Genomic DNA, 144,179 nt, shown 5'->3' with positions numbered 1-144,179 from the left:
CTGAAAACATACAATCTTCCAAGACTGAATAAAAAAAAACAAACACAAAAAATCTGAACAGAATAATTACAAGCAACGAAATCAAATCAGTAATCAAAAACCTCCCCAAAACTCAAAAGTCCTGGACTGGATGGCTTCACAGGTGAGTTTTATCAAACATTCAATAAATAACTAAAATTCATCCTTCTCAAAGTATTCCAAAAATTCAAGAGAAAGGGAAGTTCCAAGCTCATTTTATGAAGCCAGCATTATCCTGATTTCAAAACCATACAAAGACATTACAAACAAAGAAAATTATAGGTTAATATATTTCTGATGAGCATCGATGCAAAAATCCTCAACAACATATTAGCAAACCAAATTCAGCTATACATTAAAAAGATCAAACACCAAAAGATCAAGTGAGATTTGTTCTTGGGATCCAAGGTTGGTACAATAGTCATAAATCAATTAACATGATACACCACATAAACCAAAGGAAAGATAAAAATTACACAATTATATCAACAGCTGCACAAAAAACATTTGACAAAATTTAGCATCCATTTATAATTAAAAGAAAAAAAACCTCTTAACAAAGTGGGAACAGAAGGGACACACCTCAACATAATAAAAATATATGACCAACCCAGGGTTAACATCATACTCAACAGGAAAAATCTAAGTGTTTTCCTTGATATCAGGAACAAGACAGGGATGTCCACTTTCATTGCTCTTATTCAACATAGTATTAGAAGTCTTAGCTACAGCAATTAGACAGAAATAAAAAGCACCCAAATTGGAAAGAAAAAAGTAAAACACTTATTTTTGCAGATGACATAATATTATATTTAAAGAACTCTATAGAGTTCACCAAAATATATTCCTAGGACTGATAAATACTTTCAGTAAAGTAACAAGATACAAAATAAATATTCAGAAATCAGTTTCATATTTATACATCAACAGTGAACTATCAGAAAGGGAAACTAAGAAAGCAATTCCATTTACAATTATATAAAAAAAACACCTAGGAATAAATTTAACCAAGAGGTAAAAGACCTATACTTGGAAAATTATAAGATGTTGAAGAAAGAAACTGAAGAAAAGACAAATAAATGGAAACATATGCTGTGCTCATGAGTAGAAAAAATTAATATTGTTAAAATGTCTATACTAGCCAAAGCAATCTATAGATTCAACCTAATTAAATACCAGTGGCATTTCTCATAGAACTAGAACAAATAATCTAAAAATTTATGTTACCACAAAAGACCGTGAATGGCCACAGCAATCTTGAGAAAGAATAACAAAATTAGAGGTATCATGCTACCTGATATCAACTATACTATAAGGCTATGGCAATCAAAACAGTATGGTAGTGGCATAAAAACAGATATATTAACATGATACACCATTAACATGATATACCACATAAACAAAAAGAAAGATAAAAATTATAAAATTATATCAACAGCTGCACAAAAAAACATTTGACAAAATTTAGCATCCATTTATAATTAAAAGAAAAAAACCCTCTTAACAAAGTGGGAATAGAAGGGACACACCACATAGTGGATAAAATGTCAACCTGGAATGTTGAGGTTGCCGGTTTGAAATCTTGGGCTTGCCTGGTCAAGGCACATAGAAGAAGCAACTACTATGAGCTGATGCTTCCTTCTCCCTTCCTCTTTCTCTCTTTCTTCTCTCTAAAATCAATGAAATCTTAAAAAACAAACAAACAACAACAACAAAAACCAGATACAGAAATCAATGGAACAGAGTAGAGAGCCAAGAAATAAACCCACACTTAACATTTGATAAAGAAGACAAGAACATACAATGGGGTAAAGACTGTCTATTCAATAAGTTGTATTGCGAAAATTGGACAAATAAGTGCAAAACATGAAACTAGACCACCTTCTTACACCATACACAAGAACACACTCAAAATGGATTAAGTGTGTACACTTAAATGTTAAAAATGATAAATGTTAAAAATGACTTGAAATGATAAAAAAAATCCTGTAAGAAAACATAGACAGTAAAATCTCAGACATTTCTCTTAGCCATATTTTTTCTGACTTATCTTTTTGGACAAGGGAAATGGAAGAAAAATAAGTAATTGGAACTACATCAAACTTAAAAATTTTTGCACAGCAAAGGAAATTATCAACAAACTGAAAAGACAACCTACTGAAAGGCAATCAAGCTAATATACAAAATTTATAAGGTACTCATACAATTCTACACTAAAAAACAAACAATCAAATTTAAAAATGGCCAGAGGACCTAAATAGATACTTCTCCAAAGAGGACATGCAGATGGCCAATAAACATGTGAAAAGATATTCAATGTCACTAATCATCAGTGAAATGCAAATTAAAACTATAATGAGATAACCCCTCAAACCTGTCCGAATGGCTATCATCAAAAAATCAACAAACAAGTATTGGCAAGAGTGTGATGAAAAGGAAACCCTCATGCACTGTTGGTGGGAATGAAGATTGGTGCATCCATTATGGAAAACAGTACAGAGGTTCCTGAAAAATTAAAAATGGAACTCCTTTTGACCCAGCAATTCCACTTCTGGGTACATATCCAAAGAAGTCTAGAACACTAATTTGAAAGAATATGCTTGTTGCAGTGTTATTTATAATAGCCAAGATATAGAAGCAACCCAAGTGCTCAATAATAGACAGTGGATAAAAAAGTGGTAGTAGAGACATACAATAAAATATTACTTGGCCATAAAGATGAAGAAGATTTTTGAGACAAAGTGGATGTACATAGAGGGTATTATGCTAAGTGAAATAAGTCAGAGAAAGACAAATACCACATGATTTCACTTATATGTGGAATCTAAAAAACAAAATAAATGAACAAACAAAATTGAAAATATGCCTGACCTGTGGTGGCCCAGTGGATAAAGCGTTGACCTGGAAATGCTGAGGTCACCGGTTTGAAACCCTGGGCTTGCCTGGTCAAGGCACATATGGGAGTTGATGCTTCCAGCTCCTCCCCCTTCTCTCTCTCTGTCTCTCCATCTCTCCTCTCTCTCTCTCTCCCTCTCCTCTCTAAAAAATTGAATAAATAAAAATTTAAAAAAAAAACCTTTAAAAAAAAAAAAAAAAAAGAAAATATGACAGATGGTACTATTATATTTTAAAGCAGGGTATTAAATATTATAAATAAATGTTAAGATTTATCTGTTTCTAGAATAGGAACTTTGAACTCCAATTTTCTATCTCCATTTATTCTTTTGCATTTTACTAGTATTTAAAATTTTAATTGTACCATGTAAAGCCAGTAATCAAGGCCAGGACCACCATCAGAGCAGCCCAGCCCATGCAGGTTCGCATTGGATTCGGACAGTCGGTAAAGAAACCATGGAGCCAAAAACTGGTGGGCCATAGCCTTTAATCTAGCTTGCACCCGGCGGGCAAGTAAAAATACACACTGGGCTCCAAAACCCAGTCACACTCAGTGCTCACAAAGCTACTGACTTATCCGAGTTTCCTAGAATCAAAGGTTTCTAGCTCACCAGCCTTCTTCTCCTCAGTTCCCCATCTCACTCAGCACTCCGCCATCTTGGCTGCTTCTCCTGGCCTCCTCCACGTGGCCTCCTTTAGCTGCTGGCTCTACTCTCTCCGCTCTCTCATGCTAACCTCAGGAACCAAGAACCAAGTCCCGTTTTGCCCCCATTTTATAGTGTAGCTTCACAACCTTTAATCCAATATACAAAGTAGGGAAGTCTCCAACCCAAAGTCACCTTCTGAGGCATGATTGGATTGCACCACCCCACATCAAAAAGGGTAGGAAAGGCTTAATCCCAAAATCAAGCCCCAGGCTACAAGGATTCCGCCTGCCTTTAGCCCACCCCAACACACATTAATACCACCTGGGCGACGGCTTCCTCGTGTTATCTTTAACAAAGTGAGCATAATACATTTTATCTGCCCAACATACCACATGGTAAAATATGACTACATGTGCTTTCTGGTACTCTTTTTATTTCTCTCAGAATTAGTAATTCTCTAGTTTATTCAAATAATCTATTTTTTACATTATTATCATAAATGTATTCTCAAACACTTTAATGGCAATATAAATTCCTCTCATGAAATCAAATACAGTATATCTGAAATGTCATCAGTTCTTTTATGTTTTAATTACTATTTTTTTGAAGGCATCACTGCTAGAACTATATATCAATATATTTTATTTACTTTATTTCAGCAGAAATGTCTAGTCCTGTTGCTATTTTATGCTAGGACTTGTCTTTATCATCATTCTAGGAATTCCGTTTGCTTTTCTTCTATTCTAGATGTTATACTTCCTAGAGTCCATGTATTCCTATTTTTTTATATCAATTTATTGAAGTATAATTTATATATACAATATACCATTTTAAATATACAGTTAGAACAGTTTTGACAAACATGTACACTTATGTCCTATTCTTTTTATTTACTCATGATTCTGGTTATTTATGAAAGAAAGCACCTTAAAATTAAAACTAAGTACCTTAAAATTATTTGTTTCACATTTTCATCAGCTAATAAGTACAGAACTGTGTTTTTTTAAAAAAGGAAAAAGAATGCACAACAAAGTAGAACAAGTAGATAGATGTTTTTCTCTCTCTTTCTTCACTTCTTCCTCTCTCTCAAAAATCAATGGGGAAAAAAAGAATTTTTCCTTAGAATATTTACTCATCTTCAGCTAGAGGATGAGTAAAAATAATGCATGATCATAGTACTGGTCAGCAATGACTCTAAAGCTTTATAAAGGAAAACATTAACACGATAAATGAGAGAGAGGAGTCTTTGATAAAAAGGAGGAAGTTACAGGGATGGTGGGAATGAGTCAGGAGGTTACTCTTGGCCAGCCAACACTGGAAACGCATCGAGCTGGGGAACATTTGGGTTGAAATTGGAGAGATCAATGGGGGCCCAGTGGCTAATGGCCTTGAATGCTGGGCTCAGAGAGTGCATTGATCTGATAGGTAAGAGGAAGTCATTGTAAATTCATACAGGAGATGGCAAGATGAGAGTGCTGTTTGAGAAATAATAGTCTAGATTGCTAAAGAAGCCCGTTAAGATAGCATATTTGGGTCACTGACTCCTGCAGGACGTTGAACAATGGCCCTCTCTAAGATGTCCAATATGCTAATCCCTGAAACTTTTGTCTGTTACTTTATATGGCAAAAATGTGATTCAGTTAAAGACCTCAGGAAAGAAAAGAATCCTGGATTACCTGAGTGGCCCACCATAATCACATGAGTACTTTTAAGAGCAAGGTCAGAAATCAAAGTAAATGATAAGAAATATGACAACAGAAACAAGAGTTTGGAGTGATGTGAGGAAGGGATCACAGGCCCCAGAAGGCTGGTGACTTCTCAAAACCAAACAGGGCAAGGAAACAAGAGCCTCCAGAGGGGGCACAGCCCTGCCAACCTTTCCAACGTTTCGCTTCCAGAACTGTTAGAGAGAATATTTATATTGTTTTAACCCACTAAATTTTTGGTAATTTGTTTTAATGATAATAGGAAACTGATACAACTCTCTTTGAGAAACTGATAGAACAAATGCTTTTATGCATATCACCATAGCAGTATTTTTTAAACTAATTTCAAGGGTTTTACAGACCCATTAAAATACATCTAAGAACCTTCTAGGCGGTGTTTGGTTCCCAGGTTAACAACTGTGAAGTTCACAAGTTCTTCTAATACTTCACACATGTAATGAAAAGGTTTAGGGCTGTGTCCTAACCTAGGAAAAGACAGTGTAAATGTAAGAGATACTCTGGTAGAAGGCTACATATGCAGCAGAAGGACGGAGATATATAAAAGGTGACTCCAATATTGTAAATCGGGGAGGCCAACAGAATAAAGATATGCTACTAAGAGACAGAGAAGAGAAGAAGACAAGAAAGTTTGCCAGGAAAGAAAAAGGGGTAAAGCTCATGATGTTAAGCCTGTTATGTGGGGCCAGGATCAAAGTTCCCGGTTCATATCAAGACTCAAGATCTCCAAGGGGAGCACTTGTGTGTGTGGAAAACCCAAATGCCAGACTCAAGCTCCAGGGAGTGGCCAAGGAGAGAGTCTTTGGGGACTGTGTCCCCAGCCAGGAATTGATAGAGCTGGAGAAGGGATGAGAAATTGATCACCATGGAACCCACATAGGTGGTGTGAAGATGGTGCCCTCAGCCTGTGGCCACCAATTCCTCTAATCAAATCTTTGTAAGTATATGATTGTCTAACCATTATGCTGTACACCTGAAACTAATACAAAATCATATTCAATGTAAACTGTAATTGAAAAATACATTTTTAAAAAATTAATTAATTAATTTTTGAAAATATGATGGATTAAAAAAAAATGATGGATTGACTCCTACCAGAAGGTATATACCCCAGGACCAATTTTGTTTCAAGGAAGAGGGGATTTTAAGAACTCTAGGTCAAGCCCTGGCCGGTTGGCTCAGCGGTTGAGCATCGGCCTGGTGTGCGGGGGACCCGGGTTCGATTCCCGGCCAGGGTACATAGGAGAAGCGCCCATTTGCTTCTCCACCCCCACCCTCCTTCCTCTCTGTCTCTCTCTTCCCCTCCCACAGCCAAGGCTCCATTGGAGCAAAGATGGCTCGGGCGCTGGGGATGGCTCCTTGGCCTCTGCCCCAGGTGCTAGAGTGGCTCTGGTCACGGCAGAGCGATGCCCCGGAGGGGCAGAGCATTGATCAACCCCCTGGTGGGCAGAGCGTCGCCCCTGGTGGGCGTGCCAGGTGGATCACGGTCGGGCGCATGCGGGAGTCTGTCTGACTGTCTCTCCCCGTTTCCAGCTTCAGAAAAAAAAAAAGAACTCTAGGTCAAGAATTTATTAACTCTAAGATTAGTAAAGTGGTCTTGAGTCAGAAGGCTATTGAGACAGAAAAGTTCAGTTAACTAGTCTTTGTTAGGAATAAGGAATCTTGAATAGGTGCCAAAATAAAAACACATAGTAGCAAAACAAATAAACAAAAACACAGGACAGCTAGTGCCAAAAGGTATAAGGCTGTCTCAAGAAATTCTGGGCATCTGGCCTGAACTGATTATAGACAATGAGTATCTATCATTATTCTGGGAGTCTATAAAAAAATGTCCCTACAGAAAACTGGAAAGCCACATGCAAAAGAATGAAACTCGACTACAGCCTGTCCCCGTGTACTAAAATTAATTCAAAATGGATCAAAGACCTAAATATAAGACCTGAAACAATAAAGTACATAGAAGAAGACATAGGTACTAAACTCATGGACCTAGGTTTTAAAGAACATTTTATGAACTTGACTCCAATGGCAAGAGAAGTGAAGGCAAAGATAAATGAATGGGACTACATCAGAATAAAAAGTTTTTGCTCAGCAAGAGAAACTGATATAAAAATAAACAGACAGCCAACTAAATGGGAAATGATATTTTCAAACAACAGCTCAGATAAGGGCCTAATTTCCAAAATTTACAAAGAACTCATAAAACTCAACAACAAACAAACAAACAATCCAATAAAAAAATGGGAAGAAGACATGAATAGACACTTCTCACAGGAAGAGATACAAATGGCCAACAGATATATGAAAAAATGCTCAGCTTCATTAGTTATTAGGGAAATGCAAATCAAAACTACAATGAGATACCACCTCACACCTGTTAGATTAGCTATGATCAACAAGACGGGTAATAGCAAATGTTGGAGAGGCTGTGGAGAAAAAGGAACCCTCATTCACTGTTGGTGGGACTGTAAGGTAGTACAACCATTATGGAGGAAAGTATGGTGGTTCCTCAAAAAACTGCAAATAGAACTACCTTATGACCCAGCAATCCCTCTACTGGGTATATACCCCCAAAACTCAGAAACATTGATACGTGAAGACACATGTAGCCCCATGTTCATTGCAGCACTGTTCACAGTGGCCAAGACATGGAAACAACCAAAAAGCCCTTCAATAGAAGACTGGATAAAGAAGATGTGGCACATATACACTATGGAATACTACTCAGCCATAAGAAACGATGACATCAGATCATTTACAGCAAAATGGTGGGATCTTGATAACATTATAAGGAGTGAAATAAGTAAATCAGAAAAAAACAAGAACTACATGATTCCATACATTGGTGGAACATAAAAATGAGACTAAGAGACATGGACAAGAGTGTGGTGGTTACCAGGGGTGGGGGGAGGGAGGACAGGGGGAGAGTTAGGGGGAGGGGGAGGGGCACAGAGAACTAGATAGAGGGTGGCGAAGGACAATCTGACTTTGGGCGAGGGGTATGCAACATAATTTAATGACAAAATAACCTAGACATGTTTTCTTTGAATATATGTACCCTGATTTATTAATGTCATCCCATTACCATTAATAAAAATTTATTTAAAAAAAAAAAAAAAAAAAAAAAAAAAATGTCCCTACAATATGCAGAGAACTTAAGGAAAGGGTCACTCTGAATTTTGTGAGGGAGACATAGAGGATTCTGGAGAAAAGCCATAGGTTTTGGAATTAGAAAGTTCTCAGTTCAAATCAGGGCTAGTCCAGTTGCTGCCTATTCCAGGCAAATGTCCTAGTGCCAGGAAGCCCAGTCTCCTGACCTTTAGAACTGCAAAAACAGTAACTTCCTTTACAAGATTGCCAGTGTTACCTGTGGCAATAGTCATGGAACAGTTTGTGTGGCACCTGGCATGTGGTAAGTGCTCAGTAAGTGGTGGTGCTTGTCACTGTGATACGCAGCTGCTAAGTTGTCTACCCTGGGAAGGGTATGCAGAGATGAATGTGCTACCTAATCAAATCCTGCATCAAATCAAGAGGGTGTACTCTGAAACTACAACCCACTCAGTTGTGAAACATTTGAGGTTATTGTGTTGTCATAAAAGAAAGGAACTGCGTGGAATCTAGAACAAGCACTGATCAAGAGGAGTAACAAATATTGTGTGCTTACTATTTGCCATATAGATTGAGAAATGAAAATATTCATTTACTTTTCAGAACTATGCTCTGAAGTCGGAACTATTATAATCCCCTTTCTACAGATGAGGAAACTCATTTTAGTTTCTGGAGTGCAAAGCAGCTAATAACTTGCCCAAGTTCCCACAGTTACTGAGCAGTGGAGGGGAATTAGAAACCCAAGCTCTCTGCAAGGTTAACTCCATACTCCACCCTCTCAAAAGTAGGAATGGTCTCCAGATAGAGTCATTACAATAGACACAATGTTCTGGTTCCTTCTATGTATAGATCTCCACACTAGAAATAGGTATATTAATTAGGAACTTTTTGAATCCTCTCCAGGACAAAGCAATGCGTTGGGGGTGCTAGCCTATTGGCTGGTGAAGGATTCTGTTTACTGTGATAGCTGTGCAAATGAATAGAGTTAATGCCAAGGGCTATCTGAAGGACAGAAACTGGGGGTGAAAGTCAGGTTGAGAACCAGGGGTCATCTAAGAACACATCAGTTCCAAAGCAGATAAACTGGAAAGTGAAACCAGTTTGAAGAAAAGGGAGTATAAAAAAGAGCCAACAAGATGCATTCATCAGATTCTGGAGGACCTGGAGCTCAGAGGATCCCTGAGTGTGGAAAGTGACGTAAATAATTTTTGAAGCAAGCCAGCCTGTGGGTGAAAGGAGCAATTGTTAAAGCAGCCGGTTTCCTCTGTTCTATTCCATGGTTGCCAAACTTGCAAGAGTAATTTGGCTTCAATGATCAAACACTTGACTACTGAAGAGGTGTGTGTTAATCAGCTGAAAGGAGTAACATTGTTTTTCACACTGTAAATTAATAAGCAGGCATCTCACTTATTAGTCAGCAGCGTGTGGTAACTGACTCAGTCTTCCAGGACTTAGTCACATTTGGGTGGCACATTAAAATTAAGTTGTAGAGCTGTGAAGCTAAAGACAATATCGTGGGTCTCAGTAGATTCCATTCAAAGGCACTCTCCTTTGACAGGAGCGTTTCATTACTCAGCCTCTTCAACATTCGTTTAAGGACAAGAAGTTCCAGGAATTCTATGTACTAAGGGATTATTCGGCTCAATCGTTTATACATTTACCAAATTTACCAACAACCTGTGTGACTGTTAATTGAATTGAGGTCATTCTGAAAGCCCAAGCTGCTTTTATTAAGCCTCCTGTTCCCAGGACCTACCACATTGCCAAGTACTTCTATATTCAAAAAATGTTTTCTGAACTACGTTGAAGCAGTGTACATAAAAACAATATATCATACTATAGGCAATACAGGCAATATGCACAATATGTTTTCAGATAGTGGGTTAAACCTCTATTAAGATATCATGTTACTTCTTTCCATGTACCAAATGTAATATATATATTAAAATTATAGATCAAATGCTCACTAGATAAACCTAATTGGCTTCCATTTTGTTTCAAATTGTTTATGGTGTTTTTCTTCATGCCCTTTAGTAGCATACTAAATTTCATCACAGCCCTTTGATATCATACAACAAACAAAAACAAAAGTGACCTTGCTTCATTTAGTCGATATATTTTTCCTTAAACAAATTCTCTCTGAACAAATATTTGGGTAAACAGATGTTCTTCATCTTTGTACCCAGGAGATCAATGAATCAATGAACTCACATCTTAGAGGACATGAAAGTAATGGAGTCAGAATCCCCTCAGCAAGCACACAATAGCCATAGCTATGTTTAATTCCTATCATTCAGTGAAACTGGAGTTGATTCTAAATATTTTATCTGCTGTTTATGTGGTGACTGATTGCTTACTTTCATCAATTCAACTGTTGAAGCAACACAGCTATGTGGGGATTTATTCGGTTATTCAGAGATTAACCTGCAAAAGATCTATGTAAGTAGCTAACTGCTTAGTTCCCAAATGGTGTTTTGAGAGTGTACTTCCATTGATTAATGTGTCATTTCAAAACATACCTTTTAACTCACTACCAAGGACAAAGGCTTTGCTGCCAGTGGCATATTCTACAGTGAGTTTCTAGATAATGGTCTATTTGAAATAATATAATTATGTTTTAAACTTCTGGAGGTGATTATATTTTTCACCAACTAGTAAGTTAATTTTTTTTTTTTTCCTGAAGCTGGAAACGGGGAGAGACAGTCAGACAGACTCCCGCATGCGCCCGACCAGGATCCACCCGGCACGCCCACCAGGGGCGACGCTCTGCCCACCAGGGGGTCGATGCTCTGCCCCTCCGGGTCGTCACTCTGCGGGGACCAGAGCCACTCCAGCGCCCGGGGCAGAGGCCAAGGAGCCATCCCCAGCACCCGGGCCATCCTTGCTCCAATGGAGCCCTGGCTGCGGGAGGGGAAGAGAGAGACAGAGAAGAAGGAGGGGGTGGGGGTTGAGAAGCAAATGGGCGCTTCTCCTATGCGCCCTGGCCGGGAATCGAACCCGGGTCCCCCGCACGCCAGGCCGACGCTCCACTGCCGAGCCAATTGGCCAGGGCCTAGTAAGTTAATTTTTAAAAATTGCGATAATATAACCTTTGGTGAATTGACAGACCAGGGAAACTTACCTAGCGTGTGTGCTTTAGTGTCTCATGGGAATCTCACAGAAAGCCTATGGGGAGGTCCAGGATTTTCTTCAGGTTTGGATACCACATTTTGTTTAAGAATAGGGTAAAGGTGACCAGGCGGTGGCACAGTGGATAGAGGGTTGGACTGAGATGCGGAGGACCCAGGTTTTAAACCCCGAGGTTGCTGGCTTGATCACGGGTTCATCTGGTTTGAACATGGGCTCACCAGCTCTTGAGCACAGGGTCACTGGATTGAGCATGGGATCACAGACATGACCCCATGGTCGCTGAGTTGAGCCCAAAGGTTGCAGCTTGAGCCCAAGGTCACTGGCTTGAGCAAGGGGTCACTTGCTCCGCTGTAGCCCCCCCGTCAAGGCACATATGAGAAAGCAATCAATGAACAAGCAATCAATGAACAACTAACATGCCGCAACAAAGAATTGATGTTTCTCATCTCTCTTCCTGTCTGATCCTATCTGTCCCTCTCTCTGATTCTGTCTCTGTAAAAAAAAAAAAAAAAAAAAAAAATAATAATAATAATAAGGTAAAGGTTACCTTTTATTTTGCCCTTTACTGAGAAATTAATTAGTGACCAGCTCTGTGCTTAATGGGGCAGTTAGAATTGTGATTTGTGGACTCTCTTTCTCTGACATGACAATACAGCGAGAAGACAGCAGTCTGCAAACAAGGACAAAAGCCCTCATGCTGGTACCCTGATTTTGGACTTCCTAGCCCTTAAAAACATGAGAAATAAATTTCTATTATGTAAGCCAAAGACAAAAAAAGGAAACAAGAAAAAAATAATTTAATTTGTTGAGTATCTTTTAGAAGGAAAGCCTTCTGATCTAGCACTTTTATAGACATGACTGACAATATAACCAGCCAGATCCTCAGGATACTATGTAGAGCACACTGGACTATTGTACAGCAATCAGTAGGCATTTGGAGCTCTGCACTGGTAGAGCTCAAAAGCAAGCAATGGACTCATCCCAGTTGCTGTGATATTTGGGGCAACTTCAATGCCTCCCTCAGGATATCGTGCCCAGCATCCTTGCTAATGGGGTGATCCATGGACTTCCAGGGGAACGGACATCCTAATTTTTTTTATCTACTAGAAATTTTTGGGTCATAACACTTCTCACACTGATTCCAACCTGATGAATAATTTAGGCTTCTAAAATACTAGAGTTGTTGCCTGACCTGTGGTGGCGCAGTGGATAAAGTGTCAACCTGGAATGCTGAGGTCGCCGGTTCGAAACCCTGGGCTTGCCTGGTCAAGGCACATATGGGAGTTGATGCTTCCAGCTCCTCCCCCCTTCTCTCTCTCTGTCTCTCTCTCTCCCTCTGTCTCTCCTCTCTAAAAATGAATTAAAAAAATTTAAAAAAAAAACTTAAAAAAAATATAAAATACTAGAGTTATTATCTACTACTGACTGCTCTATACACAGTTATTGTTATTGATGCATTATCAGAAGGGTACATGCTTTTCGGTGTTTTTGCAGTTCTGAAAATGAATTTGCACAGAATTACTCCAGGCTTGTGTGATCAGCTGTGTGCAATTGGAAGACACACAGACTGGGACTGTGAAGTTCATCCAGGCTGAGTGTTATTTGCAGGACTGAGCCCTTGGCCTCTGACTCTCACAGACGGCTGCAATTCTACCAAAGGAACCTTTTCCCAGTTATAGTGTATTTCTGTGAAATAGCATACTCATAAAGGAACTAAGGAAAGTTGAATAAAAATCAACCCGTAAGTTAAAATCTCCTTTCAGCTTGTGACAGAGTGGGACTTCTCATTATGAAGACAGTACAATGGACCCAGAGTCCAAAGGTTCTGATTTGAATCCTCATCTCCTATTAACTGCATGATTTTGGACAGGTCACTGCTCTTTAATTCGGCTTCAATTTCCTCAATTGTAAAGTAAGGGTTCCCTTCACTCCCGAACACTACATGTGTTTATTCAAAGAGTGTGTGTCATGGGCGTACCCACTAGTTACTAGGTACCTAATAGTGAACATAGTTTCTTACCCCCTTGGGGTGAGAGGCAAGTAATAAGAAATTGAAATTTATATCTGATCCTTTTACTTTATTGCATTGTTTTCAGATACAAATAATTAATGTAAATAAAAAATAAATTGTGAAGAGCTAAAAAAGGCCCAACATCCTACCCATGTTTGATTCTCCATAAATACTACATTGTATTTTTATGATAATAATTTTATTGTGAAATGATTTGTGTTTGGTAAAGACAGATTTAAAGATTTTCTTAATTCATGAAAATGGGATACTGTACATTAAAATAAGGTGACATTTTGCAGCAGAGTATTTGACAAGACCACCTTGATGTGACTCTACTTTCTTCCTTACCCTCTCCCAAAGCCTTAGCCACCTCTCCCAACCTCTAAGGCACAACATTCCCTACCTTACTCCTGAAGCCCCTGCCCAAGATGAGGTCACAGATGGGGTGAGTCTCAGAACACAGGGTAAAGGATAGACTGGAGTCTCTGTTATGCACATTACTGCTAAGTTTTGTTTAAGCTAAATGTTTAAAAGTTTATTTCTTGGGTCACGTGAAAATGCCCTTGTATCATGGTGCCTCGGTAAAAATGGGTACATCAGAATGTCATGGAATTGAAGGGATTTCTGAAGAAGAAGAGCCACAGGAAAATTTGAATGTCATAGCACATATTATAAGCTAGACACACTCCATTACATTAACAGCAGAGTTAATTTTGAAAAACATTTCCAAGTTTTCTTTTACTTTGAGCATTTTCAAAGCATCCATATCATTTTAAAAAATTTAAGCTTACTTATTTGTATGACAAATGTTTACTGTACTAAGCCCTTTAGCCCATGCTAAAAAAAAAAGAACACACAGTTATTATTTGTGAAGAGTTTATAAACTAGGGAATAAAACACATGAGTACAGACACACTTACACACACACACACACACACACACACACACACACACCACACAGATAAGAAATTACATATGGCCTGACCTGTGGTGGCAGAGTGGATAAAATGTCGACTTGGAACACTGAGGTTGCCGGTTTGAAACCCTGGGCTTGCCTGGTCAAGGCATATATAAGAGTTGATGCGGCCCTGGCCGGTTGGTTCAGTGGTAGAACGTCGGCCTGGCGTGCAGGGGACCCGGGTTCAATTCCCGGCCAGGGCACATAGGAGAAGTGCCCATTTGCTTCTCCACCCCCACCCCCTCCTTCCTCTGTCTCTCTCTTCCCCTCCCGCAGCCAGGGCTCCATTGGAGCAAAGATGACCCGGGCGCTGGGGATGGCTCCTTGGCCTCTGCCTCAGGCGCTAGAGTGGCTCTGGTCCGCAGAGCGACGCCCCGGAGGGGCAGAGCATCGGCCCCTGGTGGGCAGAGCATCGCTCCCCGGTGGGCAGAGCTTCGCCCCTGGTGGGCGTGCCGGGTGGATCCGGGTTGGGCGCATGCAGGAGTCTGTCTGACTGTCTCTCCCCGTTTCCAGCTTCAGAAAAATACAAAAAACAAACAAACAAACAAAAAAAACAGTTGATGCTTCCTGCTCCTCCCCTTCTATCTCTCTCTCTCTAAAATAAATAAATACATTTTTAAAAAACCTACATATGGTTAAGGGCTAAGTGGATAATTCATAGCATGAAGGTAATGAAGGTATAGGGATTTGATTGTAGGAGATTTTGCTGTTCAGTGGAACTGGAAAGTGGCCTTGGCCTTGGCCTTCAAAACCTAAGGTGGGGGAGGGAGGGATGAAACCAGAAGGATTTGAGTGGGAAGAGAGGCAGAAGGAGGACATTCCAGGTGAAAAGATACCACAATCAAGAACTTGTAGGCAGAACTGAGCAGGACACTTTGTGGGACTGACATGGCCCCTTCTAGATGAAATGGAGTATGTCTTATTAGGAGCACTGACAGATATCTGGGCAGATAGGAAAGAGCCAGATTTGTGGAAGACCTTGAATATCAATCTAGGGACTTTGGACTTTACCTTTCAGAGAATAAGTAATCATTGGGTTTTAGGAAAGAGAATGTTGTAACTAAATCATGTTTTAAAAAGATTACTCTCTCAAGGGCAACAGGGTGAATCAGTGAACAGAAGGAGACAGGAAACTCATTTTTCTGTTATTTTTGTTTTTTCTTAATTAAGAAAACAAATGTAAGGTATAAAGATTTATGATAGAAGAAACACCAATGAACCCACCTCCCAGGTCATGATGGGCAATGGACCATCTTTTAAATCATTCCCACCCTTCTCAGAGGTAAGCACTATCTGGAACTTTTTGTGTATGATTCTTTTGCAATTCTTTATAGGCTTACCACCTATGCTTTGTCCCTAAAAAACATTTTGAACAATTTTATATGTTTTTTTCATAACATAAAAGAAATCATTCTTCATGAATTCTTTTGCAACATGCTTTTTTATTCAACATTATATTTCTGAGATTTATTTATGTTGTTCTGTATAACTATAATTAATCAATTAATCAATCTATTTAACTATTAATATCTGGGTGGTTTCCAGTTATTTTGCTATTATAAATACTGCTGCTAGGAACTATTTTATATATTTCTTTACTAATGCAACAGTTTTTCCAGGATGCATATCTTGGTGTGGAATAGTGGGTCAATGTCATTGGATATACCCACCTTCAAGTTTATTAGGTAATGTCAAACGGAATCTGGTTTCTAAAGCAGGTGATACCAATTTACATTGTCACCAGCAATGCATTGGTGTTGCAATGGTTCTTCACCTTTGCTGACTGTTGCTTTTACACCATTGTTTTGTTTTTGACAGTCTGGTTGGTATAAAATGTTATCTATCTCATTGGGATTTCAATTTTCATTTGTTCATGTGCTAGCAAAGCAAAGCTATTTTCATGTTTGCTGGTCATCTGAGGGTCTCTGAAGTGCCTCTTCAGTTTTTTGCTTATTGAGTTGCTTACTTTTGCTTTACATGTAAGAGACTATGGCCTTTTGTCTGTTATATATGATGTATGTATTTTCTTCCAAATGTCTTTTGATTCTCTTTTTGTTATCTTTTGATAAACATTCTTTAATTTTAATGTGGTCAAATATATCACTTTCTCTTATGCTTTGAACATTCTGGAAATCCATCCCTGTGCTGACAACAAAACTTTGAATGCTTAGCCTAAATGTTTTTACTTTATTCCATAGTTTATTGAAAAGAGAAATGAGACATGACTTGTGTTTTAGGATGATGGCTAAAAACAATCTAAAAGTTGCATTGGAATGGAGGTCTCTGAAGATAAGGAGACAAGTCAATTTCAATTATCTGTGAAAAGGACCCAAAAAATATTTCTAGAAATAAATTAATACAATTTCCAATTATGTTGAATACAGCTTTGATTAAAATTGAGACAATATACTACAAACTTCAATAGCTGTAACTTTGCCATAAGTAATTTTGAGAACAGCAAAGTGCTTGAGTAATATGTCACCTTAGTTTATACAGGTAAGAGGGAAGATTAGCAGAGAGTTGCATACCAGTTTCAAAAATTTTAATTGGCCCTGGCTGATTGGCTCAGTGGTGGAGCGTTAGCCGGGCATGTGGAAGTCCTGGGTTCAATTACCTTTCAGGGCACACAGGAGAAGTGACCATCTGCTTCCCCACCCTTCCTGCTCCCCCTTCTCTCTCTCTTTCTCTATCAGCTATGGCTCCTATGGTTCAAACAATTCGGCCCTGGACACTGAGGATGGCTCCATAGCCTTTGCCTCAGGTGCTAAGAAGAGCTTGGTTGCTGAGCAATGGAGCAATGCCCTAGATGGGCAGAGCATAGCCCCCAAGTGGACTTGCTGGGTGGATCCCAGTTGGGGCACATGTGGAGTCTGTCTCTGCCTCCCCTCCTCTCACTGAATTAAAAAATAAATTAAATTATATCTATTCTTATTCTAAATATTGTCTTCATAAGGTAAGTGTTCATTGTTTACTAAAAAAGACCAAAAAATGCCTGCAGTATTTAGAGGTTTCTCTTCAAGTTCAAAGGACTATTGACTTGTAACATTGAGAATATGAATCATGTGGGCACACGATGCAAGATACATGTAATACGTGTATCATGGACATCTATACTTGAAGACTATATGGTCTTATTAGCCAATGACACCCCAATAAATTTTTTTTAAAGGAGACAGAGAGAGAGAGAGTCAGAGAGAGGGATAGATAGAGACAGACAGACAGGAACGCAGAGAGATGAGAAGCATCAATCATCAGTTTTTCACTGCAACACCTTAGTTGTTCATTGATTGCTTTCTCATATGTGCCTTGACCACAGGCCTTCAGCAGACCAAGTAACCCCTTACTCGAGCCAGCAATCTTGGGCTCAAGCTGGTGAGCTTTGCTCAAACCAGATAAGCCCGTGCTCAAGCTGGTGACCTCAGGGTCTCAAACCTAGGTCCTTCGTATCACAGTCCAACGCTCTATCCACTGCGTCACTGCCTAGTCAGGCCCCAATAAATTTAATACAAAAATTTAAATTAAATTTAAAGAAGAGAATATGAGAAGTTGTTGAAGAAAAAGCATTTACTAAGTGTTTGTTGTTGAAAATTGTATTTATATAGTAAAGCTGTAAATTATAATTGCAAAACATAATTCTTATTTACTAAGCATGTGCTGATTAATCTGCTTATCATGATTTGATTAATCTAGTTCTGTATCAACTAAATAGACTTTAAAGATTTACTTAAAGTCAGGAATATAGCTAAAGTCTTTCTTCTTTGTAAAAAGCCATTTTACTGATAAAATAAGTGACTCTAAAAGATCAACTGTAAGATATAATGTAGATCTATTTTTTATTCAAGAGACTGAAAATTGGGAGATAGGCCAAAATACACCAAACCAATTTAAAAGGAGAGGTGGCAATATTAATAGCACATAAAGTAAAATATATAATATAAAACAAAAAAAGTATTTAATGGTTTAAAAATAACTATTTATTTTGATAAAAGATGTAGCTCATAAAGAAGTTGTAATAGTCATAAAAATTTATGCAAAAACAGGCCTGACCAGGGGGTAGCACAGTGGATAGAGCGTCGGACTGGGATGTGGAGGACCCAGGTTCAAAAATTCGAGGTCGTCAGCTAAAGTGTGCGCTCATTTGGTTTGAGCAAGGCTCACCAGCTTGAGCCCAAGGTCACTGGCTTGAGCAAGGGGTCACTCACTCTACTATAGCTCCCTGGTCAAGGCACATATGAGAAAGCAATCAATGAACAACTAAGGTGCTGCAACGAAGAATTGATGCTTCTCATCTCTCTCCCTTCCTGTCTGTCTGTCCCTATCTGTCCCTCTCTCTGTCTCTGTCACACAAAAAATTGGTACGGTATGCCAAGGTTGTGGGTTTAGTCTCCAGTCAGAATACATACAAGAATCAACCAATGAATGTATAAATAAGTAGAAGAACAAATTGATGTTTTTCTCTCTCTCTCTCTCCCTTCCTCTCTCTATCTAAAATCAATAAAAACAAGTTCATGCAAAGATAATTATTAGAATTCAATCAGAGAAGCAGAAACATGTATGTGTGTATTTGTATGCATCTCTAAAGCTATGTACACATGTATACATAAATATGTGTGTGAAAAGGTATCTATTAAGAGATTTGACTTTATGTAATTATGGGAACTGGTCTAATAGTCTTTTCTAAGATTGTTGTCTTCACCTGATGCTGAGGCTTGAGGTCCACAGAGCAGCCGGAAGAGAGGATGAATAAAAAGTGGAAAGAACAAGAACAAGCTGGGACCTACCGTATTTTCCCATGTATAAGACACATCTTAATTTTGAGGCCCGAAATTTAAAAAAACAATGTATTACATAAAGTTCTTGAACTCAAGTTTTATTCATCATAAAATTCATACAACTCCTCATCACTGTCAAAACTCCCATCCATTAACTTGTTCTCATCTGTGTCTGATGAGGAATCACTGTCTTCAACAATGAGCACAAAAACAAGCACAGAAAAGCAGAAAATGCAAGTAAAAAAACCTACAGCCACTGTTTAAGATGCACCCTGTTTTTAGACCCCAAATTTTTTGGGAAAAAAAATGGTCTTATACATTGGGAAATATGGTACTGACACAATCAGAAGTTCATCAGGACAGACTTACACCTACTAAAACCTGTGTCACTTCTTATTGCGTCTTACTTTGAAAGTATGAATGTGCTACACAAGCTGAGACACTTCCTGGAGTTAAGCACACCTAGTGCAGGAGTCAGAGGAGCTAACAGTGGATCCAGGGGAACGTGGAGCAGCTGCAACAAGATGATCCAGCAGACAAGTGGCTACACAATGTTTGCTGCTTCAATTCTGTGCTCCATATCTTGTTTAAGACTTCTCTGGTGGATCACCCCAACCAGAAATTTATGGAAAAGGGAATTCTGGTAAATGCATTCAAACTATCCATGCTGACACTTTACAGAGTCACCATAAACAATATACCATAGACATATATTAAGCAAATATTCCAATAATACAAGGAGAATTTTCTAAAATAATTATCATGGTGGAAGATTTGAACAAACCTTACTCAGAATTTGATAGGTTAAGCGTGGTAGACAAAAGTCTAAGACGGGCCTCAGGTTCCCCACCTTCTGCTGTGTATATTCTCTCTTTAATTCACTCCCTTAAATGAGCTAGACTTGTAAATGTAACTGCATATCACTCCTGTGATTGCATTGTGTTACATGGCTGAAGAGATTTTGCAGATTTAATTTAGGTCCTTAGATGACTTTGAGTTAAACAACAGTTTAACCTGGGTGGGACTGATCTAATTCAAAGAGCCATTAAAATACGTAGACAGGGCCATTTCTAAACTAAGAGATTTGGGGAAGGAAACTTTACTTGGGGTGGCGAATACATAATACAATATACAGATGATGTATTATAGAATTGTACATCTGAAACTCATATAATTTTTTTTTTTTTTTGTATTTTTCTGAAGCTGGAAACGGGGAGGCAGTCAGACAGACTCCTGCATGCGCCCGACCGGGATCCACCCGGCATGCCCACCAGGGGGCGATGCTCTGCCCATCTGGGGCGTCGCTCTGTTGCCACCAGAGCCATTCTAGTGCCTGAGGCAGAGGCCACAGAGCCATCCTCAGCGCCCAGGCCAATTTTGCTCCAATCAAGTCTTGGCTGTGGGAGGGGAAGAGAGAGACAGAGAGGAAGGAGAGGGGGAGGGGTGGAGAAGCAGATGGGCACTTCTCTTGTGTGCCCTGGTAGGGAATTGAACCCGGGACTCCTGCACCCCAGGCCGACGCTCTACCACTGAGCCAACCGGCCAGGGCCAGAAACTCATATAATTTTATTAACCAATATCACCCTGATAAATTCAATAAAAAAGAAAATAGAGATTTGGAATTCTGAGAGGGCCTGTGGAGGGGGTCACATAGCAAGGCCCTAAAGGCAACCTGTAGGTGCTGAGAGCAGCAATACAATGGAAACATTTTTTTTTCAACAAGCTGAGGTAATTAGAAATGCATTTTTCTCTAGTTAAACCTCAAAATAAGGACATAGCTGGCCAGCACTTGGATTGTTCAGCCAGTGGGATCATAAGCAGAGGAACCATTTATGCCAAACCAGATTCTTGGCCTATAGAATCTATAAAAAAAATAAATTTGTGTTGTTTTAAGTTGCTAGGTATGTGGTAATCTTTAATTCAACAATATAAAATTAATACACTAGGTACAATAAAGTAACACATTTAAAAGTATTCATCTTGACTGTATAAATATATAAATTTATGCAATGCAAAGAGCTCCTTCAAAAGTTTACAGACTATTAAAAACCTTGATTATATATTAAGCTACAAATACATTTTCAATATATTGAAAAATTTTGAAATCTTGTAACATGCAGTCTCTGAATAGTCTACAATAAACAGTAACAATAAAGCTATTTTGAATACGATGCTTTAAAAAAAATCACACTGACAAATAACTAAAATAAATCAAACAGAAATGACAGATTTCCTGAAAATTAATAATAATGAAGCACAATATATCAAAACATGTTTATACAGCTAAAGCAGTTCTCAAAGGAAAATTCCCAACCTTAATTATTTCTACAAGACAGAATAAAAATAAATTAATCAGTAAATTTGAAGAAATAAATAAGAACAATAAAAGAAATTAAAATAAATCAGAAGAAATACATTATGAAAAAATATGAAATTAGTTTATTTTAAATAAAATAGAACTATAATAAAATCAAGACATGTTACTTCAAAAATAACAGTAAAAGTGATACACTTCTTTTAACTGAGACCAAGGAGAAAAGATAGGAAAATATTAGTAAATAATGTTTAAAATAAAAAGATATTTTAGTCTGACCAGGCAGTGGTGCAGTGGATAGAGCGTCGAACTGGGATGCTGAGGACCCAGGTTTGAGACTCCGAGTTCACCAGCTTGAGCGCGGGCTCATCTGGTTTGAGCAAAAGCTCACCAGCTTGGACCCAAGGTCGCTGGCTTGAGCAAGGGGTTACTCGGTGTGCTGTAGCCCCACGGTCCAGGCACATTTGAGAAAGCAATGAACAACTAAGATGTCACAACGAAAAACTGATGATTGATGCTTCTCACCTCTCTGCATTCCTGTCTGTCTGTTCCTATCTATCCTTCTCTCTGACTCTTGCTGTTTCTGTAAAAAAAAAAAAAAAAAAAAAAAAGGATATTTTAAATTGTATGCTCCATCCGTATTAATAATTTTGAAAATCTATATTAAATAAAATAATTTCTAAGAAAACATAACTGACCAAAATTTTCTTAAGACCTATAAACAACAGTAACTATGTTACTGATAAGTTTGGTTTCTTGTTTCCTGATATTAAAGGATTTAGATCAGGAACAGTGATAAAAGCAAATGCAGATGTATTGAGGCTCTGCAGAGGGCAAAAAGACTGAGATAGGGTCCCAGCTTCTGCACTGAATGTGGGGCTTAGGCGTTTTTATGGCTTGGGAACATGGAGTTGCTAGGGTTAACCAATCAGGGAGAAGGTTAACAAGCTTCTCTTTTTTTAGAACACAGATGTCTAGGTATAGGAACACTGATGTCCAGGTATGTCAGTGAGGCAAAGCATTCTGTGATTGTACAGCACTTATTATGGGATATAGGAAAGGACTTTTCCAGCTAGGTATTGAGTTTGTCTTTGTGGTTAGGAGCTTGGCTTTAGATCTAAAAAACAGACTTAAAAGGAGTCAGATTAGATTAGTGCCTAGACCATTGTTTTTAGCAACCTATCATCGATAACTGCCATAGTTCTGTCAGGGCTTGACTGCATGGAGCAATTTTTGGGAACATTTTATTCTATTTGTTTCAACTATAGTAGATATTAAAACGTTTTCAAAGGTCTACTACCTAAAGAGGAGTGTGGCGCATATTTGTATGTAAATGAAGCCTATTAATTTTTAAGAAACAGATAATTCTTGGGTTATTTAAACTATTTCATAAGATATAGAAATATGTAAACCCATTTTATTTATTCTTGACTAATATTAATCTGATATCAAAGTCTGAAAAATAAAACACAAATCACTTGTTTATAATTTTACTTGTAAATATCCAAATCAAAAACTAAAAAAAGAGAAATACTTTCTTTTTAAAGTAAAATAGTTAATTTTAGGAAAATTAAAATAGTTTAATTTATTAATAACATAATGAGTAACAGAAAATTTTTTCAAATATAATATCTTCTTTAAATTTTAAAAAAATATTTGATAAAATTTAATATTCATTCCTATTTTTGACATAACGTTTCTCAGTAAAATGAAAAGTCTAAAATAAAGAAAAAAAGTTTTAGCATGATAAACAGAGAACATAAAACTTAATAAATGGGCCTGACCTGTGAGGGCGTAATGAATAAAGTGTCGACCTGGGACACTGAGGTCACCAGTTTGAAACCCCAGGCTTGCCTACCCAAGGCACATATGGGAGTTGATGCTTTGTGTTCCTCCCTTCTTCTCTCTCTCTCTCCACTCTCTCTCTAAAAATTAATAAATAAAATCTATAAAAATACAACTTAATGAATGGGCCACTAAAGATATTGTCTTTAAGTTCAAGAGCAATGTAAGGATGCCTGTTTTCATTATTATGATTCAATGTTTTGTTTTGTTTTTGTTTTAAAGTTATTTATTTTTTATTACAGAGACAGAGAGAGAGTCAGAGAGAGGGATAGACAGAGACAGACAGGAACGAAGAGATGAGAAGCATCAATCATTAGTTTTTCGTTGCGCATTGCGACACCTTAGTTGTTCATTGATTGCTTTCTCATATGTGCCTTGACCGCGGGCCTTCAGCAGACCAAGTAACCCCTTGCTCAAGCCAGCGACCTTGGGTCCAAGCTGGTGAGCTTTTTGCTCAAACCAGATGAGTCTGCGCTCAAGCTGGCAACCTCGGGGTCTTGAACCTGGGTCCTCGACATCGTAGTCCGACGCACTATCCACTGTGCCACTGCCCAGTCAGGCTGATTCAATGTTTTTGTAATGATTTCCACCCATACAATAAGGCAAGAAAAACAAATAAACAGAATTAAAAAGGAAGAGAATAAATAGTGATTATTTATAGAATATATTATTCTACCTCAAAAGTCCAAATAACCAAACAAGTTAGAGTTTTTAATACTGACATTAACAGAAATCCTATTTAAACTGGCTTTGAAAATATGAGATACAAGCCCAGAGATGGAGTGGGCCTCAGGGTTGACTGATCTGATAATTCAGTGATGTCATTAAGGATTCAGGTATATCCTGTCTTCGTGCCCTGCTAGTCTCTGTGTCAGCTTACTTATCAGGCTAGCTCCTCACAAGATTATGGAATGGGTATCTGTCAGAAGTGTGGCTATAAGCTTCTTCTTCTTTTTTTTTTTTTTTGTATTTTTCTGAAGCTGGAGATGGGGAGAGACAGTCAGACAGACTCCCGCATGCGCCCGACCGGGATCCACCCGGCACGCCCACCAGGGGCAACGCTCTGCCCACCAGGGGGCGATGCTCTGCCCCTCCGGGGCATCGCTCTGCCGCGACCAGAGCCACTCCAGCGCCTGGGGCAGAGGCCAAGGAGCCATCCCCAGCGCCCGGGCCATCTTTGCTCCAATGGAGCCTTGGCTGCGGGAGGGGAAGAGAGAGACAGAGAGGAAGGAGGGGGTGGGGGTGGAGAAGCCAATGGGCGCTTCTCCTGTGTGCCCTGGCTGAGAATCGAACCAGGGTCCACCGCACGCCAGGCCGACGCTCCACCGCTGAGCCAACCGGCCAGGGCCGCTATAAGCTTCTTTGCCATGTCCAGGGAATGATAGAGAACTGGATTCTTCTCGATTTCAGAGAAGTGAGAGAATCCTTTCAAAAACCCCAGAAAGCTTCTTCTGAAACGTCATTGGCCCAGATTAAGTTATATTATTATTTCTGAACCAGGCATGGTTTCAAGGAATAAAAACTGATTCTAAGTTTAGACTAATTACTGTTTACCTTTAAACCTGTATATAATCTATGTTACACTAAACACCTATAGTTGTGTGTAGAAAAAAAGGTAGATATCCAACTGAAAATCTGGTGCTATTAGAAAGAGGGTTTGTCCATGGACATGTAGCTCAGTTAGTAAAAGCATCATCTGTTCTTATATGCCAAAGTTGTGGGTTCTATCCTCAGCCAGGGCACATACAAGATTGAATCAATGAATACATATATAAGTGGAACAACAAATAAATGTGTGTGTGTGTGTGTGTATGTGTGTCTCTCTCAAATCAATAAATAAAAATTTTAAAAAAGAAAGAGGATTTAATAGATGTCAAATAGGCAACTAACAATGTTCACTATAACATCAGCTACAAACTATTTGAAATTATTAGAAAGTTCATTAGGATGGGCCAATACAACACATATACACAGAAATAGTGATTTGCTTGTAACGATCAGTTACAAAATATATAGAATAAAAAAGGATATCTCAGAGTGCTCTTCTTCTGTGGAGCATGCCCCTGCCTTTTCCTTTCTCCTCTTCATTCCTCATGTGCGTTACCTTTGCCTTTCTCTCTCCTAAAAAAGACACTTCTTCTGCCTCTGTAATTTGTTTCCTGAGCCCATTTCTTCTATGGCTCACTTTTATTTTATTTATTTATTTATTTATTTGTGACACAGACAGAAAGAGGGACAGATAGGGTCAGACAGGCAGGATGGGAGAGAGATGAGAAGCATCAATCCTTTGTTGCAGCTCTTTAGTCTCCTTAGTTGTTCATTGATTGCTTTCTCATATGTGCCTTGACTGGAAGGCTGCAGCAGAGCAAATGATCCTTTGCTCAAGCCAGCAACCTTGGGGTTATATCTATCATCCCACGCTCAAGCCAGCAACCCAATGCTCAAGCTGGTGAGCCCTTGCTCAAGCCATACGAGCCTGTGCTCAACTCCACGACCTGGGGGTTTCAAACCTGGGTCCTCCATGACCCAGTTTGATGCTTTATCCACTGTGCCACTGCCTTGTCAGGCTATGGCTCACTTTTATTACCTCTATAACTTTCTAAATAAACTTTTCTCTCATAATTTGAGTTCTTGGCTCTGAATTCCTTCTTTGTCAAACTCAAGAATTGCTGTCCAACTTCAGCACCAACACTCCAGTAACAAACATAGTGAAGAGACTCTCAGGAGAATATAAAGATTCATTAATTCTAATAAGATAGGCACTGCTTACTACAGCTTCTACAGTTAGGAATTTAACAAAGACTGCAATTAGGTATTGAATATAGTCTAAATTATGTATATCATACAAACACAGTTATAAACAGGATAATTAGAATGTTACTTTAAAATCAGAAGCATTGAGCCTGACCTGTGGTGGCGCAGTGGATAAAGTGTCGAACTGGAATGCTGAGGTTGCTGGTTCGAAACCTGGGCTTGCCTGGTCAAGGCACATATGGGAGTTGATGCTTCCTGCTCCTCCCCCCTTCTCTCCCCCTTCTCTCTCTCTCTCTCTTTCTCCCCCCTTCTCTAAAATAAATAAATAAAATCTTTAAAAAAATTTAAAATCAGAAGCATTGAGTAGTCACATAATAATTGCAAATTCATTTATCTATTTTTTCAGTCTTCATTTAAACATTCATAATCAATAAAATGATTTGTAGCTTTCAAAACAAAAAGGAGATCTTATTCTAATTCCAAAAATAAATATAACTAGCCATGGCAGATTACTTAGTTGGTTAGCACATTGGCGCAGTACACCAAGGTTCTGGGTTAGATCCCAGGTCAGGGAACACACAAGAATCAACCAATGAATGCAGAAACTGCATGTTTTTCTTTCTCCCCTTTCCTCTCTCCTTCAAAGTAATAAAAAAAGAAATAAAATTTCAAAATAAAAACAAATATGACTATATGACTAAATGTCAAATGCCTAGAAATAAACTTAAGCATTTGCAAGACTCAATGAAAAAAACAGTGTAACTTTATTTGAGAACTTAAAAAAGATTTGAATAAATGGAGAGATAGGCACTATATTTCTGATGGAAAAATGCAATATTATAACTTTATCCATAAAGTTAATTATAGTTGGGAGGTGAGAGAACTTAAAAAAAATGATTTTAGGCCCTGGCCGGTTGGCTCAGTGGTAGAGTGTCGGCCTGGCGTGCAGAAGTCCCGGGTTCGATTCCCGGCCAGGGCACACAGGAGAAGCGCCCATCTGCTTCTCCACCCCTCCCCCTCTCCTTCCTCTCTGTCTCTCTCTTCCCCTCCCGCAGCGAGGCTCCATTGGAGCAAAGATGGCCTGGGCGCTGGGGATGGCTCCTTGGCCTCTGCCCCAGGTGCTAGAGTGGCTCTGGTTGTGGCAGAGCGACCCCCGGAGGGGCAGAGCATCGCCCCCTGGTGGGCAGACCGTCGCCCCCTGGTGGGCATGCCAGGTGGATCCTGGTCCGATGCATGAGGGAGTCTGTCTGACTGTCTATCTCGTTTCCAGCTTCAGAAAAATACAAAAAAAAAAAATGATTTTAAAGTTCACATAGATAATAAATATTTGAAAATAATAATAAGAAGAATCTACCAGAAAGACATCAAAAAGTTAGCAAGATGAATTAAAATCACAATTTTTTATTGATTTTAATTTATTGTATTTACATAGATTCTAGTGTTGCCCTGCATGCATCCCCCTCCCTGTATTCTCCTCAACGTCTCCTTTGTCCCCTTCCCATATTGCCCTCCCCCGTTCCCTTCAGATTTATCCCATCCTATCATCCCCTTTCTCTCTGTCCTCCTTTCCTCTGGTCCTTTGATCCCTCCTCTGTCTCAATTCCATTCCTCAGTTCACATTGTTCATTGGATTCCTCAAATGAGTGAGGTCATGATATTTTTCTTTTTCTGCCTGGCTTATTTCACTTAACATAATAGTTTCCAGGTCTATCTATGTTGTCGCAAAAGGTAAGATTTCCTTCTTTTTCATGGCCCCAGAGTATTCCATTGTATATATGTACCATAGCTTTTTAGCTTTTTTTTTTTTTTTTTTTTTTTTTTGGTGGAGAATGTGGGCATTGATTTTAACATAGCTTTTTAATCCACTTATCCACTGATGGACACTTGGGCTGTTTCCAGATCTTTGCTATTGTGAACAATGCTGTCATAAACACGGGGGTGCATTTCTCCTTTTGAATCAGTGATATGGTGTTCTTGGGATATATTTCTAAAAGTGGGATGGCTGGGTCAAAAGGCAGTTCGATTTTTAACTTTTTGAGGAATCTCCACACTGTTTTCCACAGTGGCTGCACCAATCTGCATTCCCATCAGCAGTGGGGATGATAGGGTGATAGGATGGGATGAGAACAGAAAAGCAAATCCTGGAGGGAACAGGGGAGGGAGTTACAGGGAGGGGGACAGGGGGGATGTACTGGGGAGCATGGAGGAGGGGAGGATGTATTCGGGGGGACACTAGAATCTATGTAAACACAACAAATTAATGAAAAAAAAACCAAACAAACAAAAAAGAGTTCACATAGATAATAAATATTTGAAAATAATAATGAGAAGAATCTACCAGAAAGACGTCAAAAAGTATATAGCAAGATGAATTAAAATCACAATTTTACTTCTAGGAATTATTTTTTTTTAATTTTATTTTTTTTAATTTATTTATTTTTAGAGAGGAGAGAGAGAGGGAGAGAGACAGAGAGAGAGAGAGAGAGAAGGGGGGAGGAGCTGGAAGCATCAACTCCCATATGTGCCTTGACCAGGCAAGTCCAGGATTTTGAACCAGCGACCTCAGCATTTCCAGGTCGACACTTTATAGGAATTTTTTTAAACAGAAAAGATAAAGTTTCAAGTCAGTAGTGTTGAAAAACTTGTCAAACTATTTGGGAAAAATATTAGAGTTTTACCTTACACTATACATATGATATAAAGTTAAAAATTTAAGTGTAAAAAGTAAAATCATAAAAATAATAAATAAAATATAAGATAAAATATGATATTTTTGTAATTTGAGAATAAAGAAGCTTTTTCTTAGCATAAACACCAACTTGGAAACTTTACAGGAAAAGTTTACAAACTTAAGTACATAATTTTTTAAACTTCTATATGGCAGAAAAACACCATCATTTTATGTGAAAAATAAATGGTTAACTGGAAAATGATTTGCTGTACATAATATAAAATTTTTATATTTTTTCATTCTTATACTGTTTTAAAGAGTAACAAAATTGACCCTGGCTGGTTGGCTCAGTGGTAGAGCATTGGCCTGGTGTGTAGATGTTCAGGGTTCAATTCCTGATCATGCACACAAGAGAAGCAACCATCTGCTTCTCTATCCCTCTCTCTTTTCTCTCTCTGTGCCTCCCACAGTCATGGTTCAATTGGCTCGAGCAAGTTGGCATGGGTACTGAGGATAGCTCCATGGACTCCACCTTAGACACTCAAAACTGGTTCTAGTTTCAACAGAGCAATAGGCCCAGATGAGCAGAGCATCGCTCCCTAGTGGGCTTGCTGGGTGGATTCCGGTCTGGGCATATGCAGAAGTCTGTCTCTCTGCCTCCTCCTCCCTCTCACTAAAATAAAAAAAAAATCTTTTTAATTAAAGAAAGAGCGACAAAATTTAATAAACTTATAAAAGAATAAATACAAATAACTAGCACATGAAAGATGCTAGCCTGACCATTAACCAAAGAAATGCATACTAAAGTAGTATTATTTTTTAACCATTAGAGTGGAAAAGAGTTGAAAAGATTTACATTAACCAATATGAAATACTTTTCAATACTTTATATATATATATTCTTTGACCAGTAATTCAAATTTTAGAAAGTTATATTAAGAGATAGATAGTCAAATATATACATAAGGATGTTCATTTAATGGGGAAAAATTAGAAACAACCAATTGTCTATCAAAAAAATTGTTTTAATTATGGAATATCTGTATATTGGAATATTACACAGCCATTAAAAATATGAGTTATACATTGGCACAGAAAGATGAATGGAATATTTTAAGTGGAATATATACTTTGGTAGATATATTATAATCCCACTTCTAGAAAAAAGGAAATATTTATTCTGAACATATGTATTCCAACCTGTTAACAGTGGTTATCTCTGGGTTGGGATTATAAAATTTTTTTTGTTTTAATTTAAACACTTTGGGTTTTTAAAAAATTTTTCAATTATATATAATTTTTTTTTGACAGAGACAGAGAGAGAGAGAGTCAGAGAGAGGAATAGATAGAGACAGACAGACAGGAAGGGAGAGAGATGAGAAACATTAATTCTTCGTTGTGGCACCTTAGTGTTTCATTGATTGCTTTCTCATATGTGTCTTGACTGGGGGGCTCCAGCAGATTGCGTGACCCCTTGCTCAAGCCAGCGACCTTGGGCTCAAGCTGGTGAGCCTTGTTCAAACCAGATGAGCTAGCGACCTCTGGGTTTTGAACCTGGGTCCTCAGCATCCCAGTCTGATGCTCTATCCACTGCACCACTGCCTGGTCAGGCTCAATTATATATGATTTTATGCTCAAGGGGAAGTCATTAGTTCTTCCCCAAATGAAGAAGAATTTAATTATGGAGGAGACAGATAAAATGGTTACCATGAACTGAATGTTTGTATCCCTCCAAAATTCAGCTGTTCATGCCTTAATTCCAAAGGTGGTAGTATCTGGAGGTGGGATCATTGGGGGATTTTTTTTTTCTTTTTTTAAGCAAGCAAGAGAGAAGGAAAGAGAAAGAAAGATGAGAAGCATCAACTCGTAGTTGCAGCACTTTAGTTGTTCCTTGATTGCTTCTCATATGTACTTTGACTGGGGGGCTTCAGCTAAGCCAGTGATGTTTGGGCTCAAGCCAGTGACCATGGGGTCACACTTATGATCCCACACTCAAGCTGACAACCCTCTGCTCAGGCTTGTGAGCCTGCACTCAAGCCAGGGACCTCAGGGTTTCAAATTTGAGACCTCAATGTCCCAGCTCGACATTCTATGCACTGGGCCACTACCAATCAGACAGGAGGAAATTGGTTTTTAATGAAGTTATAGGAGTGGGGTCCCCATGATGGCATTGGTGCCCTTTAAAGAGAATAAATACACCAGTGCTGTCTCTAGGCATGTGAGGATACAGTGAGAAAGTGACTGTCCACCAGCCAGTAAGAGGGTCCTCACCCAAACCCAACCACACTGGCACCCTAATCTCAGACTTTCAACCTCAAAACTATGAGAAGAAAAAAGAGTTGCTTAAATCCACCTAGTCTATAAGTCTTAGAGAAAAACCTGACTAAAACAATGAAATTCAAAGTGAAGTAACTTTGAAGAAATGTTTTTAAAGATAGGTAAGACTTGAGCTTGTTTTAGAACCTGGGAAAGAAGCCAGTTTGGGAAGAGATTTGGGAGGGTGAAGGGAATGTTAGTCAGCCAAGGTCCTCATGGGGCTGGAACAGTACACAGTGTTAGGGCTAACTTTAGAAAGAAGAAGGACAGGATAAAAGGACAACATAAATAAAGTTAGGCCATCTTTTTGAGGAGGGCAAAAAGGTATTATTGCCAATGAACCCATGTGTTTTCCCAGTGGATTGGGAGAAAAGATCATCAGCTGAGTAGAAAGGCTGGGACAGGGAGCTGGTGTCGGAGGGGTGTAGGAAGGTATATTGCTGCGCATAGAATGAAATGGGCATGATATCTGAATTATCAGTTAGGCTTATAAGATTCCTGAGCTTTATCCCAGATCTACCAAGTCATTGCCTCTGAAGATGGGTGTTCCTAATGCACACTAAAATCAGGAGCCTTTAAAAAAAATAAAGGATAATTAACGATATGGGGCCACTGCTGATGCTAGATCACAATGATTTAAAATAGTCAATTAATACACTTATACAGTTTTCTCCAGCATTATCTGATAACTCAGATAAAGAATATTTGGAAAAACCAAGTGGTTGAGTATAACCTGGAGTTGGGCTTTGGCAATGTGGATGTGGAAGTTTAGCCGAGTAAGGGGACTTGAGATGCTGATAATGCATCATTAACTTGGGTAATCACAGGTAACAACAGGGTAGAGACAGAAGAATTGGACTGGAATTTATGAAGAGGATGTAAAGCAGATTTGTGAGTCAGAGAGTGAGTAAAATGCAAGAACTGGAAGTTTTGGTCAGTGAGATGTGTCCTGCTGTAAATGATTTTGAAGGAGGAGATGGTGACACAGTCCAAACAGTCACCATTCAGAGGAGATTCTGAACTAAAGTGGAGATAAAGTTGACCCAAGCGGAAGAGGTCGGAGAAATGAGGTCAGAGTGTAACATGGTTACCCTTGTGGATAACAAACTTATTAGATCCCATGAGTGGAGGCAAAGGTGGTTACTCAAGACAAAACCAGATATCAAAAAGGTCAGGGAGGGACAGAGTCAGGGGCAAATAAAGGGCTGGAGCTTCAGCATGGCATTGCCCTGAGGGGAGCACAATTTTAAACTGTTGGTGGCAGAATGGGTCAGTATTTTGGCACTGAACAATGACCACTCAAATGTCTATGTGGTGATGGCTAGAATTTTGGTTCAGTACTTTGCATATACTTCTATTTTATTACATGATATATTCATTTGGAAGTCTTTATCACTTAGACTATATAATTCCTTACCAGTAGAGCTCTTTCTTCCTCATATTTGAATTCCCACTTATTAATACTCTGCCTAACATGTGATAAAAACTCTAGAACAGGTTTTTTTCTGGGTGAATGCATGATAGAAATTAAACAGTCTCATATTTTCGATAGGAGCTGTGACATAAGATTGCTTTGCAAAGGGTTCTTCCCATGTGGAGAAGAGATGTTATTCATTATCCACCTTCTCTGGATGCTTTTGAATATTTGGTGGTTGGCTAGGGAGTAGAATTATGTTTGATGATGTATTGTTCATGGTGATGGATGTGAAAAGTGTGACCATTGTTTGAAGAGAGAATAAAAAATAAAGGTTTCATTCTCTTCTACCCAAGCATGAAATGTTGTTCAGTCTCTACTCTCTTCAAACTCTTTCCCTACATAACATCTTTATTCATGATTTCAATTATCACACCTATGAGCACATAGACTTTCCCTCTGAATGCAGACCCCCCACCATTTCCTACTTGATATCTCTCAGAAGCACCAGAAAGCCCCTAAGTCTCACCCTTCAAAAGCATAATTCATGATCTTCCATTGCAATCTTGGTCCTATTCCAGGGTTTGCTCCCCCATTACTTAGCATGTCTTCTCTGGTAAGCCCAGAACCCAGCAGTCAACCTTGATGAGACCCTTTTCCTCATCTTCTATATCTTACCCACCAAGTCCTTCCAATTTAAGATATAAAAAACTCTTTTTTGAAAGAGACAGAGAGAGAGTCAGAAAGAGGGACAGATAGGGACAGACAGACAGGAAGGGAGAGAGATGAGAAGCATCAATTCTTTGTTGCGGCACCTTTGTTGTTTATTGATGGCTTTCTCATATGTGCCTTGACCAGGGGCTACAGCAGAGCAAGTGATCCCTTGCTCAAGCCAGTGACCCTGCACTCAAGCCAGATGAGCCCGCACTCAAGCCAGCGACCTTGGGGTTTTGAACCTGGATCCTCCACATCCCAGTCTGATGCTCTATCCACTGCACCACCACCTGGTCAGGCAAGATATAAAGAACTCTTGAATCATTCTATTTCTCTCCATTGTCAAAGCCACCACCCAGTCCTAGGTTTTTGTAGTACTCCCCAATGGATCCACCTATGCCCACATGAGGCCCCCTCCAATCCCCTCTCCACCTCACCAGCCAGGATTATCTTTTCAAAACTCAAATCTGTTGGTGTCATGTTCCTATTCAAACCATCTCAATGACTCATTTTTTTTTTATTTCAACGACTTATTATTGATTTTAGCCCTAATCATGGTTTACAAGATTCAGTAAGGTCTGAGCCCTGCCCACAGCCCCAGGCTCATTCTGTACCACTCCTTCACTGCTCTTGGAGCCAGCTACAATGAGTTTGTTTTATTCTCAGAGAGGCATCATCCACTTCCCATCCCCAACTCCTTAGGCCTTTCACTGGGGAAGGCTCTTTCTTCCCAAGTACCTGTCATTTACCCCTAGCTTCCTTCTGATCTCAGCTCAGACATGATTTCTTTGGAGGAGCCATCAGAGATCTCTCTGACAGGTGAAATCTCCTTGTCCATATTTACTCCTGGAAATATGTCCCCCAACTTTATGACAAACATCTCAGTTGTGATTCCATATTTCTGTGTATGTGATTCTTTCACTTATGTCTGTCTCACTAGACATGCTCAGGAGGGGCAAGAAACCTATGTGTTTTTGTTAAGCACAGGGCATGGCATTTAATGAGTATGTCATAAATATTTCTTAGATGAGCAAATGAAGACACCAAAAAAACCACCTCTGTCTGGTATTAGCTATAGTCACAGCAATAAAGTTTTGTTGCTCTGGTCTATCCCCTGGGACTTGGGAATAGTGTGATCATAATGGACTCTTCTAGGCAATGGCATCCATGATAATTCAACCTGCAGTTAAAATCAAAATGCTTTATTCTTGTCTTGGCTCTACAATGGTGTGCTCTCAGGCAAGATATAAATTGTTTAGGCCTAAACTCTGTTTTACCTACAGATTAGGTGTCTCTTTTTGCCCTTGAACTTGCAACAGCTATTTCTCCAGACCTCATCTCCTTCCCTTCCTACCTGTTTCCCCAGGTGGAAATGAGAGTTGGCCTCCTGCATAGGTATGGGAGGGCCTAAAACAGAGCCAGTTTCTCTGCGGGAGGGTTGGGAAGAAGCGTGGGTTGGCCTTTGTATTCAGAAACAACTGCTGGATTCTATTTCTTCAGACAAACTAGTTTAGAAAAACACAAGGCTTGAATATTTCACATGACCAGAAGCTAGTTCTAACCACTGTTGCTTGAAAAGATATAATTCACCAAGCTGAAAACCTAGGAGCCCATTGTAGGTGTATTTACCTTCCTTTCTTGTTTAATTGGGGTAGTCCATATTCAGATTGATCTCTTTCCAGCTCAGTGATCTTTAAGCAATGTGAATTTTCAGGCTACTATTGCTTCTTTTCTATTTATTTTGCCTAACTATTTCAAGGTAAATGAAGAGGAGAGACTTGGTTTTCAAACTGGAATACTTCAGAAGAAACTCAACAAGTTGCCTTTTCCACCTTTCTGATTCTTAGATCCCAAACTATCCTCAGTAGATGAAGTCCAGTGTTTTAGTAGTTGAGGAGAAGATCCCATCCTGTGCTGTAGACTTGCAGTGTGAAACTTGCAATGGTCTCTCTGTATGTTAATTTCCCCATCTCTAGAATGGCCACAATAGTTCTTACCACTCTCAGGGACCTGTCATTAAATCATTTAAATGACATTTAAATGAAGAAAACAAGAGTGATTTATCTTGCAGAAAGATACATCTATATTTTCTTCACGGTCTCCAATATGCATGAAAACCTCCTTCAGAAAAGAACATTTACACAAGAAAACAAGAGTGATTTATCTTGCAGAAAGACACATCTATATTTTTTTCTTCATGGTCTCTAAAATGCATGAAAACCTCCTTCAAAAAAGAACATTTACACAGGATGTATATACCTGATTTGATGATTTCAAACTGCACCCCAACCACCCACTTCCAAAAAGGAGAAAAAAAAAATCAGAAACCTGAAATTGTGTAACATAGAAATCTCTGGACTGGAGCCCATCGCTGTGGTTTGGCAACTCAACCAGCACATCTCTTTTCTCTCTATTTAAGAAAAAGAACCCAACCCGGCAGAGAGAAAGTACCTTGAAAATAAAGGTAATGATTAATCCATCAGGCACTAAAAGGATAAAAGGATCATTTTTTTGTATTTCAAAGGTTTTAACTCCCTAAATCAAATGAACAGCAGTGAACAGGGAGTGACAATTTCACCAGAGGAGGATTAAGCCTCGGGCTGCAATTGGGACAGTGTGGAGTCAATCTCATCAGAGTTCTCAAGGAATTTATGAGCAGTTGTCAAAACTTCCTTTTTCCTGTGTGAGTGAAGTCGGGACCAGAAGAAGCAGGTATTGGTGGAGAGAGTGGTCCTTGGAGAAGCCCACACGATGCAGCCAGAGAAGGGGCAGAAGCGGAAAAGCCTCAAGCAGAGACTGGGCTTGAAGAACCGTTTAGCCAAAGAAACACTGGCAGAGTTCTTGGGCACCTTGATACTGGTCGTAAGTATCTCTCGCTTTTCTGAGTTCCAGACCAATAATGCCTCCCTATCAACCTAGCTGATGGTGGAGAGTTTTGTTTGGGTTTCTTTTTCTTAAAGTTTGTTATTAGATTCATCTCTTCCAGGAAGCAGCAAATTACTTCCAGGCTGTTTGACTACTTAGTGACCACAATACCAGGTTTCCATTTACTCATGTTGTTTATCCCCAAGAGATGGGAGTGGGACAGGGAAAGTGAAGTATAATACTTTCCTTCGTTTTAGAGATTTATATGGACTCTAAGATGGCTTTGTGATTAATGTCAGACATTAGAAAGTTTCCTCATTGATTAATTGATTTATACCCCGTTTGTTTCACACAAACATTGAGGTAGACTCGGTCACTTGAAATCAGTATTGACAGTCAATAAACATGGATGGCAAGAAACAGCTCATTATTACAAGTGTTTGGTAGAGAATGTGTTGACAGTTTACTTGACTCTTAAATTTAAAAATTGCTCTAGGTAGAAATAGGGTATGGTGCAATGGTCTGACTTTGGCTTTGCATCGTTTTTTCCCCTCTAACTCAAGCTAGTCTCTAAAGATCTTTAATTAGGCAATTATAAGAACCCTCTCTATATAAAGGAAAGACTGACTCTAAATCTCTAGATGATTTTATCTAGAGATTTGCACGGCTATTAATAAAAAACTAGAAAGTTTACTTGAGCTGCATGGGCTCCAGGTTTTTATCCTGTTGCATGCTTCGGCATTCTCTGGATCCTAATTTTTCTGCTGGAGCCCAGCATTTGTGAACAGGAAATTAAGTCTTTAGTTATGCTCATGTGTAGCAACTACTGATTTTAACTTGCTTTAAAAAAAATCTGCTCAAGGATTCCCTACTCCAGGTATAAATAATTTTATTTTTCTTAAGGTTATAGAGAATTGCCCATAAATTTTGTACGTTAAAAATTCTTTGGTAAGGAAAAAAAAATAGCCTGGCTTGTGGTGGCGCAGTGAATAGAGCATTGACCTAGAATGCTGAGTCACTGGTTCAAATCCCTGAGCTCGCCTCGTCAAGGCACATACGAGAAGCAACCGATGAACTACTAAAGTGAAATAAATGTGAGTTGATACTTCTCACTCCTCCACTGCTTTTTCTGTAAAATCAACAAATTTAAATCTTTTAAAAATATAGAAAAAAAGTTATTTGTTAATGACTGCAGTTAATAATACTGCATTGTATACTTGAAAGTTGCTAAGAAAGTAGAACTTAAAACTTCTCAATATAAGAGAAAATTAGAACTATATGGTGCCATCACCATATTGTGGTGATCATTTCACAATTTATACAAACATTGAATTATTATGTTTTATACCTGAAATTAATATGTTATATGTCAATTATACCTTGATTTTTAAAAAATTATTTGCTTTGGGTAAATACATAGTAATTTAGGAGAATAAGCCAAAATTGAGAAACGAATATGAACTAAAATAATTTAATTAGTATAAAATGAGAGAAAGTAATGTTTTCTGGTCTCTGACAGCCTTTAGTCTGATACACTAAGTATTTTCAAAGCATTATGGAGATTTTCTGGCATTCTTTCTGGGCTGTCCTCACCCACATGATTAGGTAGGAGAGATTTCAAAGGAAAAGGCACAGTAAAAGCCCAGGATTCTTCTCATTCTAGTCACTGCTTACTGGAAAATTGCCCTCAAGGAGACAGAAGTCCTCAGGGTCATGTTACTTGACAATTTGGTCCCAAAGAGGAAAGAGGTTGTCACCACTAACTGCCTTCACCTCTACAGTCGACCTGTGGTCCAGAGAGTGAAGCAAATTGTTACAACTCTGAGTATTCTGCTGAAAACACAGAGGAGGAAGTGAAGTACGTAAATATCAATTTTGCAACCAAAAAAGTTTAAACTCTCCTCATTTCTTAAGAATTTGTTTCATAACCCCATCCTGTCTGGGTTGAGTAAGTGAAAATTGCTTTTAGCCATTCACTATTCTACAGTTAAAATAATTAAAAAAAAAATCAAATCCAGTGAATGTGAAGATGTAATTGTCTTTATTAAACAATTCATAAATCAGGTAGCATCCCAGCTAGGAATCAGAAGGGTGGTCCGAGGAGCTGTTCAAAAATGAAGGTTTTATGGGCAGAAAGAGGTAGCATTAAGAAATTAGAGTGGATTATTTCAGGCAAGGCTCCTTTTAAGATTAAGGCATGAACTTATTAGGAAGGTTTTATAGAAAAGAAAGGATGATTTGGGGGTCAAGAAGGGACGGTTTTTAACAAGCAGACTGCCTCTTTCAATGGGCTGGGGGGGATGGAGAGGGTCCACATGACAGATTACTTTATTGGTGCTTGGCCAGAAAATTTCAGACTGGTTGATTAAAATTATATTGCTGGGAGAAGTTAAAACTGCAATTAAATCTAGTATGCCTGACCAGGCCATGGCGCAGTGGATAGAGCGTCGGACTGGGATGTGGAGGACCCAGGTTCGAGACCCCGAGGTCACCAGCTTGAGCGTGGGCTCATCTGGTTTGAGCAAAGCTCACCAGGTTGAGCACAAGGTCGTTGGCTTGAACAAGTGGTCACTCGGTCTGCTGTAGCCCTCCGGTCAAGGCACATATGAGAAATCAATGAACAGCTAAGGAGCCGCAACGAAGAATTGATGTTTCTCATCTCTCTCCATTCCTGTCTGTCTGTCCCTATCTGTCCCTCTCTCTGATTTTCTCTGTCTCTCCCACAAAAAAAAAAAAAAAAAATCTAGTATGAAGTCTAGTTTTGATATCATGGGCTTTCAGCACGAGTGATGAAATGGTGGGCCAGTGGTTTTCTGTTTAAAACTACTCATTCAACTAGTGCTGTGTCTTCTAGTATTCAGTATGGAAGTCAATGAAACAATATCTCACTATTGTATGTTGAAAAATTAACCTTCATATTGTCAATGTAAGAAACATCCAAACCTGTCAGAATTTTTATGAGTTTATTTGAGCCAAACTGTCAACAATTGCTGGGAAGCAAAATCTCAACAGATTGAGAAAATACCCCAGAAAATGTCAATTTCACTACTTACTTTACACATCAGAACCAGAGGGGGAGATATAAGGGGCGTTACACAAAATCCGCTGGTGATAGATTAGGGAGGTGGGAGAAAGCAAAGTGGGGGAATCTTTGGGACTGAATTAAAAATAAAACCTATTTCTACAGATGCAGGTAAAAGATAGTTAACAGTTAACAATTAACGTGATAATAATAACAATGAAGTGATTTGTGGTTTCTGCTCTGATGTGTGTGTGGGGGGGAGAATGCTCCCTGAGGGAACGGAAAAGGAAGATTATTCTTAAATTTCAAAGGCATGTTATCAGGTACGTTATTTTAGATGCAAAAAGACAACAGACAGACTCAATTAAGATAAGCATTGACCTTTGTTAGAGAAAAATACCGCCCCAACATGACTTCCCACCATGAACTTCTTTTAATTAGAAAGTTTTAATTTTTAGACCATACTGTATGGTTACTTAAGGTCTCTGAGGTTGTTGGGTTTAGCCTGTGGCCCCCTTTTCGTTTACAGTATCTTCTGGCAAAAGCCAGTTCATTCTGGAAAGGCTTGATTTCCATCTACACTGTATGTGTATTTTCTAAAGCGAACCCTGATGAAATCTATAATCGCGATTATAATCCTCAATTTTGTTGAGGCCTGTGGGGATGAGTAGACAAGAAGAATGTTTGTTGCACAGACATGATCATATCTTAATCCATAAATCTACCTGGTTTTGCTCAAAGATTTCCCAAGTAACTATCTCTGCTTTATTAGAAAAATATGCATTTTGCCTTGCTTTCTCTAGTAAAAAGCTTTGCATTTTAATGAGGGTGGAGGGGAAAAGGGAGCCTTGAAAACATGGCAGAGGGTATTCAGGACTCCTTAGTCTTTCATGTTTGTGAAGTTGGTTTTTCCTGAGACGCTGGCAATCTGATGCCAAACACACACACACACACACACACGCGCGAGAGAGAGAGAGAGAGAGAGAGAGAGAGAGAGAGAGAGAGAGAGAAATCTGTTCTTAGGGGAAGCCACTCAAACTCATTCAATCCATGTCATAAATGACTAATACGGCCCATTGGTAGCATTAATAGAAGAGAGGGTCCATGAGAAATTCTTTGTAAACTATAACTGAAAACAACAATAATTATATGATAAGCCAAAGAACTTGCTCTAATATGGCTTTCTAGGCACTAAGATTGGTAGGTCTTTTTGCCTTTGCTAATGTCAGGGAGGTCCGTAATGTATCTTTCTTATCACAGAGAAGAGGTTTAGAAGCCTTGAGCTGCAAATGTTGGGACCATGTTGTAAGTACCTACCATTCATTAGCTTCTATACATATATCTGCTTAATTCTTACAATAGCTGCTGTGGGAAGGCTTTATTAGCACCCATAAATGGATAGAGAAATCAGGGCTCAAAGAGATGAAGTAACTGGCCCAAACCAGACAAGCAGAGAACAGGGATACTTTCTAATTCTAGAGCCTACATTTTCTAACACCCATTGCCAGAATGGCTTTAGCAATGTCCCTGATAGAGAATAAATCAGACTCCCTCTGCTTTTACAATTTCATAGATTAGAGCCATAGATTTCTCAAGGGCATGTGAGTTGAAAGCTGTAAGCACCTGAGACCAAATTGTTAGTTATGCCCCAAAGCCAATGCCTTCACTTTCTCTGAAGCTGAAAAGACTGCTCAGTGCAGGTGGAGAGGTCTGAGGTCAAGCCAGAGAAAGGCAGAGAGATCAACTCCATTTTCCTAGATGGCAAACAGGTGTAACATATTTAATGAGTTCACTAAGAGTCACCCAGCGCATGAATGTGAGCTCTGGGTTTGATATCTTGACTCCAGTCATTCCTAATATGTACTGTAATTTGATGAGAAATAACTCTCTTTATGTGAAATCCCAAGAAAACTTTATTAGTTTTATAGTCTAAAATATATTAGACAGTATGGATGTCAAAAGATGATTTATAGAACAGACATAATCATGGCAGTGAAATTTTATTTAAAAAATTTATTAGCATAGAGTTTTTGAATCTCTTTACCTACAAATACATTCAAATCTCTTGTATTTACCTACAAATACATTCAAATCTCTTGTAACAGCAGAGTTCTGAGATGGTTCTGCCACATATCTTTATGGCGCTCATGAACACACTGATCATGTGTTTTTCCCCAGGACTTCTATCTTCTGTATTCTTATTTATTTAAATGAGAGGAGGTGAAATAGAGAGACAGACTCCCACATGCACCCTGACAGGGATTCACCTGGCAACCCCCATCTAAGGCCGACACTTGGACCAACCAAGCTATCTTCAGTGTCCAGGGTTATGCTCAAACCAATCAAGCCACTGGCTGCAAGAAGAGAAAAGAGAAAGAAAGGGGAGAGTGATGGAAAGAGAACTAGAAGGTTGCTTCTCAACATGTGCCCTAACTGAGGATTGAATCCGGGACATCCACACGCTGGACCGATGCTCTATCCACTGAGTCAACCAGACAGGCAGGCCTATTGTTGCAGGAATCAAAGGAGGACAAAAACGCCCAGACAACTTTGATGAAGGAAGTAGGATTTATTTAGCCTGTGAAGCTGCATGACCCTAAAAAAGGCAACAAAATACATGCTCCCCTAAGTTAGATTTCTTACATCTTATATACCTTTACAGCAGGGGTCCTCAAACTTTTTACACAAGGGGCCAGTTCACTGTCCCTCAGACCATTGGAGGGCCGGACTATAAAAAAAACTATGAACAAATCCTTATGCACACTGCACATATCTTATTTTAAAATAAAAAAACAAAACAGGAACAAATACAATATTTAAAATAAAGAACAAGTAAATTTAAATCAACAAACTGACCAGTATTTCAATGGGAACTATGAAAGAGGTGCCCCTTCTGGAAGTGCAGCGGGGACGGATAAATGGCCTCAGGGGGCCACATGCGGCCCCAGGCAGTAGTTTGGAGACCCCTGCTTTATAGCTTTAGCTTTCATGTGACAAATGCCTGATTTCTATGACTTCTTTGTTTGCAGGACTACCTAACTTTCCCTGTTTTAGGGAGGAGAAGGGAGAGGAGGCTGGAGGGTCTGTCCTTGATAATCCCATTATTTATTCTTCTAGCTCCAGGCAACCTTTCAGAGAACTATAGGAAGTAGTTGATCTATAACTGGCCGACTCTGTTGCCCCTGGAGGCTCCTTTCCCTTGCATTCTTTTCGTTTCTTCTTCCTTCACTATATTCTTCTTGAGACCACCTTTGGCTCATAGCAAAGGCCCTATAGTAAGGTGACCAATCCTCCTTTAGGGAGGACAGTCCTTCTTTTGGAAGTTCTATCCTCCCTCAAAAACTGTCCTCTTACATGTCCTCCTTTTTGATATTGGAAGACTAATCTGTAAATATCCGTATTCAATTGATGCAGAGTTGATCCATTGCGTGGATGTGACGTATTTGTATCTAAATGAGTACTTTTTCTTACAATTATTATTAAAAATTAATAGGTATGTAAGCATAATTCCAATATAAAATATTACAAATGTTTTTATTATGCATTTATCATATTATAGTGTATTGTTGCAATGAATAAAATGTTTCTTTTATTTATGATGTTGTTTTCTTCAATTTATTTTTGTCCTCCTTTTCATTGTAAAAAGTTGGTCACCTTACCTGTAGGAAAGTGGATCACAAGAGACCCTATAACTCAGGGGTCCCCAAACTACAGCCCATGCGGCCCCCTGAGGCCATTTATCCGGCCCCTGCCACACTTCCGGAAGGGGCACCTCTTTCATTGGTGGTCAGTGAGAGGAGCACATTGACCATCTCATTAGCCAAAAGCAGGCCCATAGTTTCCATTGAAATACTGGTCAGTTTGTTGATTTAAATTTACTTGTTCTTTATTTTAAATATTTTATTTGTTCCCATTTTGTTTTTTTTACTTAAAAATAAGATATGTGCAGTGTGCATAGGGATTTGTTCATAGCTTTTTTTTTTATAGTCCGGCCCTCCAATGGTCTGAGGGGCAGTGAACTGGCCCCCTGTGTAAAAAGTTTGGGGACCCCTGCTATAACTCTTCTCTTACTTTCTGCCTAAATAGCCCCTGTCCTCTATCTGTTTCCTCTCTGTTTAATGCTTTGTAAAGTTATGGCCCCCCACCTTGATCCTAGCCTGGGGTGTTCAGAACAAAGGTCCACAGAACTGGAGCTTTCAGTTTGCCAATAGATAATGAGACAGAAATCTCTGCTATCAGCAGGAGCCTGGCTGATTCTGGCCATATATGGCGGGTCTGCCAAAGGCGTGGCAGTACCAGCCATCCTGGGGCTCTCACACACTGAATTTAGAATGAAGTGGCTCCGTTGTCCAGCCTCTGAGTCTCCCAGATGAGGGAACAGAACTCTTGTCAAATGCTCCTTCTACCCTAGCAGGACATTGGAGAGATTGTCCAGTCTACGGCCATACCACCCTGAACGCGCCCGATTTCATCTGGAGAGATTGTCCACAGTCAATCTCACCTGTTTCTAATTATTTTCTTAGGGTTTATGCCCTGTACATAGCCTTTCATAGATATGCACTTCTGTACTTGGGTGTTCTGTCACAGCAAGAAAGTCCGAGTTTCTAAAATCTCAATGTGTGAAAGAGCTAACGTGGATGGTTCTTGCCCTGGACTTTTAGTAGGGTGCAAGGGGTGTTGAAGCAGGAGGTTAAAGAGGTGTGGTCCTCTCCCTTCAAGTAGTGTGACAACAGGGAAAGGATTAACATTTACTGAGCATGCCTTGTGCCAAAACACTCATTATTCCTTGAAAAAATCTTATGACGTAAAGGCGTTGTTATTTTACAGTTGAGGAAATCAAGTCTCAGTAGAATAAGCAATTTGCCCACAGGCAAGTGTGTGGTGGAGCTGGGATTGGAAGCAAATCTCTGGTCTCTTCATTGTGCTGAAGTCACTTAGCATTCTCCTGTATGCCTTTGAATTTACTGCTGTCACCTGTAACGACATATGTTACTCTTTTGTATGTTTTAAAAATTTACACATATGGCTTCTTAGCTGTACGCCTTCTACAATTTGAGATTTTTTCCCCCCCCTAAAGACACTTTTTAATATTCAGGAGTTTAGGGACATATAGATGTGTGGCCAGTATCCACTGCAATCATCACAGCCACCTGGCCCATGCAGGTTCGCATTGGATTCGGACAGAAGGTAATGAAACAACGGAGCCACAAACTGGTGGGCCATTAGCTTTAATCCTAGGTTGTACCCAGAGGGCAAGTAAAAACACACACTGGGTTCCAAAACCCACTCATTCAGTGCTCACAAAGCTACTGACTTATCTGAGTTTCCTAGACTCAAAGGTTTCTAGCTCACTAGCCTCATTCTCCTTTGTTCCCTATCTCCTTCTCTCTACACAAACTCTGCACTAACTGGCTTCTCTTTCAGCACTCTACCATCTTGGCTGCCTCTCCTCTCCTCCACGTGGCCTTACTCTGCTGTCTGCTCTCTAATGCTAATCTCAGGAACCAAGAGAGAACAAGTTCCCGGTCTGCCCCTCTTTATAGTGTAGAAATCCAAACCTTTAATCCAATATACAGATAGGAAAGTCTCTAATACAAAGTCACTTATCTGAGGCATAATGAGATTCCTCATGAGCATGCACCACACTACATAAAAAAGGGTGGAAAAGGCTTAGTCCTAAAACCAAGCCTTAAGCTATAAGAATCCTGCCTGCTTACAGCCTGTCCCCCCACACACAATGCAAACTATAAGCGAGCAAACATATATGTCATATTTAAAAACTTATTTGACCAACAGTAGACGTAAGGCAATTTGTTTTAGCCATTGTGTAATATGGTGGGTTTATATATCTAGTCTCCTCATGAACTGTTATGTTGATTGCAATTTGTCACAATTATCACCACTGCGGCAATGAATATCTCTGAGTGTGTCTCCTTGTATCCATATTCCAAACTTTCTCTTGAGTATATATTTAGAAGTGGGTTTGGTGACCCTAAGGCTGGCATCTTCAACTAGATGGGTATTGTAAAGTTGCTCTCCACAACGGATTTAAATGTAAACTACCGGCAGCAACATGTGCATTCCTGTTTTCCATATACTCACTGATCATGATATTATCCAACTTTTATACTTCTGTCCTTTAAACATATAGGAAACAGAACTTCACAAGTAATTTTAGTGGCTTCCCAATGCAGTGGATCATCTTTTCATGTTTACTGAAACTTTAGGTTTTCTCTTTTGCAAATTGCCTGTTTAGGTCTTCTGCATATCTTTAAAAACTTTTTTCTTAGTGGTTATAGGATCTTGGTATTTATTTAAAATCCAAATATTAAAGATATTTTTCTTCAAATATTTTGCTTTTTGTTTTTAGGTATTTAAATCATTAAACTTCTGTATGATGTAGAATAGGTGTCTCTTTATCTGGAAGGATAGCCAATTGTTCCAGGACCATTTTTGACCAGTCTGTCCTATCCCTACTGATTATGATGGCCTCTGTATTATATACTAGCTCACTTATAAATGTGGTTATTCTATATCTGGACTTTATTTAGTTTCATTGATCTCTCTGTTCAAACCTACACTGATGCCATATATTTTTGTTATCATCACTTTCTAAATAATTTGAATCTGGTATTTTTTCTTCTGTATTGTTTTTTTAGTATTATCTTGGCTAGTTTTAGCCTTTTATTCTTCCACACAAATTTTAGGATTAGTTTGTCAAGTTCCATAAATACTCTGCAGAAATTTGGACTGGAATTGCATTGAACTTATATATTATTTCAGATAGAACTGTTACCTTTCAAATATTGAGTCTTCTCACCCATGAACATGAAATAATTCTTCATTTATAGGTTTACTTTTTATATTTCTTTCTAAATTTTCATAATTTACTTGGTATTAGTGATATATATTTTGCTTGGTATATTTCTAGGTAACTGATGCTTATTATCACTACTGTGAATGGTACATTTTTACTGTTATATTTTCTAATTGGATATCACAAAGTTTAGGAACAATATTGATTTTTATATGTTGATCTTATATTTAGCAAACTTGGTAAATCTTAAATTTTTTTATTTTTATTTTTAGATTTTATTTATTCATTTTAGAGAGGAGACAGAGAGAGAGAAAGGGGGAGGAGCAGAAAGCATCAACTCCCTTATGTGCCTTGACCAGGAAAGCCTGGGGTTTTGAACCAGCGACCTCAGCATTCCAGGTCGATGCTTAACCCATTGCGCCACCACAGGTTAGGCGGTAAATCTTACTAAACAAAGTAAGTTTATAGATTATTTTGGATATTCTAAATGGAGCAGAAAAGTCAAATATGATAGCCACTAGCCACTTGTGGTTACTTAAATTATTTATTTATTTATTTATTTTTATAAGTTTATTTATTTTTTTATTTATTTTTTATTTTTTTAATTTTTGTATTTTTCTGAAGCTGGAAACGGGGAGAGACAGTCAGACAGACTTCCACATGCGCCGGACCGGGATCCACCTGGCACGCCCACCAGGGGCGATGCTCTGCCCACCAGGGGGCGATGCTCTGCCCTTCCGGGGCGTCGCTCTGCAGCGACCAGAGCCACTCTAGCACCTGGGGCAGAGGCCAAGGAGCCATCCCCAGCTCCCGGGCCATCTTTGCTCCAATGGAGCCTTGGCTGCAGGAGGGGAAGAGAGACAGAGAGGAAGGAGGAGTGGGGGGTGGAGAAGCAAATGGGCGTTTCTCCTATGTGCCCTGGCCGGGAATCAAACCCGGGTCCCCCGCATGCCAGGCCGACACTCTACCGCTGAGCCAACCGGCCAGGGCCAATGGTTACTTAAATTAAACAAATAAAATATAAAAAAATTAGTTCCTCTGTCTTACCAATCCCATTTCAAGTGATCAAGAACCATAAATGACTATCAACTACTGTATTGGACAGCACAGATATAGAACTTCTTCCCATTGCAAAATGTTCTATTGGACTATGTTGACACAAGTAATACCTCTTTCTGAGAAAATGAGAACTTTAATTTTCTTTCTAGTTCTTAAATATTTGGGGTTTTTTTCTGTCTTATTATTATAGTTAACACCTCTTGTGCAATATTACAAGAAACTATAATTATGGCATTCTTGTTTTATTTCCAACTTTAAAGAATTTACCCTTCATGTTTTACCATTAAGTGTGATAGTTCCTTTAAAATTTTTTGTAAATTTTCATAAGAGTTTATTTGAGCCAAACTGACCACATATGCCAGGAAGCATGATCTCATGCTCTAGTTCCTTTAGATTTTTGCTAGACATTCTTGGTTTGAGTAAGAAAATTTCTGATTGTTTTTTTTTTTCTATTTCTTTCTGTTTTTTTCTTGTAGATTTATTGGAATGACATTGGTCAACAAAATTATATAGATTTTAGGTATTTTTATTTTTTTTATTTTTGAGAGAGAGAGACAAGAAAGGAGAGAGATGAGAAGCATCCACTCATAGTTGTGGCACTTTTAATTGTTCATTGATTGCTTCTCAAATGTGCCCTGACCATGGGGCTTCAGCCGAACCAGTGACCCCTTGCTCAAGCCAGCAACCTTGGTTTCAAGCCAGCAACCACCATGGGGTCATGTTTATGATTCCACACTCAAGCTGGTGAGCCCATGTTCAAACTGGTGACCTCAGAGTTTCGAACCTGGGGCCTCAGTGCCCCAGATCAACACTCTAGCCGCTGTGCTACCACTGGTCAGGCTAGGCGTGCTTATTCTTCATTTACTAAAACTTTCATTAGAAATGATCATTGACTTTTTAAAAAATACTTTTCTTGAATCCATTGAAATAAGCATATAGATTTCTCTTTTATCTACTGATGAAGAAAATTACATTGATAAATATCTTTAGCATTAAATTGTCCTTACATTCCTGAGATTACTCCCCACCTAATCACACAGGATTTAGTTTGCAATATTTTATTTACAAATTTAGACTATAAATTATTTTTATTGTGTTGTCTTTTTTTTTTTAGTTTTAATACCAAGGTTATTTTACTGATTTATCTATTTTTTACAGAGACAGAGAGAGAGAGTCCGAGAAAGGGATAGATAAGGACAGAGAGACAGGAACGGAGAGAGATGAGAAGCATCAATTATCAGTTTTTCATTGCAACACCCTAGTTGTTCATTGATTGCTTTCTCATATGTGCCTTGACCGTGGGGCTACAGCAGACCAAGTAACCCCTTGCTCAAGCCAGCGACCTTGGGCTCAAGCTGGTGAACTTTGCTCAATCCAGATGAGCCTGCGCTCAAGCTGGCGACCTTGGGGTCTCGAACCTGGGTCCTCCACATCCCAGTTCGATGCTCTATCCACTGCGCCACCGCCTGGTCAGGCAATACCAAGGTTATTTTAGCCTCATTAAAAAAACTGGAGTTTTTTCCCTCTATATTTTCTGGAACACTTTATTAAACGAGGATTATTTGTTCCTTAAGGTTTATTTTATATGCCTTGAAAATGAGAAAGAAAAAGAAACATAGGTGTGTGGGGGAGATTTCTCTAACCATTACATCTAATTAAAATTTTCCTTTTTCTTTTTTAGTATGAGAGAGAGAGGCAGAGAGAGACAGGAAAGGAGAGTAGAAACATCAACTCATAGTTGTGGCACTTTAATTATTCATTGATTGCTTCTCATATGTCCCTTGACTGGAGGCTATAGCCAAGCCAGTGACCCCTTGCTCAAGCCGGCAACCTCAGGGTTTCAGACCCGGGGCCTCAGCATTCCAGTTCAACACTCTATCCACAGCTCCACCACTGGTCAGGCCTAATTTAAATTTTGTATTCTTAATTCCATTTTTGACAACATATTTTAGAAAACTACTTGATTTTTGTTTTCAAATGTAGTTTTTCAGAATTGTTAGTACTTTCAGGATTAATACAATAAAAGCAGTAATTTAAAAATGATTTTTCATAATATTTGCTGATGATTTTTATAATCTTTACCTGTGGTAATGTTCTCTTATTAATTTTTACTATTATTTCCTTTTTTTTCTATTCAGTGTTTTCTTATATCTTTTTCTTGAGTTGATCAGTTTTCTTTCTTTTTTTTTTATTTTAAAAATTGATTTTACAGAGAGAGGAGAGAGAGGTGAGAAAGGTGAGAGAGGTGAGGGGAACGAGAAGTAGCAACTCATAGTTGCTTCAGTTTAGTTACTCACTGATTGCTTGTCATGTGCCTTGACAGCCAAGCCCAAGGTTTTGAACTAGAGACCTCAGCATTCCAGGTCGGTGCTTTATCTACTGCACCTCCACAGGTCAGGCCGATTTTCTTTATTTCTTCATTTTTCCCCCTACTTGCTCTTTCTATAAAAGTATTTTCCCTTACATTTGTTAAAAAGATGTATCCTTGAACAAACAAAATGTAAAGTGAATTAACATCTTCTGAGCAACATTAAAATTTTTAAAATCTTAATTGTAATCAACTACATATTATATGCCATTATTGTCTGATATTTAAATTCTATTCTCATTATTGCTATTATTGGTGATTTTTTTGTGTTTTTTTTTTAGTGAAAGAGAGAGACAGACAGAGGGATAGCTAGGGACAGACAGACAGGAAGGGAGAGAGATGAGAAACATCAATTCTTCACTGCAGCACTTTAGTGGTTCATAGACTGCCTTTTCATATGTGCCTTGACTGGAGGGCTATACCCAAGCCAGTGAGCCGTTGCTCAAGCCAGCAACCTTTGGGCTCAAGCCATGACCCTGCACTCAAGTTGGTGAGCCCACACTCAAGCTAGTGAGCCCGTGTTCAAGCCAGCAACCTCAGGGTTTCAAACCTGGGTCCTCTGCATCCCAAGCCGATACTCTAGCCACTGTGCCACTGCCTGGTCAGGCTATTATTGGTATTTTTCACACAGAATACTTATATAAATCTACTATCATATACCAGTTTATTTTTTAATTATTACTGCATTTCTCTATTACTTTCTTTGAGGAGCAGTCTCTTTTGTGCTGTAACTTTCTTTAAGAAATTCTTCAGGAAGGGTGTGTGAGGAATAAACTTTCTTAGTCTTTATTTGCCTAAATATGTCTTTATTTTATTTTCAAGTTTTAATAATAAATTTTAAGTTGATGATTGGTTTTGCTTAGCATGTTGAAGGTATCATCCCAGTGTGTCTGGTAAGAAATCTGTTGGTTTAATTTTGTCCATAATAGTCTGCATTCTGTGGTTACGGTTCAGAGTTTCTGTTTTTATTCTGAAACTTCACTAAATATGATTTATTTTATTTGTCATCTCAGGATTCATTGTTCATCTTCCATTTAGAGCTATGCAGTTTAAAAAATAAATAAAATATAAATATTTACAGTTTTTATAAGTTCTAGAAAATTCTCAGCTTTATCACATTGTCTCTTCCTCAGTCTCTCTATTTTCTCATTTTAGAACTCCTATTGTATTTGTATATGCAGGAATGGGCCAGAGGTTTACAGTTGTAAGTACATGAAACACAAACTTGTATCATTATTTAGTAATTATTGTATTATTTTCTTTTTTTTTCTCTTTTTTTTTAATTTTTTTTTTATTTTTCTGAAGCTGGAAACGGGGAGAGACAGTCAGACAGACTCCCGCATGCGCCCGACCGGGATCCACTCGGCACACCCACCAGGGGCGACGCTCTGCCCACCAGGGCGCGATGCTTTGCCCCTCCGGGGCGTCGCTCTGCGACCAGAGCCACTCTAGCGCCTGGGGCAGAGGCCAAGGAGCCATCCCCAGCGCCCGGGCCATCTTTGCTCCAATGGAGCCTCCGCTGCGGGAGGGGAAGAGAGAGACAGAGAGGAAGGAAGGGGGTGTGGAGAAGCAAATGGGCGCTTCTCCTATGTGCCCTGGCCAGGAATCGAACCCGGGTCCCCTGCACGCCAGGCCGACGCTCTACCGCTGAGCCAACCGGCCAGGGCTGTATTATTTTCTTAAAAAAATTTTTATTATTGGTTTATAGAGAAAGGAAAGGAGAGAGAGAATAAGACAGAAACATCTATCTGTTTCAAGTGCCCTCACCAGTATCAAACCCACAATCTTTTCATATCGGGATGATGCTCTAACCAGCAGAGCTATCCAGCCAAAGCTATTGTATTTTTCCATAGGAACAATTGTAAACCTACTCTTGCCCAATATGCTTGACCCTCTCAATTTTTTATATCTCAGTTACTCTTTAATTTTCTATTTCTTAATCTCTCCATGATGAATTTTGTTTGTCTAACATCTATCTTCCAATTCACTAATTGCCCATTCAGTTGTATTTAACTTCTGTTTAACACATTCATTGACTGTTGTTTCATTAGTATGTTTTCATTTTTTTCTTAATTGGTTTTTTCTTCTTATGAGTTTATGCCTCTTATCTCTCTAACTCACGAAAGCCTAATATATTTATGGTATTTTATGATTATTCTATCACCTTCCTGTTTATTTTGTCCACTACTCTCAGTCAGAAAAGATAACTCCTTTAGTGTTTTATAAATTTGTACTGTCAACACTGCGGGAAGGTTGATTTTTCTGTGAGGAAATTCCATGTGGCCTGCACTATGGAGTGGTCTTCCAGAACAGGTTTGCATTTGTTCACTGCTCTTTCTCTCACATGAGATGTATGACCATGAATTACTAGGAAACCTCAAATAGGCTGGTTCTCAAGTCCATTGACCCTGAGTCAGTATCCGCTGAAGGAAGATCTTCCTGCAGGCTTTCCCTTACTAGCAGTGAACACGAAGGGCCAGACTCAGCTGGAATTTCCAGAGTTCCAAAGGACCTGGGGAGAAACCTGTCTGGCTCACTGACCGATGAGTGGCAGACTCCTAAAACCAAGAGAATCCCAAAGCCAAACAGAGCTCTGCTCTGGATCCCAGAGTTTTAATTTTGACCCAGGAAACTTTCTATTTTCTTTGACTTTCAACTGAGAAGTACTTTTTCTTTTCTACTTCCCCAAAGTGGGTTTGGTTGGTTTTCTATAGTGACAAAGTCCATTGCAACACGTTCTCATTACTTGACAAGAAAAGAGAACATAAGAATGAGAACAGAAATTGGCTCGTTTCAACTCATCAGCCTTGTGATGAAGATAGGGCATAAAGTGCAGGACAGGTGAGGAAGACAAGCCTCACAAAAGTGAGATGATTGGTAGAACTGATCAAAATGCTAAAGCAGCCCAGCGCTGAAGGTAACTCCCATCATCTAGTGAGCACCTTACTTGTGTCTGATCTAGAATTACTACCTAAAGGCAAAGCAAATGTTTTAAGAAAAAATATGGGCCCTGGCCGGTTGGCTCAGCAGTAGAGCGTCGGCCTGGCGTGCGGGAGACCCGGGTTCGATTCCCGGCCAGGGCACATAGGAGAAGCGCCCATTTGCTTCTCCACCCCCGCCCCCCCTCCTTCCTCTCTGTCTCTCTCTTCCCCTCCCGCAGCCAAGGCTCCATTGGAGCAAAGATGGCCCGGGCGCTGGGGATGGCTCCTTGGCCTCTGCCCCAGGCGCTAGAGTGGCTCTGGTCACGGCAGAGCGATGCCCCGGAGGGGCAGAGCATCGCCCCCTAGTGGGCAGAGTGTCGCCCCTGGTGGGCGTGCCGGGTGGATCCCGGTCGGGCGCATGCGGGAGTCTGTCTGACTGTCTCTCCCTGTTTCCAGCTTCGGAAAAAAAAAATAAAAAATATGCCAGCCAAATGCCTCCCCCTTCTCTACCTTGATAGATTGGCTGGCCATGCTGGGACACAGACCAATAGCAAAAGAAAGTGAGGGTGTAGGTAGTGCTTCTCAGACTAGAATCAGCCCACACGCTCTAGTCTTTGTCTGAAAGTTTACACTTCCTCAGGAGAAAAATCTCCCCAAAATCCTATGCCTCTATCCACAGGTGAGTGGTTTAAAATGTTGGAATAGTGATTCCCCATCTGGGTATATATGCTGTCAACATAAGAAATATCCAGACTTGCAAGAGTAGGAGTTTATTTGGGCTAAACTGACAACAATTGCTGGGAAGCAGAATCTTAACAGATAAAGAAAATTTTCTGGAAAATGGCAGTTTCACCACTTATTTTACACATCAGAATCAAAGGGGAAGACATAGGGGGTTACAGGAAATCTGTTGGTGATAGATTAGGAAGGAGGGAGAAAGCAAAGTGGGGGAATGTCTGGGATTGGACAAAAAGTAAAATGTATAGACATGCTTCTTTTACATTGAGGGTATGTATGGGATAGTTTACAATTAACATTTTTTTACAGCATAGAGATAGTATGTGGGAGAACAAGATAACAATGACTGGTGTGTGCTCTCGCAGTCTGGTGGGAGACTGTGCCCTGAGGAGTCTGAAAAAGGGGGACGGCTCTGACAACCCAAAGGTGTATTGTCAGATATGTTATCTTAGATGCAAAAATAAAATGTGCAGGTGCAGTTAAAGTGAAGATTGACCTTTGTCAGGGAAAAATACCTCCTTAACACATGACTACCTGCCATGAACTGCTTTTAGTTGGAAAGTTTTAATTTAATTAATTTTTTTTAAGAGAGAGAGACAGGGAGAGAGGATGAGAAGAATTGACTCATAGTTGTGGCACTTTAGTTGTTCAATGATTGCTTTTTCATATGTGCTTTGACTGGGGGACTCTAATAAAGCTAGTGACCCCTTGCTTCAAGCCAGTGACTGTGGGGTCATATCTATGATCCCACGCTCAAGCTGGTGAGCATGCACTCAAGCCGGCGACCTGGGGGTTTCAAACTTGGGTCCTCAACGTCCCAGGTCGACACTCTATCCACTGTGCCACCACCTGGTCAGGCAGAAAGTTTTAATTTTTAGACCATCTTATGTGGTTATTTTCTGTCTCTGAGTTTTTAAGGTCACCATGCAGGCTTCCTCTGAGCTTGTCAGGTTTAGTATGTGGCCCCCTTTTTGTCCACAATCTGAAGAAACCAAAAAAACTAATTCAAAAGAATTTTTTTCTGCATCTCTATGTTCATTGCAGCATTATAACAGATGAGTAGATAAAATACTGAGGTACATGTATAAAATGGAATATTACTAGGCCATAAAAAAGAATGGAATCTTATCATTTGTGACAGGATGGATGAACCTAGATGGTATTACACTAAGTGAAATGTCAGTCAGAGAAAGACAAGTACCATATGATTTCACTCCTGTAGCATCTAAAGAATAAAATAAATGAACAAACAAAATAGAAACAGACTCATTGATTCAGAAAACAGATGGATAGTTCCCTGAAGGGAGGGGACTCAGGGGAATAGTGAAAAAGGTTAAGGGGGTGAGGAATACAAATCGGTAGTTACAAAATAGTCATGGGGCCTGACCTGTGGTGGCGCAGTGGATAAAAGCGTCGACCTGGAATACTGAGGTCGCTGGTTCAAAACCCTGGGCTTGCCCGGTCAAGGCACATATGGGAGTTGAAGCTTCATGCCCCTCCCCTCTTCTTTCTCTCTCTCTCTCTCTCTCCCCCCCCCCTAAAATGAATAAATAAAAATAATTAAAACAAACAAACAAACAAAAAAAACAAAATAGTCATGGGGATGTAAAGTACAGCATAGGGGAATGTAGTCAATAGTATTGTAATAACTGTGTGGTGCCACGTGAGTACTGGAAATACTGAAAGGTACAGTCTGTGAAAATTGTCTAACCACTATGCTGTACACCTGAAACTAATACAAAATAATATGAAATGTAAACTATAATTAAAAATTTAAATTTAAATAACAGAATTTACTGCCTGGGGGTATATCCATGCAATGAACTCTTATATAGCTATTAAAGGTAGTGGAACCAATCTGTATATGTTGATATGGAATGACTCTCTAAGCTATCAAATGGAAAAAGCAAGTAGAGAATGATATTTGTAAAATACTCCGATTTGTATACACATATACACATTTTTGACAGAATATACCAGAAAGTATTGATATTTGCTACCTATGAGAATAAAATATGAAATCTGGAATGGGAAAGATAAATCTCTTATATTTCATTGTATATACTTTGTTGCTGAAAAATTCTTACATGTTCATGTACATTTTCTTCACTTCCATGTTCCTCATAAAAGAGCTCACTCAGGAAATTTTGTCCCTTCCAAGTGTTTTAGGGAGTTACTCCAAATAAGCTCTGAAGAATGCTAGTTCTGTGAAATGCAGATAAAAATTAAGTAAAATGAAATACGCTGTCTTTCCCAAACATGCTTAGGAAACTACTTGTTAAACCAAGTTAAGCAGTTTTTTCAACCATAGAAATTGTCAGATGCTTTAATGTTCACTGGAAATCTCTAACGGGAATAGAATATATGGCTGTCCCCAGGTTTGCTAGACCACAAATCCCCTCTCCCTCCTAATTTTGAAGAAAAGAAAATATCAATTTGTTGTTCTGCTCATTGATGCATTCATTGGTGTCTCTTGTATGTGCCCTGACTGGGGATTGATCCTGCAAAGTTGGGGTATCGGGACGATATTCTAACCAACTCAGCTACCCAGCCAGGACCACAAATCCCTTTTTTTGAGGAGCATCCCATGGATGATCTGTGAAATATACTTTAGAAATTGAAGGGCCTAGGATGACTCTAAAACAAATCAGTTCCCAGAACTCCTCCGTCTTCAGGAATCTTCCAGATTGAGAGTGAACCACAGTATACTTGGTATCATTGGGCCACTCTGAATAAACATAAACAGAGAAATGACCTTAATAACCACCCACACAGAGCACACTGAGACCCGTGATCATCCTAACACAAACATGCACACCTTAAAAAAATAGTTAAATGGGTTCTTATTCTGGCCCTGGGATCATGATCAAGCTCTTGTCAAAGCTAGCATTATCTGGGATGAGCTGAGAGACGGGAATGCCTGGAGTACGTCAGAAAAGAAGGGCATTGTTCCTTCAGCCTAGTAGAAATAATGGAGTTTAATCACCTTTCATTTCTGAGACCCAAGTTTGTTCTTGGTACGTTTTTACTCAGAGAGCACTAAGGTTGGCCCTTTGCCCATTCACCTGCTTCTTAAATTTCAGATTTGAGATTCCTCCCTCTTTGTCAGCCTGCCTTAATATCATCTCTTTTCAAGCACAGCTGGTACTTCAGGGTTGATTGATGCAGTCCTCATATTCTCGCAGGCTGCGTGCCACCAAATACTTTATTTTTAACCAGAACGTCCAGGCTTCAGTCCTGGTCCTCTGTGACTATTTTTGTTATGATTGAGAAAATTTTATTTTTTCCATTGGAAACTAACTGACTGGAAGGTCGTGAATACATATGCAGTCTGTCCTAATAAAGGGAACAAGTAGACCCTCTGAGACAGCAGCTGTTGTCGTGGGAGAAACAGGGCTGGGAACCAGACAACCTGACTCTGGAATCAGATTCTACTAATTATTAGCTGTATGAATTTTGTCAAGTTGTCTAGTCTTCCAGTTGTGGTTGTTTTTTTTTTTTTTTTTTATAAACAGCACTTTTTTTTTTTTAAGATTTTATTTATTTATTTTAGACAGAAGGGAGAGAGAGAGAGAAGAAGGGAAGAGCAGGAAGCATCTACTCCCATATGTGCCTTGACCAGGCAAGCCCAGGGTATCAAACCGGCAACCTCAGCATTCCAGGTTGACACTTTATCCACTGCACCACCACAGGTCAGGCTCTTCCAGTTTTTAAATGGGGGTTGAGTATTGGAAGGAAGGATGGAAGTAATGTATGTGAGAGTGCCTCTGGCTCAATCCATCTATGCTGGAAATGTTTGTCTTGTCGCCCATCCAGAGGTCAAAACTATGTGCAGTCGCACCTGGCCCTTATCACTTACTACCTGTGTGAACAGGAGAAATTCTCTTGACCTCTTAACCTTTGTAAGCTTTGTTTCTCTGTTTGTAAAATAGAGACAGTAAGAGGACCTGTCTCATAGGGTTGTTGTATAATAAGTGCTTAGCTCAGAAAAAGCACTCAATCAATATTAGTCATTATTGTTGCTGTTCCTATTGTCATCACACTTCCAATAGATATGGTCCTATTTACTAAGTAGATACCTAGAGACAGGTGGAGTAAGATGTGCAACTTCTGGTAACGCGTGCCTATGGCACGGGCGGGAAAGCCAAGGTCTGCAGAGAATGCTGTGCTGACGGATCGGCATTTGTTCTCCTTTCTCTCCAGTTACAGAAAGCAAAAATGTTTAGAGGAGGAGGGAAACCTCCCTCAAAGTGAATCCCTTCTCAAGAATGGGGACTGCGTTTTTTGGTCTCTCTAATCACACCATCTTAAATTCTACCTGTTGCCTTTCATTTGAAAGTAGTCTAGACCCTTCCTCCAGAACTGGGAGGTGTGCTGCATCTCAGCCCAGGCAGGTTATCACTAGGATATCAGGGGCTGGGGAGTCACTGGTACCAAGACTTAAGAGTGTAGTCAATAGCCCTGGCTGGATGGCTCAGTTCGTTAGAGCATCGTCCTGATACACGGGGGTTGCTGGTTCAATCCCCGGTCAGGGCACATACTGAAACAGATCGATGTTTCTGTCTCTTTGTTTCTTCCTCTCTCTCTAAAATCAATAAGTACATAAAAAAAATAATGCCGTCAGTAGCTCCAAATCTTAGTGTGACCAGACAGGTAATATATATGAGTGACGTGGACATGATGGGGTTAGGGAGGAGGCAGACAATGTATGCCCTGTCGTAGGGGACATCTGCACCTAGACCTTCTCCACTGTGGCTGAGCAGGAGAGCAGGAGTAGTATCAGTCTTAATCAAATTTTCCAATTCTTCAAGAATGCCCAGACATTAAGAATTCTGTAGCTTGACCAGTGGTGGTACAGTGGACCTGGAACTCTGAGGTTGCCATTTGAAACCCTGGGCTTGCTGGGTCAAGGCACATACAAGAGTTGAGGCTTCCTGCTCCTCCCCTCACCCTTCTCTCTCTCTCTAAAGTGAGTTTAAATTTTTTTTTAAATTTTATGTGTAATTTTTCCATTTTTAAATACTGGCAACAATTACTAAAATTAAAAAAAAAAATCATCATGTGGGCCAAACAAACAAAACACATCTCTGAGTCGATCTGACAGGCTGTCTTCAGCCACGCCCTCCAGCTTGTGGCTCTGCTCTAAAGTCACAACCACATGCTACAAAGACAAAGTATTTTCACCAGAAAGGGGCAAAGGGAGAGATTGTGACCATCTAAACCTTCTGTTCAACTTCTGTCTATAAGAGGCCTGGCTATTGGAAATCTCAGTTCTGTATACAAAATAGTGGTCTCTATCCTCCCTACCCGCATTCTACCACCTGACCAAATCTGTTGAGGCAGTAGTGTAAAAACCATTTTTATTTCAGGCAATATCAGAAGAGAAATCACAATCTCATATAATCTTAAATTTCTCATTAGGTCAATCTGTTGTACACAGATGTGCATATATATATTATATAGCACAGATTTAACGATATTATGTCGGGTGATTCAATAATTTGAAGGAGTAATCAAATGATTCAAGAATTTGAGGGAGACTTACATGTCAAAACCATCATCGTCTACTCAGTAAAACTGAATGAAAAAACTGCATCTCTCTGCACACTTTCCCTAGGCATAAATGTTTTTACCAGTTCTCAGCTCTCTTGCCTCTTCTGTTGGTCTGTAAGTTCTCAGAGGACCTGTTTCTGATTTTCCTGCCTCCTTGCTGGCACCAGGCACCATGCATGCCACTTAGAATTTTCAGATGTACATACACATGGAAGGGAAGAAGGAAGAGACAGCTGAGCGAGTGCCAACTCCTTATTAGAGGTACTTGTAGATGGGGGTGGGGCCTTAGTTTCCCACAGTTTGATATTTTTAAAGTCAGACTTCTAAAGCACGAATCTGGACAAGCTGCTTACTTGGCTCCGTCCAGGTGAGGACAGTTTTAGTGTAAGTGAAGGAACACAGAACTTTGGACACAAACGTTAAATTTGGGTTCAAAAAGATCTTTTCACAAGTTGTATATCCTCAGGCAAATTAATTCTTTGTCCCCAGATTTGTTTGTTTTTGTTTTTAGAGAAAAACAGCAGAGTTCCCCCCCCCCCGCCAGTTTATTATGTAGACTAAATGAAAGTATATATAACAGATGTGTGTGTGTGTACATATCTCACACACACACAAGTCAGTTTATTTAAAATACAAAGTGTTGACACAGACATGCCTATTTATTTTACATATTTTATCATTTTATTAGAAATAATTACAAATGGGTTATTAAAGCATATTTATTTAAATTTGATGAGTTTTCCAAAAGCTTCTTTTTTTTTTTTTTAAGTGAGAGAGGGACAGACAGACAGGAAGGGAGAGAAATGAGAAGCATCAGTTTTTCGTTGTGACACCTTAGTTGTTCATTGATTGCTTTTTCATATGTGCCTTAAGGCGGGGGGGCTTCAGCCGAGCTAGGGCTCTTGCTCAAGCCAGTGACCTTAGAGTTCAAGCCGGCGACCCTTGTGCTCAACCCAGTGACCATGGGGTCACGTCTATGATCCTACGCTCAAGCGAGCGGCCCTGCACTAAAGCTGGTGAACCCGAATTCAAATCCAATGAGCCTGCTCTTAAGCTGGTGGCCTCCGGGTTTTGAACCTGGGTCCTCTGAGTCCCAGGCCAATGCTCTATCCACTGCGCCACTGCCTGGTCAGGCAAGTTTTCCAAAAGTTCTTAATGAAGATATTTCACCAGTAAACAATAAAACATCAGCAGAACAATGTTGTACTGAGTAGAGTCAGGCTAATACCAAAAGCAACATGCAACATAGAAAAGATACCATATAACCTAGCGGGATACCTCAGATAGTTAAAGCTTCATCTCGAAGCACATAGGTATCCAGTTTCGTCTCCAATCAGGGCACATACAGGAACACATGGATGTTCTTCTTTCTTTCTCTCTCGCTCTCTCAAATCAATCCATAAAAAAAAAATTTTAGGCCCTGGCCGGTTGGCTCAGCGGTAGAGCGTTGGCCTGGAGTGCGGGAGACCCGGGTTTGATTCCCGGCCAGGGCACATAGGAGAAGCGCCCATTTGCTTCTCCACCCCCACTCCCTCTTTCCTCTCTGTCTCTCTCTTCCCCTCCCGCAGCCAGGGCTCCATTGGAGCAGGGATGGCCTGGGCGCTGGGGATGGCTCCTTGGCCTCTGCCCCAGGCACTAGAGTGGCTCTGGTCGCGGCAGAGCGACCACCCCGGAGGGGCAGAGCGTCGCCCCCTGGTGGGCGTGCCGGGTGGATCCTGGTCGGGCACATGCGGGAGTCTGTCTGACTGTCTCTCCCCGTTTCCAGCTTCAGAAAAATACAAAAAAAAAAAAAAATTTTAAAGATACCATATGAAGAAAGACAATCTGCTGGGTATTAAAAATCATTTCAATATGAACTCTTTGCTATCAGCACAGAACAAATTAGACGTCAAATTCAAACCACAACAAGGTTGGCCGATGGCAGCCAGGAGTCAATAATGGGGGAGATAATTAGTTTCTCAGGGCAAGAGGTCTCAATAGTGTTTTGGAGCATTTCCCTGGCTGATACAAACAGTATTAGAAAATCTTTCTGGCAAAGGAGAAAAATAAATACCAATGGAATGCCATATATTAATATATATATGTTTAAATTAGCAGACTGTTCCAGAAATGGTAAAGGTATTAGTAAGTAGCAAGAAGATAACTTTAAAACTATTTGTTGTAGGCTGAAAAAACATTCAAAACATTTATTTAAAGGAGTCATGGTAGCTAAGTCCAGGCATTTAGCCTTAAGGGAAGTAAAATTAAAAGAGGATACTTTTTTTCCCCACGTTAAGGAAAATTTCCTTAAAACCAAGCATTGTTGCTAAAGTGCAACATTATACTTGGTAAATAATAATTGGTAAGAAAATAAGTTTAAACACTGCATATTCTGCCCTAACCACTCCCAGATACTGTGTAGTAACCAAGACACAAACTAATTTTGCTGTAACAAGCCTAGACCAATTCTGTCAAACATGTCCTTGGTTAGATATCCAGACCCTCTGTAATCTGGGAGTGCTACCTCCAGGAGGCCTTCTTTCATCATGACCACCTAGAGCAGGGGTAGTCAACCTTTTTATACGTACCGCCCACTTTTGTATCTCTGTCAATAGTAACATTTTCTAACCGCCAACTGGTTCTACAGTAATGGTGACTTATAAAGTAGGGAAGTAACTTTACTTTATAAAGTTTATAAAGCACAGTTAAAGCATATAATAATAATTACTTACCAAGTACTTTATGTCGGATTTTCGCTAAGTTTGGCAGAATAAATCTTTATAAAACAACTTACTATAGTTAAATCTATCTTTTTATTTATACTTTGGTTGCTCCACTACCGCCCACCATGAAAGCTGGAATGCCCACTAGTGGGCGGTAGGGACCAGGTTGACTACTACTGACCTATTGTATATTCCATCTTGTGAAACATGTTCTTATAGTCTACTGTATCCACATTAAAAGCCCTGGTAGGAATGGTGGTACCTATCTCTTCTAACTTCAGTTTATACGGAATGGTTGGAATGACTATCCTGCTAGCAGCGTGCAAGCCAACCATCAAAATGTGCATTTGCTTCTTGCTGAAGAGGCAGGAGCAGAGGGAGGAGATGGTGAGGTTCATGGCAGCACTGGCACTTGTAATGGGCAGGAGTAGTCACAGAGGTTTGGAGCTTTGCCTAGCCTTTTCCTTTCATGCTTCTGGCAAACTGAGCAAGAAGAAACAGGAGCTGAGGAAGAAAGCAGCCAGCCGGAACGGCTTTAGCGTCCCACGAAGCTCCAGGATGGATTAGCAGTGCAGAGACATGCTTTTTTAATGCTGACTTCTGTTTCATGGGTGTTTGTATCGTTTAATGACAAGTTATCTCCTGGGGATATTTTTCACTTAAAATATACTTTTTACCTACTTCCAAGAAGACCTGCAGCAATGTATAAGGTAAACCAGTCATACATGACTCATGTTCTTGGGCCACATACTGATGCTGCAAGTGTGCCCAAAACTGTCACTATTGAATTAAAGGAAAAGATTAACTTTTTAGAACAGTTTTTAGAAGAACAATTATAAATAAATACTAGCTGAGTGAATTTTGGAAGTATTGGCCACCAGGCTTACTTCTTTGGCTCTAGTTCGGTAAAAGTCACGGAAGGGGCAGGCGTAGGTGGGGAAATTGTTTGACTTCTTGGGTCTCAGGGTTGAAAATGCTATGAAGTTCCTCAAATGCTACCCAGTGCCACAAGATCTCTACGTGGCTCATGGGTGTGGTTCGTTAGTGTGGAAGAGGCTGTCCATCAGCCCACACATCCCAGTACTGGGAAGGGCTGGTCAGTTTAGGAGATGGGTGTGCCTTTCACTGATAACCACCAAGTTCGGAGACCCTATGAAGAGAGGAGATGATAGCAAGGCAGGGTTTCACTCTGGCTTCAAGTCTGGTTTTCCCCTGGTGAGGACTTGGTCATCTAGTGAAATTTGTTTTTGCAAGGGGAGCTAGAAATCAAATGATTAGAAGTAAAAAAAAAAAAAAAAAATAGGTGGTTTTTTAAATTTTATTTATTTATTTTTTACAGAGACAGAGAGTGAGTCAGAGAGAGGGATAGACAGGGACAGACAGACAGGAATGGAGAGAGATGAGAAGCATCAATCATTAGTTTTTCATTGCGCTTTGCAACACTTTAGTTGTTCATTGATTGCTTTCTCATATGTGCCTTGACCACAGGCCTTCAGCAGACCAAGTAACCCCTTGCTCCAGCCAGCGACCTTGGGTTCAAGCTGGTGAGCCTTGCTCAAACCAGATGAGCCTGCGCTCAAGCTGGCGACCTCAGGGTCTCAAACCTGGGTCCTCTGCATCCCAGTCCACCGCCTGGTCAGGCAAAAAAAAAACAGATTTTGCAAGAACAGAAAAAGCTTCACTTAATCACCAATGTGTCTCATTGATCTCTGAGAGGAAAAAAGGGAAACAGGGCTAAAAAACCCTTTTCTCTAGGTCATGGGAAGCTTTGGTGAAAAAACACAAGTTGTTCAGTATATTTTTTTAAACATGAGTAAAAACCTTTGTTGTCACCAGAAAAGCCCCTTGCCCTGGCACCATAACCAGGACCTATATAGTGGCTCCCACGTGGGCGTCAACCTCAGACCTTTCTCCTCAGACTCTCTCTGGCTTACAGTGAGGCCTTTGACACTGGGGAGACTGGTAACACACGGCTGCCACCTGGCAGCTCCAAGTCCTTCAACGTTCCCAGACTGCCCTTCACTTCCAGTATGCAGAGGGGAAACTGGTGCCCTTACCCCACAGTGTTCTCCCCAGCTATTCCATGGATTCCTGGGGACATTGGTTGCTTCTGATGATGTCTTGTTTCATCCAATGTGCTATGGCTAAGAGCATAAGCCTCTGACTAAGACAGACCTGGGGTCAAATTCTGGGTCTGTTTTCTTTATTTTTATTATGTAATGTTGTGCAAATCGCTGGGGTTTTGCAGCTTCATTTTCCTCACCCACAAAATAAAGGTAATATTATTTCCCTCCCTGGGTAATTATAAGTTAATAATGGGATGATGATGAGTAATGCAAGTAAGGCATTACTCATGACACAAAGAACATGCCAAATAGATGGTCACTGGAGTTTGTATTTTTTTTTTTTCTAATGTGTTGATTGATTTTAGAAAGACAGAGAGAGGAAGAGAAGGAGGGGGAAAGGGAGAAGCATTCATTTCTTCACTTAGTGTGCATTCGTTGGTTGCCTCCCGTATGCGCCCTGACTAGGGATCGAACCTTGGTGTTTCGGGAAGATGCTTTAACCAACTGAGCTAACTGGCCAGGGATGGAGTTTGTATTTTATTCACACTGCCCTAAACAGATGAGTAAAGATAGCAAACATGTCATACGGCCTTTGTTAGGGTCCACGACAATGTTTTTCAAGGAGATCCTTTCCACTTCAAAAATTTTCAAGAACTTTAGGAAAATTTCTGAATTCTGAAAACACTGAACCACAAATGGTAGACACAAAACACGTTTTTTTATTTTCCCGTTTTAAACCGTGTTTGACATGCACGAAGAATCGCAGAACCTTGGCAAGAACTGGAAGCTTCCCTGGTGACCCCCGATCCCCGGCTGCGTGCGTTGGCAAATATTTTTCTAATTTTTCTAAGGAACTCCTAACCTTGATTAACTAGCTCCTTTCCGATAAGATTTTCTACCTAGTCGCTAAAAAAAAATACTTATTGAGTGTGTTATGTGCTGTGTTCTGCGCTAGGAACATCTTGGTCTGCATCTTAAAGGAAGTCGTAGAGGTGCAGGAGATCTGAGAAAGGTCAAATGAAAGAAAACCTGTGGGCTGATTATTGTCTCTTCAGCCCCAGCATTTTGGTTCATGATAATCACTTCATTACATTAGGTTGCACATTGTGTCCAGTAATTAACTTGTCACAGAGGTCATGGCTTTAGTTGGGAACTTCCCAGCAGTCCCAACTAATGTTTCTTAGAAATTACCCCTCCCACTTTTCACATTCTACCCCCAAACTAACCTTTTCTCTTGAAAAGGCATTTACTCAGGGTTTTTCCCCTGCTTTTGTGTTTTGATATGTTAATATTGTTTATCAAATATTATTTGAGCATGGGCTAGAAAGAAATCTGAGCTGCCCTAGTGGACATGATAGTCTTGGTGGTATGTCACGGGACAAAGTGGAAGATGATGAGATGGCGTTGTAAAGACATGCTAAAAGAAGCAGAAGAGCCCTTGCAACCTTAAGTTCTGAGAGAGAGTCACACACAAAAATGTAGGACTTTAGCTCAGTGGAAAGAACAGAATGGGGTTGGCTGAGTGAAAAGATTCTGCTGGAAGGTATAGCATGAGCAGGTGTGCAGAGGAGGGATGGTGTCATGAGCTCAGAGCACTCCAAGGGACTAGGATGCCAGCCTGGCTGATGCAGAAGATTTATGCTGAAGAAAGCTGAGCAGAAAGTGGCTGGAGGTCACGAGGCCAGGCACAGAGAGCCCTGAGTATCAGGCTGAGGGGTGTGCGCTGAAACTTTCTGAACAATGCGGGGGTGAGGGGCAGGTATATGAGTCTTGCTTCATTTGGCAGTACGGGAAGACACTAGAAGTTGGGACACTGTTTGGAGGCTGCAAAAGATTGGCTATGGATGGCCAACAGGGAGAAGAGGAAGGAATAGCAAACGAATCCAGAATGTATGGTCTGGGGAATTTTGAATGACAGCGAGGGGGAGGGGGTGTGCCTTGCCCACCAATCAGTCTTTTGTAGAAATTCTGCCTTTCAAATAACTTTCTTATTTTTCTATTGAATTTTTTTCTCCCCTTCCTGTTACACGTGGAACCTAGGTGGTATTATTATTATTATTATTATTATTTTGAGAGAATAAAAGGGAACATGTTCTTGCTACAACTTTATTTGGCAATCAGCGTAGGATCTGGAGCCAAGCCTGGGATGAAAATCAAAGGCAGCCATGGGTTTATGACATGTAGCCTAAGTGATTCCCTGGAGATATCAAGTTCTACTTCTCACTGCTGTCTAGCAATTAGAATGAATGCAAGCGATATATCTTAGAACTAGGAAATGGAGGAGATGCTAAAAGATCATATAGATAATTTCTCTGCCTTCAAGGAAGAGTAAACCAAAAATCATTCCAAATGTATTAAATATCCCTTGTTTGTAAATCCCATCTCTTTGGAGGGCCACACGGATGAACCCTGGGAAAGCTATTTAGAATTAATTGCTGACCATCGCGACATTGTTTAGGTACAACATCTCACATTTCAGTTTTGAATTTCCCTTCTCATTCTTTCTTTTTCCTTATTTTTGTTTAGTATTTTTGGTTCATTCTTTTTTTGAAGGGACACAATAGATGATTATCTTCCTGATAAGGAGCCGTCTTAATCTCTTTTTCTTTAAATATATTTGTTTCTTAGTAATAACCCTTAAATATGTCCTTAAATAGTATTCTTGATGCTGAGTCCTCTCTCAAATTTGTTGCTCTTCTTAAGTTTCAAAACCTAAACAGGATTTTATTCTAAAAAAAAACTTTGGCCAATTTGACATAGAAGAACAAAGATCCAATGATCCAATAGTCCAGAACTTATTCCTCCAGAACTATACTGGCTCTTTAAACCACAGTGTGGGAATGGCTGAAGGTCATTTTTTTTTTTTTTTTTTTTTTCTTTCATTTTTCTGAAGCTGGAAACGGGGAGAGACAGTCAGACAGACTCCCGCATGCGCCCGACCGGGATCCACCCGGCACGCCCACCATGGGGCGACGCTCTGCCCACCAGGGGGCGATGCTCTGCCCATCCTGGGCGTTGCCATATTGCGACCAGAGCCACTCTAGCGCCTGGGGCAGAGGCCAAGGAGCCATCCCCAGTGCCCGGGCCATCTTTGCTCCAATGGAGCCTTGGCTGCGGGAGGGGAAGAGAGAGACAGAGAGGAAAGTGCGGCGGAGGGGTGGAGAAGCAAATGGGCGCTTCTCCTGTGTGCCCTGGCCGGGAATCGAACCCGGGTCCTCCGCACGCTAGGCCGACGCTCTACTGCTGAGCCAACCGGCCAGGGCCTGAAGGTCATTTATTGTTCTGCTGTTTTCCTATCAAACTTGTATGTCACTATCCTATCTTTTTTAGTAACCCTCTCTCACCAAATGCTTTTTTTGAGTTATAATTGACATTCATTATATTAGTTTCAGTTGAATAATATAATGATTTAAGATTTGTGTATTATAAAATAATCACCACAGCAAGTCTAGTCAACATACACACAACACATACCGTATTTCCTTGTGTATAAGACTCACAATTTTTTGAAAAATTTGGGGTCTAAAAACAGACCACGTCTTATATAGTGGTTGTAGATTTTTTTACTTGCATTTCCCATTTTTTCACGCTTGTTTTTGTGCTCATTGTTGAAGACAGTGATTCGTCATCAGACACAGGACAAGCTAATGGATGAGAGTTTTAACAGTGATGAGGAGTTGTATGAATTTTATGATGAATAAAACTTGAGTTCGGCCCTGGCCAGTTGGCTCAGCGGTAGAGCGTCGGCCTGGTGTGCGGGAGACCCGGGTTCGATTCCCGGCCAGGGCACATAGGAGAAGTGCCATCTGCTTCTCCACCCCCTACCCCTCCTTCCTCTCTGTCTCTCTCTTCCCCTCCCGCAGCCAAGGCTCCATTGGAGCAAAGATGGCCCGGGCGCTGGGGATGGCTCCTTGGTCTCTGCCCCAGGCGCTGGTCGCGGCAAGGCGACGCCCCGGAGGGGCAGAGCATCGCCCCCTGGTGGGCAGAGCGTTGCCCCTGGTGGGCGTGCTGGGTGGATCCGGGTTGGGCGCATGCAGGAGTCTGTCTGACTGTCTCTCCCTGTTTCCAGCTTTAGAAAAATACAAAAACAAAACAAAACAAAACAAAAAAAACTTGAGTTCAATAACTTTATGTAATACATTTTTTTTTCAAATTTTGGGCCCCAACATTAAGGTGCATCTTACACATGGGAGTGTCTTATACATGGAGAAATATGGCAGTTACAGAACTTTTGTGATGAGAACCTTTAAAATCTACTCTCTTAGCAATGTTCAAATATACAATACAGTATTATTAACTATTATCACCATGCTGTATATTATATCCCCAGGACTTATAACCGGAAATTTATACCTATTGACCTCCTTCACCCATTTCCCCACTCCCCACCCTTTACTTACAGCAGCCACCCATCTGTTCTCTGTATCTATGAACTTGCTTTTTTTTTAGAAAAAAATATATGAGGTCATACAGTATCTGTCTTTCTCTGTCTAACTTATCTCATTGACCATAATGCTCTCAAGTTTTAATATTGTTGCAAATGGCAAGATTTCATTCTTATGGCTGACTAATATCTCATTTTATATGTCACAGTTTCTTACCAACTATTTCTTTACTGGACCATGATTAAATTGTTTTAATTGGCTTTTAATAAATATATGGGCACATTTTTTTAAATATTAGAAAGTACATGGTGCTGTGGTCTAAATGCTTATGATTCCTCTCTCCATCCCAATTCATTTGATGAAAATCTAATGCCTGGGGTAATGGTATTAGGAGGTGAGGCCTTTGGGAGATAATTAGGTCATGAAGGCAGAGACCTCATGAGGAGGACCAGTGCCCTTATAAAAAGACACCCCAGAGAGCTAGCTTGCCCCTTCCACCATGTGAGGACACAGTGAGAACTCTGCAACCTGGGAGAGGCCCTCACCTGATCACACTGGCCCCCTGATCTTGGCCTTCCAGCCTCCAAAACTGTGAGACATAAATTTCTGTTCTTTAAAAGCTACCCAAGCTGTGGTATTTTGTTAGAGCAGCACAAGTGGACTAAGACACATGGTAAAAACAAAAAGGATATAGAATGAAAAGTTTTCTTCCAACACCTGTCTCTGCCATCTCTTTTCCTCCCACAGAGCCCAATTTTCTTCTTTCCTTCCTTCCTTCCTTCCTTCCTTCCTTCCTTCCTTCCTTCCTTCCTTCCTTCCTTCCTTCCTTCCTTCCTTCCTTCCTTCCTTTCTTTTTAATTTTTAAGTGAGAGGAGGGGAGATACACAGACTCCCACATATGCTCTAACTGGGATCCACCCAACAACCCCTGTCTGGGGCTAACGCTCAGACCAACCGAGTTATCCTCAACACCTATCCTCAGTTGGCGATTCTCAAACCAATTGAGCCACTGCAAGAGGGGAAGAGAGAGAGGAGAGAGAGGGAGGGGAAGAGAAGCAGATGGTCACTTCTCATGTGTGCTATGACTGGGGATCCAACCTGAGATGTCCGTATGCCAAGCCAACACTCTAAATACAATTGGCAAGTGTGCTTTAACACTGCTCTGCATCTTGTTTTTTAATTCAATAATATTCCTTGGTACACACAGATCCACATTGGTACACACAGATCTTCCTCATTCTATTTTGTTATACTGTACAGAAAATGTGATATTATTCTACTGAGTGGATATACCATAATATATTTCCTCTAAACCTTTCTGAACAGTATTCTATTCCCCCAAATATCCTCTACCAGCTGAAAACTGAAGACTATTGTACTTCATCTTTATTGTACAGCTATTGCCAGAGAGCTTACAGCTCTGTGCTTGGTGCTATATGGATTACAAGAAGTAGTAAGTTTGGCAGCCTCTGCTCTCTGGGAAACTATAGCCCATTAAGAAGAAAAGACATGGAGACGAGGAAGACTTGATTGCCCCACAGTTTTCTTTTCTTTTTTTTTCCCTTCAAGCATATCAGACTCTTTCTAGTGGCTTTATCCATGGCATGAATGGCCTTTTCACTTGTTGAAGATGCATATGATTGTGAGACTGATCTGGTTTATATTGGGAGCCTCTACAGCAAGGATTGCAAACTCAAATGCCTATAGTATCTATGTATGCTATGCGTGACATTCTGCTAAGTCAGCACTGGCTCCGGATGAATGCCTATAGTATCTATGTATGCTATGTGTTACATTCTGCTGAGTCAGCACTGGCTCCGGATGATCTGTGCATAGCTGGGGCATTATAATTTGATTTGTATAGAGCCTGTGACAACCAAGTCTATGCATTTGCTGAAAAAGTACTTCCTGCTTGTTACTTTGTCAAAATCTTTGGCAGTGTTCATCTCCACTTACTTGTTGAATTTCCTCTCATTCCAGGTCCTTGGATGTGGCTCTGTTGCCCAAGCAGTCCTCAGTCGAGGACATCTTGGAGGAGTAGTCACTATCAATCTTGGATTTGCCATGGCAGTTGTAATGGCCATTTATGTGACTGGAGGTGTCTCTGGTACGTCATAGAAATAATAACAGCTACTATTAAATCGACCATTTCAATGTGCTAGCTCAGGGTTGGGTGCTTTATTTACATTCATTTACTTAGATATCAACAATCCTTCAAGAACATGTATTTGATTCTATCTTTAACGATAATAAAAATTAAAATGTCCAGAAAATGGCAAATGATGTGTGCAAAGGCAACATTTAGCAAGAGACAAAATGGGGGTTAGAACTCAGAACTGACTGATTCCTATATTTGGCCACTGATCATATTCTTCATCTGTCAATACAATTTTTTATTTGCTGTATCCCACACTTGGAAACCATTTCCCAGATGCCTTGTGAACAGCCAGTGAAGACTGGAACTCCACAGAGGCAAAGTCCCTGGACCTTTATCCATCGCACAGCACACAGTGAGAGTCTAGGTGACTGGCTGGTGCTTTCATGGACGTGCAGGTCTGATCCAGAGGTCTTGGTCTAATTTTACCCTGAGTGGTAGGCTGATCAGAAGCCATTCTTAAGGTTCTGAGAAGCAAGATGAAACGATAATTAATGCAGCCTAGCAACTTAAAAAGAGACTGTGAAAATTATCCTGTTCACAAAGGCTCTTGAAATCTTTCAGCAGCTTGGTCTGGGTGCTCAGAACACTAACACAAGGCTGTTGGTGATCAGGAGAAAAAGGGATCGTGCGTGCTGGACACTGCTGGCTGCTGCACCTGCTTTATCTCCTCTCTCTTCTCTAGCAGGACTCTGAGGCCAGTGTTAGTGTCTCCCTTCTACAGAGAAAACTGGAGCTCTGAGAGATTAAGGAAATTGCCAGAAGTCTCACAGCTGGTAAAGAGACAGACCAAAGATTTGACCCAGGTCTACATGACAACAAAGTTTATGTCCCCATAATGACACATTTCCAACTGTCTATTATAGGAAGGACATTCCAGGCAGGGCTTGCGGTTTAGCCAGCTGGTCTGGTGACAAGCGCTATCAGGGCAGCACTGAGGAATGATGGCTGAGACTCCCTGGGAGCCTCCTGCGGCCGGGTGCCTGGAACAGCCGTTTGCTGGCTGGCACCTTCCCTTATCACAGTCAGACCCAGTCCCAGGGCAGTCCAGGTGCAGGTTCCTGTTCATGTCATTTGTTTAGCACGAGCAGTGTTTCTGTTCCACTCCTGTGGAACCTCTGCTGTGATCTCAGCACTGTCCTGCCCACCTCAGTCACAAGAAAACCCGGGGACCAGCCCAAACATGCCAGGTTTCATCACAGTGCAAACCGTGCACCACACACAGGACACACTCCTGAATGAAAACATGCATGCAGAATGCCCCACTGGCACCCCTACACGCTCCCAGTCCATTCACAGGTGTGGTTTCCACAGACCATGAAATACAAATGTGGGCATATTCTCAGCTAGTTCTGGGTATGTGGACAATGTGGTTTTGGAGTATTCTGTTTGCATGACATTCTGAATTGAATATCATCAGATATTTACTTAAGATTACTTTGTCCCGTACCCTACCAATGTAACTGACACCCTTTACCACCACTGTCTGTGACTGTTTGCCTTCACTGATATACTGGGGAATTTGGGCAGTCGCCATAGGAGGAAAGGGCAGGGACCAGCAGGAAGGAGAAGAGGGAGTGAAGTTGGTGTGCAGTCTTTCCATCTGGCCTCTGGACCGGGGTTAAGCTCCTGTGCTCAGAGGGTGGAGGTCAGAACTAATGGGACTGGTTTTAATGGAGTTATTTCTGGGTGAGGGTGGGGAGCTGGCTAAATTGTTTAGGAGAGACTGTGAGATCCCAAAATTCAGGTAGAGCAGTCTCTGAGCCTGGCTGATAGAAGGGAGGAAAGGGAGCTTATTTCTCCCTCTCTGTTTGGAACGTGCACTGTTAAGCCTCCCTGAACACTGGTGGCTTTGGGAACAGGCCTAGACAACCCAGTGGCCCGTCATTGACATCCATGCAGACAGATCCTGTATTAGCGTCAGCAGCCATAAGGATAAGAAGAAGATTGTGTACTGGAGGTGACTTTCTCGTGGTGGCTGCAGCTAACTGAATGGTTTGTAAGCACTTGTGAAGCCCTCTTTGAGGATTCAAAACAAACCAATGTATATTGGACATAAACATAAGTGAGATCCCATTTTGTGGTTGCATACTGGTAAGGTGAGCTGAGAGCTGGTTTTGAAATACAAACGCTGCCTTACTGCAAAGAAGTGACCACACCTTGCTTCCCTGGTGAACATGCCCGAGGCCTGGGAACCCAGCCCAGCCAATCAGAATTCATAACAGCCTCATTATACAGCCCCACCAAATGTTGTACTGCCTGCTTGTACCTAGGTTACAGTGGTTGTTTTGGTATAGCATTTTATAAATAATATAGGTTCATTGAAAAATCAAAATAGCTTTGCATAATGACAAAATGTTGAGGTTATCTGCGTTGTAGAATTGTCTGTGGGTGGTGAGGAGGTAGGGACTCATCTAGAACAGTGTGAAAGGGCTCCTTCAGCCTGCTCACAGAAGACTTTTATCTCAGGCCCTGTGGGCTCTGGCTGCCCCTCGGGGCTCTCTATGTGAATAATCTGATCATCACAACAACCTTGGCAGGCTGAACTTGGAGTGCAGCACTCTCTGACTCCAGCACTCCTGTTCTCCCCACTACACTGCACTGCCCTGTCCTCTGAGGAAGCCAGAGGGACCGCTCGTCTCCATGAGGAGAAATTTTCCTCATTGCTTTGCGAAGCACCCTCCCAGACACACCCTCGCTGGCCTCCAGCTTCCCTCTCTGTAAATCTCTGTGGTCTGAGCTTTCTGGATGAAGGCCTCTGACTTTTATTTCTTCAACTTTCATGTCTTGAACACCTACTAAGTACCTTGCAGCATGTGACGTCTAAGGCAGTGTTTTCAACCTTTTTATACCTGGAGACTGGTGAATATAGGAGAATTATTTCAGGGACTGCTAAGGTAGAAATCTACCCTGAGCATAAGCAAATTTGACCAAGATCGTTGGGTCTCTAATCTTCATACAATGTCAGGGTGGTTAACTTTTTTGCAGACTGGCACAGAATTCTGGTGGACCAGTCCGCGGACCAGCAGTTGAAAAACACTGGTCTAAGGCAAATGATAGTTCCTGCCTCAGGGTGCTTATGAGGGATGAAAAAGCAATAACCTACCTATGGGAAGTTTTATTTTGGAAGATGAGCTTGCTAAACAAATAACTCTTCTGCCCTGGCAGGGTAGTTCTATTGGTTAGAGCAGAGGTCAGGAAACTTTTTGGCTGACAGAACCATGAACACCACATATTTTAAAATGTAATTCTGTGAGAGTCATACAACAACTCGTGTACGTTAGGCATTATCCAATAAAAATTTGGTGTTGTCCCGGAGGACAGCTGTGATTGGCTCCAGCCACCCACAACCATGGACATGAGCGGTAGGAAATGAATGGATTGTAATACATGAGAATGTTTTTTGTTTTTTTTTTAATTTTTTTTTTGTATTTTTCTGAAGCTGGAAACGGAGAGAGACAGTCAGACAGACTCCCGCATGCGCCCGACCGGGATCCACCCGGCACGCCCACCAGGGGTGACACTCTGCCCACCAGGGGGCGATGCTGTGCCCCTCCGGGGCGTCGCTCTGCCACGACCAGAGCCACTCTAGCGCCTGGGGCAGAGGCCAAGGAGCCACCCCCAGCGCCCGGGCCATCTTTGCTCCAATGGAGCCTTGGCTGCGGGAAGGGAAGAGAGAGACAGAGAGGAAGGAGGGGGGGGGGGTGGAGAAGCAAATGGGCGCTTCTCCTATGTGCCCTGGCCGGGAATCGAACCCGGGTCCCCCCGCACGCCAGGCCGACGCTCTACCGCTGAGCCAACCGGCCAGGGCGAGAATATTTTATATTTTTAACATTATTATTTTTTTTATTAAAGATTTGTCTGCAAGCCAGATGCAGCCATCAAAAGAGCCACATCTGGCTCGCAAGCCATAGGTTCCCAACACCTGGGTTAGAGTATTGTCCAATACGCCGAGGTTGCAGGTTTGATCCCTGGCCAGGGCACATACAAGAAGCAACCAATGAATGTACAACTAAGTGGAACAACAAATTGATGTTTTTCTCTTTCTAAAACCAATCAGTAGGCCTGACCTGTGGTGGTGCAGTGGATAAAGCATCGACCTGGAAATGCTGAGGTCGCTGGTTTGAAACCCTGGGCTTGCCTGGTCAAGGCACATATGGGAGTTGATGCTTCCAGCTCCTCCCCCCTTCTCTCTCTCTGTCTCTCTCTCTCCCTCTCTCTCTTCTCTCTAAAAATGAAAAAATAAAATAAAATAAAAATAAAACCAATCAGTAAATTTTTAAAAATTCATGACAAATAACTTTTCCATTGGTGGATTTATCTGAGGGGAAGTATTTTTGTTTGGAGGTGATTTCTTGTGTACCCTATCCTCTCACAGTGGGTCCTCCTGGCCGGCTGGCTGGCTGGTGGCTGCTCTCCAAACTGTCCCTGAGAGAAAGGGAACAGGGTTGGTTTCAGGAATTCCCACTGCCCCGTGTGCTTCCTGCTCCTACCCCATCTTCAGCTTTTCTAGTATGCTGTGCTCCTGCTCGTCTCCAAAATTTCAATTCTCTTGAATGTAAAAGTAAAACAAGATAGTTGATGTGTTTGTGAGGTTTCAAGAATTGATCTGTGTTTTGGTATACCTGTATTGGCATTTTCTTGCCCAAATTAGCCCCTGAGTGGCAGGGGTAGGTGTAGAAAGGACCGTTGTGGTTTAGCTAGCAGCCAGAACAATCTCTCTCCACTGCACACCTACCTTGGCTTAGGGGCTCAGGAAAAGCAAAGCTTCCCTCACGGGAGGGCTTCCAAAAACAAGCTCACCTATGGGTGCTGTAGAGGGTCAAATGTCAAAGTATCATCATCATCATTATCAACACTCTTCTTTACAACTATTTCTACAACCCAAAGGTCCACACTTTATGTGGTCATTGACAGTGACTCTAATCACCCTCCACACAAGATGTCATTGGTACTCTTCAAATGAACAACTTTCATCTGTAGGAAGTGAGCCCGTGTACTCATGTTTCTTTTCTTTTCCCCTGTCCACTGAGGCAGAGAAGCCTTTGTAAACTTGGTGAAGGAGGTCTGGAAGTGATGGAACATAGAACATAGGCTTTGGCATTCAGATAAACCTGGATTTGAATTTAGTTCTACCACTTATTAACCATATGGCCTTAAGAAAGTTACTGTAGTTCTGTGCCTCAGTTTCTTTACCAGTTAACTGGAGAAATACCTATCTCTCAGAGTTTTTGTGAAGATTAGGTGCATGGAATACCCCTGTGACATTGTCTGGCAGGTGTTCCATGAATGTTGTTACTAGCAAAGCCAGCTTGGGGATATTAATGACTTAACCAGAGCAAACTCTAGGTCTGATCTTATAGCTGAAGGAGAATCAAGGAGGCTAATTTCTCTAGCCATGTTTTAGATTAGGGTGACAGAAGTGCTGCTACATTTGTGTGGGAGAGAAATACATTGTTTATGCAGAAAAACTACAGAGAAGCCACTCAGATGCTGTGATCACCTCGAAGTAAGCTGAGCCCCTTACCTCAGTAAGTGACAGCCCACTAACCAAAAGACATTTCCCTTTAAAGAGACATCTCTTTACAGTTCTAACATTGTTTTTTATATCCTCTGGACAGGGACTGAGGAATCGCTAGACACAGACTTAAACCTTATAAGTGTATTGACTTTCTTTAATTAAAAATTTTTTTTAATTAAATGAGAATAGGGGAGGCAAAGAGACAGACTCTTGCATGTACCCTGACCAGGATCTACTCACCAAGACCTCTAGGGGCAATACTCTGCCCATCTGGAGTGTTGCGTTGCTCCGTTGCTCAGCAATTGAGCCATTTTTAGTGCCTGAGGTGGAGGCTAGGAGCATCCTCAGCGCCAGGGCCAACTCACTCTAGCCAATCAAGCCATGGCTGTGGGAGGCGTAAGAGAGAAAAAGAAAGAGGAAGGGAAAGGGAGGAATGGAGAAATAGATGATCACTTCTCCTGTGTGCCCGGACCAGGAATCAAACCAGGGACATCCACATGCTGGGCAGATGCTCTACCACTGAGCCAACCAGCCAGGGCCTATATTGACTTTTTAAAAATTATTGAAGCTAATAAATAGCTCATATCAATCTCTTTAGGGTTATTGCTTTATAGATGAAAAAAGCCAGTAGATAGATAATAGATGACAGATAGATAGATGATAAATAGATAGATGGATAGATAGATAGATAGATAGATAGACAGATAAATAAATAGATATAGATAGACAAAAAGTAATGAGTCACTTTAATACAAATTTCTTTCAATGTCACAAAGGTAAACATCCTAAACAGTGTCTAGTGATGTCATAAGAATTATTAATCCTCCCTTTAACCCCACTTAACTCTTTCTCTCTTTCTCTCCCTCTCAATCTCTTTCTCTTCCACACACGCAACACACACACACATACATATAAGACTCAGTGTCCTCACATACAGATCTCTGCCTAGAAGACTGAGTTCTGTCTGGGGTCTCTAGATAAGGTTTTTGTTATAATAATTCTGCCTGATCTGCCTTCTAGCATTCCTAATTATCTTATCTTCCTTGCAGGTGGTCATATCAATCCAGCTGTATCTTTTGCAATGTGTCTCTTTGGACGGATGAAATGGTTCAAATTGCCTTTTTACTTTGGAGCTCAGTTCTTGGGAGCCTTTTTAGGGGCTGCAATCCTCTTTGGTGTTTACTATGGTGAGTAAGAACCCTGAGTCCAGAGGTTAGGGGGAGCTGGGAATAATTTTAAAGTCAGAATTAGTTGGAAGAGGTGCAATAAAGTGAGAATAAGAAGTCTTTTACAAATGGCAGGTGATTCTAAGAGTCCTAAGTTCTAAATAATGGAGCCAACATTATCATTAGGGAAAGTTCATGAAGTCTTTTGATGAAAATAGTCGCAACTTAAAAGGGGGAACAGAACTGGCCAACCAGTGCTACAATGTGAACATGCACAAAACAAACAGCTGTGTGACTTCAACAAGTCATTTGACCTTATGGGTCTTGGTTTCCTCCTCTGGAAAAATGAGGGAATTAAACTGTTGTGAGGAGACCTGGGGTTGGCACTGGCTATGTAGGGACAGTGCCAACTTGCTCCAAGGTCAAGTTCACTATACTATGACACCCTCAAATTTTGGACTGATATTAGAATTATGAATTCTGCCTAGGGCAGGTCCAAGTTCCACATTGGCTTTTGTACAACCTCAAAAATTCTAACCATTCCCCCAAAAGAAGATTGTTTTCAGGACCCACTGGCTAAGGATTTGTAGTTCAAGTTTAGAGTGAACGACTGAGGGTAGCCAGGGCTTTCTTTTTTATTCTTTTCTTTTTTTTGTTACAGGGACAGAGAGAGAGTCAGAGAGAGGGATAGATAGGGACAGACAGACAGGAACGCAGAGAGATGAAAGCATCAATCATCAGGTTTTTGCGACACCTTAGTTGTTCATTGATTGCTTTCTTTATGTGCCTTGACCGCGGGCCTTCAGCAAACTGAGTAACCCCTTGCTCGACCCAGCCACCTTGGGTCCAAGCTGGTGAGCTTTTTTGCTCAAACCAGATGAGCCCGCGCTCAAGCTGGCGACCTCGGGGTCTCAAACCTGGGTCCTCCGCATCCCAGTCCGATGCTCTATCCACTGCGCCACCGCCTGGTCAGGCCAAGGCTTTCTTTCTATCCTTGACATGCCATCTTGTGACTTTTCTGGGCATCTCTGAAATGATCATACCGCAAAGTGAAGAAAGAAAAACAACATGGATCTGCCAACCTAACCCTGAGTGTTTGAATGCAGTTGGTTAACGTGAGACCTGTCATAGACCTCCCTCACTCTTCCCAGAGAACTCTAACGTGCCGGAGCTCTGTCTTCCGCAGATGGACTCATGGCCTTTGCTGGAGGAAAACTGCTCGTCGTGGGAGAAAATGCAACAGCACACATTTTTGCAACATATCCAGCTCCTTATCTGTCTCCAGCAAATGCATTTGCAGACCAAGTAAGTGCATACTCAACAGGGAGTTAGTTTACTTTGGTAAAAAGACAGGATTTAATAAGGGGACTTATTATAGGGGAGTGCTATAGGCCTATCAGAAAGGAAAGGCTGTGTTTCCAAAAGTCAGAGTTCACTAGGCACTACCCAAGCTTTCTTGACAAAATTTTGCCTTTATGGAAATTGATACCATTAAAAACGTTTTCTGCTCTCTGTTTAGTATATATGCTTGTTAATATCAGTTAAAGTCTAGAAAATAGTGGATGACTGAATATGTAAACTTCCGTAGGGGACAATGGGGTTTGCTTCCTTATTATGTGCCCTTGACCTAAATGTGGAGACCACAAGAAAAGGCATTTTAAACTCAATTTAAGGATGTGAAAGTGAGGTAGTTGAGCCTTAGAGTATCACAGATCCTCTCTGTCTACTCATGTGCATAGGGTTATCCAGACTCTAAAGGTAGGTAGAAGTATAAAAGTGTCTGCCTTGTTGACATTTAAACAAGCTGCATCCAGGAATCTGGTGTAGCCAATAGCACAATAGTCAGTTTGTGACAGAACCAACATTGTCAGTGTGACAGACTCTGCCTCCCTTACTGTATCCCAGGAAGGCTGTTTGTCAGATTGATCAGGGCAGGCAAAGGAAGGAAGGAGGAAAGGAACGGATGGAGGGAGGAAGGGATTTTTCGATTTGCCAACTCTGCCTTCTTCCATTCAATGGATGAAAAATCTATGTTCTCGTGGCCTCAGCCTTGTTCCTTTACACTTTGACCAATAAATCAAACAGGAAGCACTGTTTGATTACTATACAGTCACTGTGCTCAGCCCTGTGTCTGGAGCTTGAGGGACACAGGGCTGAGTAGTAAGGAAATGTGAGTTGTAAAGATCTGGGCCTTACAGTCTGAGCACCTGACTAAATAATTCTGCTCCCGGCCCTGGCCGGTTGGCTCAGCGGTAGAGTGTCGGCCTGGCGTGCGGGGGACCCAGATTCGATTCCCGGCCAGGGCACATAGGAGAAGCGCCCATTTGCTTCTCCACCCCCGCCCCCTCCTTCCTCTCTGTCTCTCTCTTCCCCTCCTGCAGCCAAGGCTCCATTGGAGCAAAGATGGCCCGGGCGCTGGGGATGGCTCCTTGGCCTCTGCCCCAGGCGCTAGAGTGGCTCTGGTCGCAACAGAGCGACGCCCCGGAGGGGCAGAGCATCGCCCCCTGGTGGGCAGAGCATCGCCCCTGGTGGGCGTGCCGGGTGGATCCCGGTTGGGCACATGCGGGAGTCTGTCTGACTGTCTCTTCCCATTTCCAGCTTCAGAAATATACAAAATAAATAAATAAATAAATGAAATAAAATAAAAAATTCTGCTCCCAATTCCCTATCTAAGGTCAGCAAATTACCAAACGTTTTTGGTATTAGATTGTTCATTTGTCAAATGGGGCTAATATTAGCACCTATAAGATTACTGATAAAGCTAGAAGGAATAATATGAAGAAAATGCATTGTAAACAGTATCTGCCCAGGTGATTTAGAATCTAGTGGAACAAACCAATCTCATAAGAACAAAATGAGCAATGCAAAACTGAATATGACTGAATATGATTAGATAAGAAACTGGACTGTAGGTGTCACGTTAAGAACCCAGAAGAATCTAGATGAGTATGATTAAGAAAACTTTCAGTGGAAAATGTTCAGAACGTGTAGCTGCCTCCAAAAAGGAATATTATCATAAGCTGCAATAATAGAAGGGTAGTATTCAAATGAAGTGTTTGAGGGTCTTATTCTAATCTATACTGGAGTATTGACTCATTCCTAAATATCACACTTCAAGCAGGCATGCTACCAGAGGAGAGAAACTAAAAAGGTAATGAGGCCACACAGTAATGAGTGGAGAATTGGGGTTGTTTGGTTTGCAAAGATGTGTTAAGAAGTTGGAGAAAGCGGATGTGCTAGTAGCTTTCAAAGATTTGAAGGGCTGTCAAGTGCAAAAGAGGTTAGATGTGGTGTGTAAACCCCCATGAAGATTTGGTGGTAGTACAAAGCCTGGTACATAATAGGTGCTCAATAAATGATAAATGCTTATTAAATAAATGAATGAGTTCATAAATGAATGACCTTATGATGAGATAAAATTATGTTCAATGAAAGAAGGACTTTTTGAGCAATTGGGGCTGTGTTAAATATAAACCCTGTTGCCCCAGGACAAGAGTCACTTGAGCAGGGGTTGGGAACCTATGGCTCGCGAGCCAGGTGTGGCTCTTTTGATGGCTGCATCTGGCTCGCAGACAAATCTTTAATAAAAAAAATAATAATGTCTGAGCTGGTGGTGGCGCAGTGGATAGAGCGTCGGATTGGGATGCGGAAGACCTAGGTTCAAGACCCCGTGGTCGCCAGCTTGAGCGCGGGCTCATCTGGTTTGGGCAAAGCTCACCAGCTTGGACCCAAGGCTGCTGGCTCAAGCAAGGGGTTGCTCGGTCTGCTGAAGGCCCGTGGTCAAGGCACATATGAGAAATCAATTAATGAACAACTAAGGTGTTGCAAGGGCAACGAAAAACTGATGACTGATGCTTCTCATCTTTCTCCCTTCCCATCTGTCTCTGACTCTCTCTCTGTCTCTGTAAAAAGAAAATAATAATAAAAATAAATAAATTCAAAAATATTTAAAAAATAATAACGTTAAGACATTCTCATGTATTACAATCCATTCATTTTCTACTGCTCATGTTCATGGTTGCGGGTGGCTGGAGCCAATCACAGCTGTCCTCTGGGACAACACCAAATTTTTATTGGATAATGCATAATGCACATGGGTGGTTGTATGGCTCTTACAGAATTACATTTTAAAATATGTGGCATTTATGGCTCTCTCAGCCAAAAAGTTTCCCCACCCCTGCACTAGAGGCATTAGAAGCTTGTCTGGGTGATCACTAGGGGTGGAAAGTGGGGGAAGGGGATTCTCAAGGAGATTCAAACACCAGATGGTGGACACAGTGTGAGATATGTCATCCTTGAGATACTTTCCAGATTGGAGACTAGATTAGCCAGTTGTGAAGTAGGGAAAACTAGTACATTCTGAAGGAAGAGGACAGGATCGTAGTTGTTTCACAAGTTGGAAAGAGGAAAGAGATCACTGAAAGCAAGATAGTAGGGGTCCTTTACCTCTCTGGGCATCAGTCTCTATTAACAGAGAAAGATGACCATGTGATTCTTTCTAGCTTCAGAGTGTCAACAGTCTATTCTCGTAGGCAGGTCAGGAAGGACAGGGAGGGTGGGGACTATTAAGCCTTAAGTGCACACATTGACTAGACATTTAGCTGTATCAATAAGAGTCCCAGGTACCTCAGAATGGACTTTGAGGATCGATGGGTTAGAGTATTATGGGGTTTCTCAGGGATCCTACTTTCCCTTCAATTCAAGCCTAATTTCTCTTATAATGAAGAAGATGGCATTGAAGAGCTTTAAAGACCTTTCCTGTGAATTCAGGTCCTTTCCACTGTCTGCAAAAGAGAAAGAATGCTGAGTTTCTTTCTCAAAGCTTGGCTTACACTGAGAAGGACAATGTCTTTGTCCTGTGGTTTAGACCCACAGCCACTTTTCTATACTCTTGGTCTGTTCTGAGAATGACAAAATGAAGCCTCCAGTCCCTGTAACTGCCCTGCAGCGACAGCCTCTCTCCACTGAGTCTTCCAGCAACACTCTCCTCCTTCCTTCTCCCTGGGGAGTAAGCTGGCCCCAGGACCCCTCTGGGTCACTTCATCTCAAGATCACTAAATTGTTTCAAACATAGTCTATAATTTAATCAACAGTCATTTTTTTACTTAATAAATATTTACTGGCACCTACTGAGCCAGGTACAGTTCCATGCTGCTCTTAATTCGGGGAGTACAAGGCCTGGTTCTCCGACAAGAAACAGATCCTTCTCTTGCAGGATGATAATGGCAAAGATAGGAGTTCAGTCAGAATGCAATGGGAACTCAGAGGCAAAAGCTTCTCTGCCTGGGAGAGTCAGAAAGGTTTTCAGAGAAGAGAGCTCCTGGGAGAACGTGTCCCTTTGGCCACAAATTCTTGTAATGTTATTAATTCAGAAAGCAGATGAAATGATGAAGAGCTTAAACTCTAAATCAGTTGCCTGGTTCTCATCCCGATTCTTCTGCTTATGAGATATGCCCCAGGGTAAGTTTCTTAACCTCATTCTACTCAAGTTTTCTCATCTGTAATCTGAGAATAGTAACAGGATTTATCTCCAAGGTTATTCTGAACTTCTAAAGAGATAAGCAGATGAAGTACCTGGCATGTAGTAAGTATTCAGCAAATAGTCATTGTCATTTACCTGTTAAAGTAAAATAATAGTTTGGAAAGTTTAGAAACCAGAGAGTGGGGAAAACACAAGCTAATAGCCCCTACTTCAGAAGCCCTGGCCAGGTAGCTCAGTTGGTTAGTGCATCAACCCAATAAGTCAAGGTTGTGGGTTCGATCCCTGGTTAGGGCACATACAAGGGACAACCAATGAATGCATGAATAAGTGGAACTACAAATTGATGTCTCCCTCCCTTTTCTTTTCTCTCCTTAAAATAATTTTTTTTTAAAAAATTGAAAGCTCCCACTTCATTATACCTGCTATCCCTTTTTATATACTCTTAGAAGTTTCGTTTTATGTGTGTTTTTAAATGTAAAATATATATATAATACACATACAACTTTTTTACTTACTATCAGAAGCATTTTTAAATGTTACCTCTTAGCTTTTATATTTATTGTTTTTAATTGCTATATAATAGAATATAAAATGGGCACTCCATAACATAGGTAGTCCTTTCCCTACTGATGAGTACTTAGTTGGCTTCTAGCTTTTCAACACTATAAATACAGTTGACCCTTGAACCACATGCAGATTACGGGTGCCAACTCCCTGTGTAGTCAAAAATTTATATATAAATTTTAATCTTGTCTGACCGGGCGGTGGCGCAGTGGATAGAGCATCAGACTGAGATGAGGAAGACCCAGGTTCGAGACCCTGAGGTCGTCAGCTTGAGCATGGGCGCATCTGGTTTGAGCAAAAGCTCACCAGCTTGACCCAAGGTCGCTGGCTCGAGCAAGGGGTTACTCAGTCTGCTGAAGGCCCATGATCAAGGCACGTATGAGAAAGCAATCAATGAACAATTAAGGTGTTGCAATGTGCAAAGAAAAACTAATGATTGATGCTTCTCATCTCTTCGTTCCTGTCTGTCTGTCCCTGTCTATCCCTCTCTCTGGCTCTCTCTCTCTGTAAAAACAAAACAAAACAAACAAAAAAAAAAATTTTTTTTTTTTTTATATTTTTCTGAAGTTGAAAACGGGGAGGCAGTCAGATAGACTCCGGCATGTGCCCGACCGGGATCCACCCGGCATGCCCACCAGGGAGTAATGCTCTGTCCATCTGGGGCGCCGCTCTGTTGCAACCAGAGCCATTCTAGCACCTGAGGCAGAGGCCATAGAGCCATCCTCAGCGCCCGGGCCAACTTTGCTCCAATGAAGCCTTGGCTCGGGAGGTGAAGAGAGAGACAGAGAGGAAGGAGGGGGGAGGGGTGGAGAAGTAGATGGGCGCTTCTCCTGTGTGCCCTGGCCGAGAATCGAACCCGGGACTCCTGCATGCCAGGCCGACGCTCTACCACTGAGCCAACTGGTCAGGGCCAAAAAAAATTTTAATCTTTCCAAAACTTAACAACGAATAGCCTTCTGTTGACCTGAAGCTTCACCAATAACATAAATAGTTGATTAACATATATTTTGTATGTTATGGGTATTATATGTATATATTCTTACAGTAAAGTAAACTAGAGAAAATGTTATTGAGGAAATCATAAGGAAGAGAAAGTACATTTACATTACTTATTGAAAAATATCCACATATGAGCAGACCCATGCAGCTGAAAACCCATGTTATTCAAGGGTCAACTGTACTGGTTAAGAGAGCATATCTGTTTTATGATTTTTTTCTATATTTTAGGTTATTTTCATGGTATGGTTCTCAAATATCTAATGGGGACAAATTGAATAAATAATTCTGTGGAGAGTTTTTTAAGTGCATATTGCTAAATCACGACTGAGTTTCTTTTCAAAAGTGTGGTGCAGCCCTAGCCGATTGGCTCAGTGGTAGAGCATTGCCTGGGGTGTGGACGTTCCAGGTTCGATTCCCAGCCAGGGCACACAGGAGAAGCAACCATCTACTTCTCCACCCCTCCCTTTCCTTTTTTCTCTCTCTCTCTCTTCCCCTCCTGCAGCCATGGCTCAATTGGTTCGAGTGCATTGGTCCTGGGTATTGAGGTGGCTCCATGAAGCATCCACGTTAGGTGCTAAAAATAGCTTGATTGTGAGCATGGCCTCAGATGGGCAGAGCATTGGCCAGGGGTCACCAGATGGATCTGGTCTGGGCACATGCAGGAGTCTGTCCATCTATCTCCTCTCCTCTCACTTGGAAAAGAAGAAAAAAAAGTGTGGTGCTTGTTTAGTTCTACTGAAGAAGCCTAAGAGAGTCGGTATTCTTTCCCTAACATCTGGCATTTACTTTTTTTCCCCTTACAAATCAGTGTTTCCCACTTACTTGTTTCTTAATTCTATTTTTTTTAAAGAATTTTCTATTTATTTTCTTTGCCCCTTTACCTATTGATATCTTACATCATTTGTCTTGCCAATTTGAATGAGGCTCTCCCTTCATTTTTTCAGTCTGCAGTTTGTCTTTCTGTTTAGCTGGGTAGTAGAATAGTATAGTAAAGATAGTGGTCTCTAGATCCTGACTCTCTGGGTCCGCACATTAAGTGTGAACTGCCACTAAGTGTGCGACCTTTGCAGGTAACTAATCTATAGAGGAGAATATTAGCGCCCACATCAAAGACTGCTGTGATAGAAAGACCGCCTGGTCCAGTGTATCACCCAGTGTGTGTTAGTTATTACTAGGTTTGTTTTTAACAAGAAGGGGTAGATTTTGAGGTGGGCAAATGGATGTACTATAAGCTAAACTTCTTGCACATTTTCTCCTTCCTCAGGTAGTGTCTACCATGTTCCTCATTATGATTGTCTTTGCCATCTTTGACACCAGAAATTTAGCAGTCCCCAAAGGCCTCGAGCCCACTGTTATTGGCCTCCTGATTGTTGTCCTTGCATCTTCCTTGGGACTGAACAGTGGCTGTGCCATGAACCCAGCTCGAGACCTGAGTCCCAGACTCTTCACTGCTTTAGCAGGATGGGGATTTGAGGTCTTTAGGTAAGTAGCAATGGTGTGGGTGGAGGGTAGAGAGGGATTCATGCTGTGCCTTGAACTTGGATCTAGAAGAGTACAGATGGGAAGGCGGAGGTCAAGCGCTTACTCTGATCATGAGTATGGAATGTCTCACTGGTGATTTGTGATATGGTGGGGTAGTATGTGTGTATGTGTGTGTGTGAGAGAGAGACAGACAGACAGGCATGCAGGCAGAGAAAGAGAGACAAAGGAAGAGACCAGGGGAAGGGGATTTCAAAGAGATCATCCTGTCTTATATAGTTTTATGTGAATATTTTAATTGTATAACTTGTCTACTGATTCACTCTGTGACAAAGGTCAACAAGAATTGACATCATTCATTCATTCCATTTACATTCATTTTTCATTCATTCATTCAACAGAGCTTCACTGAACACTATTTATGTAGTGGTCATTGAGCTAGGTAAAGAAATTTCAAAATTAGTTAAATCACTAGCCTTGAGCAATGTAATAACTGCTCTGGCAACCCCTAAACCAAAGTTCTGAGGAATTACTGGCTCTGCCTGGGGAAGTAGGGGAAGGCACCACTGAAGTGCTGAGTTGAATCTTCAGATATGAGTAAGAAATTCCTGGCAGAACAGAGATAAAAGAGAGCCTGCGCACAGGAAATGGCAAGACCCTGTGCTTTCTACCTCAAATGTGCTGGGGAAATAAGCCAACTGTTAGTACCAAGCTCCCATTCATTAGTACTTTTCCCATTAATTCCTTCCCACTTCTCTTCATAAAGTCACAGTGATCCATCCCATCTACTCATCAAGTCTCTCTACAAAAAAGGAACCTACTTTGGTTCACCAGGAAACAGGGCCATAACATAGAGAAAGAGAGGTAGGAAAAACATGTGGGAAGAAATTTTTGCTTAACGTTTGCTGTAAGAAAAAGGACTTGAGTGTCACCAAATGCTGACCTGTACATGCAGTCATACTCATGTGATGATTTTATTTATGTGAAAGTTTATCTTGCCTTCACAAGTGTGAGAAACAAGCTATCAATGACACCATTCATTTCACCACCACAGACAACGCTGAGAGCTGATGGAGTATAAGCATCATGAAGACAGGGCCTATGACAGCTTTTTCACTGCTGTAACCACAGTGACTACACTAGGGCCTGGCACATAGAAAGTCTCAATAAAAGTTATTGAACAAAAGAATGAATAAATGCTATGTGCCATATGTGTCCTGGGAGATGAGGGTTACAAGGAGAATCAAGCAACATCCCCACCTTGAAGAAACCAACAATACAATGAATTTTCTAGAGCAGTGATCCTCAGTCAAAGGAATTTTGGCCCCCAGGATATTTGACAATGTCTGGAGACATTATTGGCTGTCACAACGGGGGAGCCTGGGGCAGAAGCGGTTACTGGCATCTAGTAGGTAGTGCTTAAGATAGGAGGATACTGCTGCGCATCCTACAATACCCAAGACAGGCCCCAACAACAAAGAATTATTAGGCCAACAATGTCAAGAGTGCCACTGTTAAGGAGCTCTGTACGAGGATGATCACCTCTAGAACACAAGAAGGAGGAACAAAAAGTCCCCAACAGAAAAACTCCTTTGTCTCTTTCCAATGGAGAATCAAGTCCTATATATCTCCTTATCCCCAGAGGCCAGAATTAGCCCGTGAGTTTCCTTTAACACCACATTCCTGAGCTTCCCTCTAGGGTACCACTTTCCCCACCACCATGTCACTTCTGTCAGCTTCACTCAGACCCCTAAAACAAAGATAACCCAAGGCGATCTGGCCTCCTTCTGAGTTCTGCTTTTGGTAATTCACCCAAAACTCTATGAGTGACGGCCATTCTAAAACGGGTACAGATCTTGCCTATTTTCTCTTTGCTTTGCTAAGTATATGGTAGGAGACCATGACTGTGGGAGGATGATGAATCACCAAATGCCAGACTCTGAGCTCCATGTCCCTTTTTAGCATCCGGGTTTTTTTTCTTTATTCATTCATCCATGCAGATACCTGATCTCTTATTCAAGCCCCTGTGCTAAAGATGGTAAGACCCAGTTACTGCCTTCACGGTGTTAGGTTCTATTTCAGAAGGGTTAGCTAGGCTCTTATACAAGATTGAAGCTGACAGGTACCACGTAAGAGGTTTGAGTAATTACCTGCAAGAGTTGAGAGAAGGTTTGCAGCTCCAAATTTAGGAATTATGGAGGTGGAACAGGGGGCATTTTGTAGCATCTGGACATATTTAAGTGGGATATTTCTGAGGATATTTTAGTTGGAGAGGAACTCGTTAGTACACAAACACAGAACGTTACAATAACAAGTGACGCAATAGACTGGAAGGGTGCATGAACAAGGCTGGAAAGAGCAATTCATGACACACTACAGAGGGCTTAGTTTCCTAGAATGAAATTTTGGTGTTTCGCTGCTTCCTACTCTGTAGGTTATGGGGAACAGCAAAAGATTTAAGTCAAAAGTTTGATATGTTTAGAACTTGAATTTAGCAAAATGAATCTGACATTATTATATAAACTAGATTAAAAAGAAAAGAGTGGAGCGGGCAGAAACCTGTTAGGATAAAGCTAGACTTGCTAATAATTCTCAAGCAAATGTTTCCAAGAAAACCTTTGAGAAACATCAGGCCTCCAAAATGTCCCTAAACTGTCCCATCCATTCAAGGTTCTATATCCAAAGCAAACATCTCAGTAGCTATCCTAGCTTGAATCCACACCCTCTGATAAAGCCAAGAAGTCCTTATTCTCAGATCCTCACTTGCCGCTGTAAGGCAAGCAGTGAATTAACCATGAAGTAGGGCACTAGAAAGTCCGACAAGAGCAAGAGTCAGAAGACCTTGTCTGACTCTTGCTTTTCCTGTAAATATTAAAATGTTTCCCAACCAAGTTGTCACCATGAATTCACATTAAGATGTTAACGAATGAATGAATGAAGGATCTCAGAGGTAGTGTTAATATTTAAAGTTTACCCAAAGAAATGAATCCTTGATGCTGGTACCATAACCAATTAACAGAGACATTTTTTTTTTTTTGGCATCCCTGAAATTGTATTGTGCAAATGACCCCGTGTACACGTAAGACTTGGCCAAGCAGGAAATCACATCTGAGCCCCTCCATTTATGACTTGTGGCTCCAACACAAGGCATTCAGCTCTAGGGAAAGGACAAGATGTGTCCTGGCAGGTGTCTTGCACCCTCATCTATTATAAGAAACTAAAAGTTCACCATAAAATAGTGATGGAAGAAAGGAAATGAAAGACCTCCTAGTTCTTTAAAAGCCGCTGTGCCTCTCACAGAAACTTCCCTCTGGATTTGGGGAATGGGAACAGGTACCACAGGAACAGCTGTGCGTGTCCTCTCTCCCATGCAGTAAGAGTGACATCTTGTGGCTGTTGTGAGCACGAGATGTCAGAGTCTTGTTTCTGCAAGACTGCATTGATGATCAAAGGTTTATGATCTAAGAGTGCTTGGATGATCCAAGTGGGAGAGATCACCAGGCAGATGGGAGCGCAAATCTCAGAGGGAGGGACACTCACCCTGAAACCTTCTTCTAGACAATCCTGAGATTAGAACCAGGTCTCGTGGATCCTAGGACAGATCTCTTGTTTGTGTTTATTTCCTTTATTCTTTCTCATCAAAATTTGGTACAAAGCCAAAGACCTTACATGTAGTTATTAAGCATAATGAAAAGAAAGTACAGCCGTGACTCCTTCCCTGAAACAGAACGCTGTGACATCCTTGTGTGTGTCAGTGTGCTCCTACTCTTCCCCCTGCCTCTTCCGCGCTGTCCTGAATTTTTTTTTGTTTATCATCTCCCTCCTTTTAAAAAGTTTTGTCTCACTTGGACATATCCCTAAATAATATTGTATAGTTTTATTTGCTTCTGAGCATTCATGGTCCTTTCTACTGAGTGAGTTAAGTGGATTTCCGGTCTCCAAAAAGGACAGCTGCTTTCTCACAGAACAATATCTTCAATATAATGTACCAATATTAAGATTACTGGAGGGGAGAGAGAATCATAATCTAATAGCCTTATTAGAGAATAACTTTAAGGTGTGACCTCAAAAAAATAAGCACTCAATTTACATACCCGTGATGTCTAGGAATCTCTCCACACCCTCCTTCATAATCCTCAGGACTATTTCAGGATGAGGGAAAGTAAACTCCTAAATAATCAATCTGAACTTTCACTAGGTGCCTTCAATTTTGACCATATTCAAAGACTTTTTTTTTTTTCTGAAAGGCAAATAAATGGACATATTCTTGTAAGTACTAATAGGACAATGGGATGGATCATCTGAAGTCAGGTGTATTGGAAAATCCAGGTTGCCAAGCTGCAGTGAGGGCCCTTATACTTAGCTCTTGCTGAGTGAAAAGAGTCATAAACAGGGGTCCCCAAACTTTTTACACAGGGGGCCAGTTCACTGTCCCTCAGACCGTTGGAGGGCCGGACTATAAAAAAAACTATGAACAAATTCCTATGCACACTGCACATATCTTATTTTAAAGTAAAAAAACAAAACGGGAACAAATACAATATTTAAAATAAAGAACAAGTAAATTTAAATCAACAAACTGACCAATATTTCAATGGGAACTATGCTCCTCTCACTGACCACCAATGAAAGAGGTGCCCCTTCTGGAAGTGCGGCGGGGGCCGGATAAATGGCCTCAGGGGGCCGCATGTGGCCCGCGGGCCGTAGTTTGGGGACCCCTGGTCATAAACCTGAGAAGGACTAGCTGGTTAGTGAATAACTAGCAGTAATGCCAGGAGGAAGGCCCAGTGATGTATCACTAATTCCTTGTTTGATTTCAGAACTGGAAATAACTTCTGGTGGATTCCTGTAGTGGGCCCTCTGGTTGGTGCTCTCATTGGAGGCCTCATCTATATGCTCATCATTGAAATCCACCATGCAGACCCTGACCCGGACTTCGAGGCAGAGCAATCTGAGGACAAACCGGAGAAGCAGGAACTGAGTGTGATAATGTAGGGCTGTGCTCAGTCCTGGGCTTACATTTGGCTGAGCTGATGTTCTCTTCAGGAAAGATGGCATCCGGGTGTCTGTTTTCATAAGACGGGGCAGCAATGTTCTTTGCAAGCCACTGGAGACACCTAATTGGAAAAGCATTTGAATGTAGTTTTGAAAATACTGACCTCTTCTCTTCCAGTTTCCCCCCCAAAATAGCAGGGACTGTCTTTTGAAACAGCTTTCTTTCTACCCTGTTTATTTCATTCTTTCATATGAATTTTTATTACTGAGTGAGCACTAATAACTTGGAACCTGACCATGGACTTATTTAGATGGTTTTAATTGCATTATCTATATAAAACAGTATCACCAAAAGCTTTATTTTCAAACTCACAAGGGTTACTTTCTGAATATTGACCAAAACTAAACTGAAAGACAAAACAGTGGTTTCAGTTAACATATTCATGAATTAGAAAACTAAAGCGTTAGCTCTCTAATTTTGCCATGCCATAATTATTGTATAAATATTGATAGCCTCCAAACCCAGGGGTGTAGGGAGCAAGCAGTGGCATATAGCTGGAGAGCATAAGAGAAGGACATTGTGGCATTCAGAGACCTCAAGAGACAAGATAAATTTGGAAAACCAAATGGAATTTTTTTAATGGAAACCATTTATCAGTTTAATCTCTTACTCTTTGCATTTTTAGAGGGCACCAATTAATTTTCTGCTCTTTAGTCTGTAATAACCTAAAATACAGTCATAACCCCAGTCATAAAAAATATATCACTCTGTATTTTTAGCTCAAATGTATCTCCCTAATTGCCCACTTGAGGAGAGACATTTGACAAGCTAAGTCAATGACTGCACTCATCTGTTAGTCTATACATGCCCTAGAAGCCAAAATGGAAAGCTGTTGGCTCCTGGTCTAGTAAAATCTCCAGAATGGAAGGTTCCTTGAAATAACATAGGTATCGGGCTTCACAGTATACAAAGTGCTTTCACGCATATTATTTAATTTAATACTTATAGAGACTGTCTGTGGTAAATACCATGCTGCCCTTCAGATGAAACAAAATCTCAGGGGAGCTAAGTTAGTGGCCTAGATCAGGTGGAAGGCCGAACATCTTCTCATGTATCCTACACCTTTCTAAAGGTCATTAACTAGCTTGGCCAGCCCTTCCTGGCTGGCCAGGAGAAGTGAGATCGACAGCTGCCAAAATATATACACCTTCTGGACCTAATTCTGGATCCCAAGATAAAAGAGCTTCATTGTCTGGTTTTATTCCTGCCATTCTGAAGCATTAACAAAAGAAAGACGTAGCGATTTGATCATATTTTTCGTCTGCTGAAAAGCATTATCAGAAGGCCTCCTTTGCTAGGTCATTTGATCTTCTCTCCTTGCCAATCCCAAACATTACATTCAGGAAATTTCCTCTAGGTTATGCTCTTCTTTAAAACACTCTAACTGATGTCCTTTGGTTAAAAAGAATCTCTGAGTTACAAATACCAGAAAAATTTTTCTACATCAAGTGATGCACTTTCAGTCAAACTGTTCAAAATCCCAGAATTCCCACAAGGATCTAGTTTTCCAATTGCTCTGTGATAATACAAGAACAACAGGAAACAAATGTGAAATGTCTCCAGTGGCCTGTGGTCTATAGTCTACTGACACATGGAATTATTTTTCTTGCTGAAACTACTTGGATATTTCTTATTTGAAATAAAATTGGATTTTTTTGTTTGACTTTTTTTCTTTTTTTTTTTATGAATTCTGAATTTTCTTTTTAAAGACTCTAGTTATTCAATTTTTAGGGAGGAGAGAGAGAAGGAGGGGAAGAGAGAAAGGGGGAGGAGTAGAAAGCATCAACTCCTATATGTGCCTTCTTGACCAGGCAAGCCCAGGGTTTTGAACCAGTGACCTCAGTATTCCAGGTCGAAGTTTTATCCTACTGTGCCACCACAGGTCAGTGTTTGACTTTTTATAAGTATTAAGACTGCTAAGTACACCTAGCTCAGCGATTGTCTACCCTGTTTACAAACTGAGCTCTTCTGAGGAGCTTTGAAATAATGCTAATGCCCCCTTGGTCATTTGTAATGTCTTGGGCGATTCTAATGTGCAGCCAGGTTGAGCACATTGACTTGATAAATTACATGGTTACTGTGAAAACCAAGTCTAGTGACCAGATTCCTGGTAAGATTCTCAGACTTGGGGTCCTCATGGATTAGAGAGCAGCGGTTCCCAATAAGGGGCAGTTCTGCTGCCTTCCCCTTCCTACCCACCACTCTTGCAAGGGGACATTCGGCAATGTCTGGAGACATTCCCCAGTTGTCATAACTGGGGAAGGGGTATTACTGGCATCTGATGGGAGGAAGTCAGTGATGATGCTAAACATCCTACAATGTAAAGGACATCCCCCTCCCCTACAATAAAGAACTATTCAGTCCAAAATGTCTATAGCGTGGAGGTTGAGAGAGCCTGGATTTGAGAAGAGAGGAGGAGAGGAGTAAGAGTATGTTGAGATCCTGTTTCCTGATTCAAGTTCTGCCAAAAACAGACAAGCCAAACAAGTCAGGAACAGACCCTGGGGTGGATTATAATTTTTAGAGGATGAGACAACCCAAAACTTGACGTTTTAGGTTGGATTGTGGAATCTGTGGTCCATGCAGGTGTTCATTATACACTACTTGGTGATTAATGACTAGGATTATAAAGAGGAAATGCACACTTACGGAAATCAAACCCCAGGAAGCTTTTTTAAATCAGGGGGAAAGTCCTTTTGTTCCAGGTGCTCACCCTGAAGCCCTCTCCTCCCCCACCTTATAAGTGGGTTTGCCTGTGTCAGCTCTCATCCAACAGAAGGTCTATGAGGATGAATAATTTGTTATCAGCAGTCAGTTGGAAACAACTAACCTACTTATGAAATAGATCCTTTAAGAGCTAAAATTGCAACCTGCCTCCTGTCTCTCTTCCTTGTCAATCCTAAAACTTGATAAAAAGCATTTATTTTAATGTCCAAAATAGAATTTATCTGTGATTTTCCAACCAGTTGAGATCTTAGGGCATGTGAAAGGTGTAGGACTTTTCTAACCAGTAAGAGCCAGAGTTAATACTCAGCTATTGAACAAGGTAAGTGGAGTAAAAATGTTACATATTAAATCTGATCCTTAAGATATAAATTATTATTTCCTTCCCATTGCTTTCACACACACACACACTTGTCTCATTTAAAGGTACGTCAGTGTTCAAAAATGTCATCACAGAAAAAGAATTACCAGTTACAGAGGATTACCACTTCCAGTTACAGAAGATGATTTACACATTTTATTTAGTCACAGAACCCACTGGTCAAATAAAAACATGTGGTAACCCACAAGTAAACCATCAGAGCTGCTATAAACAGGAAAGGCCGGGAAGGGGGTAGGAGTTGCATTCTATATGTGATATCATCTTACACCACCACCCCCAACCCAACACAGCCTTTGAGAGGTCTTCAAAGAAAAACTGTGGGGTGGGGCAGGCAATCTTCAGAACACAGTTTCACAGTTTGAAAAACATTGATAAAAGACGGGACAGCCCTGGTCAGATAGGTCAGTTGGTTAGAGCATTGTCCCGAAGTGCAGAAGTTGCTGGTTCAATCCCTAGTCAAGGCATATATAGGAACAGATGGATGTCCCTGTTGCTCCCTCTATCCCTTCCTCTCTCTCTCTAAAATAAATAAAATAAACATTAAGAAAAAAAGACTGGGGACAAGTTGTTGATGAATATTTTTATAGAAGTTTCAAAGGTAGAACTTACCAAAAGCTATGTTAGTTTAACCTTAGGTAATTGTCTAGGTTTCTTAATAAATGAATTAGATTGGTTAAATAGAATTAATTGACCAAACATCACCCACAAAAAGATGTATATCAATTCTCAAACTGGGACTTCAGGTTCTCTGAGATAACACGTTTATTATAATCACAGCACATGGCGAGAAGCAATGGATAGATAGGTAGATAGATAGATGATAGATAGATAGATAGATAGATAGATAGATAGATAGATAGATAGATAGATAGATGATAGATAACAGAGTGATCCAGCAAACCCTGACCTCTTATTGCTGAAAATGGAGTAGCTCTTATCAAGAGAAGCTGTCCCTAGGTTAATAAGAACCCCCAAATCAATTGAATATGAATAAATAAACTGAGCTGAGTGAATCCATGGAACTATGTGGGGACTCTATCAAGTACAATTTGATTCTATCTCCCTCCAGAGTTACATAATTTCTTTTGGGGACTTCAGGTACTTTTGCCTTCTTGAGACCTCCCCTCAACACACACACACACACGAATTATATTTTATGACTCTACTGGAAATAAGCCAGATTGCATTACTTTTTTCATTTCATGTTGGAGATTAAAACATTTCCATGGGCTACTAAAAGTGTAGTGGGCTCTAGGCCTTGTGCTGAATGAGTAGATTGGCCTTCTAGCACGCCTCCTGGTGTTCAGAGCCCAGTCACACAGCTGCCTCTTTCTCCTCATAGCCCCTCAACTCTGGGCCTGTAGGGTCTCAGGAAATAGAGCCAAGGGAAGACTGAAACTCAAGGAAGAAGTGGAGGTGCTTTGGGAGTCCTGGAGGTTGTGAGGAATACTCCAAAGGCCAGGACCAAGGCCCAGGGGATCCTCTTGGCCTCTCCTTATGAAGCACTTAGCAGATTTCCTGACTTCCTGAGAAGAAAGCAAGGACTTCCTGGGGCCTGGGCACCCTAAGTAACAGAGATCCTGTACTATGTTAACACAATTCTTGTGTGATATCTCACAGTTTACAAAACACGTTCACGTCTAGTATTTGATAAGACTTTCAGAACAGCACAGCAAATATATTATTATCCCCATTTAGAAATGAGAGGCCTGACCTGTGGTGGCACAATGGATAAAGCGTCGGCCTGGAACGCTGAAGAGTGCCGGTTCAAAACCCTGGGCTTGCCTGGTCAAGGCACATATGGGAGTCGATGCTTCCCTCCCCCCCACTTCTCTCTCTCTCTCTCTCTCTTTCTCTCTCTCTCTCCTCTCTAAAATGAATAAATTAAAAAAAGTTAAGAAATGAGAAGACTGAGGCTCAGAGGCCTAAATGATTTGCACCAAGTTCCAGAGTAAACAGTGGCAGAGGTAGAATGCAAATGACATGGCTGAATGGAGTGACCAACCATCCCAGTTTGCTTGGGATTCAAAGATTTCCTGGGATGTGTGAAGTCAGTGCTAAAGCCAGGAAAAGCCACACACTTCCCACCACTGTGCCAATAAATATACAATAGAGAAAATAACAAAATAAAAGTACAATCGCATAGTGTACTCTCTACCCAGCTGTGACAATTGCCAATGCAGGGCCAATATTGTTTCCTTATATCCCCCTCTCTGTCTCACTAGTTCCCTGGGAATTTTTCTTGAAGCAAGTCACAGACATGATATCATTGTATTCATGTATATTTAATATGTATATCTAACAGATAAGAATTCTTTAAAAATATTGGTAGAACACACAGAAATAATTATCAATAATATCTCAATATCATCAAAATTCAGTCATAGTTCATATTTTCAGTGGGACTACCCTTTACCTCTGGCCAATAGCAATGTGGACTCTGTGAATGTGAGAGACAGATGATTTACTCCAATGTCCCATTCCTCAGGAGGACATTGGGTATTTGTAGCATGAATTTACCTGTGCTTCATACCTTTGTATCAGTCTTCTGTAAAATTTTGCAAAATATTTTCATTTTTGCACCAAATGAAAAATGCATTTGTTTACTGTTACTAAAAGTAGCCATCTAGCAGGAGTGAAATTATGCTTAGGCAGGAAGTATCCGGTTTACTTGAAATTGTGAAAAAGATCTTTAGTAACTATTATTACATCAAAAAAAATGCAAACTCCTCAAAATGCTTACATTTTAAAAGCTAAAATGCACAGTGAAAAGAAATCCAAATTTATAACAGCCAGGCAGCCCTGAGTGAGACACTGGCTAATTAAGGTAACTGAAAACCTAAAAATTTCTAGGCTGCTATAATCTTTAGTAGCAGTGTTTGTTTGATGCTTACCGTATTTCCCCATGTATAAGATGCTCCCATGTATAAGACGTACCTTATTTTGGGGCCTGAAATTAAAAAAAAAAAAAATTACATAAAGTTGTTGAACTCAAGTTCTATTCATCATAAAATTTATACAACTCCTCATCACTGTCAAAACTCCCATTCATTAGCTTGTCCTCATCTATGTCTGATGACAAATTACTGTCTTCAACAATGAACACAAAAACAAGTACAGAAAAGCGGGAAATGCAAGTAAAAAAATCTACAACCACTGTATAAGATGCACCCAGTTTTTAGAGCCCAAATTTTTTGAAAATAGGTGTGTCTTATACACGGGGAAATATGGTTATTTATTTATTTACTTATAGTTTTTTACTCAAAGACTTCAGACTTTTGGAAATAAAAGCAAATTAAAAGTAGTGCAATATTTCTCAACTTTTACATAAAGAAAATCACTACTACTGAAAGGATTTCTAAATTTTTAAAAAATTTATTGTATTAACATGGATTCAAGTGTCCCACTCAATATAACACCCTCAACCCCCCACAATATGTCCCCCATTACACCCTCTTTGCCTCCCTTCCCCTAATTCCCTCACCTCTTCCCTCTGGGACTTGTCCTGTTATCTGCATCTATGTGATATATATATAATTTCACTATTTCCTTCACCTTCTCTGATCCCATCCCCTCATCCCCCTTCCCTCTGACAGCTGTCCCTCTGGTCCCTATGACCCCACCTCTGCCTTTATTCCATTCCTCAGTTTACCATGTTCATTAGATTCCACATGTAAGTGAGGTCATATATTTATCTTTCTCTGCCTGGTTTATTTTACTCAACATAATCATCTCCAGGTCCACCCATGCCATCACAAAAGGTAAGATCTTCTTTTCCACAGCCATGTATACAAACTTCAGCTTTTTTATCCACTCATCTACTAATGGACACTTAGCTGTTTCCAGATGTTGGCTATTGTAAACAATGCTGCAATTAACATGGGGGGTGCATATCGTCTTTTTAATTAGTGTTTTGGGATTCTTAGGATATATTCCTAAAAGTGGGATAGCTGGGTCAAAAGGGAGTTCCATTTTTAATTTTTTGAGGAGATGCCATACTGTTTTCCACAATGACTGCACAAGTCTGCATTCCCACCAGCAGTGCAGAAGGGTTCTAAAAGGGGATTTTGATGGTCCTCACCTGGCCCATCCCATCTGATGATGTCCTGAGAATAAAATTATGATCTAATAGATGACATAACCAAAAAGATCTTTTTGGGTCAAGGAAAAGAGCAGGCTATGCATGGCCCATATAGAAGCCTAATCTTATCCTGGAGCCAAGGTCAAGAAATAGGTGTTTTATTGTTGAACCATTGAACAATATTGTGAAGGGAGTCTGTGCACTCATAGGTTGGAGGCTGTGTGGCTACTGCTCAAGAGGTCAGGGTCTAGAGATAGCCAGATTGAATTCTGATCCATTGTTGAATAGCTGTGGGACCCTCTAACCCTCAGTCTTCATCCATGAAATAGGAATGATACTGGTATGTGCTCTGTATTGGTTGTTGAAAATATTAAGAAAATGGCTGTGAGACATTGAACATAGTGACTAGAATTTACTTCCCTTTACATGTCAGCTAATTCATTTATGTGCTCAGCTTTATATCTGTTATATTAACATAAAAAAAAACAACCTAAGGAAACAAAGTCTCCAGGCTTGTACATTTGCTGATATTTAAATAATCCAATTTGGGTAACTGACTTAGCTTTGATAATTCTCTTAATATACTGTACTCTGGTGCAAAGAACTTACATAGGGCCATGCTTACTTAGTTGCTGAATTACAGTGCCTTGGTTTTGGTGAATTCATGTGGGATTTCTGACCCACACAGCTGTAAATTAATAAAACTTTATTGTTTTAAGCTCCTAGATTCTAATTTGTTGCAGAAGCCATAGCAAACTAATTCAGATGATAACACTCCCAAACAGTCCCAAAATAATCTTGAAAAAGAACAAAGTTAGAGAACTTTCACTTCCTGGTTTTACAACTTAGTAAGAAGCTGCAGTAATCAAGGCAGTATGGATAAGGATAGACATGTAACAATGGAATAGAAGTGAGAGTTCAAACCAAAACCTTCACATTTACAGTCAACTGATTTTTGACAAGGCTGTCAAGACAATTCAGTGGCCTTTTCAACAAATTGAGCTGCAACAACTGGATACTCATGTGAGTAAGATTGAATTTGAATCTATACTTTAAAACATATACAAAAATTACTTTTATTTTTTTAAGTGAGAAGAAGGAAGATAGTGAGACAGACTTCCACAAGTGCCCTGACCAGGATCAATCCAGCAACACCTCCATCTGGGGCCAATGCTCAAATCAACCAATATATTTTTAGCACATAAGTCTGGTGTGTTCTGACCAACTGAGCTATCTTCAGCACCCAGGGCCAATGCTAGAACTGAGCCACTGGCTGTAGCAGGGGAAGAGGGAGTGGGGAGAAGCAGATGATTGCTTCTCCTGTGTGCCCTGACTGGGAATCAAACTTGGGACATCCATACACAGGGCCAATGCTCTATTCACTGAGCCAACTAGCCAGGATCCAAAAATTAATTGATATTGAATCAAAGACTTAAATGTAGGAGCTAGAACTATAAAACTCTTAAAAGAAAGCATAGGCATAAATCTTTTTTTTTTTTTTTTTTTTTTTTAGGTAAGAGTAGAGAAAATAATGAGGCAGACTCCCACATATGCCCCCACCAGGATTCACCTGGCAGCTCCTTCTGGGGCTGATGCTCTAAGCACTGAGCTATTTTTAGCACCCAAGGCTGATGCACTCCAACGGAGCTATCCTCAGTGCCCAGGGCCATGCTCAAACCAATTAGCCACTAGCTGCAGGAGGGGAACAGGGAGAGAAGGGGGAGAAAAGAGGGGAGGAAGCAAATGGTTGTTTTCTCTTGTGTGCCCTGACTGGGAATCAAACCCAGGATGTTCATACACTGAGTTGATACTCTATCCACTGAGCCACCAGCCAGGGCCACGTAAATCTTTATGAGCTTGGATTGCACAATGGTTTACACCAAAAGCATAATCCACAAAAGAAAAAATTGATAAATTGGACTTTCTGTGTTTTGAAGATAGAATCAAAAGAGTGAAAAAGTCTACAGATTAGGTGAAAATATTTGTAATAATATATCTGATAAGAAACTTGTATCCATAATATGGAAAAAACTATTATGACTCAAAAATAAAAGGACAGACAACCCAATTATAAGATAAGCAAAGGACTTAAATAGCTATTTTTACGAAGAAAATATATTAATGGCCAATAAGCACATAGAAATATGCTCAAAATTATTAGTCATTAAGAAATGCAAATCAAAATCATAGTGAAATACCACTTCTCACCTATTTGGATGACTGTAATTTAAAAAAAAAAAAGGACAATAAAAAATGTTGATAAGGGCCCTGGCCGGTTGTTTCAGCGGTAGAGCGTTGGCCAGTGTGTGGAAGTCCCAGGTTCAATTCCCAGTCAGGGCACACAGGAGAAGCACCCATCTGCTCCTCCATACTTCCCCCTCTCCTTTCTCTCTATCTCTTTCTTCCCCTCTGGCAGCCAAGGCTCCATTGCAGCAAAGTTCACCCTGGCGCTGAGGATGGCTCCATGGCCTCCACCTCAGGTGCTAGAATGGCTCTGATTACAGGGGAGCAATGCCCCAGAGGGGCCAAGCATCGACCCCTAGTGGGTGTGCCGGGTGGATTTTGGTCGGGCGCATGCGGGAGTCTGTCTGCCTCCCCTTCCCTTCTCACTTTGAAAAAATACAAAAACAAACGTTGATAAGGATGTGTAGAAATTAGAAATTAAATCCTTTATATATTTCTAATAGGAATATAAAATGGTATTGCTACTTTAAAAAGAAAACAGTCCTAATAATTAAACAGAGTTACCATATGATAGAGCAATTCCACACTTAGGTCTATATTCAAAAGGATTGAAAATATATGCCCACAGAAAAACGTGTACATAAATGCTCATAGCAACATTATTCATAATAATAAAAAATATTAAAATTAAAATGCAAATGTCCATCGTCTGGTGAATTGGTAAATAAATGCAGTATCTCCATACAATGAAATATTATTAAGCAGCAAATAAGAATGAAATACATTCCTTGAAATCAATGTGCTAAGTATGGGAAACCAGACACAAATAGCCATATAAAGTGTGATTCCATTTATGTGAGATGTCCAAAACAGACAAATCTAGAGAGACAGAAACTAGATTTTCAGCCCCTTAGTTGACAGAGGCAAGAAGCAGAGGAAATGGAGAGTGACTGCTAATAGTTACCAGGTTTCTTTAGGAGGTACTCAACACATTCTGGAATTAGATGCACAACTCTGTGAATAATCTGCAAACCATTGTATTATATACTTTTAGAAGAGTAAATTTTATGGGATGTGAATCATTTCTCAATAAAAAAAGAATGTTACGACCATTTGAAGAACAATATGGAAGCACGTAGTGATACTAAATATGTGTATCCTTATGACTCAGAAATCTCACTCCTGTATATATACTTCTGATAAGCAGATCCACAGTGGCATATGCATGGGGATGTTTATTACTGTTTTTGACAGCAATAGTTAGAAACAACCTAAATGTCCCTCACTAGGGAATTTGATCACTGAAATGTGGTGGATACACACTATCAAACACCATGTAGCAGATAGTAGCAATGAGCCAGATAAGCACCCCACACTATAAATAGATCATAGAAACAGTATTGAGTAAAAAACCAAAAACTAGAAAACAGAACAAGTACCATCTATGTAAACTGAAAACACAAATACAATATATTCTTCAATGATGCGTGCAAATGCAAGAATACAGCATCTTAGAATGGCTGCTAGGGGTAGGAAGGGTGACTGGGAGTAAAAACTCAGAATGAAGGAGGAAAATAATACAATAAAATAGAAGCAAAGCCAAGGACATAAAAATGTTGATAATGTGCTATGACTGAGAAGTATAAATAACTCAACTCTCTGAACTTGAGGTCCAAAGAGAGAAAGCAAACAGGAGGACACAGTGGCAGTGGGGTGGGGAAGAGTGGAGGGCAGGAAGAAGGTAGCTCAGAGACACTCCAAATTTTAAGATTGTCTCCAGGAGGTGAGATTGTGGTGGGGTTTATTTCTCCATCTCTTTCCAAATAAAATCTTCTAAAAATATTTTTTAGTTTTAAAAGATTTTAAAAATGTCAAAAGTCTTAGATGGCTTTTGAGTGATATTTAAAGACACCTTGATGCTACAGACAGGCAGAGAATTATAACCAGTATCATTCCCTTGGGTCATTAAAGTGGATTAAAAATGACTGCCTTGTGAAGTATAACCCCACAATGCCTCTCTCCATTCCTATCAGATCCGTTCTAGCCTTTAATTGACATTTTGAGTACTCAGAGAGTCATCAGTGACCTGGATCCCACTCAGCTGTCACCAGATATTGTCATTTCATTAAAAGAAAGGCATCCAGTAGATTTCTGACTGGACTTACAATGAGGTTATCTCTCAGAATATCCAGAAATCAGTAAGAAAAGGACTTCTCCAGTAATTCAGGATCAGCTGGAAGAAATGGAAGGGATGAACACAGGTCAGGAATCTTGGAAATTCTCTTAGAATATTCTCTTAGTACCTTGCTTGGCTCTCCTGGAGCAGCACAGTAACCCCCATGGTGGGGCCACCTAATCCTACTTATAGATTCAACTCAGACCCAAGATCTGGTATCATCTCTTTTGGAGGGAGATATAAGAAACCCTGGGTTTGGTACTTTCTGGTATCTTACTACGTTCAACTTGTGCATGGTCCTATGACTTAGGTCCTTGCCACTATAATTTTGTTCCGTTTCCTTTCCTGGTGCCCTAGTTCCCTGGTACTAGGGTACTCTCCTGCTTCTCCAAGTCTTCCTCCCTAACCCTAGATCCCATGACTTATTTTTTTTTTTCAAAGACAGAGAGAGAGTCAGAGAGAGGGATAGACAGGGACAGACAGACAGGAACGGAGAGATGAGAAGCATCAATCATTAGTTTTTCGTTGCGCATTGCAACACCTTAGTTGTTCATTGATTGCTTTCTTATATGTGCCTTGACCGTGGGCCTTCAGCAGACCAAGTAACCCCTTGCTGGAGCCAGCGACCTTGGGTTCAAGCTGGTGAGCTTTTGCTCAAACTAGATGAGCCCGTGCTCAAGCTGGCGACCTCGGGGTCTTGAACCTGGGTCTTCCACATCCCAGTCTGATGCTCTATCCACTGTGCCACCACCTGGTCAGGCACCATGACTTCTTAATGGTGAATAGTTCACTACCCCATTAGCTCCTGGCACAGCTGAATGATGCCTGGGTCTTGCCCAACTCATTCCTGGTGATGACAGACCAATGCAATATATGGCGGGAACATAATGAGTGATCCCCATGGGTCTGTCTAATGGCACTTGGAGCTCTGGTGAATTGTGCCATGTGAAACATGCTAGGGCCACAAAAGGTGTAAGTTGGGTATGGGTGAGGTACACATTTTAATCAAGGTTTTGAGCATAAAGAACAACAAAAAAAGAATATGCCCACAGCTTTGGGCAGATGGTTAATGTTAACAGATGGCAGGTAAAAAGCAGCACTATTTTTGTTTTTGCTGTATTTTTCAGAAAAGTGAAAAGATTGAGTAACAGCTTAGCATTACAATAATAAAGCAATAACAATAGTGAAACCCAACATGCATTGAGCTATTACATGCTGGGTGTGATGCTATGTGCTTTCCATATATCATTGCATCTTAATTGTCATATCAAACCCGTGAAGAAAGTATTATTATTCTGATCCTATGGATAAAGAAACTGGGGCTCAGAGAAGTTGACTAACTTGCCTTAGTTCACAATACAAATAGCCAGGATTTCAACCCTGGTGTTTTGACTGCCAACCTTGTGCTTGTCAAATTCTAAAACAAATCATTCTTGATTGTGTAGGAAGTGAAGTGGTGTTCACATGAGTTGATTGGCAGCTGGTGTGTCAGACTAAATTTAAACTACTTTATTGGAAAGTTTTACCAAGAAAGTTCAGGGAAAAGCCCAAGACCAAATATTCCATGACACCTGCGAAGCAATCTCTCTGCAATGTCACTATGAATCAAAAGAAGAAAAATAACCTGATGGACTACGGATTAAACAGATTTGTGGCTCGAATGCTCAGTTTTTAAAAGTATTGCTCAATCAGCAGATCTTTAGTGCCCTGCTGAAGAACTCTGAATTTTCCTGGTCCCATTCAACAATTTTTATCAATAATTTGAATAAAATACATATGGCATATTTGTCAAATTACAGGGGATAATGATTATCTTGGATGACAGATTTGATTAGATTGTTTAACTGGAATGACCATTTCCTAAAAATGTTGCTCAATTAATGTATCTAACTCCACTCAGAAGGAAATCTTTAGTGCCCTGCAAAAAGACTGAATTTGCCTGGTCCTATTCAAGAATTTTATCAATGATTTGGATAAAATATGTATGAGGTTTGCCAAGTTGCAAAAAACACAAAGGATAATTATATTAGATGGCAGAACTCTAATATTAATTTTTAAAAAATATTTTTATCAAGCTGAAATGAAGTCACAGCAGACAAGATAAAATTATGATATAGATTATATATATAAAGCCTTTATATATATTATATATATTATAATATATATATAACCTTTATTTAGGTGCATGATGATACCATTTAGGAAAACATTGGAGAGGAGTAGCCAAACAGTTATTCTATGACAAATGCCAGGGATTGATACTTGGCTGTATATTCAATCTGATGACAGGATTGTTAAATGTAAATTAAACCTGGGGCAGTGTTAATAGTGTCAGGATAAATAGAGGCACTATTCTTTCTTTCTTCAGCATGAGACAGATCAATTTTGGTTCTGGAAATAACTTTTGAGTGGGTTGTTTCAATTTATCTATTGCGGTATAACAATCCACTCAGATTTAGTGGTTGAAAAATTGTATTCTTATCTCTCATCATTCTGTATATTGCTTGGGCTCAGCTGGGTGTTCTGTTGGCTTTGGCTGGAATCTCACAAACAGGACATCTAAGGTGGCTTCTTCCTTCACAGAGCTGATGTCTCAGTTCTCCATGGGAATCTCATACTCCGGAGGTATCCTCTCCAGCAGGGTAACTCAACTCATGTGGTGGCTAGCTTTCAAGAGCACAAAGATAAAATTTGTTATCCTTTTTAAAGGCTTAAGACCAAAAATGACAGGGTTACCTCTGTCTCTTCTATGTAAGTCAAAGGATAAGCCATAATTCAGGGTGGGGCGGACTACATAAAGACATGAATACCAGGAGTTGTCATTTATTGGAGGCCGTCTCTGGAGTCAACTGGAAGAGGACTACCAGGTTTATAATAAACTACATTCTAAAATTCTTATATAATGTGAAAGACTTAAACTTGGGAATTTTAGCACAGATGTGCTATTATTTTATAGGTTCACAAGAGTTGTTTTCAAATTCTTGGAGGACTACAAAATTAGGACTAGAAGTGGGTTTCAACACAACTGCTGAATACTCAGTTGTCTGTGGATATGCAAAGAAGTTTCTTTCTGAGCAAAAAGCCCTTCTATATAGCCTCTAAGGCCCTTTTCAGCTCTTGAAATCTCAGCTTCTAATTATATACCTCCTTCTGTTAATTATTTCTTGGTATGAGTCCTATCTCCTCAGCCAGCTTTTAAATTGGAGAAGCTGGGTACGGAATAAAAAGATTTCTGGACTAGCATCTAGTCTTAGCTCCGCCAACAGTCAGCTGTTATGTGACTCTGGGTAAGTCACTTCATGTTCCTGGGCCTCAATTTCTTTATCTGGAAAAGGAGGGGATTGGCTTCTATTCTCCCAGAGCAAAGTAAAGATAATAAACAACTTTGTTATAGTTACATTAGGAATAAAGTGGAAATAAAAATAGATACATACTTTAGATATTGTCTGGCCTATTGTACTTAACATTAGCTCTCATTATTTTTATTATTATTATAGTGTTTTCTGAGTCTATGATTTCCATGTAATTAATAAAATCCTGAGTTGGTTTAGACTTTCACTTCTTATACTCTGCTCAGTGGTGGTCAGAAAGTGGCTCATAATCATTTCTAGTCTAAGTCTCCTCAACAAGTAGCCAGGAGCCCACCGTGACCTTGTAGTATAGGGCAGTGGTCCCCAACCCCCAGGCTGCGGACCGGTACCAGTCCGTGGGCCATTTGGTACTGGTCCGCAGAGAAAGAATAAATAACTTACATTATTTCCGTTTTATTTATATTTAAGTCTGAACGATGTTTGATTTTTAAAAAATGACCAGATTCCCTCTGTTACATCCGTCTAAGACTCACTCTTGCCGCTTGTCTCGGTCACGTGATACATTTATCCATCCCACCCTAAAGGCCGGTCCGTGAAAATATTTTCTGACATTAAACCGGTCCGTGGCCCAAAAAAGGTTGGGGACCACTGGTATAGGGAAAGCTCTAGCTACGTAATTGAATTAAATGTGAATTAGGTTGGGCAACAAATGAGCTCTCTTACTCTACGTCCAGCAGAGGGAGCCAAAGAAAAGGAACAAATTCTTTCTCAGATTAAGTACCAGAGTAAAACTGAAGGTTAGGGGCTATTCGAAGTCTCCCCATTCAGTCTCCTGACTGCCGAACCCACCTCATTTTATAGACTGTGAAACTGAGACCAAGAGAGGAAAAGGGATTTCCAAAGGTTACCAACTAATAAGTGGTAAGATCCTCGAGGGGGGGGGGGGGGGGAGCTTGTGTCCTCAATCCAAATTCTTGGGTCTTTGACCCATGATCCTTTGAGGCTGCCATGTTGCTTTTTTGCTCTTCAAGGAAATTGGCTGTAGGTAACTTTGGCCTCAGCATTCACTTTCCCTCAGTTATCTGACAGCCTAGGCATTGGGTTTGAATTCTGACTGCTCCTTACCAACTGTGTGACCATGGGCAAGTTACATAGCCTCTACAAGCTTCAGAAGCATATCTTTAAAGTGGTTATAAACAATTACACTAATTTCAAAGGGTTGCTGGGAAAATTAAATAAAATGATGTAATGTAAAATGCCTTAATAGACGTAAATACCTATCTTTGTCAAAAAGAAATCATTTCATCTAAGTGAATTGAAGCTGGATAACATAGATCTCAAACTCAGAAGCTTCCAGAAGCCAGTCAGTTAAATAAAGCTGTCTGAGAAAACAAACAGATAGATAAATAAATAAAGCTGTCTGGATATATGTTGACAAGGACTTCTAAGGGCTTTGTGGCAAACCATAGAGTTCATGGCCATGGGAGACAATCAATCTTTCCCAGGAGCAAAGTTAAATCCGGTGTTGCCAGATTTTCTGATATGTCAAGAGAAGTTGGAAATCTGGCTTTTTATATGCAAATTATGATTTTTAAAAATACTGCACAGACCAAATAAAACCAGGCCAGCAGCTTGTTATGCCTGCTTTTAAAGCTAATTTTAGAGCTCCATATGCAGACGTACAACATTCTAAAACTGAGAAATTCAGCCCCAAAATTTCAGGAGAAGAAATTATCTCTCTCCTTTGGAGGGAATGTGCCAATAATAGAAACCCACAGGATTGTTTTCCAAGGGCCTTACTCAGCAAACACATGGGACCTCCAGGGATTAGTTTGCAATATCTAAAATATCCTCCAACTTTCCTTGATGACTAGATTTTTCTGCCCACTCCATGTCTGATGCCACAGTCTTCCAGCTTGACTATGCATAATACATTCCACACTTATACATTTTTCTTTACAAGGTAGAAAATATAATTTTCCAGCTTTACATATACCATTCATTTTTATTTAACAGCTACTTTCATTAGATATTAGTTGAAAGGAGGTTAATTGGAAGCAACAACTAGGTGGGGGGAGAAAGGTTAAATGTCTAGAAAATTTTTAATTGAATTTTTAGAGCTAGAAAAACTTTGATTTGTTGTCCTACTTATTTTATTCATTCGTTGGTTGATTCTTTTTTTTTTTAATTTTTATTGATTGATTTTTATTTTTATTTTATTTATTTATTTATTTCATTTTTCCGAAGCTGGAAACGGGGAGGCAGTCAGACAGACTCCTGCATGTGCCCGACCGAGATCCACCCAGCATGCCCACCAGGGGACAATGCTCTGCCCCTCTGGGGCGTTGCTCTGTTGCATCCAGAGGCATTCTAGCTCCTGAGGCAGAGGCCACAGAGCCATCCTCAGCGCCCGGGCCATCTTTGCTCCAATGAAGCCTTGGCTGCTGGAGGGGAAAAGAGAGACAGAGAGGAAGGAGAGGGGGAGGGGTGGAGAAGCAGATGGGCACCTCTCCTGTGTGCCCTGGCCGGGAATCGAACCTGAGACTCCTGCACGCCAGGCCGACGCTCTACCGCTGAGCCAACCAGACAGGGCCTGATTGATTTTTAGAGAGAGAGGAAAGAAGACAGATACAGAGAAACGTCAACTTGTTGTTTTACTTATTCGTGCCATCATTGGTTGATTCTTATATGAGCCCTGACCTGACGTCAAACCCACAACCTTGGCTTACCGGGGAAAATGCTCTAACCAACTGAGCTACCCAGCCAAACTTCTAAGACACATTAAGAATAAAATCCAATCTTATTCTAGTTGAAGAGGAATATAAATTGCTGGCACATCATAATAGAAAAAATAAAATAAAATGTTAAAATGAAAAAAAGACAAGGTCAGGGGAGTGGGAGGGAAATAACAGAAAGTTCTATCCCAACTTCTTAAAGATCTTCAAGTTGTTTTTGTTGTTATTGTTGTTTTTCCTTTGAGTTGTTTTCACTTCTTCACCGAGCAGGCTCAAGCCCTGTGTTTTATGCTTAACTTCCATGGGGCATCTCCACCACTTCCATTGGGGGAAGGACTGATTGGGCAACATGTTTATTTTTCATTGTTTCAGTATTTGCAAAATGTTCTTGGGCAAACTCAGCCTGGTGATTTAATTTATAGTTTGGCATTTCAAGTTATCCCTTTGGAGATGGTGGGGGTGGGGATGAGGGGGGTTTGTTATTGCCATGAGTGTAGCCTTTTGTTTCAAACTGAGGTTTCCAAGCTATGATAATGTTGATTTATTTATGTTAAGATTTGCTTCAAAAATACAAAGAGTGTTTGGGAGTTCTTTTAATTGACCCAAGAATATTAAGAAAAATGTTGTGGTCATGTCAGTGAAAGTGGAACCAAATTACTAAAATGAGGAGACAGTAAAAACCCTGGTGCTGAGATGGGAACTGAGTGTGAGGGGCTTTTGAGAGAACCAAGGCATCCTATTGTCCAGGCACAAAGGTCTAATGAGCAGGAGAACCCACAGCCCTGAAGAGAGAGACAGGGATCAATGTCAAGGCCTCGTATGTGCCCTGGCTTGCCTCCCCCTGGTCATTTTGATATGGGAAAGCAAATGGATTACTGAAGAGATTAAAGTTTTAACATGTCAAAAATGTGAGGTTAATTTTCATGAGAGACAGCAAAGACTCATAGAAATAAGAGGCTGAGCTCTCTTACTTGCTAACTCTATGGCCTTAGGGAAGCTACTTAATCTCTTTGGGTTTTAATTTTACACTGTACAAATGAAAGATTTAGAAGATAAAAATCTAAGGGCCTTTCAGATATTAAGATTTATAGCCAGGCATTTTTACCTAACTTTTTATTTTGAAAAAATTCAACTCTATCAGAAAGATGAAAGAATTAAATTAATACTCAGATTCACCGATTGCTAACATTGTGCTATGTTTGCTTTATCTTTCTGTCTCTGTTTTTATCTATCATCTATCTATCTATCTATCTATCTATCTATCTATCTATCTATCTATATTCATTTATAGAGGAAATGCAGAAGGAAAATATATATGTATTGTTGTGGTTAAATCACTTAAATGAAGTAGTAGACATTTATTATATCCTATCACAGGGGTCAGGAACATTTTTGGCTGAGAGAGCCATGAACGCCACATATTTTAAAATGTAATTCCATGAGAGCCATACAACGGGTTACGCATTATCCAATAAAAATTTGGTGTTGTCTGAGAGGACAGCTATGATTGGCTCCAGCCACTCGCAACCATGAACATGAGCGGTAGGAAATGAATAGATTGCAATACATGAGAATGTTTTATATTTTTAATGTTATTATTTTTTTCATTAAATATTTGTCTGCGAACCATAGGTTCCCGACCCCTGTTCTATCACTAAATACTTCACTATGCACCTAAGAAGAAGGACCTTTTTCTACATCACCACAATATCATAATCACATCTAAGAAAACAATAATTCCATATAAACTAATATCCAGTTCATATTCACATTTCTACAATTGTACTAAATTCTTGCCCTATTTCTGTTTTTAGCCTTTAAAGTTTACAAGTATTGAGTAATGCTCATCTTTCTCTGTTTTCTTTGTATTTTTTAATTTACTTACACTGACTTTTTGAGGAGTCTGGTTATTCTGTAGAACATTTTACACATTCTGGATATGGTTGTTTCTTTGGAGTGAAATTTACCAGTTGCTATATTTCCTGTACACTGAAAGCTAGGTCTGGCAACTTGATGGGATACAGGTCATAGGCAATGTTGTGTTCTTCACAGGAGTCACACAGTATCAGACCGTCCCAGTATCTCTCCAGAGTGAAGGCACATTTTCCCCCTCCTTTGTCTTTAGTAATCTGTGGAGTAGTAATTTAAAACTATATGAATAAACTCTTCCTCCAAATCTCTCCCCCAATTAGGTTTAACTATTGAAGATTCCTACCCGACTCCATTATTATGTTGAGGTTACAGATATTATCTAATTCTGTTTCCTTCTATATTTATTAGCTAGCATTCTTCTGTGAAGATGAACTTTTCTTTTATTCTTTCTTCTCTCTGTCTCTTAATCTCTCCTTCTCTGTGTGTGTCTCTTCTTGTCTTTCCTGCTATTTTCTCTATCTTTTTCCTCTCCCTGTCTTTTCTCTCTTTCTTTCTCCTTCTTCCTCATATTATTGTGATCTCATGAGTTTCCTTTTTATTTAATGTGTTACAATCATTTATTTTCTGATGTCCAGGTGTACCCAAATTTGGCTAGAGAGAATCCCTTTAAGATGGATCTTATATCCTTTTTATGAGAAAGCATTGACTTTTGAGTTTTTCCTTGCTGTTTATCAAGGAAATAAGATATTTCTGTTTTGTTTTATATTTTTCTTCCCCAGACTTGGATTCAGCCATTCTACAAGAAGTCTTGTTTCTTTTTAAAGGAAAATGATATTCATATCAAGATCTGGGCAGTAAGTGTGCTCATTACACATAAGTGCCATTATTTATAAGCTTGTTCAAGAGGGCATAGCTAGAAAATATATTTACTTAATACTTTATATATTCAAATTTAATATAAAATGTTTATTTAAACTTCTTTTATTTTGTATTTTTATTTCTTTTCTCTTACAGGAAAACCTTAATTTCTAATATTTCTATATCTACTTATTTGCTTTGTCCTATAATGTTTATAAACTATTTCAAAATTATAATGCTAATAAAACTAATAACAAATAAGCATAGTAAAGCTTTATATGCCATTGAAATTTTTGTTGTTGTTAGAATATATCCCACTAAGGAATGGTCAACCAAAGTCCTGATATCAAAATTTACTTGAATCAATTCTTTTCTCTATGTGGTTATTTTAGTAACACAATATAGTTAGGTTCATTGTTTTATTATTATTGTATTTTAATTTTAGAGTTTTCTTCCTTCCATCCCTTTTAATTTTCCAGCCATATAAGGCATTCACATGCTCCCATATCCATTCCCAACACCCAGTCTCATCCCGTCCCCTTCCTTATAGGTTTTATTCATTTCCAGCTTATTTTTATTGCTTCTTTTTGCAATGCACATGCAGATACACACACATTTTCCTTTCTTTCTGGGCAAAAGATAGCCTGCTATACACACTTTTGTACCTTGCTTCTTTCACTTAACAATATATCCAAAAAATTACTCTAAATCTATTCATAAAGATCTTCCGCACTTTTTTTTGTGTATCACCAAGTATTTTCAAAAGGCTATGTATGACATGAGACTTCGGAAAACAAGAACCAATAAGTATCTAACACTAAAATAAAAGACCTTTTTTTCCAGGGGGAACAGAGACAGTTGTTTTTATGGGGGTCATGGGTTGGCTGGCTTACTAAAAGGTCATGCATTTAATCTTGAAGTCACCCTCTGCTGCCAGGTAGTTGATGGCCTCCAGATTGAGGCAGTTGGGTATCATGAATGTGTATCCATCTGGCAGCTTGATTGTCAGGTCCACCCAGTCAGAGATGCACACCTCTGTGACACTTCCAGGCTGGAAGGGAAAGGCAGACTCCCGTTGTTCAGCCATCCTTGCTATTACACACATGATGCTGGTGTCCCCATGCATATCAAAGCCAGGGGTGAAGTGCAGGCACATGTTGTTGTCTTTGTCCAGGTTCAGCACAAAGTTCTTGGCATCAGGGCCCACCTTGTCTGCACTTTGAGACACTCTCCCACTTTTAGATTCGGGTTGGTGGCAACCAGATCACAAACCATGACTGAGGACAGGAGGGTGATTCTGGGGACTACAGCTCCAGCTGTCTGAAGACTCCACCGAGAGTATAATGGCAAATTTCAAAGTAAGGAATAGACTTAGAGGTGAAGTGAGCCAGAGGGGTGAAATGACTTACCCCACGTAGAGGATGCTGGGTTGTGCTGCCCAGATCACCCTTCAGGACTAAAGGACAAGTCCCAGCTGTTAGCAGTGCCCTGGCTGGTCCTGCTGCTGTCTCTCTCCATGGGGATGGCCCTGGGCTGGAAAGAGCTGACTCAATAAAGACCCCAGTCCTCTCTGAAGCAAGACTCCACCCAAACACAGGCTAATGTGGGGGCATAAAGTCCAGTCCTCTTGTCCCAATCTAGGACAACTCTGAAGGCCCACTTGACTCCAGGGTCCCTGTGGATAAGCTGAGCTCCTGTTGCTATTGCACCCAAGCCCAACTCCTCCCTCTGTCCAGTCCTGCTTCCTCTCTCCCCTGGTGTTGATCCCGAGGGCATGTCCTAGTAAACCTATTACACATTGGCCTTCATCTCAGCTACCTCCTGGGGAACCCGACCTGGGACACCCAGAGTCATCAGTTATCAAATCTTCTTATAATACATTTATGACATTGCACAAATCATATCGCCTTTTAGTTTCTTATTAATTTACTTATCAAGAACAGTGATGCCACTAGTCAAAACTTCGGGGGCAAAGCAAAAACCAAGTACCATATAATTTCACTTATATCTGGAATCTAATAAACAAAATAAATTAACAAACAAAATAAACTCAGATACAGAGAACAGACTGACAGCTGTCAGAGGGGAGGGAGGCTGGGAGGCTGGGTGGAAAAAATGAAGAGATTAAGCAAAATAAACAAAACAAAAAGACTCGTAGACACAGACAACAGTATGATGATTACCAGAGGGAAAGGGGTTGGGGAGATAGAAGAGGGTCAAGGGGGGATACATGGTGGAAGATGGAGACGTGACTTGAGGAGGTAAACATACTATACAATATACACATGATGCATTAGAGAATTGTACACTCGGAACTTGTATAATTTTATTAACCAATGTTACCCCAATACATTCAATGAAAAAGTTTCTATCTTTACAGTTACTTGTCATCAAAGATAAACACTTTGTTTTTGTTTTATTTAAAACAATGCAACCAGATATCAGCTAAGACCTCTCAACTTTTTGCACTCTAGATAAGATTGGCTTGAAGCCCCCATTTCACACTCTGTGGAAATCTAAAGCTTACTACAAGATTTCTGAAAATTCTCAAAGGGCTTATATTCTTAGAAGAATTCTGGCTCTGGCTCTTGCTTCTAAATGTACTGTCTAGCACATAGTAAGTGCTCAACAAGCTCTATTGTTTGTTAGCCAAACAACTCTTTTTTCTTCTGTCGATTTCTTTTGGGGAACAATTTCTCCTATTCTTTCCCACATTATAATGTGATCCAAATCAGAGCGGCTATCTTTTCATAAACTACCACGATTGAGCCAAGGATGAACATATGACCAGATCCAAGCCAATTAGAGTCTCTTCTAGTGAATATAAAAATCAGAACTAAGGAAAAAGAGGTCTTTTCCTCTCTGGCAGCAAAGCTTTGAGGATAAGAGTGCTGGAAGCCACACCCCCTGTTGAGCTGAGAAAGTTTGTCTGTATAGCAAGAAATAAAGCCAACATATAATGATTCAGAGAGGTGTTTGAGTCCCTAATTATCACTGTCTCTGAGGCCAGCTCTGCCTTCTTTCTTTCTTTCCAGAGTGTGAACTAAAAAATGACATCATTGCCAGTGCAGCCAGCTAAATTACCTGCCCCAAAGAAGGAGATGATGATAAGTGGCAGTAATTGTAGTGCAGACGGGATGTAGAATTAGAAAATAACCCATTAAAGAATAAGATGGAAACTGTGCAATAGGCAAGGAGAGGTTGCCAGATTAAGAATTCCTACTATGTTCTACAGTTCATTTGAGGGTTCTTAAAAATGCAGCCTGTATTTGGAGAGCTCACAACACCTTTACCCTTTACCCATCAGCAATACACATGATTTTTTTTTATAAATAAATTTTTATTAATTTTAATGGGGTAACATCAATAAATCAGGGTACATATATTCAAAGAAAACATGTCCAGGTTATCTTGTCATTCAATTATGTTGCATACCCATCACCCAAAGTCAGATTGTCCTCCGTCACCTTCTATCTAGTTACACGTGATTTTTTTAAAAAGTGAATTTGTTGGTTTCACCCACCTAACCTCTCAACTCTACAAACCTCTGTAAATATAATAGGGAGCCTGGGGATTTCCTTTGCTAAATATTTACCAAGAAGTCTTCAAAACGCTAGGTGTTTCCCTGTTATCTACACTCTATAGAATAGTGATCTTTGAGTTAGCAAAATGGCCTAAAATTAGTTGTCCATTTGTCCACCTAGTCAGTTTCATTAAATAATCACCAAGTTCCAGCTGTCTGCTTCAGGGTTTTGGGAAATGAGGGTTTTATATTTTACAAACTATGGATCCTGCTTTCTCTTCCTTTCACTAGAAGGAGAAGAAAAGGTTTAACCTAGCCTTAAATATCAGAGGAAGAAGACCTTTGTTCCAGTAGAATTAATTTGCAAATGCTTCCTCTTTTGGGATTCTCGAGAGCATAATTTGCTGAGACGAAGGACATGACATGATTTATGAGAAACAACCTTCTAACTTCAATCCCTCCCTGACCTCAGCTAGTGTCCCAGTGGTGATGTTCAGAAAAGTTCTGAATTCTCCCCCTACTGGGGCTGATGAGTTCTTACAGATGCAGTATCTTTCAGCTGTCTTACTGGGTCTTTCTGGACAAGGGGCATAACTCCAACTGGATAGGTCGTTGCTGGGGTCTTCATTGTGAGCATTTCCCAGTGATGAGACTTCAAATCACCCAGGATTTGAGATGAAATCTTGCCTCTGCTCATGAAGAAATGGAAAACACCTCTTTAAACACCAAGTTATAATACTAATTTTAATAACTTAAACTCCATGAACTATAATCTCTACGGCCTTAAAATGAAGAAAAAAAAATCATACCTACTTCAACACTGGTACTTTTTCAGAGAATGCTAATTGAGTAAGTGAATCACTGAATTAATTAATTTGCTGAATAAATGAGTCAGAGTTTTTGGTTACAAGCAATTGGAACTCCATATGATTAACTTAAGAAGGAAAGGACTCTACAGGCAAAAAACCATGGAGCTCACAGAAAGAAAAGAGCCAGCCCAGGAATGTGGGCTAAATGCAGGGCAGCAAGAAAAGACAGCTGGGGTCTTGCTCCAGATGCAGTCCCTTTGGACGCACCTGCTGCCACTCTTGTCCTCTGGACTTGGCAACTGCTGCTGGCCCCTCCGCCCTGTGCCACCCCATTCACCTAGTGCAACTTTCCTCTCCAAAAAACTAGAAATTGATCCCATTCTGCCTTTCTGGGTCTCTGTGCTTCACCATGCAATCTTTGAAAAATGTCTAAATGCAACTATGTGAAAAAAAATTATTTCAGTTTTGAAACGACTATTTCTACCACAACCTGAAGAATTAGGTTCAGGTTTAGTCTATACCTGCATGCTTGCTAATGCCAAGGATTTGGGCCCTTTACAGATTAAAACTCAGTCAGAAAAAATAGATAAGCGAATGAATGAACAAACGTACAGAGAGACAGACAGACAGACAGACAGATAATCCGTTTAAAAAATAGCGGAAGGAAAATATATATATATATGGCAGGCACCTGGCTTGAGCAGGTAAGGATATTAGGACAATGGATTTAAGTTTAATATATCTGGCACCCAAGACTTAGAGGGAAATGTGATGGATTACGTAGTTGCAATTTTCCTTTTTACACCAGAATTTTTATCTATAGAGACAGATGTTTCCTGTCAATAATCGCATGCAAAAGATTTTCTTTTGGGTTTTACATGAAAGGTGTTACATTAGATAGTGGACAGAATACTAGTTGTGGTTTATAAACACAGAAAGCTTTTAAATGTATAAAGTTCCTGTGAAATATTTTATGAAGGCAAATTGAATCTCAGAAATGTTTCTGGCAGTCACACTGGAGACAGGGCCTGGGTGCTCGGGCCCCTCCAGTGTGGTTCCCAGAGGTGTGTGCACAGGCTGTGCCTCCAGGGGGCCTCCCTTCTCCCATGTCGGATGTGCTAAAGCTGGGTCCTGGCATGGGGTGCCCCCACGAATGGACGAACCAATCTCTGAACACTCTTCTGTGATGTTGTAGATCTTCAACAGGTTTAGAGGGGACAGACTGGCTCCTTGTTCTGGAAGGTTCCAAATCCAACGTGTTCTTGCGCAGATAGCAGCAAGGGCCTCAGCAGCAGGTGGAGTATCTGCAGTTGAAATGCTGCCACTTCTTCTTTTTCCGGAAGAAGCTCAGCAGCATCTCCAACTCCAGAACAGCAAGAGCTCTTCCATGACCCGAGAGGCAGCCTTCCAAACAACATGGCCACCCCTCGGAAACGGTGTCATCCAAGGCGAGAAGGACAGTAGGAATCAAGAGCTAAGTCCCGAGTTGCCAGTTTACACAGACGAGAGTGGGGGGAGGCAACCAGAGCTGGAAACCAACTGTGAATCAGAATGCTTATAAAACCAGCCAAAATGCAGGGAACCTCGACTTCATTCCAAAAGAAGATTTGAGGCAGGTTTTTTTTTCTTTTCCCACTTTAGGAAGGAATCAAGATGAAGACAAAAATAAAATTAAGTTAGTAAGATGAAGTGTGTGTCAGCGTGCTTTTCCAGAAATGCATGCCACATGGTTCTGCAAAAGCTGGGTGAACCTTGTAAAGAGAATCAGCCAACCCTCTCTTCTCCCCACCCCTGCACTCCCGCCACTTACCTGTACTCTACCTGTGCTCTCTGGAACAGCACACCCAGGTAACAGGCTCTGGAACCCACCCACGCTCACTGAAACCCTCCCACCCATGAACCCCACACCCACGCTAGACAGGGTGCCCCTTCTCTTTTGGTAACTTTCATCCATTGTGGGGGTGAGAGTGGGGGGCTTGGAAGAGATTCGGGTAGGAAAGAGGACCAGCAGGCTAAGAGGGAATTAGAATTCCTGGGTGTATTCCAGGGAAATTCAGTCCTGGGATATAAACAGAGGGCAGAAGTCAGCCAGGGGCTGGGAAGTAAGACCTGGAATGACATCCTCAATTTGCAAGTGATAATAATGTCCCTGGGGCTAACATCTGGGTAACAGAGCACACATGCACACAGTGTTTGACTTTTTCACCAAAACAATGTCAGATATAATTATCTCAACTTTACAGGCCTGGAAACCCAGCCCTAAGAAAATGAAAGGAGTTCCCCAAAGAAGTAGCAAAATGCAGAAGTAAGAGTTGAATAATTTGCTCCCACAATAGACACTGATGATAAAAACAACCCATGAACTTTAGCAATTATTTCAGAGGCTGGAGAATTAACAAAACAAGAAGGAAAAAAAAGAATTTACCTGATTTACTGGTGCAAAAGTAATCCCACTTAAATCCCCTGCTGCAAACTAATCACTGTGGAACTCAGAGTGATAATGGGTAAGATGAACCATGTCTGACTAACACATTTCTTACAAGTTTAATTTGATTACTATAATTTAATGAGAACTACATACTGATGATATTTTCACAAATTATGCACTTCACAGTGTCTGCTTACAATGTTCTTGTATTATCTAAGAGATTAAGGAATCGATTATTTTCTAAGGCTTCATAGTTTTACACAAGATGAGGTGTAACACAAATATAGTCTTTGCTCAAAATTGACTCCACATTTCAATAAGGACAATAGTATCATGTGAGACAAATAAGCATCTTTATGATTTGGTCTTTAAGAGTCAACTCCCAAAATGGAGGCTTTCAGCAGACATGAAAAAAAATGGGGTTGGGTGGATGGACAGGACTCAATTTATGTACACTGCCACCAGGTGGAGGCAGAGTGCCATAGGTTGTGACGTGTGAAGGGGTAGGTGGAGGATTGGCTAAAATTAGATTGTGTTCTGGGTTCAAACTCTGCTGATTTACAAGCACAAATTTCTCTATTTCTTACTAATTAGAAAAATTTACTGAAATAGCAAAATGCAAGCAAGCTATAAACATTTTAAACAGTTCCTTAGAGGGGTTTTACAAATGAAATGGTTTGTTATATATTCCTCTTCAATCTCTTAAGGTTCCTTTTCTCATAAATACTTTCCAAGAAATTTATCGGCTACTCCTTATATTGCTTTAATGTAAAATTTCCCAAATCTCTGGGTAGTGATTATTTGGGGGGAAAAAAAACTTCCAAAGCTCCGTTTGGGGCTAAGACCTTTTGCCCCATCTCTCCTCTCAGCTCACCTAGGAAAGACTGCTAAAGGAAATTTGCACGGAAGGTGACAAGAAGGTAACCAACTGTCCTGGCTTGCCCAAGGCCATCCTGATATTAGCACTGAAAGTCCCACACCTGGGAAAAATCCCTTTGCCCCAAGAAAACCGAAAAAAAAAAAATAATAATGTCCCGTTTCACACTCCCTGTTCCAAGACTTTTATTTCTTGTCAGTGGGGGGGGAAACAGGCAAAGTGCTCTACCATTTTCTGAACCCCACAAATCCCTCCTTCAGCTTGAGGCTCTGTGGCTAGGTTAGGGCTGCTCTTTGTATCTGACATGGAGGGAAGAGATACGGCCCGCGTATAAACGTGTGTGCTGGTAAGGGGGCAAAGCGGAGCAGGTGTGCCAGCCAAGTCAGGTGAAAAGACTGGACCTTGGAGTAGTCTCTGGGTTCATCGTGCCAGCCTCTGAGGCAGATCCCGGAGGCCTCCGAGGAGGCTGCCCTGCAGGTGGAGAGGATGCAGGAAAATCGCCTCCACTGATAAAGGATGCAGACTCTGAGCAAAGGCTCCTAGAAGGGATATATTTAACCCGGCTCTGTTAATAGCTGACCCCTCACGTCTCCTCAGGAATGTAGGCCGGCGAGTTCCTGACAGGGAGTCAGGAGTGAAATAGCAACGACAGGCTTATAGCTTGAAAAGAACAATATCCTTAAGGAAATGACCCCAGAAAGGACAGCTCCATGGGGATTAGATGAAAATGTTCATGTTAATCTGTTCATTGCTTTCTTGAGCAATTGATATTCTTTAAATTTGTTTTCTGTATCCTCTCATGGAATTGGTTGAATCCTAAGTGAGCTTTTTCTCTAGAACAAGTGTTCTTTGTCAAGCTCATGTTCTTGGGCACACAGTACCAACAAATCCTGCTCCATATACCTGTCACTTGCCGGCACATATTAGTCAAGAAACTAATGGGATGTGGTAATGTTCTTAAAAACCAAGATCTGGCAAGAATCACCCCCAAGCCCTCCAAAGAATAAACCGAAGACACTGGCACAGCAGGACGGTAAGGCTGCGCCAAGTGGGTGTAGACCGTGTTAGAACACTCTATTTATTGGATCTGAGGCTGGGGAACTAAAAACAGCTGAGGAATACAGTTGAGTTCCTAACTTGACGATGAATAAGCAGGCTCTAATTTACATTGCATAGGTGTGTGCGGCCATACATACTGCTCACAAAAATTAGGTGATATATCAAAATGAATATGAAACGATAAAAAAAAAGAAGCATTTGATTTTTTTTATCAAACAAGAACATCAGAAAAGCAAATGACAAGTCAAAGAAAGTTGTTTGATTATGCAAATGAGATGCAAAACCAACTTTTATTTCATTGGTGAAAATACACTATACAAAAGGATGAAAGTACTGGGGTATCTGCATGTTCGCTGATCCCCTAATTTCTGTGATCAGCTATTATGTAAATAGCTGTAGGTCCCTTTAAGGAAAGAAATAGTGTGAAGACAAAGCCCTATTGTACTATTAAATGAGGCCTACCTTGGTCTGCAGAGAATGAAAGAAAGGCCACCTGGATAAAGTTGCCAGATAAAATATAGCACACCCAGTGACATTTCAATATCAGATCAACAATGAAAATATGTTGTTATAAGTATGTCCCAAATATTGCCTAGGACATACTTATACTAAAAGACCTATCCATTGTTCCATTGTTTATCTGAGTTCAAATTTAACTGCTCATCTTGCGTATTTATTTGCTGAGTCTGGTAAATCTATACCTGGGGACAAAAAGAGAGAGCAGTGTTATTGTCACTAAGGCAAAGCAGCAAGAAGTAGGCACTGCCCAAGAGAAGTGAACCACAAACACCGAGAGATCCCGGAAGCGTGGAGAAGAAAGGCTGGATTTCCCAGCGGAGGTTTCCAGGAACCCTGCTCCGAAAAAGCTTCAAAGCTCTACACCTTGCCCTGTTTCTGCTGGAGTGAACAATCAGGCACTGAAAACTATTTTATTGACATGATGGGGCCTATAATATTTTTTATTTGGTGGAAGGCCGGCCTTTTGAAAGAGGCAGGCAAATTCTTCTGATTCAAGACCCACTCAAATGAAAGCAAAGGAGAGTAGGGGTGGGGGTAGGGGAGTTATAACCCAGGAGGATAAAAGAACAGGAGGGATAAAGGAAACAGACTGCAGCCATATCTGGAAGGTAGAGAGCAGGTGTGTGAAGGAGAGGTATCAGCTCTCATGGGAAGTTCATGAAGCTTTCAGGTGCCTGTGTTCAGAGAGGCCAGGCATGCCAGAGAGCGTTGAAACTGATAGCCCCCAGCCATCTCCAGTGGCCAGTGGATGTCCCTGGGCCAGGAGACCAGAGGGTTGTTCTCCACCGAAACTATAAAAAGTAGAGACATCAGTCTTCAAATCTCCAAAGGATAAGAGAAAGTCATCTGGGCTGAAAGTAGGAGGAATAATTGAAAGTCTGCAAATGGAGTGAATGGAGCCCAGGCAGCTTCCTCTGCCACAGATACAGACAAGGCCCAACCCCAACCCCAGGCAGGGGCGAGGAAGTCTTCTCCCTAGAGAAGGGAGTGGCTCTAGAGGAAGGACTCCCACATGTCACCCTCCCAGGCCCCAGTACACAAACATAACTCACAGAACTTCCCATCCATTAACTGATGGCATAATCTTTTTTAAAAATTGTTTTTATTGATTTTGAGAGAAAGAGTGACAGGAAGGGAGACAGAGAGAGAGAGAGAAGGAAGAAGAGTGAGAAGCATCAACTTACTCTTCACTTTAGTTGTTCATTGGTTGCTTCTCATATATGCCTTGAAAAAGGTCTCAAGCTTAGCCAGTCACCCCTTGCTCAAGTCAGCAACCTTTGGGCTCAAGTCAGCAACATTGGTATGATGTCAGTGATCCTGCACTCTAGCCAGTGACGCTGTGCTCAAGCTGGTGAACCTGTGCTCAAGCTGGATGAGCCCATGTTCAACCAGCAACCTCGAGGGTTTTTTTTTTCTTTTTTTCTTTATTCATTTTTAGAGAGGAGAGAGAGAGACAGAGAGAGAGAAGGGGGGAGGAACTGGAAGCATCAACTCCCACACGTGCCTTGACCAGGCAAGCCAGGGTTTCGAACCGGTGACCTCAGCATTTCCAGGTCCACGCATTATCCACTGTGCCACCACAGGTCAGGCGACCTCGAGGTTTTGAACCTGGGACCTCAGCGTTCCAGGTCAATGTTCTATCTACTGTACCACCACTGGTCAGGCTGATGACATAATCTTAACTATAAACAGACAACCAAACATCTTGAACCACTGGAAGAAATTTCTCATCTTTCCCCCAAAGTCCCTCTCTTTCTCCTGAAAGGACCAAAATAGCAGAGAAAGAGAGAGAGAGAGAGAGAGAGAGAGAGAGAGAGAGAAGAACTAGATGTATAAGTAATAATGTCAAACATAGGTATAAAATTTTGAACTTCTAATTAGAATCCTCAAATATTTAAGGACTCTTCCTCTAGCAAAAAGAACAGAATCTGATTAAAATTAAACAACTGCAAAACAAAATAATCTTGGAAATTTTAAGCATAATATCAAAATAAAAACTCTATTGAGGTTTAGACTATAAAGAAGAGGGTATCTCTCATAAAATAGAACAAAAAGACAAAAGAGAAAAATGACAGGAAATATAAATAATGTAGACAATCAGTTCAGGAGGAGCAATATTCACATAACAGACTTTTCAGAAAACAGAATAAAGAAAAACAGAGGGAAAGAAACTATCAAAAAAGTGACCTTGAAAACTTTACAGAACTGAACAATAACAGCTAATATTTATTGGTTGTTTACTGTTTTGTAAGCATTAATTCATTTAATCTTCCCAATAACCACAGGTAGCAACTGTGGTTATCCCCATTTCATTGGTGAAGAAATTGAAGCGTAGCAGGGTTAGGTAACTTGCCCAATACCCTGGGGCCAGCAGGCCAGGACCAGGATTCAAACTCAGAGTTCAGCTCCAGAGCCTAAACTCCTTGAAAAAAAAAATTTTTTTTCTTTTTAAAATATATTGATTTTAGAGAGGAGAGAGAGAAAGAAAACGGCAGTGGTGGGGTGAGGGGTGCTAGAAGCCTCAACTTATAGTTGTTTCTCGCATGTGCCTTGACCAGGCAAGCCTGGGGTTTTGAACCAGCAACCTCAGCATTCCAGGTCGATGCCTTATCCACTGTGCAGTGGATAAAGGTCAGGACAGGGCCTAAACTCTTGAATCCAATATGTTCAGTCTGGTTCCCTATGAAACTGAGCCAAAGGCACATGTTCATTTGCTCCCCTTTTATTGGGAGTAAAATCCCAGGAAAGCAGTTATGAAGGCAAACAGGGAGGAAGGCAGAAAATACGAGAGATTAAACAGAAGAGAAGGTGCTCCCAGGCAGGCCACGGATTCTAACAAATGTGGCTGATTGCTTTTCAGCCTCTCAATCCAACCAGGAGGAAGTAGGAAAATTGATCTCCCATTACCATTGCTCAGACTTGCTCTTTAGATTTTAACCCTCGCTCCCCCACACTTCTCATTTGCTCCACGGAAGCCAGATCCCATTGCAGCGGCAGCACAGTGTCCAGGCGAGGGGCAAAGGCTGGCACGCCCATATGTTTGCATGTCTACCAGCCGGCTCTCAGGCCCTGCCCGGGGAGCCAGCAGGCACATGAGGGTGCAGAGTAGACCCGCAGAATCTTATGCATCAGTGGGAACAGGGAATCTCTAGGGCAGGATGTGAAAGATAGGTAGCATGAGATATGAGACAGCGTCCTATTGAATCATGCCTATGAGTGACAGGAAGGATTGGAACAGCTGCCACTGAGAGCCTGGCCAGCCAAGTAAGTAGTGACAGAGACAGAACTCACCAGTGACTGAAACCTCCCCTCCAGAGCCTTACAGGTATGGTTGGCACCCAGTGATCTTCCTGGAGGGCATCTGTAAATGCAAGCCAGACCATTACAGGGCAGACGCACACCTAAGTAAGCACGACATACTTGGTTACACTGAGTTCACAGAACTGAACGAACACTGACGATGACTATGCCAGTACAGTAAAAACTCGTCAGTTGCCACCCTGTGCCAGACACTGTTCTAAATGCTCCATTTAGTTATTTATTTAATCCTCATAGCAATGTCATGAGATTTCTCGTGATTTTATAGGCAAAGATATTGACAAAGAGAGGGTAACTTAACCAAGTGCCGTAGCTGGCAAGTGAGGGAGCCAGGTTTTGATTCTGGACCGTCTGACCCTGGTGTCAGTATATGTAACAGTGGATGATCAGCAAACAAATGAAAAAGGCCTCCCAAAATGTGGAAAGGTGGAACACTGGGAATAAAACACTGATTCTAAAAGCTCCCGGGGAAACAAATCACAACAGAATAAGAATCGGAGTGGTATTAGTCTTTTATTTTGTTTTATTCTTTTTTTAATTATTAATTTATTGTGTTTACATAGATTCTAATGTCACCCATGTTCCCTAGTACCTCCCCCCTGTCTCCCTCCCCGTAACGCCCTCCCCTCTTCACTCCAGGATTTGCTTTCCTGCTCTCGTCCCATCCTATCACCCTATCATCCCCTTTCTCCCTCTCTGCTTTCCTTCTGGATCCTTTGATCCCGCCTGTCTCTATTCTGCTCCTCAGTTCATATTGTTCATCGGATTCCTCATATGAGTGAGGTCATATGATATTTTTCTTTCTCTGCCTGGCTTATTTCACTTAACATAATAGTTTCCAGTTCCATCCATGTTGTCGCAAAAAAATAATATTTCTTCTTTTTCATGGCCCCATAGTATTCCATTGTGTATATGTACCACACTTTTTAATCCAATCATCCACTGACAGTCACTTGGGCTGTTTCCAGATCTTGGCTATTGTAAACAATGCTGCGATAAACATGGGGGTGCATTTCTCCTTTTCAAACTGTGCTACGGTATTCTTGGGGTATATCCTAAAAGTGGGATGGCTGGGTCAAAAGGCAGTTTGATTTTTAATTTTTTGAGGAATCTCCATTTGTTTTCCACAGTGGCTGCACCAGTCTGCATTCCCACCAGCAGTGCAGGAGGGTTCCCTTTTCTCCACATCCTCACCAGCACTTACTCTGTGTTGTTTTATTGATGAGCGCCATTCTTACTGGTGTGAGGTGATATCTCATTGTGGTTTTAATTTGCATTTCTCTAATAATTAGTGATGTTGAGCATTTTTTCATATGCCTATTGGCCATCTGTATATCCTCTTTGGAGAAGTGTCTATTCATCTCTTTTGCCCATTTTTTATTGGACTGTTTATCTTCCTGCTGTTGAGTTTTACAAGTTCTTTAAAATTTTGGTTATTAACCTCTTATCAGACATATTGTCGAATATGTTCTCCCATTGTGTGGTTTGTCTTTTTATTTTGTTCCTATTGTCTTTATCTGTGCAAAAGCTTTTTCGTTTGATATAGTCCCCTTGGTTTATTCTGTCCTTTATTTCCCTTATGTGTGGAGATAAATCAGCAAATATATTGCTGCGAGTGATGTCAGAGAGCTTATTGCCTATGTTTTCCTCTAGGATGCTTATGGTTTCATGACTTACATTTAAGTCTTTTATCCATTTTGAGTTTATTTTTGTGAATGGTGTAAGTTGATGGTCTAGTTTTATTTTTTTGCAAGTAGCTGTCCAATTTTCCCAACACCATTTGTTAAAGAGACTGTTTTTATTCCATTATGTGCTATTACCACCCATGTCAAACATCAATTGTCCATAAAGGTGTGGGTTTATTTCTGGGTTCTCTGTTCTGTTCCATTGATATATATGCCTGTTCTTATGCCAGTACCAGGCTGTTTTGAGTACAATGGCCTTGTAGTATAACTTGATGTCCGGAAGTGTGATACCACCCACTTTATTCTTCTTTTTCAAGATTGCTGAGGCTATTCAAGTTCTTTTTTGGTTCCATATGAATTTTTGGAATATTTGTTCTATATCTTTGAAGTATGTCTTTGGTATTTTAATAGGAATTGCATTGAATTTATAAATTGTTTTGGGTAATATGAACATTTTAATGATGTTTATTCTTCCTAGCCATGAACATGGTATATGCTTTCACTTGTTTGTATCTTCCTTGATTTTTTTTTATCAATGTTTTATAATTTTCTGAGTACAAGTCTTTAACCTCCTTGGTTAAAATTACTCCTATGTATTTTATTTTTTTGTTGCAATAGTGAAGGGGATTGTTTTCTTAATTTCTCTGACAGTTCATTGTTGGTGTATAAAAATGCCTCTGATTTCTGTGTATTAATTTTATAACCTGCCACTTTGCTGAATTCATTTATCAGGTCAATTAGTTTTTTGACTGAGACTTTAGGGTTTTCTAGGTACAGTATTATATCATCAGCAAATAATGATAGTTTTACTTCTTCTTATTCAATTTTTGGATGTTTTTTATGTCTTCTTCTTGTCTGATTGCTGTGGCTAGGACTTCCAGGATTATGTTGAATAAGAGTGGTGAAAGGGGGCACCTCTGCCTTGTCCCTGATCTTAAGGGGATTGCTTTTAACTTTTGGCCATTGAGTATGATGTTGGCTGTGGGTTTGTCATAGATGGCCTTTATCATGTTGAGGTATGTTCCATGTACTTCCACTTTGCTGAGAGTTTTTTGTTTTTGTTTTGCTTTATTTTGTTTTGTATTTTTCTGAAGCTGGAAACGGGGAGGCAGTCAGACAGACTCCCGCATGCGCCCGACCAGGATCCACCCACACACCCACCAGGGGGCGATGCTCTGCCCATCTGGGGCATCACTCTGTTGCGACCAGAGCCATTCTAGCACCTGAGGCAGAGGCCATGGGGCCATCCCCAGCGCCCGGGCAATCTTTTGCTCCAAAGGAGCCTCGGCTGCGGGAGGGGAAGAAAGAGACAGAGAGGAAGGAGAGGGAGAAGGGTGGAGAAGCAGATGGGCGCTTCTCATGTGTGCCCTGGCCGGGAATCAAACCCAGGACTCCTGCACGCCAGGCCGACACTCTACCACTGGGCCAACTGGCTAGGGCAAGAGTTTTGATCATAAATGGGTGCTGGATTTTATCAAATGCTTTTTCTGCATCTATTGATATTATCATGAGGTTTTGTCCTTCCTTTTGTTTATGTGATTAATCACATTGATTGAGTTGCAAATATTGTACCAGCCTTGCCTCCCCAAAATAAATTCCACTTGATCATGATGTATGATTTTTTTCATGTATTGCTGGATCCGGTTTGCTAATATTTTGTTGAGAATTGTAGCATCTAAATTCATCAGGGATATTGGCCTATAGTTTTCTTTCTTTGTGTTGTCTTTGCCTGGTTTTGGAATCAGAATTATGCTTGCCTCATAAAAGAAGCTTGAAAGTTTTTCCTCCTCTTGAATTTTTTGAAATAGCTTGAGAAGGATAGGAGTTAATTCTTTGAATGTTTGGTAGAATTTGTCTGTGAAGTCATCTGGCCCAGGGCTTTTGTTTGTTGGGAGTTTGTTTGTTTGTTTGTTTTTTTATAAATAAATTTTTATTTTAATGGGGTGACATCAATAAATCAGGGTATATACATTCAAAGAAAACGTTTCCAGGTTATCTTGTCATTTAGTTCTGTTGCATACCCATCACCCGAAGAGAGATCGTCCTCCGCCACCCTCCATCCAGTTCTCTCTGTACCCCTCCCCCTCACCCTCTCCCTCCTTCCCTCCCCCCACCCCCCGTAACCACCACACTCCTGTCCATGCCTCTTAGTCTCGCTTTTATGTCCCACCAATGTATGGAATCCTGCAGTTCCTGTTTTTTTCTGATTCGCTTATTTCACCCCGCACAATGCTACCAAGACTCCACCATTCCACTGTAAGTGATCCGATGTCATCATTTCTCCTAGCTGAATAGTATAACCTGGTGTATATGTGCCCCATCTCCTTCATCCAGTCCTCTATTTTTTTTTACAGTGATTAAAGCCTTTAAGCAAACTCTTGGCCAATACAGCAAGAATCCATAAAAGAGTAGTGTCCTTAACATGTTCACCAAGTCCAAGGTGGCCCCATCACCATGCCAAATCCCTGAAAAATGCAACCCAACCACAGTTCAGTCTGTTAGGAGCTGTCACGGGGAGCAGGAGTCCAGAAAAGTTCCCCACAGGAAAAGTCCACATGGTACTGGAATTGTTGTCACCATTCTATACTTTGCAGCTCATGTCCAAGTCCCAAGGACCACTGCTTCTAGCTAGTAATGATTCAGGCAGACTGGAAAAAGCCATTTGCAGCATGTGTGGATATGGAGCTTCTGTTCTCCTTTGCCTGGAGAGTTGAGACCAGGTTGCTTTTCCCTGGAGCTCTGTGACTGTGGCATGGTAAAGAAAACCTTGGGATACACTAAGCTAGGTGGCAAAGGTAAATTCATAATACAAGTTGGCAAAAGGAGGAAAGAGAGCTCTAAATTAGGGGTAGGTCCCAGCCTGAAATATGAGTGGGGCATTGAGGTAGGAGGGATAAAGGAAACACTATATATTAAGCAAAGCAGCAGAAAATAGGACTATCAACACCCACAACAGAGATCTTTGAGGGAAGAATAAAAAACTTGACTATTCAGGCAAAACATAGTTAAGTGGCCCTTGTGCAAGTGAGATCAGTTTACCTGCTTCTTGGAAGAAATACCCTAGGCTCGTCCACAGTGTCATAGATGGGGCCGACGGCCCTGGGCACCTTCAGCCTTCAGTGGCAAACCCCAGCTTTCTGGGCAAGGTTAGGTCATAGGTGGCTGGAGCAGGGCTGGAAGAGACTGAACCCTCCCTTAGAGGAGCGAGGAGGAAGCCCACCTTCCAGTGTCCCTGTTTCCTCACAGCAGAGGTGTGTAAGCCTGGCAGGCTTTAGCTCAATGACCTTCCTTTCCACTATTGAAGCAGGACCCAGATGGCATCCTATGAGACCCCTTTGGGGCATTGGAGCCTTTAAGGATGTATCCTAAAAGCTGGTAGTTCCCCTGATCTCTATTGGGCTTTTTCTGCCTCTAGGTATCTTAAAAGCCATTCTCAGAAGATCTCGCTGAGGGGTTTGAGGATCCCCATCCGCCTATATAAATCTTTTCCATATATCTGGAGCTATTTGGAAAAAGACAAAACAGTGTTATTAGCTAGATCTAATAAAGAAGGTAGTAGTTTGCAGGCAAAAAAGATTTGGTGTCTCCTGTTCATCAGCATTCAAAAGAAATGTAAATTTTTTTTTTTTTAAGTAAAAAGCATGATATGGTAGACCTGTCGGAGTCATTGGCCAGGTGTGCAGGATTCCCGGGTTCGATTCCTGGCCAGAGCATACAGGAGAAGTGCCCATCTACCTTTCCACCCCTCCCCCTCTCCTTCCTCTTCGTCTCTCTCTTCCCACCCGCAGCCAAGGCTCCACCAGAGCAAAGCCACCCTGGGCACTAAGGATGGCCCCATGGCCTCCACCCCAGTCGCTAGAATGGCTCCGGTTGTAACAGAGCAACACCCCAGATGGGCAGAGCATTCCCCCCTGATAGGCATGCCAAGTGGATCCCAGTCAGGCACATGCAGGAGTCTGTCTGACTGCCTCCCCATCTCCATCCTCAGAAAAATACAAAAAATAAATAAATAAAAGAAAAAATACTACAAAAAAAGGGGGGGGGCATTCCCTTGTGCTAAAGCTCCAGGGAGCATGGAGTGAGCTTGAGTATGTCCTATGAAACATGGAGCTCTATGTTGACATATAAGTCTTTGAAGAAGGAGGAACTGCTGAAATAGTTTATCAGCATTTGTCCCTAAGACAGCATTCTTTATAGTGGGAACACCATACGTAAATATTTGCTGTCTGTCTATAGATTAAGGGGGGAATATGGCAAATGCTGAAAAGCCATGATCTTTGTGCCCCTCCCCTCCCCCAACCCCCTCCCTCTCCTCCCCCCACCCTGTAACCCCAACACTGTTGTTCATGTCTCTGAGTCTCATCTTTATGTCCCACCTATGTATGGAATTATATAGTTCTTAGTTTTTTCTGATTTACTTCTTTCACTCAGTATAATGTTATCAAGGCCCATTCATGTTGTTGTAAAAGATCCTATGTCATCATTTCTAATGGCTGAGTAGTATTCCATAGTGTATATATACCAAAGCTTTTTAATCCACTCGTCCTCTGATGGACACTTGGGCTGTTTCCAAATCTTTGCTATTGTGAACAATGCTGCCATAAACATGGGGGTGCATTTCTTCTTTTCAAACAGTGCTAAGGTGTTCTTGGGGTATATTCCTAACAGCGGTATAGCTGGGTCAAAAGGCAGTTCAATTTTTAATTTCTTGAGGAATCTCCATTTGTTTTCCACAGTGGCTGCACCAGTCTGCATTCCCACCAGCAGTGCAGGAGGGTTCCCTTTTCTCCACATCCTCACCAGCACTTACTCTGTGTTGTTTTATTGATGAGCGCCATTCTGACTGGTGTGAAGTGATATCTCATTGTGGTTTTAATTTGCATTTCTCTAATCATTAGTGATGTTGAACATTTTTTCATATGCCTATTGGCCATCTGTGTGTCCTCTTTGGAGAAGTGTCTATTCATTTCTTTTGCCCATTTTTGGATTGGATTGTTTGTCTTCCTGATATTAAGTTTTACAAGTTCTTTAAAATTTTGGTTATTAACCCCTTATCAGATGCTATGTCAAATATATTCTCCCATTGTGTAGTTTGTCTTTTTATTCTGTTCTTATTGTCTTTAGCTGTGCAGAAGCTTTTTAGTTTGATAAAATCCCATTTGTTTATCCTGTCTTTTATTTCACTTGCCTGTGGAGACAAATCAGCAAATATATTGCTGCGAGAGATGTCAGAGAGCTTACTGCCTATGTTTTCTTCTAAGATGCTTATGGTTTCACGGCTTACATTTAAGTCTTTTATCCACTTTGAGTTTATTTTTGTGAGTGGTGTAAGTTGGTGGTCTAGTTTCATTTTTTTGCAGGTAGCTGTCCATTTTTCCCAACACTATTTGTTGAAGAGGCTGTCTTTACTCCATTGTATTGTCTTACCTCCTTTGTCAAATATCAGTTGTCCATAGAGCTGTGGGTTTATTTCTGGGTTCTCTGTTCTGTTCCATTGATCTATGTGCCTGTTCTTATGCCAGTACCATGCTGTTTTGAGTACAATGGCCTTATAATATAACTTGATATCTGGAAGTGTGATACCTCCTGCTTTTTTCTTCCTTTTCAAGATTACTGAGGCTATTCGTGTTCTTTTTTGGTTCCATATAAATTTTTGGAATATGTGTTCTATGTCTTTGAAGTAAGTCATTGGTATTTTAATCGGTATTGCATTGAATTTATAAATTGCTTTGGGTACTATAGACATTTTAATGATGTTTATTCTTCCTAACCATGAGCACGGTATATGCCTCCACTTATTCGTATCTTTTATCAATGTTTTATAATTTTCCGAGTACAAGTCTTTAATCTCCTTGGTTAGATTTATTCCTAGGTACTTTATTTTTTTGGTTGCAATGGTAAAGGGGATTGATTCCTTGATTTCCCTTTCTGACAGTTCATTATTAGTGTATAAAAATGTCTCTGATTTCTGAGTATTGATTTTATATCCTGCCACCTTGCCAAATTCATTTATCAGGTCTAGTAGTTTTTTGACTGAGACTTTAGGGTTTTCTATATACAATATCATGTCATCTGCAAATAATGATAGTTTTACTTCTTCTTTTCCAATTTGGATGCCTTTTATTTCTTTTTCTAGTCTGATTTCTGGGGCTAGGACTTCCAGAACTATGTTGAATAAGAGTGGTGAAAGGGGGCACCCCTGCCTTGTTCCTGATCTTAAGGAGATTGCTTTTAATTTTTGCCCATTGAGTATGATGTTGGCTGTGGGTTTGTCATAGATGGCCTTTGTCATGTTGAGGTATGTTCCCTGTATTCCCACTTTGCTGAGAGTTTTGATCATGAATGAGTGCTGGACTTTATCAAATGCTTTTTCTGCATCTATTGAAATTATCATGTGGTTTTTCTCCTTTCTTTTGTTTATGTGATGAATCACATTGATAACTGTTCCATCTCATTTGTTGTAATCAGTCTATTTAGGTTTTCTGATTCTTCCAGATTGATTTTTGAAAGATTATATTTTTCAGGGAATTTGTCCATTTCATCTAGGTTGTCTAATTTTTTGGCATATGGTCAGTTCTTCATAGTATTTTCTTACAATTCTTTGTATTTCTGCTGTGTCTGTTGTTACTTCTCCACCTTCATTTCTAATTTTATTTATTTGAGTTCTTTCTCTTTTTTTCTTGGCGAGTCTGGCTAAGGGTTCATCAATCTTGTTTACTTTTTCAAAGAACCAGCTCTTGGATTCATTGATTCTGTGTATTGGTTTTTTTAGCCTCTATGTCATTTATTTTCACTCTGATCTTTATTATTTCCTTCCTTCTACTTCCTCTAGGCTTTACTTGCTGTTCTTTTTCTAGTTCTTTTAGTTGCAGGATTAAGTTGTTTTTTTGAGCTTTTTCTAGCTTTTTAAGGTATGCCTGTAATACTATGAACTTTCCTTTCAGGACTGCTTTTGCTGTGTCCCACAGATTTTGAGTTGTTGTATGCTCATTTTCATTTGTTTCAAAAAAAATTTTTATTTCTTCCTTGATCTCATTGTTGACCCAGTTGTTGTTTAATAACACTCTGTTTAGTTTCCAAGTGTTTGAGTGTTTTTCAGTTTTCCTATTGTAGTTGATTTCTACTTTTATGCCATTGTGGTCAGAGAAGGTGCTTGATATGGTTTCAATCTCCTTAAATTTTTTGAGACTCATTTTATGCCCTAATGTGTGTTCTATCCTAGAGAATGTACCATGAGCACTTGAAAAGAATGTATATTCTAATGCTTTAGGGTGGAAGGTTCTGAAGATATCTATTAAATCCAATTGATCTAGTGTATCCCTTAATTCTGTTGTTTCTTTATTAATTTTTTTCTTAAGGTTGTATCCATTGATTTTAGTGGAGTATTGAAATCCACTACTATTATAGTATTGCTGTTGATCTCACTGTTTATATCCAACAAAGTCTGCTTTATATATTTAGGTGCTTCTTTATTAGATGCATATATATTTATAATGGTTATCTCTTCCTGTTGGATTGCTCCTTTTATCATTATGTATTGACTTTCTTTATCCCTTACTATAGTCTTTGTTTTAAAGTCCATTTTGTCAGATATAAGTATTGCTACCCCAGCTTTTTTTCATTTCCATTTGCATAAAATATTTTTTTCCATCCTTTTACTTTCAGTCTATGTGTATCTTTTGTTTTGAGGTATGTGTCCTGTAGACAGCATATGTATGGGTCCTGTTTTTTTTTTTATCCATTCAGCTACTCTATGTCTTTTGATTGGATCATTTAATCCATTTACATTTAAGGTTATTATTGATATGTAGTTGTTTATTGTCACTTCATTGTTTAAAGCTACATTCCTCTTTTACTATATTTTCCACCCTTTGTTCTGTTTACAACAGGCCCCTTAACATTACTTGCAGCATTGGTTTGGTTGTAATGAATTCCTTGAGTTTTTTTTGTTTGGGAAACTTTATTACTTCTTCAATTTTAAATGATAGCCTTGCTAGATAAAGAAGTCTTGGTTGTAGGCTCTTGTTCTGCATTACTTTGAATATGTCTTGCCATTCCCTTCTGGCCTCAAGTGTTTCTGTTGAGAAGTCAGATGTCATCCTTATGCAGGCTCTTTTGTAGGTAATAGCCTTTTTTATCTCTAGCAGCTTTTAATTTTTTTTTTTTTTTAGCTCTTAGCTTTGGTATTTTAATTATGATGTGTCTTGGTGTAGATTTTGGGGGGTTTCTCTTTAATGAAATTCTCTGTGCTTCTTGAACTTGTGTGACTTTTTCCTGCATCGATTTAGGGAAGTTTTCAGCTGTGATTTCATTGAACAAGGTCTCTAACCCTTGTTCTTTCTCTTTTTCTTCAGGAACCCCTATGATGTGGATGTTGTTTATCTTTAAGTTGTCACAGAGCTCTCTTAGAGTTTCCTCAGATTTTTTCAGTCTCATTTCTTTTTGCTCTGCCGCTTCTGTACTTTCACTTATCTTGTCCTCTAAGTTGCTGATTTGATCCTCTGCTTCATCCAGCCTGCTTTTAATTTCTTTCAGTGTAGTCTTCATTTCTGATATTGTATTTGTCATTTCTGTTTGGTTCTTCTTTATGATTTACATGTCCTTTTTGATGCTTTCTATTTCTTTACTGAAGTGTTCATTAAGTCCATCCATTGGAGCTTTGAGATTTTTGAGCACCCTAATAATCATTATTTTATACTCTGCATCCAGTAATTTGATTACTTCAATTCATCCAAGACTTTATCAGTGGATTTATCTTGTTGAAGCATTTGACTTATGCTTCTCTGCCTACCCATTATTCTCTATGACTTGTAGGCTTCTTCCAGCTGTGATCTCCTTACCTTGAAGAGCCTCTTTGAAGTCTTGATTTGCTTGTTTTCTTCTCAGTTTTCTTAACTCAGTGATAGTCTTGTTTACTGATCTCAGCAGGGGGCTTATTTGGAGCTTTATCCAGGAATGCAGTGGATATAACTGGAGTCTCTGAAGGGCCAATCTGCCAGCTTCTCTCTGGGGGCAGGATGCTTTCTCCATCTCAGTAAGGGGAGGTGTGTCTCAGCTCTCCATGGAGACCTGAGTTACTGCCTCTCCTCCCCACTTCCTGTTTTCAGCTGTCTTGTTGCTCTGATTGGAGCTGGAGAGCTTTCTGGAGTTGAGTCACCTGGAATCACTTTAGGCTTGTGCTTTGTTGAGGGTTCAACCCCTGCCCCAGCTATGGCCACCTCCTCACTGAATGAGTCAGCTTCTCAGGCATTCCTCTGCTTGTCACCATCTGTCTCTCTCTCCCCAGTCTCCTTTTGGAAGACAAGCCAGCCCTCTCAGCTCACCTTGTTCCCAGGTCCCCAGGCAAGTGGGTGTGAGTGATATTCTCTGCTCTTCTCTTTGTAATGAGAGCGCTTCTGGGCTCTCAGTCTTACTCCACCTTTGTTCCAGGAAGCAGGGGAGACCCACCATGCCTCGGCGCTCCCTACCAGGTTCGGTGTGGTTTCTTCTTTGCTCTTTAGTTTTTGAGATCTGTTCTTTTAATCCAAAGTAGGTTTTTCACACTGATTGTTCCTAAATTAATTTGCAATCCAGTTTGGTGGTATGAGCTGGGAGTCTGTGTGTCTGCCTACTCTACTGCCATCTTGATTTCCCCCGGTATTAGTCTTTTCAACAGCCAGGTGACAGTGGAGCAACAACTTCAAAATAGTCAACAAAATAAATTTTCAGCCTATAATTTTACTTCCAGTTAAATTGTCAATCAAGTATGAAAACAGAATGAAGAGGTTTTCAGATGTGTTTGTTTATTTTATTTTATTTTTGAATAGCTATTTAAAAATTTTTTGATTACAGTTTGTATTCAACACTATTTTATATTAGTTTCAGGTGTACAGCATAACAGATAGACATTTATATAGATTACACAGTGTTCACTCTGATATTTCAATGCCCACAACACCATTGAGAGTTATTATAATATTGTTACAATATTCCCTATGTTTAACCCTATCACCTACTTTACTCTGCCCCCCCACACCCTCTCCTCTGGCCTTTTCAGTTCTCTATATTTGTTTGTTGAACAGCTATTTTTGTTGTTCCCCTTTCATGTCCTTCCTCAATCTTTCCAGGCCATCAGTTTACTTAGATGTCTATAAACCAGGTTGAATAGGCGAGTTTCTCTATTGCTAGACATGTTTGCCAAGCCAAACAGGCAAAACTGGACTTTGGCTTGTGGCCTTTCTGGTCAGAGCTGGTTGTTCTGGTTCCAAGCCCCTTCTCTTTGAGGAGAGGGAGTATGAATAAAAATCACCTAGGAAACTTGGTGAAGAACAGAGGCCCAGATCCTGCTATACACTAACAAATCTGGCTCTCTGTATTTCTTTTTTCTTAAAGAGAAAGCTTTTAATGTTTCATTATTATCAATGGTTCTTTCTCTATCCCCTTCTTTTTGTTTTGTTTTGTGTGTTTGCAAATACCCTTTATTAAATTAAACCATTTCTTTCCATTCCCAGGTTACTAAATGTTTATAATAATCAGATAACATTTTTTTTGCATCTGTTAAGATTATTGCATGATTTCCCTTCATACAACTAGTAATATTAAAACAAATTTAACTTTCAAATTTGTGCAAACTTTAAAACCTTGTGCTATTGAGACAAACTCAGCTTTGTCATGATATACTATCATTTTTATACTCTGTTAAATTTGATTAGCTTTTCTTTTTATTTGTGCTGTCATATTAGACAGAAACTTCTAAGCACTTCTTCGCTTCATTCACACTGTATTTATTCCCACTCCCTCTACTTCCCCTTTGGCAACTGTCAGCTTATTCTCAGTATCTATGATCAGGCATGTTTAAATTCAGAAAACTGACTTTCCTTTATTAGAAAGTGACTAAAGAATGCATGAGCAAGACAAAGAAGTAGATGAAGAAAAAAGGAGATATGACATCTCAGAAACAATAAATCCAACACCCAAAAAACTATGAAGAGAAGATCCTGGTTGTTAACTGTACAGGCAGACTAGAGAGCACCAACCCACAAGGGAGCAGGAAGAGGAAAAGGAGCATTTGGGAAAAGAGTGAGCCCAATAGAAAGAATGAGCTATTAGATGAGATGATGGAGCCTCTGGAAAGAAGATGCAATTAGTCGTTTGTTAATTTGAGTAATGACAAAGGCTATGTAAAGAAAAACATGTAATTACAGTATTTTAATAAGTTCTATGGTGAGAAATATTTATATTATCATAATGATGTAAACACTAAGTATTGATATAATTAAAATTATGATAAAATTTGGGGGAGAGAATGAGGAGGGAGAGGTGGAAATATTAAATTTTCATCTCTTATAACATTTATAAATTAAAAAATTTTAATATATGTATATTATTTGATCATGTGAAGGTTCAAAATAGCTCCCTTCAGCAAAAGACTGGCAACTGGCATAGGGTTGTGCCAGTAACTTCTGCTTGTATTAAAAACTTTTTGTTTGTTCCTGACCAGGCGGTGGTGCAGTGGACCCAGGTTTGAAATCCCAAGGTCACCAGTTTGAGTGTGGGCTCATCTGGCTTGAGCACAGGCTCATCCAGCTTGAGCACAGGGTGGCTGGCTTGAGCATGGGATCATAGACATGATGACCTCATGGTCGCTGACTTGAGCCCAAAAGTCAAGTTCGCTGGCTTGAACCCAAGGTCACTGGCTTGAGCAAGGGGTCGCTCACTCTGCTGTAGCTCCCCGGTCAAGGCACATATGAGAAAGCAATCAATGAAAAACTAAGACACCACAATGAAGAACTAATGCTTCTCCTCTTTCTCTATTCCTGTCTGTCTGACTCTCTCTCTGTCTCTGTCAAAAAACAAAACAAAACACTTTTTGTTTTGCATTATTTGATTTTGTAATTATGTATATAATTACTTAGATATTTTTTGAAAGAAAAACATAAAACTTATTTTTAAAAGAGACAAGCTCATGAGAGCAGTTTATGTAATTAAGGACACAGATTCATGGAGCCCCAACTTTTTTTCATAGTTCTGCTTCTTGACACTTGACCAGGTCTCCATGCATTCCCATCCTTTGACTTCTCACCTGTGTCTCCTGTCTTCACCCCATCTTTGGTTTTAACTATCTGGTAACCTGTAGTTCCCCATTTCAGCATTATCCACGCAATGACCTAGTTTACTTTCTGTCATTGACTTTGATATCTCAAGCTTTTTCTTTCTCTATGCTTTTTCCTTTAGCTTATAACACAAATGGATAAGAAGTATGGCTTTAATCAAATAATTATAGAAAATATAATTGGTTGTAACTTTGTAACTCTGACCAAATCACCTCACTTCTCATAGTTTCCTTATCTGAAAAGTGAGAGTTGAGTCTAGGTGATATTTAATCTCCTTCCATCTCCAGCATTCTGTAGTTTGTATCCTGATTGCAAGGCTGAGTTGGCAGACGTGCATAAAAATAATCACAAAGGAAGTGATGTCATCTATTCCATGATTAAGGAAAAGAATTCCCTGAAAAGTTATACTAGGTTCTGTTCACTTTAAAAAGAAATTTGAAACTCTATACCTGAAACTTAAAGAATCAATGGTCTGCATCAGAATCAAGTTAAAAGAAAGCTAAAAATGGAGAGCAATGGGTTTCAAAGTTATTGAACTAGTCAGTCTTGATCAAGCTTCTCTTACGAACCCTTTTATGAGAGAGATATTCACATCCAGATATAATAGAGGCTCAGGTCTCTTGACTCAAATGAGGGATTTTGATTTTAAATACCATAACCTCTTAGGAGCAATAGAGTACTCTCTGGATACAAAGACAGAGGTTCCCGTTATGAAAGATGGGCCTAAATGACAAAGGAATAAAATAAAAGCCCAACAATGCACAGATTCCTTTAGTTAGGAGAAAGGGGGAGTGTCCACTGTTTTAAAGAAAGGCCTTTTTTCTTTCTCCCAAGGCATATTGTACCAAACTGCATGAAATAATCCACTTGCCAAGTGGTCTTAGAACCGAAAGAGAAATAATGGTATGCCTTTTCATCACTAACAGGAAGATATAAATGGTAAGTTTAACATACTTTCTAGAGTTACAGAGAAAACCTTGTTAGATATATCGGATCCCAGCACCCTCATGTCATAAGTAAATTAGAGTAGGTAGAATCTGTCAGTTGTGTCCCAGCAGGATCCTGGGAGGTGAGTCTTTTAAAATATTAATAATCTATAAGTCTTTCACAAATTAAGCAAATATGGTATGTCTTGAAGTAGCACAGACATGCATATGCACACATACAGAGATATATTTTGAGAAGCAGAAAGTAAACAGAATACCAAAAGAAAGGAACAGAAATGAACCTTGAAAATCCTGAAGGAGAATGAGAAACCACTAAGGATTTTCAAGTCTTTGATAAAACCAAATTGATTTTTTAAAGATAGACAACTCTGTTCTACTAATGGACTCATTCTTGTGTTATGGCATTGCTTCTTAAACCAGGGCACACTAAGACAAGATAATAAAGGTTTTCCTTGGTGATGAAAAATTTTCAACCATGTATATATTCAATACATATTTATTGAACTAATAAGGAATATTTACTGGAACTTCCCAATATGCCAAGTATATCACTCAGTGTCTTACATATTTGGACCATTTCATAACAACCCTGTGAAGTAAAAACTTAAGTGGTCACATTTTACAGGTGAAGAAATTGACATAGAGAGCTTAGGGAACATGCCCAAATTTCACAGTGGAGAATGTGTTCTGAACTATGGTTGATCGATCAGCAATAGTAGGAAAGTGACCCTATTCTCATTCATGTCTGGAATTAGACATGATCATCTGAGTGGGGGCTCAAAAACATTCATGAGAAGTAGGCATTTAAAGTCATGTAATATTGTGAATGATTAACAATAAAAACTATTTGCTATTAGATATGTTTTGTTTTTTTTTTTTTTAGCAAGGAAGAGAGAGGGACAGAAAAACTGGAAAAGAAAGAGATGAGAAACATCAACCCATAGTTGCGGCACTTTAGTTGTTCATTGATTGCTTTCTCATATATGCCTTGACCAGGGAGCTGCAGCTGAGCCGGTGACCCCTTGCTCAAGCCAGTGACCTTGGGGTTATGTCTATAATCCCATGCTCAAGCCAGTGACCCTGAACTTAAGCTAGTTAGCCTCTGCTCAAGCCAGATGAACCTACACTCAAGCCGGTGGCCTCAGGGTTTCAAACATGGGTCCTCAGTGTCCTGAGCTGATGCTCTACCTACTGTACCACTAATCGATCAGGCTAGACATGATTTTTCAAAATATTTAAACACTAATCGAGCATAGACACTGATTGATCATTAAATTGTGCCAGCCACATTACCAATAGGTCATCCCAGGGGCACCAGTGGCATATCTGTTTATCCTGGAATTAACATCTTTCTCCTCTCCCATGCAGGTACTGTGTAAAAACAACAACAACAGCTTTTATATTCCAGGTACACTGAAAAGGATAATATTTCTGGCTTCCAGTGGGGCTTTAGAGGGTTCATTGAGTGACCTGGGTCCCTCAGTGGGAAATTGCTGGTGGATGCTTGTAGAGAGACTCAGTGGGAAAGACCCTGTTCAAAATATTATACACCTGTCCACAGTTTTTCCAAATTGAATAATAAGAGAAGCAAAATCAAGGGGTTCCTTCATCTACCTGAAGCTGGTCTGGGTGTGTGTCTGATTTGTGTTTTTTTCAGTGGGGGAAGAGAAATGAAATCAAAGATGTTCCCCACAATCTTCAAAAATGTCTTTGAAATCTCAGAAAATCTTTCTGAGATCTCATGAAATCTTTAAAAATCATGTTCATTTTAAACTCTTTCTCATAATGGGTCATTCCTTTATTTAATACAAAAACTCTGTCCTGACATATTCAGGAAAATTGACACTCCAGAGAGAGGCCCCACGACCACCTAAAGCTTCATGAACCTCGGCTTAGATCCAAGTCTGGTACCCCATGCATTTGTTTCTCAGAAGAGAAGCAGGGTTGGTGGGGAGCATGCTGTACAGGAAGTGAGGCTGTGTCCCACACACCCACAGTGCTTGGTAAGCTGAGGATGCTCCAGACAAGCCAGCAAAAAAATAAATGAATCAATTAGTCCATGAACAAATGAGCAAAGAATTGGTGACTCCTAGTGGAATACCAGGTTCAAGGGGGCTTATCCATGTCTGTTATGACCTGCCTAGACTGCAGTATGTGAGCAGTTTTCACTGATATCTAGGGCACCAGCCAAACACTTTCAGAACAGACTCTGGAGATACTAAACAATGAATCTAGCAGAGACAATTAATCACCTGGGAAAACTGAACCTGAACCTGAGAGACAAAGCAGTTGAGAAGAGGGGCATTCTAGCCTGACTAGGCGGTGGCGCAGTGGATAGAGCGTCAGACTGGGATGCGGAGGGCCCAAGTTCGAGACCTGTAACTTGCCAGCTTGAGTGTGGGCTCATCTGGTTTGAGCGAAAGTTTAACAGCTTGGGCCCAAGGTTGCTGGCTTGAGCAAGGAGTTACTCGGTCTGCTGAAGTTCCACGGTCAAAGCACATATGAGAAAGCAATCAATGAACAACTAAGGTGTCACAATAAAAAACTGATGATTGATGCTTCTCATCTCTCTCTGTTCCTGTCTGTCTGTCCCTATCTATCCCTTTCACTGACTCTCTCTCTGTCTCTGTAAAAAAATAAATAAAATAAAATAATAATAATAATAATGTAAGAGAGGAATTTTATATGGAAAACATGGATGTTAAACATCCCCACCAGTGGCAGGAGAATAAATCATGTTGCCAACAGCAGTTGGCAGGTAAGAAAAGGTTAAGAAGAAAACTAGAGAGCCAGCAAACACAGAAGGGTCCCTCTGGTAGGAAGGGGACATCATACCGCCCTGGCTAGGACCTTCCCACCCAGAGAGCGAGATACACCAGGCACCCTGAAGACAGCTATGGTGACCCAACTCAAAACCAAATGACAAGAAGGCTTACAGAGGGTGAGAACAGAGAGGTCTCCTCTGTCAAAGAGCTGGACAATTGCCCGGTAAAGTGGTATAAGAGAACGGGAAGAACAGCGTTCAACGTCAAGTCTATGGCAGTTAAGTAATGGCATGCCATTTTTACCCCAATTCTGAATGTTCACATTTTTATGTGCTTCAAACATGAAGAATATAGTCTTTGTGCATTCTTTGTATGTACTCTCAAAGTTAAAATAAGAAACAGTCAGTAAGATTATATAAAAGATTTGTAATCTGCCTTGATTCCTGGACTAGAGTTTGATGTATGTGAATTTTACAGTCTAAAAACCTGGATCAATTGCTACAAAATGTCCAGAACAGACAAGTCCATTCACAGAGACAGAAAGTAGATTAGTGGTTGCCCAGGACTGGCAGGGAAAGTTGGGGACAAATGGGGACAGTGATAGCTAATAGGTACGGGGTTTTTTATGAGGTGATGCAAATGTAAAATGAAGTGTGGCAATGGTGCACCTCTGTGAACATACTGAAGACCATGGGGTTATGCACATAAATGTGTGAGTTGTATGTGAATTATATCTCAAGAAAGCTATTAAAACAAAACAAAAACACCCTGGGTCAGTGTCCTAACTGTGCCACTTACTAGTTATATGCCCCCAGGAAGACAACTTACCTTTCTCTCATTTTCTTCATCTGTAAAATGGGGATGATATGATAGCACCACCTAACTCATAAAGGTGATAGGAATTCTCAATGAGATCACCTCTGTGAGAGGGCCACACACAACATCCTATACACAGCAGAGATGAAATACCTATATTTCCCCCTGTATAAGACTCACCCTTTTTCAAAAATTTTGGGGTCTAAAATCTGGGTGCATCTTACACAGTGGTTGTGGCATTTCAAATGCCATAGATGGAACTGAGGACGAGGTGATATGTGAAGACAGTGATTCGTCATCAGACACAGATGGGGACAAGCTAATGGATGGGAGTTTGACAGTGATGAGGAGTTGTATGAATTTTATGATGAATAAAACTTGAGTTCAATAACTTTATTAATACTTTTTTTTTTCAAATTTCAGGCCCCAAAATTAAGGTGTGTCTTATACATGGGAAATATGGTAAATGTCAGCTACTTGTCCATTTGTCCCAATGTAACAAATAAATGAATTTATTTGAAAAGTGAGTTTGGGGGTTAGATTGATGGTTCCCAATAGAGGGCACTCAGACCCCCAGAGAGCCAAGAACAGTCCTTGGGCTTTCTCTAGCTGGTTGCTGCCAGAGAGCCAGCCTAGAGCTTCAGTCACCTGTGAGCAGGCTGGCCCAGACTCTTAGAAACATCAAGGTTCTTCACTTTGGGCTGAAATTAGATGAACTCAGCTTGTTTCCCTGGCAATCGAAAGTTCAAGGTGGCCATTATGTAAGTTTGGGGTTAATTATCTTATTAATGATCTTACTATTACTTGGTAAATGCTATTCATCTGAAAGACAAAATTCTTTCAAAACACAAGGCCCAGGAAACGAACTAATAAAAGGAGTTTGGGTGGTGAAAGTTTTGAGAACCCCTGACCTGGTGCCTCTAAGCTCTGTTGTTTGGGTTGAGCTTGGGAGGATAGGTATTTGCCAGAGGCAAGGAAGAGAGGCATTTTGTGTTGTTGTCACTTGTACTAGAAGGGCAGCACGGGCGGTTGACAGCTTGGAGCGTGGAGGCCTGGAGTGCATGGGGAAGGGAGAAAAGGCCTCGGACTCCTCTCTCTCGCCTTCTCTGCTGCTAAAACTGAATGCAGGCTGCAGAATCCAGCGCGCTGTGAAAGCCACTCCAAGGTAGTCCAGCTCATACTCCTGTCACTAAGGTATTCTTTTATTTGGTGACACAGCTGAGATCAAAGCCATTGTCTTAGGAACTATTGTTCCGGGACAAACAGAGGCTTGATGTGGCCTGTTCTGCCTCTTAAATCAATTCTTACAAAACCAGGCTTAACAACTGCCACTTACTAGTTACCTGTCCCGCAGCAGCTGCCAGGCTCAGCGGCCAAGTCAGCTGCAGGGAGGAAGACCCACGGGGGGACAGTGGTTCCAGGTGGATCTGATCTTGTTCAGGGCACTCATTGCCCCTGCCAGCAATGTACAGAGCGCCTCAAACACTGGCCCCTTCCTGGAATTAGGAGCTGCTCCTTTGTCTATGTGTCAGCTGGCAAAGAAAGCCTTCTGTGCACAGAAGTTTAAAGTAAGAAAAGGGCTGACAGCTGTCTTCCGAGTGGTTTTCCAATATGGCAGTTATTCAATTAATGACTTGCCACAGTCCATGGACTGACCTGTGGTCTTAAAGTAGACACAAAGAGAGCCACTTAACATGGTCACGTGGCTGAGGCATAAAGCCATTCTCTTCTTGCAGATGGATCGGGAGGGAAGCTCACCAGTTGTGAAAATGTGTTTTGTGGTCCTGAATAAGGACAGAGAGGAGTTAGGCAGGTGAAAGGTGGCAATTGTTAAGCCTGTGGGGGGCAGCCATCTCCACTATAGGGTCTGACTTAATAGTAGGTTGAGAACCCTTAAAAATGCTAGCTAATGCTCTGGCCCCACTGCCAACCAAGACCGAGCTCAACCAAGACTGGCCTCTCCCTCTTAGTTTTCATGGTGATTATGCCCTTGTGATTGACTGACATCATCTGTTTTTAAATGCATTAAAATATTCAATCAAATTGGTCCAATCTCAGAGACTTGGAAACCAAGCTGTCTTTCTCAGATTCTGCACATAGTTATTGGGATTTAGTTGGACCTTCCAAGGATAATTCATCTTTCCACTCCTTGAGGGAGTCTCACTGCAGCCTATGAGCATTAATAATAGCAGACTAATGTCTACTGGGTGCCTACAATGTGCCCTACATGATGCTAAGTACTTAGCTTGGACTTAATTCATCTAATCCTCATAAAACCTGGTGAGGAGGGGTCTGGTATTATCCCCTTTACAGATGAGAAACCTGAGGAACAGAGAGGTTAAGTAATTTGACAAAAAAGTATGCATCTCTTAAGTGGAGGAGGCAGTCCTGCTCCAAAGTCAATACCCTATAAATACTAATAACAGTCATTAGAGTACTTGAAAGGTCTCTTCCAAGGAAAAGAAAATTATCTGGATCCCAGAGATAACAGATGGAGTCTGCTGGAGATTTAAGACTATCAAGTGTTGAATCTAGTCTCAATGAATCAGTAGAACATGCAGCGGCCAATTGGAAAAGGGGAAAATGATGTAGCTAAGTCAGGCCTTGGTTTTAGGGGTGCCCTCCCCTCCTGCTTTGGATTCTCTGCTGTTACCATTTCTCCTTTGACTCACTATATTATTCATTCAGTAGACTTGTATTGAGCACTTTCTAAGCAACAAACCCTAAGATGACCAAAAAGACATACTGTTTGTTGCCCTGTCCTGTGAGGACCTTCCAAATATGGTAAAAGATTACCATTTGCTTCCACC

At 40.4% G+C, this 144,179-nt stretch overlaps 1 protein-coding gene and 1 pseudogene across 1 annotated transcript; one reads left to right on the top strand and one right to left on the bottom strand.

The window, feature by feature from the left end:
• Positions 1-35,769: 35,769 nt before the first annotated feature.
• AQP9 (aquaporin 9) lies at positions 35,770-91,676 on the top strand. Its single transcript, XM_066341939.1, has 6 exons — positions 35,770-36,152; positions 69,767-69,893; positions 76,512-76,649; positions 77,815-77,933; positions 84,938-85,155; positions 89,973-91,676. Exons 1-6 carry the CDS (start codon positions 36,042-36,044, stop codon positions 90,145-90,147), a joined length of 888 nt encoding a protein of 295 aa, XP_066198036.1. The 5' UTR covers positions 35,770-36,041; the 3' UTR covers positions 90,148-91,676.
• A 19,747-nt stretch (positions 91,677-111,423) lies between these two features.
• LOC136377367 (galectin-1 pseudogene) lies at positions 111,424-111,806 on the bottom strand (annotated as a pseudogene).
• Between the last annotated feature and the right edge of the window lie 32,373 nt (positions 111,807-144,179).

The sequence above is a fragment of the Saccopteryx leptura genome, chromosome 6 (genome assembly GCF_036850995.1).
Source record: "Saccopteryx leptura isolate mSacLep1 chromosome 6, mSacLep1_pri_phased_curated, whole genome shotgun sequence".
Classification (NCBI taxonomy): Eukaryota; Metazoa; Chordata; class Mammalia; order Chiroptera; family Emballonuridae; genus Saccopteryx; species Saccopteryx leptura.
This window is presented reverse-complemented; position numbering and strand designations above follow the sequence as displayed.

Coding starts and splice junctions, on each gene's coding strand:
- AQP9 (XM_066341939.1), top strand. CDS start 36,042: ATGCAGCCAGAGAAGGGGCAGAAGCGGAAAAGCCTCAAGCAGAGACTG. Junction 36,153..69,766: donor TGGGCACCTTGATACTGGTC/GTAAGTATCTCT, acceptor CTCTCATTCCAG/GTCCTTGGATGTGGCTCTGT. Junction 69,894..76,511: donor TGTGACTGGAGGTGTCTCTG/GTACGTCATAGA, acceptor TCTTCCTTGCAG/GTGGTCATATCAATCCAGCT.